This window comes from Tauraco erythrolophus, chromosome 2, assembly GCF_009769465.1.
Source record: "Tauraco erythrolophus isolate bTauEry1 chromosome 2, bTauEry1.pri, whole genome shotgun sequence".
In the NCBI taxonomy this organism is placed as follows: Eukaryota; Metazoa; Chordata; class Aves; order Musophagiformes; family Musophagidae; genus Tauraco; species Tauraco erythrolophus.
This window is the reverse complement of record NC_141466.1, coordinates 49,808,306-49,952,484: the sequence shown is the minus strand read 5'-3', so window position 1 is coordinate 49,952,484 and position 144,179 is coordinate 49,808,306. Positions and strand designations below refer to the sequence as shown.

The 144,179-nt window shown below is 41.5% G+C and overlaps 1 protein-coding gene across 2 annotated transcripts; it reads right to left on the bottom strand.

Annotated features, from left to right (window-relative positions):
• Window positions 1-58,613: 58,613 nt before the first annotated feature.
• Window positions 58,614-142,306, bottom strand: ERICH1 (glutamate rich 1). 2 transcript variants are annotated; one of them, XM_086608346.1, is made up of 6 exons: window positions 142,227-142,306; window positions 123,692-123,886; window positions 105,215-105,349; window positions 68,858-69,235; window positions 63,597-63,791; window positions 58,614-58,991 (listed from the first exon to the last, which is right to left on the bottom strand). In XM_086608346.1, exons 1-6 carry the CDS (start codon window positions 142,246-142,248, stop codon window positions 58,918-58,920), a joined length of 999 nt encoding a protein of 332 aa, XP_086464472.1. In that variant the 5' UTR covers window positions 142,249-142,306; the 3' UTR covers window positions 58,614-58,917. The 2 variants fall into 2 exon arrangements, with proteins under 2 accessions (XP_086464472.1, XP_086464471.1); XM_086608345.1 differs by having other exon boundaries at window positions 63,597-63,701; window positions 142,227-142,282.
• Between the last annotated feature and the right edge of the window lie 1,873 nt (window positions 142,307-144,179).

The following is a 144,179-nucleotide window of genomic DNA, read 5'->3' as shown; positions in this document are numbered from 1 at the left end:
GCTTAACTAAAGATGATTCATGGGCGATTAACGTCAAGGAAGAGAAATGCCATTTAGGATGCTGAAATAATACAACAGGTTGTTTCTTTGGTGTTGTTGTTCAGATTGGGTTTTACAGGTTTTGACAACAGGTGCTGGACTCTGGTACTCAGGGGGTAATCTCAAACTGTGTCCTTGGGTCTCAAGATCTCATTTAAACCAAAATTACTTGGTTATCCAAACACCCTGATGCAAGCCACACTTGCCATGTGGGAAAACTGCAGCTGCAGGTAGCATTGGCTCAAACCCAGGCTCACCAGCAAGGCAGGGTGGACACAACCAGTTCAAACCACACTGCACAGCTCTCGTGCCCATGCTCGGGCACGATTTGCTGAATATCTAATCTACAGCAGTCTCCAGGCAGTGCAAAGCGAATGGAGTCAGCTCTGTGCCCTTCTGCCTGAAGGAAACCACCCAGGGGTCCTTCGTAGCTTTTGTTTTTCCACATTTGCCCCCACAGCTCCACAGTGAGATGCCAACTGGAACAGAAACACCACTGGACCGGAGGAGTCAACCAGTTGTTTATTATATATGTTCCAGTAAGGACCACTATCAATTTAATACATTTTCTAGTCACAAATTGTTAAGATGGGTATCAGAAAGCATGAGAGGAAAGGCAGTGGTGCCGTGAGCTTAAGGTACTTGGGCAGCTCCCTTCCTCAGAGTCAGTAGTCCCTTGGAGGAAAAGCCACAGCAGCTGCCGAGCTGAGGTGCTCTGAAGTGCTCTCTAGAGGAGTCTTTGTCTCCATTGCCTGTAGAGGAAGGTTACCTGGCTCTCAAACAGGCCCTCTTGCAGCCTATGATGTTAACGGCTTCCAAATATTTAGGTCTGTAATAAAATTATAGAATACAGCAACAGCAGGAAGGCTGAACTTTTCTTAAATCTATGATCATAACCAAAAAGGTAAGATGCTACGCCTTATGATGTCAAACAGATGTCAGGCTGTTGGGACTCTCATAGTTACTGCTACAAGGCCAACGGGTAACAAATAACCATAAAGTCAGTCTATTAATTTCTTTACTAGCACTGGACAAAAATAGGCCACTGCTATTTGTAGCAGGGAGATAAATACTGGATGAGTACAGAGGAATAAATTGCTGTTGTGAATTATGAGTTAATGGGTGTTGAAAATGTATAAATTATAGATATGAAATAATTATGCAAATTATATTCCTTCATCCAATCATTTATTTAGTGGAAACACTTACAAAGTATCTTTACAGAGTGGCTGTGGTGGTGGAAATGGTCCTATTGATGTATAACCTGTAGGCGTTAGAAGTAAACAAACTTCCAAGTGACATCGTCTTCCTTTCAGGAACCTGGAAGCTTTTCCTGCTGTTAAATAATGTCTTAAGGTGGTTCACACAAATATAGGAATGAGCAATCTGAGGCACAGAACTAGGAAGGGAGGTAAGAACCAGAGTTTTTCTCCTCTTAAGTTTCCTGTACCAGTTTCACTGGTGGTGGCAATGCTTGGCTTGATGCATTCCCATGCTCATCACCCCAGCCTAAGCTATTCATTCCCCCCAGCCTTGCTGTGCTTCCCAGCTATGTCTGGACAACTGCTCATAGGGCCACTTCCACACAGGAGATAAATCCAATTTTTAAAAAGGTGTATTAAATAATGTTTTTTTAAAAAAATAGTTTCCTCTTGCAGAGGTTTTCCTTTTTTGTTTTTTAATGGCACAGCTACCTTGGTGGGACTGCGTGGTGGCAGGAGCAAGCAGCAGCAGCAGCAGTGGAGGGACTGGGAACAGCTTAATCCCCTCCAGCTGGTGTGGGCTGCAGAGGTGGGGCAGGGGATACATGCTTTCCACCGAAGAGACCCATTGAGTCTTCCCATTAGCACATAAAGATGTCGGCCCTTCTCTCAATGCGCTGCTGAAGCATTGTTTTGCAGGATGTTGGGTGAAATCCAGTAAATATATCTTTGCTTTTCAAGCTGGTCACATACAATTCTCACTGGATTTTATGGTTATGCTGGCTGCTCTCTCTTCAGACTAAATGAGCAAACAATTAAATATCCCACTGCTCAGTCAGACCTAAACCAATGGTAGTGGCTGCCAAGGACTACTAGACTGAACATAAACACTAACACTGGGAATTAATTAGTTCAGAGCTCGTCTGTGTGTGCGCCTTGTAGAACAGGCAGAACTTCAGCAGAAAGCCGTGCAGATAGGAGAACTCACATTTGTAAGTCAGAAAGAAAACCAGAAGATCACTTTTTGGACAGAAGGTTAGTCGAAGGGCAGGTTTGGAAATATGAAAAGGGAAATTGGCTCAGTAGGATCTTCGTGCTTATGAGAATGTTATTTGCCAATAAACACGACTGTATCCAATGAATAGCTGACTGTCATTGTTTTCTCCTATTGAAAAGGGTGCACAAGTCACTGCACACAAGACAAATGCTTGCGATGAAAAGAACGAAAGTCTGATATCGAATCTGTTGCATCTGAGGACTCTACTTGGGTATTTGAAAGTTTCCTATTAACTTGAAATTGGAAAACTTTGATATCCCGGCTGTGAGCTCTGCTGAAACCGTCTGTGGCCCTGCTGAAGCCCGGCAGTGCTGACACTGCCCTCGCTGCAGCCCAGGCCAAGGCACACATTTAGTAATCACTCAGCTGTGCCCCGCAGAAACTCCTAATCTCTTCTTTTGCTGGGAGCTGCAGCAGTGAAGAATCTTTTGCTGTTACACAGGATTTTTTTTGGTGTATTTCTTGCTTGTTGAAACGAAACCGTAGTTCATTCAAAAAGCTTTCATGCGAAACTGGGATGAGTTAACTTGAAAACAGGACAATTTCACTGTCTTGCCAGATATCCTGCCAACACATGTAAAGCATTAGCCATGTGCATATAGAAGCTGATGGGAATTAATGTGTAGGTAGCACAGGACTTTACTATTGGAGGCAGAAGCTCCGCCCCGCCCCCCAAAGGACAAGTGAAGAACCGTCCGTCAAGATCCCATCTCCTTGCCAAGAGGAATGACAACCAATTCGTGGCTTGTTTAATCCAGGAGTACACATGTTAATCACTGATACGAGGTACCAAACTGCTAACAGGTTACTATGTTTTGCTGTGCTTGTATGCAAAGGATGCTGGTTAGCAAAGATGAAGATGAGCCTGGAGAAGAGAAGGCTCCGGGGTGATCTTATAGCAGCCTTCCAGGACTTAAAGGGGGCCTACAGGAAAGCTGGAGAGGGACTTTTTACAAGGGTATGTGGTGATAGGACAAGGGTCAATGGCTTTAAACTGAAAGAGGGCAGATTTAGATTAGATATAAGGAAGAAATTTTTCACTCAGAGGGCGGTGAGGCACAGGAACAGGTTGCCCAGAGAAGTTGTGGATGTTCCATCCCTGGAAGTGTTCAAGGCCAGGCTGGATGAGGCTTTGAGCAACCTGATCTAGGGGAAGGTGTCCCTGCCATGGCAGGGGGGTTGGAACTAGTTGATGTTTAAGGTCCCTTCCAACACAAACCATTCTATGATTCTATGAGTTCAAGTGTCCTTGCCTCTATCTTCCACAGCCATCTTGATCTTTTAAAATGACAACTTTCCTTGCAATGATTTCTTTCCTGTGGGACCAGCCTGAGATCAATGACTAGTTTTAAGTGTATTCAGTAATAAACAGGTCTTAGTGGGTTAAACAGCTACCAGTAGCTACTGTTCCTCAGCTTCAGAAAGTGACAGGTGCCCGAGTGTCTTCTGGAGCAGGTGACCACTGATTATTATTAATGTATGACATTAACATTAAGTAGTAATGATGGATGAATTGTTTTTTGCTGAAATGCAATGAACACAGAGGATGCATTTTAACAAGGAATAAATGAGCAATAAATCCTAAAGTTATCATTGGAATGACTATTACCATGCGGAGGCTTTCCTTTTCTCTTTCATATTCACAATCTAATTATATTTTTTATCTTAAATTTTTCTAATTTTCCTCTCTTCTTTTTCCCAATTCCCACTCTGTTTCCTCTCTATCATTCTCATTCCTGCTCAAAACTTTCTGCTTCTTTGCACGTTTCTTTCCAACAAAGGGGAAAGAAGTCCTGTGGTCCTTCATTTCACTGCTGCTTTGTAGCGAAAGAGAAAATATAGCAGAGAAGGAAATGGAAGAACACTTAAATTTCTGCTAACTATTGTTGTCACTGACATTTATATCTGTTTGATTTACACACATTCTAATTAATACAAATAGTAAAGGGGAGAACTCAGCAGAGAAGCTACAAAAGTTTACAAGTTGTTGTCACATATTTATTGCTTTACTAAAACCCAGACCCCATAATTGGTTTCACAGATTATTCCTTGCATTCCAAATGTTCCACTGACAAGGAAATGTAAACGAAGTGCCACAATGGAAAAGGTAAAATCTACAGAGAAGATCCCAGTGTTAACATATGTCTGTGTTCCTGTTGTCGAAAAATAATTAAAAAAAAGGCAGTAATATAAGCCTCAAATGAGTAGTTTTTCTGTAAGTGAAAACAACCTTACTGATAAAAATTTGTATCGAGGAACGTGTCCTACAGTTACTAGTTGCTGAATACAGTATCCAGCAGTATCCAGCACTAAAGTGAATGGAAACAATTTCTCAAAAAAAAAAAAAAAAAAAAAAGCACTGTCATCTGAGGAAAAAAATATCAAAGCATCCAACAGTATAAAAAATATCAGCATATGAAGTAAGAGTCAAGAAGAGCTCTCCTACTGCCCCCAGTATGGTCTGGGAGCTGGAAGGGAGATACACCCATAACATAAGCAAGAAGAAACTTCACTACCTGACATTTCCCTTCAGTAATTAAAAATGGGGATTCTTCCTCCTTTTATTCCAAAAAAGGTGAGATTCGTAAAACCTAGGTATTTTTTTCATCTTTTAACCTAAGCGACTTTTTTTTTTCCCATCTGCTGCTCATGGCAAGCTTGCAGTGTTTTTGTATCTCTACACAGTGCACTGAATCTTCAGAGAGTGCTGAGCATCACAGGGAAGACAATCCTACTTTCACCTAGATAATTTGCAGGTTAAGGGTAGATCTTGCCCCAAACTATACCCTACACTCCTATGAGCTGGCCCCACAATGAGCTGGTTGTGGGTGGAATTCACCCACAGAAACTTGATTTTCTAGCCCAGAGGTGACCTGTCTTCAGTCAGCATGTGTAGGAATCAAACCAAACCTGTTGAATAAACTGCAGGGCTTCCAGACAAGCAAGCACACATGAGTTGGCCAGGCTGCACCCACACATGCTGTGCTGTGTTGTCAATTAAACACGCAAAAAGAACACGTGCATTTTATCAGTTGCATGCAAGTCATTAGACTTTTCTCTGCCCTTACCAGTTCATTTTGGAATTTTTGGAATAAGTAAACACTCCTCAATCGGTTCCAGCTGTAAGAAATGGGTCTCAGAAGCATACGATCATCTATTCCGAGTTCTTGAGCCCTGAGCAACAAGTTTAATTTGCCACACGTCACATCAGATTGCAAGGCAGCCCAGGCTGCTATATGGAATTCCACAATAGGATGAATTTATATGTATTCAAATAAAAACATCTTCAGTCTACCATGGAGTCAAGGAAGGCAATGCCTATTTATCATAGTCTCCTGATATTGGTTCAAAAGGCCATCGCATTATGGACAGAAATATAGATATAGTCTGCTTTCCCATCACCACAAGTCAGCAGTGGTGACAAGCCCACTGACAGACAATTCTAGTGTTCTCCTAAATCCTCCATCCTCGAAGCAGTATTTCACTGGTTCCCTGTACCTATTGCATTGATAGAAGGAAATATCCAGAGTTTATTCAAGGGCGTTTTACAATGTTGAGCCTTTTGTTCAAAAAGCGGTCCCAGCACAGGCTGTCTTAAAGCAGCTTTCCCATCATGTTGGACCACGTTGAAGCCCACATCTTTTCACAGACCTTCTTCCTCCTCAAGGCATATGTGCGATCAGGGGAATGTAGCCAATCTGGTCTTAATAGCTCCTTATCAGAGGAGGTGACACTGGTTAACACAGCTGTTCTAGGTGTCTAATCTAACCTGGGCATCACTCCTGCATTCTCAAGGAGCTGGTCTTCCAGTGGACAGCCCAGTGTTGGCTCAGGGGAGAGCACCTCCAGAAATTTTTCCCAGAAGACCTATTGCAAGGTGGGAACTATGACTTATTTCTCCGACTGGAAGAGAATTTCAGCCTTGGCCATTTGACATAAGTTTGACTAGAGGAGGTTTCCTGTGTCAAATATGTTAACAAATATGATAACAATATCTTATATGTTATGTTCTGATCTTAGAATTTTCTTGGGGTTCGTGCAGGTTTATAGTTGCAGGTATTTTAGTAATTACCTACCAGTGTGATACTTCTTCATGGAGTGCGACAACTGAAATAGCAGAGCACAGGCCAAAACACTGGGCTGACCAGAAGGCTTAAGCAGGAATTAATTTAGGTAGAATAGTATTTAAATCTAATCCCAAATGCAGGAGTCTGGGTATTTAATTGTAGCCTAGTTGTTCAGGTCAATGTGCCAGAATCAAAAAGCATCAAGGAAGCTGGGAGAGCACCGACAGCGTGGTCTTGGGGGAGGGTAGCACAAGGAAGAGAGGAGCTGTACTTAGAAATCATTTATTTAGTTCTACTGTAATAACAAAAATAAGAATTTGTAATGGTCACAGCACCTAACATAGCTACTGATTTACACTCCTGCACTAAGTCACTTTCTTCTTCTTGATCACAAAAGTCACGGAAGGGGATCTTTCATGTAGATAGCATCCATCCCTCCTCTCGTGTCTGCGCACTGGAAATGGAAAGGACAGCATCGAAGACATTCCCAATTCACATCACAGCAACAGCAAGGCATGGCTGAATGCTTCAGCCCAAGGCAATTGCAACAATATTCTTTAAGGCAGCGAGGTACAGGTGCTTCTCTTTGGATCAGACTATTCCACTGGCAGATTTCACCTGTCATCCTCAAGGAAACTGGTCCCGATTCACACCAATGTAACTGAGGATATTGCCACGCCAGGGATTAATGAGCTACTTTCATTCACTTGCTTAACAGTAATTGCCAAACACATTTCTCTTACCCAATGGGAAATACAGGGTAGCTCCAGGTAGGCTGCTTCCTTTCCACTAAGAGTTAGATCACCTCGTATTTGCTGTGGAGTGAAATTGTTCAGATCAGCAGCTGCTGTGCCGTAGCTAACACACAGTGAATTCACAGGATACCATGCCTACAGGTCCGTAATCCTGAGAGTGGCATCAACCTCAAAGGCCTGAGGATACAATAGGAATAGGTTATTCAGTAATTAAATCTAATTAGGATTCCAATCAGAGTGGAATAAAGAAAATAAACAACTAATAATCTTAATCCAAGTAATCAGGATAATTAGGTTTGCATTGGTTTAAGTAGTTAGAAAACCTCTGCAGCTGTGTCAGGTAAGGAAGCTGTGTTCTCTTCCCTGAACTAGTTGCCTTAAGAAAAGCTGTACCTTGAAACACTTTTTTTTGCTAGGAAGATAGAGAAATTGCTGATGGACCCAGGTGGCTCTTGGATGTGACTGTTGTACTGATGAGGGCAGGAATCACAGAGCAGACGACAAGGTCTGTGCTGGGAGTTCCCAGCTTCCTTCCCTGCCTGCCGTGCCTGAAAAGTTGCTTTTATTTCCTTGTCTCGGGTTGTACTCTAGTTCCTGTTTTGGCTTTGGTTTCTCTTGGCTCTGCATGCTGGTGGTTTTTCCTGTTTCCCTTCGGAAAGCAGCAGCTCACAGACTGCCTCCAGCTGCGCCCTCCCCGCCAATGCCTTGGTGTGGTGGGCTGGTGCCGAGGGTGCCCTGGTTTCTGCCACACCTGCCCCTGAAATGCCTTCGCTGTGTCTCACCACTACGCTAAATGCACAAGAGCTGCAGGTTTAGCACATCAGGAAGTTGGGAGGTTTTGCTCATTTTGGAGGGCTCTGGTTTTCTGTTTTTGTTTCAAAGCAACCTTTCTCCTTGGTAGCTCCAAATCCCTGTCACATGGAAGCTTGCTTACTTTTCTGATGACAGTGTTAGCAAGAAAACGGGCTTCTATTTTGAGTTTTTACATATATATATATATATACAAAAAACTTATATGTTCATATAGACATGTGTGTGCTTGTGTTTATGTCTTCCAGGAGCTATATATTGGAGCTGTTGTTGATGTCCTGAGGTTCTGTATGAACGCACTAAATTACAGTATGTGTCACTTCTGGCTTACTAACAGCAGAATCACCATCTTGGGGTAAAACACAGAGGGTGGAGGTGTGAACTCAGCGCTGCTTTTGTTACCTGCATCAGAGCCAGCTGGTGTGACAGCAGAGGCACGGATATTGCCTAGGAAGGGGATTCAGAAACCTGTGACCTTGGAGCGTTTGGGCTCCCTATCATTTAACCTTTCTGGCTCAGCTTGGTGGCTTCTTCTTCAGTGTGTCCTGAGAAAGGATGTAATACTCATAAAGCCCTGAGTAAACTTAAGTTGCAAGTTACTATCTGTTCTTTGGCTGCTTTTTACAGAATCATTCTCAGGTGAAGAAGCAGCTCTATAAGGTGAAGTAACTAGTGCTATAAGAAGCTCTAAGCTCTATAATTTTATATTATAAGAAGCTATACAGAAGTGCTATAAGGTGAAGTAACCCATGAGGAAGTTACACTTGGAAGGATTTTTATTTAATGTCAGTTGGAAGAAAAAATTGCTGACTGGTTTCATTACGAGTTACACCAACTGCATTGCTACTTTTTGTAGTAGGTATTAAACATCCCAAAGCAAAAGTTAACCTGAGGTGAATGGTGTGAAACAATGTGTATCACTAGTGAAAGACTATTTCCAAAGCTTTAAATGTAGGCAACCCTGATTCCTCCAGCATGACGGTGGGAGCTTGAAGACCATGACGTTAAAGCAGAACGCTTTGACAAAAATCTGTTAGAAATCATTGAAAGAGTATTCATTTATTATGCAATAATACAAAAAAAAAAAAAAGAAAAAGAAAGAGTGCTTTTTGCCTCAGTGTGGCTGGGGGAGCAAGGGGCCCCCAGAACCACGGCTGCTGCCACCGCCGTGGTGTTGTGGGAGCAGACAAGGCCATGGGGATCGGTGACAGGGAGCTGGTGTGAGCCTTCCTCTTGCCAACCCTGCGCCTGGGGCCTGCCTTAGCAGGAATCACAGAATTGCAGAATGTTAGGGATTGGATGGGACCTCAAAGGATCATCTAGTCCAATCCCCCTGCCTGACCAGGACCACCTAGATCAGATCACACAGAAACGTGTCCAGGCGGGTTTTGAACATCTCCAGAGAAGGAGACTCCACAACCTCTCTGGGCAGCCTGTTCCAGTGTTCTGGTACCCTTACTGGGAAGAAGTTCTTCCTCATGTTTAAGCATAACCTCCTATGTTCCAGCTTATATCCATTTCCCCTTGTCCTATCATTAGATGCCACTGAGAAGAGCCTGGCTCCATCCTCATGACAGTCACCCTTTCCATATTTATAAACATTAATGAGGTCCCCCCTCAGTCTCCTCTTCTCCAAGCTAAAGAGACCCAGCTCCCTCAACCTTTCCTCATAAGGGAGATGCTCCACACTCTTAATCATCTTTGTGGCCCTACGCTGGACTCTCTCCAGCAGTTCCTTGTCCTTCTTGAACTGAGGGGCCCAGAACTGGACACAATATTCCAAATGCGGCCTCACCAGGGCAGAGTAGAGAGGGAGGAGAACCTCTCTCGACCTACTAACCACACCCCTTCTAATACAGCCCAGGATGCCATTGGCCTTCTTGGCCACAAGGACACATTGCTGGCTCATAGTCATCCTGCTGTCCGCCAGGAACCCAGGTCCCTTTCCCCTGTGCTGCTCCCCAACAGTTCAGTCCCCAAGTTGTACTGGTATACGGGGTTGTTCTTACCCAAATGCAAGACTCTACACTTGCCCTTGTTGTATTTAATTAAATTTCTCCCCACCCAACTCTCCAGCCTGTCCAGGTCTCTCTGAATGGCAGCACAGCCTTCAGGTGTGTCAGCCACTCCTCCCAGTTTAGTGTCATCAGCAAACTTGCTGACCATGCACTCTATTCCCTCATCCAAATCATCGATGAATATGTTGAACAATACAGGTCCCAGTACCGACCCTTGAGGGACTCCACTGGATTCAGGCCTCCAACTGGACTCTGTCCCATTGACCACTACTCTTTGGCTTCTATCCTTCAGCCAGTTCACAATCCACCTCACTATCCGATCATCCAGACCACACTTCCTCAGTTTAGCTGTGAGGATGCTGTGGGAGACTGTGTCAAATGCTTTACTGAAGTCAAGATAGACCACATCCACTGCTCTACCATCATCCACCCACTGGGTGATGTCCTCATAAAAGGCTATCAGGTTTGTCAAGCACGACTTCCCCTTAGTGAAGCCACGTTGACTGCCCCTTATCCTTGATATGCCTAGAGACAACACCAAGGATAAGTTGTTCCATTATCTTTCCAGGGATGGAGGTGAGGCTGACTGGTCTATAGTTAGCTGGGTCTTCCTTCTTGCCCTTTTTGAAGACTGGAGTGACATTTGCTTTCCTCCAGTCCTCAGGCACCTCTCCTGTTCCCCACGATTTGGCAAAGATGATGGCGAGTGGCCTGGCAATGACATCCGCCAGCTCCCTCAGCACCTGCGGGTGCATCCCATCAGGACCCATGGACTTATGGATGGCCAGGTTACTTAACTGGTCCCTAACCAAGTCCTCATCAACCAGGGTAGACTCCTCCTCTATCCTGACTTCCTCAGGAGCCTCAGGGTTCCGGGGCTCATCAGGATAGCCTCTAGCAGTATAGACTGAGGCAAAGAAGGCATTCAGTAACTCTGCCTTCTTATTATCCTCTGTCACCAGGGCACCCTCGTCATTCACCAGTGGGCCTACATTGCTTCTAGTGTTAGTTTTATCTGCAATGTGTTTGAAGAAGCTCTTTCTGTTGTCCTTGACCTTTCTTGCAAGGTTTAATTCCAAGGAGGCCTTAGCTTTCCTAGTTGCCTCCCTGCATCCTCTGACAGCAGACATATTCCTCCCAAGTGGCCTTAATATTTATGAATACATAATTTATGAATACATAAATTCACAATGATGATGATAATAAAAATATCATTAAATAAGTGTATATTTATAAATTATATAAATACATTGATTAATAATATAAACCATATACAATTATATTTAATAAATCCACATATAGATTTTATATATCAATTCTATAAAGTATATAATAATAATTATGTTTTTTGTATTATGTAAATAATACATTCCTATAATAATAGATACACATAATATATACATATATACAGATATGCTATAGTGTATGATATGCACTATACATGTAATATATTTATGCAATATATGTAACGTGTATAATATATATGTACTACATTTATGTTACTATATTTTGTATTTATACATTATATTATACATAGTAACATACGCATATAATACACAGTATATGTATTGTATGCACTATATGTACATTTTGTTGTTGTTGTTGTTGTTGTTGTTGTTGTTATTATTATTATTATTATTATTATTATTATTATTTCTGTATACATAAGAATCTCAGCCGAAATACATGAGTGGATCTGTCAGATTTGGTTTGAGCCTTTGCAACGACAGGGATTTTTGTAACCAACTGGAAAGAATGCAGAGCGGCTCCTGAAGAGGAGCTGCAAGGGAAACAGAGGTGCCCTAATATGCCTTCTTACAAAATTCCTAAACGAGAAATAACACTGTGGCGTCCAGCTCTTGCTTCTCTTCATTTCAGTACTGTTTTTCCACTGATGGCATTTTCAAACTAAATATATTGGTGATGGTAAGAGGGCTGTGTAGCAGTTCTTTTAATATTACTCCACCGCTGCAGGACATCCCTGCCCTGACACATTTGCCCAGATGCTTACTATTTTCTTTTTATGGATTGTGTTTAATTCCCAGGAAATAGCTCAGACAAAAATCAGATATCGAGTAAAAATTTCTGAAGATGGCTCCTTCCCTGAGAGCAGTGGCTGCTAGGAGATTTTCCTGGGAGTGGTGAGATTTATGTCCTGGGACAAAGATGATGCGTGGCACTCTTCAGAGCCATGAAGCTGCCTAGGTACAAACATCTGAAGAGCTGGTTATCTGAAGCACTCAGAAAGTATTGCTTGGGCAGAATGTGCTCTTTCATGCTTTCAAGATAATGCCTACCATTGCATTTACTTCTTACAGGAACAAAATAATCAGAATTCGAGGAAAAAAAAAAAAGGATAAGAGAGTGATAGTTATTACGTGAAGGACCGTGTAGCGGTGGCAGAGACTTCAGACGGGAATTTTGAGAAATAGCTTTGGGCAACCGGGCACAGGAAGAAATGTGTAGAGACAGCCAAGACCAGTGATTGATTTCCCAGTCTCCAGTCACACTGACACTCATCTGATCACACCAGTCTTTTTTTAAAATTTATTTTTATTTTTGTGTTTTCCTCTGTGCTTTTCCACAGAACTGCTTTCAGCTGAATTTTATGATAGAGCTTCCAGTTTCTTCATTTAAATTGCCAGGAATATTTTTTTATTTTCGAGAAAATATTTTGAAAGTTCATACTCTTACAAGGCTAAGGCAATAATAGTGTGTAAAATACAGATTGCTAAATAACATCTCAAATTTTTTCTTTCTTGATATTCAGAAATGGCTCTACAACATAAGAAAAAATCAGTCTGGAGAGTTTGAGAGTTAAACACAAAATTATGGGGTTTGTGATGTTGATTCAATGGCAGATTTGTGTCAATTTAGATCCTAATCCAAACCCAATGAAGTCAACACCAGGACTATCACAGTCAGTAGACCTTCTCTGCTGTCTGTGGAGTGCTGTCATGGTGGGTCAATGTGTTATGACCAGTGAACACTTGCTCTCTCTCAGCACATTTAAGTACATCCACAGGACCTAGTAGTCAGAAGGCATCTTACCAATAAATGAAGTCAGAGAGCAACAGGAACTTGCAAAGTCAAGACTAAGCAGATAGTGTGGGCTATAAATAAGGTGCAAGTGAGGGGAAAAAATTGCATCAGTTTCGATGCTGAAGGAGTGCCTTGTCAAATCATTCTCTCTGGTAATACTGCAGGGTGCTACCAAATTCAGTGAAGTTGAATCGACGTGAGTAAAATTTGAATTTTTCCCAAGTGATAGAGCTGGATAAATGCTGGAGCTATTTAGGCCTGGGATGTTTTGAGATAGCTTGTAGTATTCATCCCACAAGCTGAACTGCCTCACGCTTTATATCCTGTGATGTCAGTCAGCTACTCCTTCAAGGGGATTTTATTTTTTTAACAGCCCCACAAAATTATGAGGTCTCATGGAGTCACATTTCGCTTCAGTGTTTCTCCCTGACAAACTGATTCTAAAGAGCAAGTTTGCATCTGCTCATAGATTAGTTGCAGAGTATTCCCCCACCCTGTCCCCCAGGGTATACCACTAAGTGTAAAAAAGCCGTTCCTAATGGGTTATATATATAGTTATATGCTTAGTATAGTATATAAAAAAACTTGTTAGTGGGTTTAAGTTTTGTTACCTTGAATCTTTCCTATAATCACCCATCTGTACTTTCCCAGTAGTCTTGACCCGGTGATGACATGTTTATTATATGTGGGGGGAACTTGGCCCACAGCGCTGCTTTGGGAATGTCTCGGTGAAGGGGTGTTGTCGTTACAGCTGTGCGGTGGTGGTGAGTGTGATGCTGGATCTCCTTCCTGAACATACACTGAAACCTCCCCATGGTTTTGTAGGCTGTTTATGAAATGAGAATGCTTTTCTGGTGTCAGGAGTGGCAGAGGTGGGTGTGCAGCCGACCTCGTGGCGAGGGTGCAGCACCCAGGGCACACCGGGAGGGCATGCGTGGCGTTTGCAGGCAGTTCCAGCCATAACATGGCAAATAACTTCTCTCACCTGGTGTTTTAATAGCATGAGTTTGGCACACAGAGGTGCCACTGAGTCTTACTGGGGACCATCATACCTATGGATGGTGCATGGCGTGTTTCTGACAAAAGGAGCAATTGTTTTTAATGCTTCCTCTTGGAGAAAACTTGAATGGAGAGATGGTGCTGCCCTGGATGACCTGAGATTTTTTACGTTATCCCAACTCATCTTTTCCTATTTGTGGGTCATTTCAACACAGAGGAGTTTCATGAGACTTGTGCTTCTATGGGGGATGTTACAGAGGGAGGTATTTGAACTGTTAGAAATATTTAAAGCAGTAAAAGAAACATACTGGTGGCATAGGCATATGCACTTAAGTCAGGACTGAGCTAGATATACTAAATCTAAATGTCCAAAACTGGAACGAGGGCCCAGAGTGAAGGAAAAAAACATTAGCCCACCCCTCTTTGTACACAGAAGCACTTTAAGTGCAAATCCACCCCAGAAATGCCCTCTCACGCCCATTGCATGAAGTAGGCTTTGCCCTATGGCACTTGCATATGGATGGGAGTTTCAAAGCTGCTCACCACACCTCTAACCCTGATGTAATTTCTGTTTCCACATATCACAAAAGGAGCAAACAGGACCACTACAAAAAGCCCGTCCCTCATGTTCGGTCCCCAGTATTCCCAACAGCAGTAATAACTCCACATATTTCCCCTCACGCTCATACGAGCAGGAAGAAGGATGTATTTATTACGTGTGAAATCACAGTGGGAGACCAGAAAAGTCTCCGGCACACCAGAAAGAGCCTTATCCAGGAGCTTATGCATCAAGTTCATAATCTCTGCCTTCTTTAAAGATATTTAGAGTTGTTTCAAAGTGACAGAGATTACCTTATTCTCCATAAGGTGTTCCATGGTGAGGCAGGGTTTTGGCAGGGATGAGGAAGATGATGCATTTGTCTAAACTGTTCAACCTCGTTATACACTCAGCTGGTAATGGCAGTTGCACCCAGGCAGACTCCCCAAGAAGAAAATACCTCGTTGCTCGTAGAAAGGAGGAAAAGTTAAATTTGTTAATATTACAGTTTTTGTGGCACTTAAAATAATAAACAACTGGGGCTAGGAGTTGATATATTCTCATTTTCAAGACTTGGTTCTCTTCCACTTTTTCCTTTAAGCATAGATGCAAGACATTGACCGAATCGTTGCTTGTTCCTACCTTATGAAAATTTCCTGATTTGGCAAAAAGAATTATGCAGTAGAAAAAAATAAATTTTTTTACCTGCAGCAATTTGCACAGGTGGATTTCTGTATATGTGCATGTTACAGGAATGGCTTAATGATCTTGTCTGGAAATCTGACCTCAAATACCTTGCAGTAATGGATATTCAGAGCCAGTTATTTGAAAGAGCAAATCTACAAGGCACCAGAGATTACTTAAAATGAAACATGTACATTATTTTTATAGAAAAGCCTCAGTAGGCAACGTGGAAAAATGATGTATGGTGAATCAAAACAGATCCTGAGGGTATGCTGAGCTCTGGACCCGCTTTCTTTCCCAGCGTGCTGCCAGCTGTGGGAGACAGCTCACTCAGAGGGCTCATTTAGACCGGCTTGACATTTTGGTGAGGGCTTGCACGGAGGTAATCACCTTCACCAGAGCAAGGGCATTGACTGGCTTTTGCAATTACTATAAAATGATGCCAATTTTGACAACAAATGTTTAAATTTAAACCCCTCTGCATGTCTGACTGCAAAAGGTAGCAAATATTTTCAGAACACTGTCAAAAACAGGTTTTGGTCTCCTGTTTGCCCAAGTCCTTTGAGTTGTCCTAGAGCTGGCCAGAAAAAGATCTAGATTTTGACAGAAGATTAACAGAGAGATGGAACTTTTCCCTAAATATTTTTATCCTTTTTTTTTTTTTTTTTTTAACCAGTTCTACTTCTGTCTAAATTTCTGAAAGAAATCTCATTTCTCTGCTCTTTTGATCTTCATACCCCACCCACACTGGTGCTACAGGAACAGTTCAGAGTTAAGACAGAAACCTGCGATAACATGTTGTCTCTCAATGATCAATAGCATATGAAATAAAAGCTCCATTCCTAAAAATAAACTAGGCATTTCTGCTATTGCATTGACTTGACTTTACCTTAGGCATATAAACTATTATTTGGCTTGCATGATATTGAGTAGTGGATTTGAAAGAAACCCAGCAGGATAGTGAATCGGACCACGTGCAATGAGGGTAACAAAAGAAATCACAAGTATTTAAAATCGAACACTGAAACTGGGTATAAGAGGGCTATGTGGAATGAGTGAACACTCCAGGATGGGAAGAAAAGCAGTACTGAAAAGAGCAGATACATGCATGAAATTATTATGCTGTTAGTTAAAGAAGGACATCTGGGTGCACAATTTCCGATGTCCCGTGACAAGTCACAGGTAGCTTTCCTGCTCCCAGTCAGTGCCGTAAGTATGTCAGAAGTGAGAATACTTTTGTCTGTGTCCTGTGTGTCTGAAATTGGGCTCCTGCACCAAAACTGGACAGCAACCTCACCTTCTGGTCAATGGGGCAAAGTGGGGGCTCGTGCAGAGGAGATCTGCCTGAAGTCCCTCGGGAGAGGGCTTGCCCTGTGGATGCGCAGCGATGACTGGTGAGGCCAGATGTCCAATGCTGGAAGCTTGCAGCGGGTCTGACGATCCCACATCATTAGAGAAGGGGGAGGCAAGTGTGGACATGAGTCGGTTGCCTCCACCCACCTGCGTGTGCGATGGCAGACCTGCCGAACTGAGCAGTGCTGCTGCGTGTGATTCGTTCGGGTATTCGGCTGGATATTGCACTGGAGATAATTACAGTTGTTTACCACTTGCAAGCAATCTTGTGCAGAGCGCGGCAAGATCATGGCTCTGTCTCAGAGTTTGTAATGGAAAAGAGAATTAATGAAATTTAATAGCTTACTTATGCTGAAGTTCAGTCAGTCTGTTCTCAGTATTTAATTACATTTGCTTGGGGAGCCATGGGAAGAGCAGGGAAGGCACTAGTGTCTGTGGTTTCAGGTTTTTGGCCTTGTTTCCCACTCTAAGTGTCTGTCTACAGCCATGCTCCTGCTCCTGCTCCCTTGGTGCCCCATGCTCAGATCTCCCGCAGTGGGACCTGCCTCCTCCCCAGGCTCGCTGCTGCGGGCACCTCGTGGGCTGGGCAGTGGCTGTGCCCAGAGCCCCAGTGCTCGGGCCCCAGTGCTCCTGGGGATGAGCCTGGTGCCACCTCCAGCCTTTGTCATGCTGAGATGGGTGCTTCAGGCACTGGACTCTGGGAGAAGAACGAGTAGAAGCTGCTGCTCCCCTCTAGCCATGTGTCCAGAGGCTGTCCATGGATACCTGTGGTGTGGAGAGGTTTCCACCAGCTGGTGGGTCCCAAGTGACCAGAAGTGCCCAAGAACTGATGGAAGCTCAGCTATTTTGTAGTAGCTACCCCAGCAGGGGCTAGTGTCCTGCAGACCCATTGGGCTGCTCTGCAGTCTCTCTCCTTTCCCTTGCTCTCATGGGGAGCCCTGGCACCCTCCTGGCATGGTATGGCTCACTTTGGTGAGGTCGAGCTTTGTAATACCTAAAGAAAGGCACCTGAAGCAGGAATTTCTGATTTTGGCTTCAGTGGCTTTAAAAATCTAAACAAGCTGATTATTTTTTTCCCTCCCAATATTATGGACCCTTTCCAAGGCAGAGTGGGCAGAACAGCAAGATATTGACTGTACTGGAGCTTCTTTTACTAAATAAAACTGAAAACAAAACTCCCATTTCCAGCACTGCCCTTGTACCGGGCAGCTCCTGGCAGCACTTGGCAATGCAGCCATGCGCATCGGAGTCCCTGGATGCCAGCCTGGGGGATGGAAAAGGTCTGGGATGGTTTGTCTCTGCTTGCCTATTAGATGGCATCTTTCCTTTGGTGATTCTGCAGTGTCAAGTGTCAGTAAGTGTATTGGCTGGTTCCAGTATAACCAACCGCTCCTCAGCCTCCTGTCCACACCAGCTTTATCCAGCATCGGCTTTGCAGGCACCGCAGCCTGTGTTGCGCATCTGCTAACGCATCGCTGAGCTGGGCAGCCTTAGCGTCGCAGGAGTGCCATGACACAGAGCATACGGTAGCTCAGTGAAAAAAAGATGCTTTTTGGGAGTAAGCAGAGGTATATGTTGCGGGCACAGTGTCCGCAGTCAGGGCTGGTGGGGACATGGATGGGTCTGTGGCATTTATCAGCCTCCCTTTCTCCAGGCTGCCACTTCGTTCAGTCTTTCTGTGCAGGTCACGTTTTCTGCACTTCTTTTTGTCGCTTTCCTCTGAGCTCTAACTGGTCCACTTCTTCCTCGAAGCAGGGTGCCCAAAACGAGGCACAGCAGTCAACAGCACTGGGCAAAGCAGGAGGACTCCTCCACACCCCTTCCAGCCTGTTCCCCCCACCCCGACATCTCCACAAGTTTGCTTCCCACCCCCGCAAGAACGTGCCGCTGCTGGACGCTGCTGTGATTCACTCCATCGATCTCATGCAGCTCCTTGCCCCACGTTAGCAAGGCTGATGCTTTTGCCAAAGCATCAAGCTTTTTGTGCTTGTCCTTCTTGAGTCCCACTGCCAATCTGAGAGTACTTTGCAGATTTTAGATCATTGTGAATTCTGCTCCTGTCTTTCAGTGCCTGCAGACCTTCCGTGGTTGATGTTTTATGCATACCCGCTCTCCTAACATGAGTCATTAGCAAAACCACCAGGCAGCCCCCGTTCACGGCAGCCCATTCTGTACTTTTTTTCCAGCTGCTCAAAGAATACTGTTCATTCTCTGCAGGTTTTCGGACAAGACCTGTAATCTCATTCCTGCAGTCTGTTTAAGAGCGCTTTCCTCTGGCTTGCGTACGAGAAAGTCATTTGCGACCGTCTCACTGCAGTTGCACGGTACGATGCTTGCTCACTTGACTGTTACGTTGCCTAAGGAGGAAACTGGGTTGGTTGCACATGACTTGTTCCTGGTAAACACGTTAGCTGCTTTTTATCCTCTTATTTTTCTCTAGGCTTGCAGATAGCTCTGATTATTTGTCGAGTCGTGTTGAGTGTTTATTGGGCGCCATTGAGTGGCAAGCTGATCCTAGGCTTTTCCATCTGAAAGATATTGACCCTTTTTGCAGTCTTCTAGGACCTCACTTGTCCTTCATGAACCTCGGCTATAACTGCTAACGGCGTCAAGACTCCTTCAGCCAGATCCCAAAGTACTCCAAAGTGAATTTCCTCAGGTTCACCTGATAATAGCACAGTTATTAGGTGAATGCTCGCTTTCTGCTGCAGCACCTCGCGGGGAATGGAAGCAAATGGATTCTGATACTAAAATATTACTTAAAATAACAGTATACTGATTACATTAATTAGATATGACAACTAAGAGCACTCTTTCAGATTTGGTACTTACAACGCATCTGAGGCACTGGCATAACTCCCTGTCGACATTATCTGATACAGCACAGACATTTTCAGTGAGGTTGATGGTCTGACTGACTCAGTTGTTGCCTATTCTCACCGTGCAAGCATATTGATATTTTTCCCGCTCCTTTTATGAAGAGCCACTGGCAAAAAAGGCAGGAAAAAATGTCTATTGCTTGCCTTTGACCTTTCAGAAACACTAACAGGCCACCAGAGCAACCTGTCAAACTTCACATCTCACTCATTTATACGGAAAGCAAATTGAGGCAGGAAGTTTTGTGTAGTGTTGGTATGAGCCTGGTGCAGCAGGGACATCCTAGGGGCCTCTCGGAGCGTCAGCACTAGGAGTAGTAGGTGTTTGTTCATCAAGGACTGATATCATCCCTGAGTTTAGGACAGTTAACACACTACTTATGCAGCTGGAGGAAGGGAAGACTGCTGAGTCAGTTGCAGACAGATATGGAGCCAGATGACTTAAGGTCTTGTTAGGTCTTGATTTTTTCTCAAAAGGAGAGGATGTTAAGCACTCAGGAGGCCATCATTTCTATTCAAGATGTATTTTTTTAAGCCACAGACAATTTTTTTTAATGTTATATCTTTACCTATGGCAGCAGCTCATATCACCCATGCAACCCATGCAAAGACCACAGTTCCTCAGCTCAAGTGCCCGATGATATGAGGAAACTGAGAGTCAACCACAGTAACCCATGTAGCACAAAGTGCTGCACAAGCACGGAGCAGGTCCCTGCCTGGGGGAACCCAGAGCACGTGCTGCCTGCACAGGAAGGGCAGCCACCAGCCACCCCCACTGCCATCGGTGGAGCAGAAATATGAGAAAAACAGGAATATCATTTCCCGCCTGTTGCAAGTGAGGAACTGAAACAACTACTGGAGTCCCTGATCAGATCGAAATGTAAAACTTGAGTTGTGTTCTCCACGGACCCTCTCTTTTTCTCACTCTCTCTCAGTAATGTGGGTGATTTCAGGTTCTTGGCAACACCTCAGCTCACACAGCACAAGGCACACACAGCACTTTATTTACAGTGCAGCACGGACCTGCAGATAATTCACCCTCAGCAATATTACACAATTACTTATAGTTGCCTGACGTTGAAAATAAATGAAAATTATTATTTATTGAGAACTTCTCAGCAGTCCCTGGGATTAAAGAACATAATAACCAGTAACATTTTATGCCAAACATTGTGTTAACAGAAAAAATACTATACTATAGGTATTGACAAAAGAATATTTCATTTAAAGGACTGTTAGACTACGAGGAGTACATGAAGTCCAGCTTTAAAGGAACAATTAAAATTGAGGTAGAGTACTACTCAATTTTTAATGAAATCTCAGGGATGACAGTGAAACTCATGAGCAACACAGGACAGCCCCAAGCTGGAGGGAGTTCGGCGCTGACATGTGTGCGATCACTGGCTGTGCTGCTTCACACCCCTTCCTCATGCATCACGTGGTGCTGGGGTGTGGGGTATCTGAGGAGAAATAGCATTATTGCTGGCTGAAAAGGGCTGTGGATGACACTGAGCTGAGTGGTGCAATTTATTTGCTAGAGAAAATGCGATGTCATCCAGAGGGACCTTGACAGGCTTGAGAAGTGGACCCATGTGGACCTCATGGAGTTCAACAGGGCCAAGGGCAAGGTCCTGCACACGGATCGGGGCAATCTCCAGTATCAATACAGGCTGGGAGATGGATGGGTTGAGAGCAGTCCTGAGGAGAAGGATTTGTGGGTATCAGTTGATGAAAAATTGAACGTGAGCCAGCAGTGTGCACTCACAGCCCAGAAAGCCAGTTATACCCTGGGCTGCATCAAACGAAGTGTGGCCAGCAGGTCCAGGGAGGTGATTCTGCCCCTTTACTCCACTCTGGTGAAACCGCACCTGCAGTACTGCGTTCAGCTCTGGAATCCTCAGCACAGAAAAGACATGGATCTGGAGGGGTGGGTCCAGAGGAGGGCCCCAAAAATGATCAGAGGGCTGGAACATGTTTCCTCTGACTAAAGGCTGAGAGAGTAGGAATTTTTCAGCCTGGAGAAGAGAAGGCTCCGGGGAGACCTTCTGGCAGCCTTCCAATACCTAAAGGGGGCCTACAAGAAAGCTGGAGAGGGGGTTTTACAAAGGCATGTAGTGATAGGACAAGGAGTAAAGGCTTTAAACTGAAAGAAGGTAGATTTAGATTGGATATAAGGAAAATATTGTTCACCCTGAGGATGGTGAAGCACTGGAACAGGTTGCCCAGAGAAGCTGTGGATGCCCCGTTCCTGGAAGTGTTCAAGGCCAGGCTGGATGGGGCTTTGAGCAATGTGATCTAGTGGAAGGGGTCCCTGCTCATGGCAGGGGTTTGGATGATATGGTCTTTGAATGTCCCTTCCCAAACAAACTACTGTGATGCCATTCCATGACTGTGGCTTTGTTGCTTGGGAAAACCAAGTGCCAAGAGCTGTGGGTTTAGTTTGGGCTTTTCATAGCAGCAAGTTCAGCTTGGCCTTTGATGGCGGGAGATTCGACACTTAAGCTAACTCTTTGGAGATCATCTTGCTTTATAGCATTTTGCTTTGGAGACCCTCAGTCAGTGGTCCCTGGTGCTGTGTGATTACTCACACAGTATGAGACATCTCTCATGCAGGCCTCTGCAGGGCTGCTGCTGGGCACGTCCTGCTTCAGCTGCACCTTGTGCTCTGGGGCCAGCAGAAGGCTCTGGTAGACACTGAGCTTCACCTTGGCCCTTAGTCCACCTCTGGCCTCCAGCCTGTGGGCAGCAGCGATACCTCTGCTTCAGGGGAGGCAGGAGGCGAGCCGGCTCTCATGACCTCATGGCTCACGAGGTCCATTTCCCTGGAAGGACCACCAAGAGAGGTGGTATTAGAAGGGATGAGAGTGACCAGACTCAGGGTTGGGAGATGGAGGGCAGCAGCTGGCAGGGTTGTGAACATGCTTTGCAGCAGATCCTTCAGGGCTGCTGTGGTTTTCTGAGCATCTGGAAGCCATTCCTTCTGCAGAGGGCATCCTGCCACTTTTGGTGAGGATTGTCAGTAGAGGCATGTCAACCACCCGTCTAGCAGCTCCCATCATAGCGCAATGACAGTGCACATATGGTGACAAAGGCTTCAGCTCCCAAGGAAACACCGAATGTTGTTTGTGAGCTTTTATTTCCCATGTGGATGCCTGGGACTGTGCATTTTCATTGCAGCCTTTCTGAACGCCAGTCCACCCTGCTACTGTGACCATGCACCGCTGTGTGCACCTCTCCGGTGCAAGCATGCTCTTAACTCAGTGCTGCTCCAGCTCCCCGAGGTTTCCAGGTGCCTTCATGCAGGAGGGGAGCTGCAGTGGGGCTGTCCATGCTGGTTGGTGCGCAGACTCCGCTTTCTTGTAGCTGGAGACAGCGTCCTGCAGCTCAGCGGCTCCCTTGGGAAGCTGCCCAGAGCCTGGCAATCGGGCCTCTGAGTCCACTAATTATCTCAGTGTCTGCCTTCAACGGGAAATTGCTATTATTGGAATGAGACACTTTTGTAGAGATAGGGATGATTTGTCTCCCCTACCATGGGCTTTCTAAAAGTGAGGTGTCCAGCCCGCAGTCAGTAAGGAGAGATGCACACGTCCAGAGGAGAGCTGGCTCACCTCTCCTGGACACTTGCTGAAGGGGTTGAATTGCTCTCTGGAGATGCTCCTTTTTTGTACTTACTATAGAGAAATAGCTCAGGCTAAATATGTAACATGCAGTGGCTAAGGTTTAGTGAGATAAAGGTGCAGCATCATACTCCAGTGTCAATATCCTTGAGCAAACTCTGGGCTTTTCAACACATTGCTCAGCGAGGACCTACTTATTCTTTAATGTAGGAGGGAAATTATGAAGTGGAAGTCAGACTGTAGGATTTAAAGAAAAAACCCTAAAAAATCATTAGTGACCTAGTATAAACTGGTTGCTTTACATTCATCCTCCTGTCGCTTTGGCACAAACTTGCATTGAGATGGTCGTACAGTTAAACCGATGCTAAAACTACACAGAACTTGAGTGAGTCCCCAGCTTTGCTAAAAAGTCGCAAGATCATCAGCTCCTGAAAGCCATCCCAGGCTCGGTGTGACCCCAGGCTCATGGTGTAGCCAGGAGTAGGGATTTACAGCTCCTCTCAGCCTGTGGGAGGGATGCCTGTGGGGATTCTCTTGTTCTTCACCAAACGATGCCTCTCCTCCCACTATCATTCTGCAAGATGGGGTCAGCCGAGGCCTCGGGGCTTTTCTGCTTGGCAAGGAAAAGGCAGGGAGATGCAGGGACACGCATACAGAGCAGAATCATTATTGGAAAACTGACAATAAGGAGGAAAATGGTAAAAAACCTTGCAGGTGTCTTTTCATGGCAAACACTCTCAGTGTTTCTTTGGTTTCTCTTCTTGATGCTATGCTATCAAATTAACAGTCAAATTGCAGCTAGGGATGAATTTTACAAATAATCCCTTAGGTGATCTCCGGGGCTCATGAACGAGATGTAACCAGCAAGTGAGGGAGAAGGGGACTCTGGACCTGATGAAAGGGTTCTTCTTGCCAGAGCTGTGCTGCAGATGAAAGCCAAGACCCAACGGGAGGTTGCACGTTATTCATGGAAGAGCTGGGGATCTGCACAAATTATGGATGCTGCGATGGCATCCCTCCTCATGCCTCTTTGGTATTCACCCCCTGCTGCAGCCGGAGGCTGCCCTCGCCCCACCTCCTTTACCAGTGCACACAGACATGCAGACAGGATTGGCCACAGCTCCCCATGCTTCAGAGGAGCTCTGGGAGCAGGAGACAGCAGATAGGGCAGAGATGTGGAGCGTCACCGAAGGCTCAGCGATACTCTGGTTGTATTGGCCCAAAGCAGCAGCCGAGGGGCTCTGGTGCCATCAGAGGGTCCTGGGAAAGCAATGGCTTCGGTGCCATCCTGCCACCCTCCTTCTCCTCACCTGCAGTGAGGATCTACCACTGTGCAGCTGAAGAGCACTTGGGGGAGCAGAGCAGTGCCGAGTGCTTTCTTTTCCCTTAGAGCAAAGCTTGTTTTTTAAGAAGAAATATGGCTCAGCTGTGCCGGGGAAGGCACACGGTGCTTGAGTTATTCCTGGGCAGTGACAATTCTGTTCAAGCCTTTTTGCATTTTGGCTTTATGTGCCACCATCCTCTTTTGGGCTGAGAGTCTGAAGTTCCTGTAATTGATTACTGAAGAACACAGTGGAGGACAAACCGATTTGTTATTCGCTTTTTTTTTTTAAAAAAAAGACTAAAAACCTTTATCAGCAGCAGGGTATTTCTTCCTTACTCTGGTTTAAATAACAGCAACAAGGCACAGCCCCTTCCCCCAGTCAGGAAAACTACAGAAAAATAAACAAAACTCCAGACACAAATTACTTTTCGAATATAGGGAAACCATCCACGTTCCTTCATCTCATCTCAAAGCACTTTTCAGGCAGCTGCCTGGTGTCAGGGTGGAGGTGGCCTCCCTGGCTCCCCTCTGTGCTGGCTGCAGGAGGAGCTAAGGGCACCGGCAGCCACGGCCAACCTTTCCATGGCTGGTATTGGCCAAGCTGAACCTCATCCGTCATTTCTGAATGGAAAGACATGGAAGCCCCTACTAAGAGCTCATTGATGCCCTCCCTGTGCTTGGCATCGGACACCTCCTTGGAGTACCCCACCTCCAATGGCTCCTTGCAGGATGGATTTTGTCAGTGGGATGCTGTGGAACACACGAGGTTCCTAAAGATTTTGAAAAGGTGTGTGTGGATTATTGGTTTTAAAGCACTTAGCGCTCTTAAAAAAGGTCACTTGCAAAAATGCTGCTCCGGAGGTGAAGAGGCACCTCTTCTGGGGCCCTTTTGGGCTGTTTTTGTGCTTACAAACACACTCGCTACAAAGACAGGGGGCCTCTGATTAAAAGTCAGTGACACACCGTAGCTCACGATTACACGCTTAGTTAAAACCTGAAGTGAACATCGCCGCAGGAACCGTATTAATCTACTGTTTGATTAAACTACCTTGCAGCTACCTTATTAAACTGCGATAGCTGTAGGAGAGTAACAAGAAAGTCATATGAAAGGCAAGACTGATTTAGGGGGTTATCTTGTGTTGTCATTGACTACCCATAACTCAGAGGGAAAAAACCATTTTATCCAAGGTAGGGAAAGACGTGACAAGCATTAATATCTATTTTTTTGTTTGTTTGTTTTATCACTGATATATTCATAGGGAAGTGCCATTGCACCGCACAGGTGAAACCATTCCTCAGTTAAATCCCTGTGGCCACATTCTACTGAAGCCGGGGCGGAGAATTACCACTAACGCACAGCTCTGCCACCGATAAACCCACGGCACGACTGGTGACTGAGAAGGCGATGCAGGCACGGAACATTTTAAGAAGGAAGCTCCCACGCAATGTCAGTGCCCCAGTTTTATTTGTGGCACTAATTACCATTACAGCAGCACTCGAAACCTCCGCTGAGGCCAGGCTTCCGTGCATCTAACACCAGTAAAAACACATGGTCTAAAACGAAGGGCTTCTCAGCAAGGCGCCGGTGCCAGGAGGGTTACGCTGCCCCAACACCCCCCGGCGGTGCGGTACTCCCACCGAGGGCCGTGGCGGACACGTTATGAACTAGACAGCAGCTCTGCACGACAAAAAATGTCAGGGGAGCTGAAGGGCAGAAGACAGCCCACTCAAGTGATCTGATTCTTCAGCCTGCATGCACATAATTTGGGGGCAGAAAAAATAATTTTCTTGTTTGTGTTCCGTTCTTAGTTTGATAGACAAATTAAAGGCGATGACATTAGCACTGCCTAGTAAGCGACGGAGCATCCACTGATTGGTAGCTACTCAAGTTCGCCTTCTTGGTCTATGGCGTATTTGGAGATGCATAATCTGCAACTCTGTAATCTCATTTTAGAGATAAATAATGCTGTAGAGTGGTAATTTTGATGCTGAAACGTAATTTCCAGAAGATGCATTAAAGATGACAGAGACTTTGCATTCATTTTATACTTCTCTTGTTAGGAAATGAATGTTATTTCGGGTAATTGTCCTAGACTGTCTGTCCTGATGGAAGAAGGCAGAAATTCTGCTTTAGACAACTAAGTAATTATATATATATGTGAAGAATTTTTTCATAAAACATTCAAGTGAATTTAATTTGCTTTATTTAGCACAAGATATCAAGCTTGAATGCTCTCTGATATTCACTAGCAATGCCATTTATCTCAAACAACCCTCCAGTCCACGCTACATCTATTTGAAGAGAATACCAATGATGTTTGATTTTCTGATTATTTAATACTTTCATTTCACTTGCCTTTAGGAGGTGGACTCAGGCATAGAAACCAAACAGCTATAAAATCTCTTGGGATTCCTTCTCAAAGAGTAAAATAATTAACTTGATGTATCAAGACATAATTCAAACTGTGAGAAGTTACTGCTGTTAGAAGTGGATTAGTTTAGTTGAAATTGTTTGGCATCAGGAGATATTAACCTTTATTTGCCTGATACTAGAGGTAAAACCAATCCGATACATTTTATGAAATGGCTTTTAAAGTGTATTTGTAAAGAAGGTCTAATATTTACTAGCTTAAACAGTACTTCTATTTAAATATTTTTACAAGCTAGGGAAGGTAAAAAGTAATTCCTGGAGCGTAATTCCTCAAACACAACAATTTACGTGCCAAATGAAATCCATTGCTGGTGTTTCTTAAAAGCTTTGCAAAGCTAAGTAAAGCAGCATTAACCTCCCCAAGCTCACCAGGCTCCTGACTTTCATCAGCATTCAATTGTTGATGAATTGCCAACATTTTTGAAGTAAAAGCCGTATAAACAAAAGTACAAATATGTTTAAAATGTAAATGCTTTTTGGGGGAGATGAAGGAAGAGATTAAATACCTCAGTCTGGCAAAGGATATAAGGATGTCCCTTAAACTCCCCCTTTGACTTCAATAGGACGTAAACATATGCTTGAAGTTTGGCATGCTCAGACCTTTGAAGATTAAATTCACAGGCAGGTTTGAGAATTGCAGCGTGGCGCGATATCCTGCCCAGATTTTGGGAGCTCAGCCACGTCCTGAGCCCGCAGGCTGGAGTTAGATGTCTATAAACATGGCAAACTTAGGTAGGGTCAAAGCACATGGCATGCTGACCGCGGTGAGGGGACAGGGTGAACTTAGCTAATAGGCAACTAGGAGGAAAAAGTCTTTAGCTTGTCTGAATTGTGAATTTGGGTGCCTTGTTGTCCAGGTGCAGAGCTGGGAGAGGTTCACATGGCCAACCTCCTTCAGGAGTCAGGACCCCACGGGACCATGTTGGTCCTTCAGCAGAGTGTGCAGAGGGAAGGTACACCACCACGGGCTCCTTTCTGAGAGCTGCTGGGCGGGCACCTTCCCTTCCTCTGCTGAACAGTATCTGCTCCAAGAAACAACAGGACAGAAGGGGTTAGGGCATGTTGACTTCCAGTCATATTTTGGACATCCCCCAGTCCACCTCTGTGCTTCCAGCCACAGGGAGGATGAGAAGATGGGCATGTTGTTGCACACCCCCACAAGGTTTCAACACCTTGGTGCTCAACGTGTCCCAGCATCATCCAGCTCTGGGGAAATGTGAAAGCAGATCTTCCAGGGAGCTGCAGCAGTGAAAGGGATGGGCATGTGGCTATCTGTTGTGCCTAGCATGAGGTGGCAGCTGTACTTCAGAAAATTTAAATTTTGGATTTAGATTTTTACAGGAGCAGATAGGTTAGCTACAGATGCCTACCTCTTCTGCTGGATACAGTCCTAGCTTTTCACCTAAAGGTGATTTTCAGCCCATGCCTACATCACCAGCGGCAAGTTTAAAAGTATTTGTTCTGTAATTAATTTCAGTTACACCTTTCTGCTGCTCCACTCTATGCTCCTGAGGCTGTTAAGGTCCATGCCTTTACTGAGACTCTCCATGCTCAGTTTCCCTATTGCCTGTGTTGTCCTCCTGTCATTTTCAGTGATACCAGGTAAAACTTTCAAAACTATTCAAAGCAATTTTCATGAAAAAAATACATACTCCTCATGAGCTTCATTTCCATGATACAGTAGAATGGGAACATCTCAGTGGTCAAGTTATCATTCATTTCATTCTAGTATATCTCCTGAAAATTATATTGTTATTATACTTTGCTTTCATCTAACAGAAGAGTTCATATTAGCATAGTAATGCCACCAAAACCAGCCAAAGATCTTACATCTTACATCTAATGATCTTTCTGCATGGGGGCAGGAAATCAGGTAACAAAAATATAGCTGCCCCAAATCATATGCATTGATTAAAAAGCCATAAATATGGCATATTTAGAGTGGTGGTGGAGGACACACTGTATATTTCCAATCAGTGTTATTTCTTTCCAGATATATCATTCTTACTTTTGTCAAAGGAATCAAGTATTTTGTTTCATTTCTTGTAGGTGAAGGTAAAGGATAGACTATTCTATTAAACAATTTTTTATTTTAAATATTAACAGAAGGCTATAGAAGATGGAAGTAATTAGTGACATGCTACGTTGCAAAAAATGACCTTGTAAACACTGATTTTCTAATCTTCTTTGATTTACCAACAGTTGTTGGGGGAGAAGAGACATTCCTTGGAGGGGGTGAGAAAGGGAAACAGGGGCAAGAACAATTCAAAAATAAAAAAAAAGGTAAAAATTTCAACCTGAATCAATTTGTGGTTTGTGATGTAGCAATGAGCAATCTGAAGACTTCAAAATATTCAGCTGTGGAGGATGCCCCTTAGTGGCTGAATGCAAATACTGTTGACAGAATAAATAATTTTAAACACAGAAAAAAAAGCCAAAATAATATTTGCATTTATTAGCTACGAACAAAGGATTTGAAACACTAACATATGTACAGAAGAGCCTACAAAGCCATGTTTACATAAAACATCAGAAACAGCTGGAAAAATGCAAACCGATAGTAAAAGAACATTCCTGAATAAACTAGTGCATTTAGTGCATTGAGTGAGAAGAACAAGAAAACAAGGGAAAAGGAAGGAAAAAAAGCTCAATCTCTATTTTTATTTTAACCAGATGTATATTATGGGATGAGTGGGCTCTGCAGAGGAATACAATCAGATATTGAACTCTGCAACGAAACCCAATATTTTTACCGATACTTTCTAGAGTAGAGAGCTTCTGCACAGAATTATGAAGTTATCTGGTCTGGTGCCATGGTTCCTTCCCAACACCATATGGATGGCACAGCCTCTGGCCATCTCTGCTGTTGCAGAAGGCTACCAGCCTGTGTACAATATACAAACCTTTCTACACAAAAGGCATCAAGAAGTGTTTAAGATTCACTAGTAAAGGTTAGAGTACACAAATTCTATAATACACACATACCTAGTACATACCTATTTAGATATAACAGTACAAAGGGTCTGTGAGAGATGATTTTTCTTTGATCTAACTCTTGTCATGAGGAATATATTGCTTCTAACTTTCATTTTCAAAAACTAGTCTTTGCATAGGACTCAATTTTCAAAAGCTGCAACAAGGCGGCACTAACGAAGCATGGCCCCCCATTGATCTGTTTACACCGACTCTGATTTTAATTGCATTTTATACCTTTAGGTCTCTCTCTATATATACACTGGATAACAAAAGAAGTCCATTGTATTTACAGACAGTTCACCTTATTTAGAAATCTCATGCCTCTGCTAGTCATTCTTCTTTTTGTCTTGCTTCAAGAAGTCTGTAATTCTTCCATCTTTTTAACTTTGCATGTAGGAATCACGGCTGCAAAGTGTCTCATTACCTCCACACCGGTAACTGAGGCAGAAAAGCCACTCATCAGCACTACTGACAAAAGCCTTTACTTTTTGGGTCACATCCCAGCGCACCTTAAAGGGTCAAGGGAAATCTCTTCGTTTGAGTTAGCCGGTGTGTGCTGTAGCTGGATATACTGATCCCAAACACTCCCAGCAGCACCGCCGCCCGTTGCAGCAGTGTGTCTGACGAGTTGATAACGATTTTTCCTGCAGCTTGAGTCTATGGGAGAAACAGGGCAAGTTACACGCCGATTCAGATGAGCGCGACACAAAAGCGGGTCCTTGGAACATAGAAAGCACTTTTTTTCTTCTCCAGGTCATTTAATACAGTATGACTCTGCTCTCTGCTGAAGAGCATTCAGCACAAAGTATTACACATTTTGGAAGGCCCCTCTTTTTATCACTTCGTACAAGAAAGGATACATTTCTGATATGATTTTCCTTTCGTTTGTAACTCATTGATTTCGGTTACTTTAATGGGGTTCCCTCTGGCTACGTGGCTGAGAGGGAGAGCTGAATCAAGCGCAGAGGCTTTGGCATAAAGCAGAAGGGACTTTCTTGTTCGGTGAGGTACAAAGATCTCTTCCTTCCCACAGATTAGCTACTAACACAGTGATGCTCCCTTGAACGTTAGTTATTAATTCAGGAAAGCAAGGCTAAAAGGGATGAGGAACATCTTTTATTAGCTCCACAGGTAGGACTAGACCACACGGATAAGTTTTAACACAGTCTCTTTGTCAAGTACAAGAAAGAAGCAGGAGATGTCGATCAAAGTAAAGATTAAAAAAAAAAAATTATTTACTGATTATCTGAATAAGAATCAGAAGATAAATTAAGTTACTGTTGCTTGCCTAGTATGTATGATGAACTGACCAAGAAGCAGAAACACAGTTGCATGGACTCCCTAGAGAGCGAAACACAAATTCCTATACATATTGCTGCTGTGAGTTAAAACATCCAAAGTGTCTTTCTACTTGCAGCATTTCTTATATGAAATGATGACTAGGCCTCAAAAATGATTTTTTTTATGCTTTCCCTTGCAGTCCATGGACGGAAAGCCCGGCACCACTAACAGGAGTAGCAGATTCCAAGAAGCCCGATTTTCACTTCCAGATTCTAGGGTTTTTATGTGAGCATAAATAATCACAGCTGAGTGCTCTGACCTTGAGAAATACGGCTGCCTGTGTGGCTACTTCAGCAGCAGAATAAAGACAAAAAAAACTCCAGATAAAATTACTATGTAATATGATATCAAAAGATATGCAGGAAGGTGTTAAATAAATTCACTGCAAGGATTGAAACACAGTATCCTTACCTCAGCCTCTCAACTACTCAACTATCACCTCTTAACTACCATAGTCTATGATTTTGGATGCAGATCATAACACTAAGAGCTGTGAGATTTTCCAACAAAAGGATATATACTCTGTAAATAAAACAAAAGGATATTTACTCTGTAAATATCAAAATATGGAGTACAACAAGGAAGATGCTCTACTTTGACACATATTTTTGGGCTGGTTTATTCTCAATTATTTAGCTGATGCAAAACCTTTTCTATGCACACTTATATTTTTTCCTTCATATAATGACCGATACTCTGATCCCCCAGTGTTCCAGAGACCAATACTGTTGGAGGTTTGTTTATCATAACCATTGAAGGTGGTTGAAGTGTTTCACTGACAGCATATTTGAGCTGCTTAGGAACCCAGCATCCTTCTTCCCATTAATGTTTTCCGACTGCCCCAAACACACAAAGCCATTGCCAAGAAAAAATGATGGTGAAGTAGTTTCTGTTTAAGCACTGCAGAAACATAAACTCCTTCCAAGTATTCTGCATTTGGTATTCCAGCATGATACCAATTACCAAGAATTATCATAATTCATTTACTTTTCAGCAGAGGCTTAATTAAGACTTCTTTGAGTTGTTACGCAAGTTAACCCACCAGAAGCCAGGGTTCCCTTGGGTTGGTCATGCAATAACTTGAAATAAAATCAGTGTGAGCAAGAGAAATACTGGCATTTCAAAGATCTAATTAAAAGCAGAAAAAAAGACAGAAATTTCATACCTGCAACAACCTTATATACCCAGGTGTCATTCTCCGTAGAGGGATAACCATGATTTCTGAGTCTTTGTAGAGTTTCAGCCCCTACAATTTTAGAACACACAAAACATTACTAAATCACAGGGATTTTTTACAAGTTGACCCCTTAATGAAACAGAAGATTAATTCTAATATGGTTTGCTACAACGCCAAAAGCACTCCAAGCAGCAACATATGCGAACATTTTTTCCTCACCTGATGCTCTTTTCCCTCAAGCCCTTCACATACCTAAGGTCCTAGGGGTATATAAAGCCCAGCTCAGTTGCATAACCTGTCACATGGGATCTGTCTGCACTGCTTAGGTGTCCCGCCTAGGGCCAGGTATGTCTTGCAATATTGGAAAACTCGCTGGGAATGCCCGAAGCTCATTAAGAGAGCAAGGCGACGGCTGACCTCCTTAAGAACAAAAGGTCCTGTTATAGATAGCACTGGACATAAAAAAAGGAGGTCATTATAGCATTTGGTATCGTAGAGTGACAATGCAAATAGGATTGGATGGCTTTTATGTAACTTAGAGCATATATTTATACCCGCAGGATGACCTGACTGAGTAGGAAGCTTAATGCAGCCATGACCCGAGTTGAAAGGATGTGCTAATATAACAGGGTTATTTGGAGGCACGTTTAAAAATAAGTTCTTTCTTTTCCGATAGCGTTCTCTTTTACTCAGCATTACGCGTGTTCTTGCCCCTTTTTCTACTGCTAAAGCTTTACCACTAAAAATACCTAATCTAATACTTATTGTTACTGTCATTACTACTTTCTGTTAACTGTGATTGCTTTTCACTGTAGTGAGCTTGGACTCAGTTCTGCTCCAGGGGTCAGACAGTACACCATGTGAGAAATATGTGTGAAATAGCCGACAAGGAGGGGTGCCATGCTCGACCTTGTGCTCACCAACAGGGAGGGACTGGTGGGCAATGTGAAACTTAAGGATAGCCTTGGCTGCAGTGACCACGACACGGTGGAGTTCAAGATCCACGGGGCAGCAAGGAAACTATACAGCAAGCTCTGTGCCCTAGACTTCAAGAAGGCAGACTTCGGCCTCTTCAAGGACCTGATGGGCAAAGTGCCGTGGGAGGCGGCCCTGGAGGGACGAGGGGCCCAGGAAAGTTGGTCCACATTCAAGGAGCACCTCCTCCAAGCTCAGCAGAGGTGCATCCTGATGAAGAACAAGTCGGGCAAAAAGACCAGGAAGCCCACGTGGATGAGCAAGGAACTCCTGGACCAACTGAAAATTAAGAGGTTAGCCTATAGAGGGTGGAAGCGGAGACAGATAGCCTGGGAGGAATACAGAGAAGCTGTACGAGTGACCAGGGATCAGGTGAGGAAGGCTAAAGCCCTGAAGGAATTAAATTGGGCAAGGGATATAAAAAGCAATAAGAAAAGCTTCTATAGGTATGTAGGGGACAAAAGGAAGTCCAAGGAGAACGTAGGCCCCCTCCGGAAGGATACTGGTGCTCTGGTTACCCGGGACATAGAGAAGGCTGAGGTACTCAATGACTTTTTTGCCTCAGTTTTCACTGATAAAGCCTCTTGTCTTACCACCCAAGCTGTGGAAAGAACTAGCAGGGACTGTGAGGATGAACCACCGCCCACTGTACTTGAAGAGCAGGTTCGAGAACATCTGAGGAACTTGAAGGTGCACAAGTCCATGGGACCTGATGAGATCCATCCGCGGGTCCTGAAGGAACTGGCAGATGAAGTTGCCAAGCCACTGGCCATTGTATTTGAGAAGTCGTGGCGGTCTGGCGAGGTCCCCGATGACTGGAAGAGAGGGAACATAACCCCCATTTTTAAAAAGGGGAACAAGGAGGACCCGGGCAATTACAGGCCGGTCAGCCTCACCTCTGTGCCTGGCAAGGTCATGGAGCAGATTCTCCTGGGAACCATGCTAAGGCACCTGGAGAGCAAGGAGGTGGTGGGTGACAGCCAACATGGCTTCACCAAAGGCAGATCGTGCCTGACCAACTTGGTGGCCTTTTATGATGGGGTGACAGCATCGGTGGACAAGGGTCGACCAATGGATATCATCTACCTGGACTTGTGCAAAGCTTTTGACACTGTCCCGCACGACATTCTTCTCTCTAAACTAGAGAGGCATGGGTTTGATGGATGGACCACTCGGTGGATAAGGAATTGGCTCAATGGCCGCACTCAGAGAGTAGTGGTCAACAGCTCGATGTCCAAGTGGAGACCGGTCACAAGTGGCGTCCCTCAGGGGTCCGTGTTGGGCCCGGCCCTCTTCAACATCTTTGTCGGTGACGTGGACAGTGGCATGGAGTGCACCCTCAGCAAGTTCGCTGATGACACCAAGCTGTGTGGTGCTGTCGACACGCTGGAAGGGAGGGATGCCATCCAGAGGGACCTCGACAGGCTGGAGAGGTGGGCCCGTACCAACCTCATGAAGTTTAACCAGGCCAAATGCAAGGTCCTACATCTGGGTCGTGGCAATCCCAGGCACAAATACAGACTGGGTGGTGAATGGATCGAGAGCAGCCCTGAGGAGAAGGACTTGGGAGTACTGGTGGACGAGAAGCTCAATATGAGCTGGCAATGTGCTCTTGCGGCCCAGAAGGCCAACCGCATCCTGGGCTGCATCAAGAGGAGCGTGGCCAGCAGGTCGAGAGAGGTGATTCTTCCCCTCTACTCTGCCCTCGTGAGACCTCACCTGGAGTACTGCGTCCAGTTCTGGAGCCCCCAACATAAGAAGGACATGGACCAGTTGGAGAGGGTCCAGAGGAGGGCCACGAAGATGATAAGAGGGCTGGAGCACCTTTCCTATGAGGACAGGCTGAAAGAGTTGGGGCTGTTCAGCCTGGAGAAGAGGAGGCTCCGGGGTGACCTTATAGCGGTCTTCCAGTACCTCAAGGGGGCCTACAGGAAAGATGGGGAGAGGCTGTTCAGGAGGGCCAGTTGTGATAGGACAAGGGGTAATGGTTTTAAAATAGAGGGAGGTAGATTCAGGTTGGATATTAGGAAAAAATTTTTTACCATGAGAGTTGTAGAACACTGGAACAGGTTGCCCAGAGAGGTTGTGGATGCTCCATCCCTGGAGACGTTCAAGGCCAGGTTGGATGAGGCCCTGAGCAACCTGATCTAGTTGGAGATATCCCTGTTCCTTGCAGGAGGGTTGGACTAGATGACCTTTGAAGGTCCCTTCCAGCCCTAACCATTCTATGATTCTATGATTCTATGAAATGGTGGTAAAATCTAATCTACAAAATTAATTTCTCCTTCTTTTAGGAGTGCCCATGGATAGACTGTGCTGAGAAAGTTCCTTTTTCTCCTTATCAATACATGCAACTTTGAATATGGCTAGCAAGGCAGAATTTGGCTCCAGTTGCAGTCATACTTCTAAAGATGGAGGGTAAAAATATTCAGGCAGTGTAAGCCAGTAGAGCCTCAGTGTGCACAGTGAGCCCACATCAGTTTTCATCACAAGTGCTCCACAGAACAATGCTGACCTACACCCCTTTAGTCTCTGTGACGGCAGCCCAAAGCTCTCTGAGAAATATTCCTGCCGTAAAAGAGAAGAAACATGAAATGCTTCTACTTGGAGAAGTACTCTACATTAGGCATTCCACAATGATACCACTTATCAAGAATTCTTATAACTCACTCCTTTTTCAGCAGATGCTTAATTAATGTTACATAAAGGAATGCTGCTGTTCTCTCCTGAGGTTCTGGTTTACATGGCATGCAGTGGGCAGATCTCCTTTTCCTCTCACTGAAGCACGTTTATACCTGTGAACCCCCCTGGCACCAGTGGAGTTATGTCTCATTCACAAAAAAGGAACTTGAGTTGAACTTGTCCTATAGCACCAATCTAAATACTAAAAACAAGAGACTGGGAACCTGCCAATATGTTTGGTATTTGCTATTTTTTTTAAATATGCAACTTGAACAGTGACCCCATGCTAAAGCTTAAGTGCTGTACACCTTAGCTATAGGAAATATTGTATTAATGGAAAACAATCAATATAAAATTGGGAGCTGACTGAAGTTAATGGAAAGCATATCAGTAAATACAAGTTACCATACCTCCCCAAATGCATTTGGAATGAAAATCTGTACAACAAAAAGGCAAAGGCTTTTTTCTTGTTCATGTTTCTCACCGTATGCCCCATGTTAACTTTCCTGCACAACCAGGAGAGCGCCTGGGCTTGCTGCCCAGAGCAGGACAAGGCTAACGCTGCAGAGCCCATGTTTTTCTGGAAATACACAGAACGCTGAGTTTTCCCTTTGAATTTCAAGCCTTCAAAGACAAACCTACTTAGCGCAGTATCAGAGTTTCAGGAGCTGCAAAAAATGCGTTACCAACAGTTTCTGTCATTTTGTGTGGAATTCTTTCCATTCAGAGGAGGGCAGTGAGATTCCTGTGGCACGGTATTCGGAAAGGGAGGGCTTTCCAACCAAGTTTATTTGTGTGGAAAACAAAAAAGAATGGAAAGAGTATGCCTTGAATGCTACAGCTATCTTTAAAAACAATTTCTTGGCCATGCTCAACACAGCTGAATTGTAGAACATTGAACATTTTCTGTAATTGCAGGTGTTACCAAAATCTGCATTACTTTACAGAGGACTCTGAAAGAATAACCCTCCAGGGTTATTTGAGGAGAATTTTGAACAAACACGGGGCTGCCTTCCTTCCTTTCAAAGTTCAAGCCTCTGAGAACTGAGTCCCAGCTGCCACGATGCAGAGATGAACGTCCCTCTCCTGGGCAGGGGACCGGCTAACGGAGGAGGAAAAGCACAAGCAGCAAAGGGCTCTCAGCAAATACACGGGGATCTCGCACGCAGCGCAGGCTACTCGCCTTGCTCCTCTGCTGATGCCTTCCTTGCTTGATGGAGATGCTGTTTTCTAACAGGCATCAAGCAGAAAAGAATGCAAATGATATGCATCCTCCCCATCCCAAAATTAAAGGTGAGGGACACTCTGAAACCAGCTGTCGATATTCACCACCTTGTGCGCTATTTCCATTAAGGGGAGGAATCAATAGTTCAATTAAATGTTCCTGTGCTGTAATCCTGTGCCTTTGGGACCAGCAAGGGCTGATTCCCCAAATGCAGCAGGAATCAGCCAACAGGAACAACTTATTTTCACAGTATTAGAAACTCCTCCTTGACTGGCACTACCCAAAAAGCAGTTTGTGCTGCCTATGTGCCCTCCAGAGCAGAGTGCAGGGACACTCATGTCACCACTGCCCACCACAGCTCGGTGGCAAGCAGCAGGGCAAACATGGCAGCATGGGGCTCAGGCTCCTGCCTTTCAGCAGGTTTCGTGACCCACACCAAGCTGTTGACCACTCCAACACAGATGCCTCGAATACTTAGGCTGAAACTACACTGTAACCATAGAGTCATTAAGGTTTGAAAAGACCCTTAAGAGTCCAACCATTAACCTCGCACTGCCAAGTCCATCACTAAACCATGTCCCTAAGCACCACATTTACACATCTTCTAAACAACTCCAGGGATGCTGACAAAACCACTTCCCTGGGCAGCCTGTTCCAGTGCTTGACAACCCTTTCATTGAAGAAATTTTTCCTAATCTCCAATCTAAACCTCCCCTGGTACAACTTGAGGCCATTCCTCTTGTCCTGTGGCTTGTTACCTGGGAGAAGAGACCAACATCCACCTTGCTACAACCTCCTTTCAGGTAGCTGTAGAGAACTATTCAGGTAGCTGTAGAGAACTATTAGGTCTCCTCTCAGCCTCCTTTTCTCCAGGCTAAACAACTTCAGTTCCCTCATCTGTTCCTCGTAAGACTTGTGCTGTAGACCCTTCACCAGCTTCATAGCCCTTCTTTGGACAAGCTCCAGCACCTCAGCGTCTTTCTTGTAGTGAGGGGCCCAAAACTGAACACAGTATTCGAGGTGTGGCCTCACCAGAGCGGAGTACACAGGGACGATCACTTCCCTAGTCCTGCTGGCCACGCTATTTCGGATACAATCCAGGATGCTATTGGGCTTCTTGGCCACCTGGGCACACTGCTGGCTCATATTCAGCCAGCTGCTGACCCACACCCCCAGGTCCTTTTCTGCCAGACAGCTTTCCAGACACTCTTCCGCAAGCCTGTAGCGTTGCATGGGCTTGTTGCGACCCAAGTGCAGGACTCAGCACTCAGCCTTGTTGAACCTCATACAGTCAGCCTTGGCCCATCACTCCAGCCTGTCCAGATCCCTCTGTAGAGCCTTCCTACCTTCAAGCAGATCAATCAACACTGCTGCCCAACTTGGTATTGTTTGCAAACTTACAAACTTAACCAGTCACGGACTTGTTGCTTTCTCCATGTGCCCCAGACTTCATTAGCTTCTCTTTCACAGACAGCTGCTTCTCCCATCATCCTGAATTCACTTTCAGATCCTTAAATATATTATCTCCTAAGATTAGGCTCAACTTTCCAGTTTTTCTTGCTACCTGTACTCCATACAGTGATTCGTATTTTTTCCAGCTCATTTTTCCAGCTAATTTCTAGTATATTTACTTTCATACTGATGAAAGGGCCGCTAAGTCAACATTTCTCTCTATACCAATGTATCAGTTTTAGCATCAGAAATGTCTCCTCGGAAAAGGGATCCGTACTTCTGCCAGTCAGTTCTTGCCATCACAGGCCCCTGCAGCTGCCAGAATAGCGATGGTCTGTGGCACTCGAGAGACTCTGGATGCTCTCGTGAGCCTCTGGACGCTCATGAGCCCTGACTCTCACTCCTACAGCAGCCCATTACATACATTTAGAAATGCTATTTTCCCTCTGCTTTCTTATTTCTCAAAGAACTCTACTTCTAAAAATTTTTGTAGCCATCCGGAAGCAGAGGGAGGGAGAAGTGAGGCAAGCTGGTAGGGTGAGTTAAACCACAGGCAACAGCAGCTGGGGAGAGCAGTTTCTCTTACACTTGCGTGGAAGCCCAGACTATGGAGTTGCAGCCAATACATGGCTGTTAGACAGGTTCACATGCACAAGGATCCATCAGCGGGGTCTGCAGCTGGCAGCATGCATGGAATCACTTTTGGTGAAAAATGGAAACAACAGAGGATGGGAGAGGTGAGAGGAGGTGAGAGAGACAAAATAGAACCATAGAATCATAAAATGGTTGGAAGGGATCTTGAAGATCATCTAGTTCCAAACACCCTGCCATGGACATGGACACCTTCCACTAGATCAGGTTGCTCAAAGTCTTACCCAACCTGTCCTTGAACACTTCCAGGGATGGGGCAGCCACAACTTCTCTGGGCAACCTGTTCCAGTGCCTCACCACCCTCAGAGTGAAAAATTTCTTCTTTACACCTAGTTGAAATCTACTCTCTTTCAATTTAAAGACATTATCCCTTGTCCTATTGCTACACACCCTTGCAAAAAGTCCCTCTCCAGCTTTCTTGTAGGCCCCCTTTAGCTACTGGAAGGCTGCTAGAAGGTCTCCCTGCAGCCTTCTCCAGGCTGAACTCAGCCTGTCTTCATAGGAGAGGTGCTCCAGCCCTCGGATCATCTTTGTAGCCCTCCTCTGGACCCACTCCAACAGCTCCATGTCCTTCTTGTTGGGGACTCCAGAGCTGAATGCAGTATTCCAGGTGGGTTCTCAAGAGAGCAGAGGGGCAGAATCCCCTCCCTCGACCTGTTGGCCACACTGCTTTGGATGCAGCCCAGGATACAGTTGGCTTTCTGGGCTGCCAGTGTACATTGCTGGGAAAAAAGGGAAACTTAGTGGCCAGCGAGAAGACAGGTGATGGGAGTGCCCAGGTGAGCAGCCTCCCCAGGGCTCCCTTCCAGCACAGCAAGGTCGCCCCAGAAAGTCCCTTGCAGAATGCGCCAAGCCTCATTGGGACCTGCCCAAACTGCTGTTCGTGGTTCCTGCTTGTGATGCTGTTACTGCTGACTGGTGCGTGCTGGCCAGGGCTGGTGTGTGCTGACTGACCGCTACTCTCCATGCTTGTGTGTTATTTGGGTGTCAAGCAATGGCAAGAGAAGCAGGGGAAAGGCAGGTGATTCTCCCGCTGCCACAGTTGCTTCCTATGAGAAGGCACTGCAGCCACATCACCAGCTTTGGACAGGAGGCTCTTGGCAGCACGAAGGCCACAGCACTTAAGGCACCGCGGTGGCAAGAGTGCATGCTGACCGCCACCAGGTACCTGTCACCCATTACATGCTGAAGTGGTTGGTGCTGATGTCTCCCAACCAGTTTGTTGTTCCTACCTGACAGGTAAAGATTGCAGGCACAACACTGCAGGGCACTGCCTACGTGCAGTTGCATTTTGGAATGACAAACTGGTATAAAGCAAGACTCTCCACTGGCTTCGAGAGTCATTAAGTTTGATTTACTCTAGGCCTTCCACACTGATACAGGTGTGGCATTTTAAAAGACGATTTCCTGTAGAGCATACACAGTTTTCATTCTACGCCTGGACAACAGAAGTCATAATTTTGAAAATAATTCTGATAATTAACTAAAGAAGTACTTTCCAAAATTCATCATCCTTACGGAGGCCAGAGTGGAGGAACACAGGCAGGATTCTGAACCTACCCACGGCTTCTACTGCAGCACTTTGTGCAGGATAGGAGTAAACACAAAGTACTGTCACTGTAGGCAAATAAATAAAACAAACCATATAAAGAAAACAAACCAGCAAATCTTCCTCTACACACAACCGTATGACTAATCCTGGGCTTTTTGACTTCAACAGTTATTAGATCTGAGAGTACGTCCTCGCAAATCATTCTGTGCATTGCTTAAAAATTAAAGCTAAGCTAACAGGAATTTTGCCTAAACCAAAGGTAACTAAAACACCAGCTCTGCAGGGGTAACAGGATCGGGCACTGTCAGCTGATAGAAGAAAGAGATGGTCCTGCCCCAAAGAGCCTACAGTCCGTGGGGAGGCAGATGAATGCCACCAGATGGAGGAGCCCAGGGAAACAAAGAGAATGTATCGTTTGGCATGCGAGGCAATGTTCTCAGCTCCCTCATAGTCAGATTGTTTCCAAATTTTTGTAGGCGTTGCAGCAAAGCAGAGTGTTAAGGAGGGATATGAAGGTGGTTAATGAATTTAAAGATGATACGTCAGGCAAGGAATGGGAACAATGTTAGTCATATTGTTGCATTACACAGTAATATCTTTGCAGAGCACAAAATCAGAGAGATGTATTGGAATATGTTGATGATAGAAGTAGGAAACATTGTCAATAAAAGAAGACTGGAATACTGTGTAGATGAGTTGAGACAAAGACAGACAATTGCAGATAGTTCAGTCCTCAAAGTCATCTAAGGTTACGGATAGAGAGCCCCAAGACATTGCGTTGCTGAGGCTTATGGAGTCACCACTGAAGTCGCTTAAACTACTCATTTATTTCCTGTCGAGAATTAACTTGTTCGCTTCCCACAGCTCCACTGCCAAGCGGTTACTCCTGTGTTTGCAGCCTGCCTACCCATAGTGCTTTGATGCCATTGAGGAACGAAACAATGGCAACAGACAAAAATTGAACAGCAAAAGACTTAATAGCAGAAAATCAAGATAATTTCTGATACAGAGAAAGAAGAACTTCTGCCATGAAAGAAAATCCTATGTTAGAAATGGCTGCAGTTTCTATCTGTTAGAAGCTACACAGAAAAATACAATCCTGGACTGTTTTTTTTTAAGTATTTCCAAAGCAAAAGCAGGTAAGCGCTACGGTCACTGGCAGCAGCATAGGCATTGTGCAAAAGCACTAGCACAGCTCATCTGGAACCCCGCTCCGGTCAAGCAGGGCTGGACCCCTCTCTTCTAACTCCAGATGTAGCTGGTGCAGATGCCTGTCCCAGAATCTGTTGTTCTAAACTCCCATTGGAATTTACTCATTTTAGATGTTTATCTAAACAGATCAGGGAAAGAAGCGATGCATGATGAAGCAGTGAGTTGATAAAGCTAGCGCAGACACAGACGTCAACAGAGTAAATACAGCCAGTCACGTGAACTGCACCCCACTGATGGAACGCTCATTTTTGTCCCACTCCCCACTTACTGGATGCGGTCAATAGCCTACCTAGCTTCATCTCCCCTCACTCGGGGGAGGTCTGCACAGACACAAAGCAACACTGGCAAAACTGAGTGGCCAACTACACATGGAAAAGCCAACATATGAGAAGGACTGCTTTTAAAGCTCTGCATGAACAGGTACTATCCAACCTGATGTGCAAGTACAGCATCTTTGGGGGGATGATCTCCAATGTCCCAGTAGACTGGCATTGGCCTACAGAACATTGCCAGTCCTGATTGCTACTGATCTGTAAGTGATCAGTTGGGTGAAAAACTGTCAATTCTTCTGTAGCTACAGTGTGTACCAGTACAGATGTATTTATTCATTTTACAACCGAAAATCAAAAAGACCCCACAAAAATGAAAAAAAAAACCACAACCTTAAACCAAGAATATAAACAATAAGCATTAACAGACAGGCTTGGAGTCTTGCAGATCTGAATACCTTAACGGAAGCTAGCACCTTTCAAAAAAGTACTGCTACACTTACGTTGACCGTTGGCAACTTTGATATTTGGGTCCACCTTAATGATTTGTACAGCTTTGCAGAATCTGTAGGTTGGACTGCAACAGAAATCTGATCTAGCAGATATGGGCAGGGAGAAGCTTGTCCACCTCTGCTGTGCAAGTGACATCCCATCACAAGGACTTCCCTGCTGTGTCTTCTGCTTAATACCCACTCCTGGAAAGTGGGCTGAGTGTTTCAAACGTGTAGCAGAAAAATAGCTGTCTTTTTTGAGCAACAGTTTATGTCGTGCTGCTTCTGAAGTGGGTTCAGAAATCAACCAGCAGTACAACACACTATCAGGGAAGCTGGAACACTATGGACCATCCTCATTGGCCTGAGAATTATTTGGGTGCATATTGGTGGAAAGATTTCTCTATAGCCATTATTTTGTGAAGGTTCACATTTGCCAGGCAGTGGACACACTTCCAGTAGAGGTCCAGGGTCCCAGTTAACCCTGGAAACAGCTCGTAATAGAGCTCCCTTTTCCTCAGAAGTGTCATGCACTCTCTTGCAGGGATCCCAGTATTCAGAGCCACTTCAGCAAGGCAGCGCATGGGAAGGACACGCCACGAGATCCTGACAGTTTGTGAAGATGGTGGGTATCATCATGTAACATAATGTCAGTTTTCAGCTACCAAGGCACTGCTGATCCGACTAGGGAAGCCTATGGCATACCTATGGATATATCTGGACACATAAGACTCACAAGACACATCATGACTCAAGAGCACATTCACTCCTGTGATTGTGTGTGCCAATTAGCTGCTGTTAATCCAAGACAGTATATTATTTGTTGCTGTAAAGGAGTGACATTCAAGGACTGCTGTTTTGCAAAGAATCAAGGCATTAGGCTTTTTCCTGTGAACAACCTGCAATTTCCTTTCCATTTAGAAGAGATGGAGCAAAGAGGGAGTGAGCTTGCTAAGACGCATGGCATGTCCTCTCACTCTGCTCTGATCCTCAAAGTCCACTGAAGCGGGTATCTACATCAAGACACCCACCAGATATTGTCTCCTGTGCCAGGGTGAACATGTGTTCCTGGCTAGCCAGTCCTCAGTGGGTGTTTTTCACTGTGAGAGTCAGTATGAGAAATTATATTACAATCTGTGATGAGAACTCTTCACGTTGTGTCCTTCGCTGTTTCTTAGACTGATGAGACAAAAAGCTGGACTGTCAGACTCCATGTCCTCATGGGCACCCCTCCCTCCATCTGCAGAGGGCCCCAGATCATGAGAGGCTCCATCACAGCATCCAGATATCTTTTGCAGCTTGATATACAGTGTATGGCTATACTGACCTGCGTAGGGTTGTAACCTGTCCAATGCATGTGTACACACAGCCCAGAGCCTTTTGAATTTGAACCACTTGTTTGTAAAAAGCTGGATGGATCATTCCCAGTAGTTTTGTATTGCTGCTGGGAAATTTTCTCATCAGTAAAACTGTGCACATGAGCAGATGCATATGCAACTATGGAGCAGGGTTCTTCCTCCTCCTCCTCCTCTACATCCCACACTGCAATCTTGTTACACACATGCCAAATCTTCAACGTGAATCACACAAATGAGAGACCTTAAGAAGCAGCCTTCTGACTTTTAATTCCAGAAGTGCAGGTATTTGGGTATGGAAGCTGAGGATAGAATGCCATGAGATCTCCTGCAACGTCTGTGAATGACTGGGACACTTGCAAAGAACTGCTGTATTTTATATACGAGAAAGACTCTAACATAGAGTATCCTGTGCTTTTTTTGTAGCTAGGAACATTTTAAATTTGTTTCAAAACATAGGCACAGTGTGAAAAAATAGCCACAGTACGGATGTTTGGAGTACCAGGACTCTGGAATGGAAAAGGATTTATTCAAAGAAGATAATACAGATAGACTCAAAGCATGACCACAATTTTGTTCTAATTTTAAAGCACTGATTTACAACAGAAATACACAACTTCAGTCAGCCATTTCACTGGTACCTCTCTGTTCTTTTCAAACAAAATTTTCAGACAGTCAAAATGTGTGGGTTACTGTATTCCATATGGCTTCATAAATTGTGAGTCATGAATCCTACAAAGGCAGTTGGTGTGGTTTTTTCCATTTTTTTAAACCCAAACTTTAAGGTCTATACTTCAAAGCACCTGATCCGCCTTCTAAACAAACCTGTAGAATCTTCTTTTTGGAAGAGCTGGAACTTGTGATCACAGTTAAAATGAACCTTGAGCTATTATCAAAATGTAGAATATGATCACAGTTAAACTGAACCTGGAGTCATTATCAAAATGTAGAATTTTATTGACATTTACCATTCCTGCATAAACAAATGTGTCTGAACATCAAGAGCTCCTGAATTCTTCCTTAGCCGTCTGCGAGGAAAGTTACTTCCATTTAGCTGTAATGGATATCTAGATCTATAACATCTGAAAATGTTTTCTAATTTAGAAACTGTAAATGTTTGATCCATCCTGGCAGATATAAAGGCTTGAATATATATTGCTGTATGTTGTATGTTTCCAATGCTATAGGCTAATGAATTAGTCCAACCAAAACACAAGAGGTCTGTAAATACTCTTGTAAGACTTTAAACTGCAATGTAAGAAGATATAAATTATTGGAGCCTTCCAAGTATGGCATACAATGATTCAAAGCTTTAAATTGTTACATAGTCTTAGTGGGAACTTTGCTAGATGAATTTGTGATACTTCCTGACATGTCCCCTTGTTTTGTTTCCTTGTAATTGCCTTCACTACACATGGTTCCCATCCCTTATTATCCGTATTCCTATTTAAATGCTTTAATCCCTCAAAAAGACATCTATTAGTTCTGGCATGGCATTGTGCCAGCACAATTGTGGCTATTTAACACTATTATGTGGCTATTTTTAGGCATAATCCTGTGTAAAGATACAGGTCTTATGTTGTGAACTCTGCAGCTGAACACCGGAAGATTCTTTCATCAACTTAAAAAGAGGGTAAAACAATCTATGCAGGAAATAAAGCATGAAAAATACATTAATCAAAAGAGCAGCATTTCTATAATGTTTATTTTTTCATTCAGTAGTCTTGATTCTGACTAAGTGTTGTGGCTGTCTGACTGTGAGGCCAAGCAGAAATTATTAAAACAGAATTCAAATTACCTAGGAGTGGGAAACAAAACAAGAGGGGAATAGTAGTGAGCATTAGCACTTAACCATGATGCACTGGACTTAGCATGGAGTTCTCTCTTCAGAGATTGTATTCCCCATGGCACAACACTAACAGCTCACTAGGACCAGATGGTATTCGCCCGAGAGCTCTAAACCAACTGAAGGATGAAATAAGACAACTGCGAGCCATGGTGTGTAACCTCTCTCTGGGAATTGTCTCAGTGTCAGGGGCCAGGAAGGTGGTGAAATGGCTAATTTTTACATAGGATTCCAGGGGTGATCCAAGGAACTACAGACCAGTGAACATGATGTCCTCATTCAGCAAATCAGTAGGAATCATTGCAAGGAATAGAACGAACAGACACATGGAAAAATATATTGGGAAGCACTCCGTTAAGCTTCTGTAAAGGGAAGACATATTTCACAAGCCTACCGGCATTTTTTTTTCAGGAATTGACAAATAAGTGGACAAGGTGTTCTAAGCCGCATTTTTAAAATTCATTGAGAAAAAACAAGCTCCTAAAAAGGAAGTCTCATGGGCTAAGAAGATCCTCATTTGAATGAATAAGCAATTAAAAGATATGAAAGAAAAAGCTGGAATGCAGAGTTTTCCCACTGGATGGAAATCGCCAATGCAATCCTATGGGACTTTGTGCCAGAATCTGTGCTGCTCAGCAAAGTCCTAAATGACCTGGAAAAGGTGATGAATAATGGGGGAAGAGAGACTGCTGATTCCACTACGTTTATCACAGGGACTAAAATTGAAGGCTGACTGTGCAGAGCTGCAGATGAGCACTACGATCATGAACAACTTGTGATAAAATGGCAGATGAAATTCCGTGCAGGGTATTGCAAAGTGGTGCACGTAATTACTTAAACTGATAAGGACCGTTCAGGAATGAAATAACAGTTCTATAAAGATGTCAGCTCAGTACCCAGTAAGGGGGTCAAAAAAGCAACCGAATTATTTGGAAAGGACTAGAGAACAAATCAAAGCACACTTCAAAAAACACATGGTGAACCTGTATTTTTAATAACATGGGCAGTTTTGGTCCTCCCATCTCCAAAAGGATGAAGCAGACTCGAAAAAGATACTGGAAAGGGCAAAAAGGGTGTAAAGAAAAGTAGGAAATGTTTCTTTATGAAGAATGAGCAAACAGGACTTGTCATGTTGCATGTGTCCTTTTACGCTTCTTCCCTGCTTCCTTACCTCCTATGTACGTCTTCCTCTCCCCTTCATGTTACTGTGTTCTTACCAACACTTCCAGAGTCTTCACAGACCTGCAGAGAAATGGAGGTTTTGCAATACAAGCTGTTGGGATGTTCTTTCCTCACTCAGAGCTAGAGGGAGGGCTTCCTCCCATCTTCCTATACTCCTTCTCCAAGGCAGGAAATGCATAAGGATTCACTGCCCTGTCCCAGAATACAAAGGAAAAAAAATACTCCTTTGAGTTTTTCACCTCCTTCCTGCATCATAGCTGTGTTAACAAGATTTTTACTGATTATCAGATGTTGACCTCTCCAGTTTGAAGGCAGAGAGATTGCTTTCAGTCTACAGCTTCTCTGTGAATTAGCAGCTGCTGTGACAGATTGTCCCACCTTCAAGTTACTTTCAGAGCTGATTGTGAACTCCTCTTATTTCACAGCTTATAGAAATCTCAGCCAACTGCTTTCCCCTGATAGTGAGATGTTACTACTAGTTAAGCATGGCTCAGTCTTGCCTCTCACTTATGGGAAGTTTGTGTCAATTTTATGGAAACTGGAGCACAGGTACTACAATAGCCAGAAGGTGCAAACGCCCTGGGTGCTTCATTGTAAAATTCAGCTCTGACCAGCTTTTGACTCTGATGAAAAACTGACTCCATCTTCAGAGACATGTTCACGGATTCCCACTCACTGGAGCCGGACAGGTATTCAGTTACTGAGAAACGCACTGCTTCAATCCTTGGCTCATACCACTTCAAAGCCCGGTGCACAGTTCAGCTCATGGAGGAAGAGGACTGACTGGCTGCGGGCTGGAAGCTGCCCTTCGTACAGGCTCTACAAAGATTTTCCATGAGGTGCATATCAATTCATTTTTATGAACTTCCATACAAAAGCCTCTCCCTGTCAGAGACAATTTGGTTTTACACTGGTCTATAGCAAGTGTCCAATTATGCAGATTATGCAGAATCCTCCTCCCTCCTTCCCTACAGTCTGAAGCACCGATCTTTGTTAACTTAGCGTATTTTTGTGAGCATTAAAAACTCTGCAGAAGGCTGAGTGTAGCATCGTGGAAAAAAGATTGCCAGTCACCATAAAAATGCAAAGCACAACCAAGGGAGGGTGCTTTAATTTCAGATAGACAGCTGCAAAATTGCTTAGCAAAGATAGTCGGAAATTTGTTTGTATTTCTTCCCAATTGCGATGCAGAGGTGAATGGCTGTGTACTGATAAAGCCATCTGTCTTGTGAGTGCCTGTAGGAAGCCTCTGCACCAAAGCAATATTGCCAATTTTACAGTTAATATCCTGGTGCACAATAGTCTTGAGCTGAGAGTTGGACCGCAGTCATTTCCGCCGCCTTAGGGCATACCAGAGAACAGCATGCTCAGTTGTAATGACTCCTGCTCACAAGCACAGGCTGCCAGACTGGGAAAGGGAATGAATATCCCTGCAGGGCATAACAGCAACGGGAGCACACCATTCCATGCACTGAGATAATATTCAGGTCCATGGACTCAGGTTTGAACCCAGAGAAGAGAAGGAACAGAAACTGTGGTTAGAATGCTTTTATTGGGTAGGTTTTTCAGATGACTTGGTTATCCTGGATATTCACGAAGAATAGCAACAACAATTTAGGGGCTCAGGAAAAAGAAAAGGTGGCAAAGACAGACCTAGTTTGGATTTCTAACAGATAGATTTACAGTTTTTGTAGAATTATAGGGATCTTTTCAGACTTCTTTGGTTGGCTTCAAACAAAATGCCATGCGAGAGACTGCTGTACAAAGCATATATGATTTCTGGATACCAGTAATTCCTATGATTTAGAACAGCCTTGGACAAGTGGAGCTGCATCAAGGTTGATAGAAAGGACCCTTAGTTATTATTCAAAAGACTAATTATTCTCTTAGAGATGCTTGTTCAATGCCATCTCATCTTTGTGACTTCTACCTCCCAGGTTTTCCACCACTCTCATTTGAAAGCGCAAGACTTGGGTTACCCACAAGAATGTTGTCGAGCACAGAGCACCACAGGTCTGCGAATTACCATCACGACCTACAATGGAAAAGCTACACTTGTGTAGCCCCATCTCTCCTTTCCTCCTGTTCACATTACCTTGGTGAGTCACTGTCGCCAGGTGTTGCCCAGAATCTGCCCATGTTGAGATTCTCATCCTATGGTCCCTGCAAGCTAGTTTGAGACTGCTTTTCACTCTGCAAAACAGGGCAAAGCCTTGCAAATTATGGAGAAAGTGGATGGGCATGGGACTTCTAGAAACACAACAGTCAGCTAAGTCTTTGTCTCTCAGGTATCCTGACAAGGACACCCGAAATGTTTTTGGCTTGATATTGAATTTTGATGGTTTTTTTTGCTTATGCATAAGGGAATCAGACAGAAAGAAAGGATGCTGCCAGGGCATTTTGACAGAAAAACTTTTTTTTTCCCTACAGCTTCCAGTGTAGAGGAGACTTAATGAACCTTTTGGAATCCTGCAAGGCACGTTTTGCGTTAGCACAGAGCCAGAACCTGGGAGTCAGAGGCTCTACACTGTTTGTATGCAAGGCGTTCATACAGCCAGAGGTCGGATTCTGGCTAGGGCAACTGGACTTTCCTCAAATAAAGCAGCAGAACTACATTCATCAGCTTTATTCTCATTGAGAAAACAAATCAATATATTGCTCTGAATATCTCTTATCTTTGGCTCTTTTTCTTTTGCAATTTCTGGTACAAAACATTTCAGTTTTCTTTCCCACCTTTGAACTGTGGGCTCCTGCAGCTGGTGGCAGGAGTGCTACATCCAGTTGCAAGTTGTTTTAAAGCAATTTTCCTTTCATGTGTACTCTAGTACCTCTAGTACTAACTGGCCTTGCTGTGACTTTGCTGGTTGCTGTGTTGCTATGCTGTTATTACTCTTTTGTTCTTCCATTGTGTAGTTTTGAGGCCAGTCTGTGACACAGACTCGACTAAAGGGAACCACGAGAGTGATGAACCACTGCAATGAAGTGGGAATCCCACCAGTGGTTCTGTCTCATACAAGGATCCTTCTGAGAAGCTGCTCCTGCTTCTCTCTGGACTGTGACAGCTCTGGGCAGAGAGTAACTGGGACTTCTCTCTGCCATTTCGAGTTCCAACATAAAACGTTAACGTTGCCTGCATTTTGATTCATGATATCAACTGCATCTTGGCATTCCATAAGCAGCAGAATTTGGGAGAGTGAGCTGAAGTTTGATGAATATCTCTGATGAATCCTTACGCTCGTCTCCAACAGTAGCTTAGGGTTTAGATAGTTAAAGCTGATACTGACAGTTAACACACCTGTGCTGTGGCCTGGAAATCTGTTCAGAGAAATGCTTCTGTAAAAAATTGAAAATCTGCATATCCCACTACAAAACTGTGAATGCAACCTCCTAAGCAAAATTTTGAGTCTCAAACCTGCCTTTCACATCCACAGTTAATGAACTTATTGCAAGGATCTTTCTTCAATTACCAGCTGGAAGAAATGCAACACAACTGATAATGCACACACTAGACATCTTCATAACTAAAGTTATGGATCAAATCTCGCAGGAAAAGAAATATGAATTTTTCTTTGATGTTTAAGGAATATTTCGCAACAATCATTCTTAACTAATGCAAATCATTCCCTCCAGAGCAACAAATTGAAAACACATAAGACAAATTTGAGAGGCTATTTACTCTGAATAATTTTTAATTATTCTGCTTCCCCTTAAACACAATTCTATAGTTTTTTTTTTGTACAGTGTCTTTAGTTTGGACTCTTATCCTTACCTAAAAATTTAAAGCTTGTTCTTGTAGAAAACTGAAGAAATACTTGTTGACAGCAGAAGACAACCATTACACCTTGTGCTACTTAGACTCCTGTAGAGTTACCTAGTGCCACACGACCTTCTGATCAAAACAAAAAGGCATATAAGGCGATAAATAAAGTACATGTTAAATGTATTAGAAATCCACTAGATGATCTCAGTTTTCTGTTTTCAAAAAGAAGGCATAAATGGGGAATAACAACTGAATGATGTTATTTCTCTTTGGATCCCATAAAGATTAGTGCTAGTACTTGACACTATTCAGCATTTTTATTAATGATCCGTAAGTAAACATATAATCATTTCTGGTAAAATTTGCAGATGACACCAAGATTAGCAGATAGTCGATCCCAATGAAGGCAGTACAGGCACACAAAACAATCCATCATTTACAAATCTAGACATAGTCAAAGAAAATTAACGTTACTATGGCCAAACATCAGATATTTAAGAACAAGAAGTATGGAACCAGGTACTAAATCCTGGAAAGCAATAAATTTCCAGAGAACTTGTCTACTATGACAACTAACTCAACATGGACTCCCTATACAATCCTATGACAAAAAATGGACCCACAAACAATGGATTAGTGAGTATGAAAGTTGGTATTGCTGAGATTTTAAATGAAGTTCTTCTATGTGCAGTTTCAGAACACTTGTTCTCTAAATGGTGGGAAAAAGATTGTGGAGAATGTACAAGAGAGCTACAAAAACAATTTGAAGGCTGTAGAAAATGCTTTAAAGTAAATCATTTAAACAGATAATGTTTAGGGTGGTAAAAAGGAGGTTGCATTGTAGTTTGGTTACGGTGTTCAAAAACTTTCAGACAGAAAATAGTTGCTAGCGAGGGACTACTTAATCTGGTGAAGGAAAGCATACCAAAAACTAATGGCTGAAAGTTAAATCTAGACAGATTCAAATTTAAAATAAGGCATGTGTTTCTAACTGTAAAAGTGACTGAGTACTGGAATAAAAGACCAGAGAAGGGGCTAAGACTTAATTTCTTGATGTCTTTAAACCAAGCTTGTCTGTCTCTGTGGAAGACTTGCTTTAGCTTTAGCAAAACCCACAAATTTTGTGGGTTAAAATTGTCTGCTTTTGTCACACTTAAGTTACTGGTCTTCACTCTGAAGTAAAAGGAAAATTTATGACCATGGATCTAGATGGGGTCAGAGAAGATAATTTCATGTCCTTTTTAGTCTTATCCTCCATGAATCTATCAGTTTACTGAGTGAGTACAGAGAAAAAACTTTGTGACTGACTTTTACCATCTGTATAACAATGTGATCTGTGGCAGACTGTAAATCATCCAGTAATAAATATATGCCAGAAACTATCAAGATGAATCTATTCTTGCAACGCCTTCTAATTTAGAAATTTAGAGTTATTTAATATTTTACACATTAATTTATCCTGGGTAATTGAATTAATGTGAAAGGGTTAAGCAGACAGGCTAATGAAACACCGAGCCATGTACTTAGCTTAATGTGGTTGGAAAAATCAATGCACTTTGGTCTGTCAGTTAGCAATCACGGATTTAATTGAATAACATGTCAAGTATTTTAAACTGTTTACCAATGTAAGTAGAATCCAGCACTACAGTAATGGTAATAAGCTAAGATGCCTTCCCTGAATTCCAATCAGATTTGAACATGACCTTCATTTTAAGCTCCATATGCCAAACATTGTTCAAACAGCTATCATTATGTCTATAGACTTTGGTGATCACTCCTGTGATTCTGAAAAAAATACATTTGCTATTGATTCACTCTCTAGAACACAGGTAATGGTAGTCAGTTTGATATTTCTAGCAATGGTTACTTCTCTGTGCATTTATATTCACTTCCACTTCATTATTGTTACTGGGACAAGGACTAAATCACACAGCAATCTTTTACTGAGCCTATCTGAGAAGTGGTGGAAGACTCTTTGTGCATGATGGCATGAAGAAAACAAGAGGAAGAGCAGGAGAAGCACCTCCTCCGCTCACATTGGGTGAGTTCCAAGCACAGTTGTACAACAGCTCCTTACTCCTCTTCTTCTCCCTTCCAATGGATTCCCAACAGAAGATATGAAAGCACTAAGGAGGGGAGGTCACAGTCCTGTCCAAGTTGAAGGACCTTGCCACTGCCAGACCCGCACCAGGCATAGGTGATGTTTTGGTCATGCAACATGCACATTCCTGTCCCTTTCTCAGACGCAGTAAATGATTTTTTTTACAAGATCCAGATGCCTGCAATTCAGATGTTTCCATGTGACCTACCTGTTTACGCTCCCGTAACAGTCAACATAAAGACACAAGTTCTCCTATTTGTACCACTGCTCTTATCCTAAAATAGATGTCTAGAAGCAATCAATCATGTTGGGCTGTACAAGTATCTATCTGATCCCAGTGATTACAAAGATCTTTAGGATAGGCAGCTCACATGGAAACATCTACACTGTAGACATCTAAAGTTAGGAGAAACAAACCCCACCCCGCGTGCATCCAAGCTCTCCTTAGCAAGCTACAGATGAACGCTGCCTCCAAAGCGTCTACTAGGGAGAACCAGGTCCCTGGTTGATCATCTGTGCAATGCAAAATTACTATGTCATTTTTAACTACCTGCAGCTGTGCTTACATGTTCTAGCATAGTCTTGATCGTAGTTAAGTCTGCTACATTCCTTTAGCACATTGGCTCCTCAGATGTAATAGAAATTCACTGTGCTGGGTGCTGTGGAGCACGCCAATCCCTACATCGAATTCCTACTAGTTTAAGACAGGAAAAAACAGATGAGAAAACAGGCAGATTGATGTGGGAGTACACAGATACAATAAGGCAACATTAGTCAGCACAGTAGGCAGTTGTCTTAGCACACTACTGACCTAGCTGTTGCCAAGCTTTTGGGCAGCATCATGGCAAAGAAGAGTTTTAAGGAAGGGGAGGAAAACGATAGAAAGACTGCTCTGTAGAGAGTTGTAGAAGGCATTGTGGGAAAAAGCACAAATGTGTCAATCTGAAAATGTAGTAAGTGGGTGATGGAAGCTGAGAGGATGGAGGAATCATCTGTGCACTGACTGAGGGACTGAGAAGACTGGAAAAGATCTTGGAAGTGGAAAAAACAGCCTCTAGTTGATGCAACAGAAAAGAAAGTATTGAACCACAGATTCATTCCTTCTCTATTTTTGTGTAGCCCTCTTCAATCTTAGGTAACACTTTTTCTTTGCATTATGTATCCTAAAACACGATGTAGCATTGCAGTAATAATATAAAGGAGAAATACGGCTTGCTTATACATTTTAAAAATGTATATATTTCATTAAAATGACTACTATTAATTCTACAAAGTTAAGCACTCAGCTTGGAGAACGTCCTTATTAAAGCTATATATTTGACCTTGACGGACTGTGGTGCGTATATACTGTTTTCGAATTATCAGAGAATATACATTTTTTTCCTAGATCGTTAGAGATAGGAAACATACAAAGCATCTGTAAATTTCTGCTTTTTCTTTATACTTATGTAGTGGTTTTACCCCATGGCTGCATTCAGCATATAACTAGCAGTTTAAAAATACACATTTTTTTTCATCTAAGGAAAACATATATTAAAAATTGTGAAATACACAGATGTTATTATTAGCCTATTGAACAAAATTTACTTAGATGCAATGCAGAGGATAAAGTAGCTAACAGTGAATCTAAATTAGCTGCATAAACATGTGCAATGCAGCCCTCCTTAGGTGCAATCTAGGGCTGAAGCAATTAATCACAAAATCTACATAGCTATAACCTGAGGTTGGCTTAAATATTAAATATAACACATTTTTCCAATCTTAGTTTGCTGGTTTTTCACTACTACTCTTTGTTATTATACTTAATGTGTAGCATACTGTACAAGCACAACACAGACCGCTTTCCACTCTGTCTGTGGACGGTTTTTATGATATACCAGATATTACTGGGTGAAATATGTTTTCTTCTCTCAAAGACAGCTTAACAATTTTCTGCCTTCATGCTGCCACTCAGCACCTTTTTCCTTCCTTGTCTTCTTTTTTAGAAGTCTTTTTTTTTCCCAGATGTCATTTCAGAGATTCAGACTACTGAGTAGTACCCCCCTGCACTGGGGCAGCAGAGAAAAGCCAGCTGTCATAGAAAACACATTAAGGAATTTATAACTCTACATGATTGTAAAGTACTAAATAAAATATTGCACCACTTACGAAGCAGTAAAAATCTGTAACACTAGAGACTGATTCCCACATTATGTGTCCACAAAAGAGAAGAATTAAGGTCTCACAGGTAATTTTGAGAATAAAACATGTACCTATATATAGAAGTAATGGCTTTGAACTCATACCCTTGCATACAAGCCTAGTGACCATCTATTCACTACCGCAGATGCCCAAAACTGCTTCGGCCTCTGTGGTCTTCCTTATACACAGAGGCTAGAGAAGGGATCACCACCTACTCAGAGCCCAATTTCTCTCCCACTGTGCTGCTGTTCCTTCCTTACTGTGTAATGTTTAATTATGCAAACTAGAAAGTTAACTCTTCAAGCCACATGCAGGCTACTTTCTAGTTGATCCTTAAATTCTTCCTACTGTTGGAATCTGTGTAGGTTTTAAAGACAAAATTTTAAAGTTCTGTCTTCCCAGAAGTTTGAAATGTGCTGATGATAATGTGTGTACAGTTCAGTCTGAAGTTCTCTGATGCAAAGTCTGCTAAAAAACTCATCCATGCCTCAGAAATTCCACGATACTGCATATTCATTAGACTGAATGAGTGGAAGAAGCAAAAATTCAAGGCCATCTCCTTCGTCATTTATGAGTTCAGGATGAAAATCCAAAGCGATAAATGTTCCATTGCTATGTTGAAGGAGCCATGTATAGTGAAATGTAAACCACGGTGTGTTCACTGATGGATATCAACTTAAATTTTTCAGTTTTCGTATCTCAGTCGTGTTGGTTATACCACTGCTCAAATAAACCATAAAAGGTATAGGGAGATTCAGCATCACTTGTTTTAGAGAAGAAACACAGAAAAGTGACCAAGTATTAAAATTCTGGTGTATGAAGTCTTTTCGACTACAAATACGACATTAAACATGGAACCAAATGATCCTTCCCCCCTGGAATTTTTAGTACCCGACTGATATTATTACAAGTAACATCAATTTCTTCTGCTTTTAAACTACATCTTTCTGCTTATGCTTAAGCATCCTTATGCACGGTGTGGTTCAGCACACCGCTGACTGGCACATTTGTTTCAGGAACAAACACACTCTTATGCGAATGCATTTATTTACAATGACTGTTTGCCTGAATTTGGTCCAATTTTCTAAACTCTCCAACATCTCAGATTTTACTTTATCCTCTACTCTGTATAGTCCCTGTTAGCATAATAGTGGCAGGTTTGTAAGATTCAGCTCCTATCACAGGTCATTTACAAAGACATCAGATATCACTGACTCTAGCTAGCTACGTTCCGAAACTGTTCCCAGGCTTGCTTTGTTAGGATCTGCTGATTTCTGCACAGAACAGAAGGCTCTTACAGGGGTTAAAGTGAAAGGAAAAAGAGAGATTGAAAGAAATCTTTTCCCCATTATTACTCAATTCCAGTAAAGCAGATTTTTGACCTGAGAAATTTTACTCACGTTCTGAGATTAGACTACTGATAGTACAAAATATTTCTGTCTGGCAAAGATAGTCAAATCTGCTCCTCTGTAAGCAGTTATTTAAAATTCAGCATAATTAAAAAAACCACTTTAATATTATGAGAAATGGCCAAGCACTGAAACAGAAATAATAAAGAAGAGAAATTCAAGCAACAAACAAAGCTGTGAGACGAGTGCATGAGTGCTTGTGAGACGAGTGTGTGAACGTGTGATCGCATGTGTCAGGCTGGACTAGCTGGTGAGTAGGAGACCTGCAGAGCAGGTGAGAGGGTTCAGGACCCAGGCAGGGATATGAGAGAGGCTGGGGGCCTGTGCTGGGATTTGAGAGATCTGCAAATGGGGGTATGCTTGTGAATCGAGAAAGTGAAGGGCATGTGTGTTTTCACTCATGAACTTCAATTTCAATCAGCGAGAGAAGATGATGGTACTTGTACTTCACGTGCATCCTGGCAGAACCTAGAAACATGAAAGCTGCAGTTGCCTCCACCAGCGTGGGATGGAGAGATATCGAGGTCTCCAGGTGCGATATCGAGGTCTCCAGGTGCACCAGCCTTGGATTCAGAGGACAAGGCGGAGGAATCACCAGGTCCTGGGATCCACCCAAGGCAGCAGTCTGATAACATTCCTCAGCACAGTCACTTGAGTATCAGGAAATGCAGGCACTACACTTGTTTGTACACTCCTAACTTGACCTGGTTGGTACTTGTGTTTCAAAATTGCCTTTAACTACATGATCTCATTTATTTTTTCGTATTCAGTGTATAGGACAGATGATGTTTACCTAATGAGTTACTGCATATTCTTTCTGTGCAGTTCCTTGGCCTCATTTACTGCATGACGTTCAAACCTTAACCTGAGGACAACGTGATAAATTTCCTGTGAGGTCTGTCAATAAAGTATCTAGGTGCTTCCCATTCAAGTGATATTTTCTTCCTTCTCCAGATGTGGGACTGAGACATACAGCATCTCAGTGAAAAGTCACAGTTTCTGTTCAGTACCTATGTGTTAGCAAGCCAGAAGCATTACAACAGGGAATGAAGTATTAGTCTCCCCTCTGCAAAGTCTGTTTTAAATATCTTTCCTAGCAGATACAGACCTAACTCAAGTTCTCCAGAGCTGCACATGGCTGCCTTAGCCATAAGACCATTTTTTCTGCACCTGCAATCCTTTGGCATGTTACTGAACGCCACTGAACTTTTTCAATTAATGAGAAAGAGGTATGATTGTATTTTTAATATGTAGTTTTGAGCACCACTAAAAACAATGCCTTGCAATAGGATATATCAGGCAATGTAGCAACAAAAATAAGCAAAAAACCCATGCAATGTTTATATAATCTCATCAACAATATATTTCCAAGTATATGTTGGAAGGGATAAATATGTTGCTCCTACCCTGCTGATGAGGTAGCTAACACACTAAGATATGAGAAACTGTTTGCTCTGTATCACCTATCAGACGAATGACTCAGCTGAGAGAAGAGCCTCTCACTTATGAAGCATTTTTTTCTTCAGGATTCTAAAACATTTTACAACCATAGATATTATTTACATGGATATTATTTATCATCTACAGATGGATAAATTCAGTTGCAGAACGACTACAGAGTAACCAGTGAGAGAACCCAGCCCCATAATTCTGCAGTTGGCGAAGACCATTGGACTGTAACAGGCTGGGCCGTGGAACAGTTCTGAAAACGCCATACGAGTTCCTGAATAACTCCAAACAGTACCTACATGACTCACATGTAGAAATTTATCTATTTCCATAATTTAGCAGTTTATTCAGCAAAAATACATTCCTCAAACGTATTGTTGCTTAGATTTAAATATAAAAATATATTTGTTTTTCAGGTAAACAGATATATCAGATAAACAAGAAAAGTCAAGAAATAAAACTTCCAGAAAGGAAAGATCAATTTATAAACAAATAAAAATACTACACTTCTTAAACAAAACACTTGACACAGACTTCATCATTCCAGAAAAGTCCCTTATACTAAAGTGAAATGTACATACTAATCCAGCTGAAGACTCAAGCCATACAGCACATGCATATTCTTGACCAACCTAACACAAAAACCACATAAAGTTATACCCTGTTTATTGTCTTCTGGAGTTTGTAACATAGAAAAATAATTAATTTACCTGAAAGTGTAGAATGTGTATTGACACTGCCTCTTCCTGAACAATTGCTACTTGGTTAAGAGTTTGCATACCAAATTTTAACCCTATGCATATGGACACAGGCAAGGCTTTATTTTCTGTTCTTCACAGGAAGGATATCTGTAATCCAGTAGTGAAACAGAGACGTGACTACCTTGGTATGATCTGAAACAAAGAAAACACATTCCTCCTGAAATACCTCTATGACATTTCTGAACATTGAAGGAAAAGACTTGTGTGAACATCTGTTTCCATTCAATATTAGCATTTCAGTAAAATCAATGCAGCTTTTGGAGCTTCCAGGCTAATACATATGAATTTCTAGACAAGCAGGTGCATTTTCTTTTAGGATGTCAGTTATTTGTATGAGAAACAATTTTGGTTCAATATTTTGAAATGTCCTATTTATTATGACTCAATAATTCAGAAAAAAGGGAGATCGAAATGACACGATCATACAGGTAAGGCTAAAAGAGTGTAATCTTCTCCCCTTCTTTCTGTGGGGAGAGTGATTTCACACACTATTATTTAACTTACAGTAGCACCTAGAAGCCTCAGTTGAGAATGAGTTGTCTTGTATAGACAGCTGCATTAAGGCTTCAAAATGCCACGGCTTCTGTCTTAATTTAGAGATTATCTCTGTGACTTTTTAACGATAGGACTTTCTACAGTACTTATCACATAATATCACATTTAAGATCATTCTGTAACGTCACATTACTATAGCTTTCACATTCCATTTCCTTTTTTTTGAATGTTCATACAAAAAAAAAAAGTTAAATCTATTCATTTTAGGGCCTCTGTGTATTTCGCCTCTGCATTGTTGGCACACAGTAACCGTATTATTTCTAGTCTGCAAAATGTACCCCCTCACCCCCCGCAACGGAGACATATAGAAAGGACAACTCTCCAAAAAAAAAGGCAGTTAAAAGAAGGATCTAGCTCTTCTGTGAGTGATAATTTCTTAGGCAACATGGGAAGAGTACGTTTGAGACATGATACTAACCAACAAAGGGAAAATGATCACAGATAATGGAATGAATTTGATGAGTAGAAGCTGAATGAGTTCATAAATTAGGAGACAAAGACTTTTTTTTAATTAGGCCATCACCTATGCTTTAATAATTGACTTGAGAATTAAGTAGCCCTCATTTCAAAATTTACAGTTTCCAACCAGCAAATGGAGCGTTACTTCCATTCACAGCTCTTCTCCTTTGCCCACTGCACTGTGCAGCATGATGAAGGTGTCTCGCTTCCTCTTGCAAACAGCTGCTGACTTTCTGACAGAGATCAGCCAAGCCCCCATCATGAGAAATGCGTGTCTATTTGACTTCTAAACATTCTCCTCCCTGCATTTATAGAAGATTTTAGGTAGAGGTAAGTGCTTTTTGCTAAAGACTACCAAATACAGGGAAATAGTAATAGGACATTTTGTCATTTTTCACAATCTGAGAACAATGACACTTTAAATAGCCATGTTCAAACAAAAACTTTTGATCAACCTCCACTTTGTATGATTGCTGAAGGACAAAGTCAGAAGTAACTTGATCAAGTAACTTGAAGCACAAAGTACAAGGTCACTTGACGGAGGATGACAATGATACAGAACAACCAGTATCTCTTAACCATACAGATATTCAAGTATGTTTTCCCATTTAAATAAGGAGTTAAAGGTAATATCTTAATGTTGATAATTTATCTGTTTCAATCTCTTTAGCAATTTCTCTTCCTGCAAAATTTTTCAGACCCCACCACCAACCCTGTTAGACCTTTCTTTGATATGACTGCAAATATTGGAATCTAAGAGTTTAACATAAAACCCAAACTTTTTTCTTCATTGCTTCTTTTTTCTTTAGGTTAAGCCATGATTCCCAATCTGAATGACCTGCTAAAAGGTGTGAAGGAAATACCAAAATATGGACTTGAACCAGTGGTTATCAATTTGTGGTCTGTAGACCTTGGGCAGTCTATAGATTTACTCTAAAGGATTTTAAAAAGTTACTAAGAAAAGCAAATTTATCATTCATAGGCATAAGCTTGCCAAGTAGAAGTTGAAAATTAGATTAAATCATAGCATATATATACGAGGAAATAAAAGATATGTAATGGTATGTTTACTTTGCAAAGTTTGCTAACGGAGAATGTGCACTCATATGAAAGAGATGGATCACTCGTCATTTTTTTCCTACTCTTTTCTTCCTTGAATTAAAGACAAAACTGAACAAAACACAGCACCCATTATTATTCCTTTGATGTTGGCATGTTAAGTAGAATCATAACCACGGGAAAAAGGGTTAACGTACTGCGTCTTCAACAAAAAATAGGTTTATTTTGTAAAAATAACACACCTTGCTAAAATTAAGAAAAACTGTTTTTTTTCATGATATTCATAAGGAATGACCTTTTCTTCTAGGACATCACGCCTCAGTAAAAACAAACAAACCAGAAAAAAGTCAAGATAATCAGATAAACTTATAAAAAAATTGAGATTACTGTGATGCGCTGTACATTTTTATCTTCATAAACAGCCCTAACCTGTATTTCTATACAAGAACTTGAATTTGCCAAGACAACAAGTTTTTGCAATAACTTTTATCACCTGTTCATTTGGAATGAAATCTAAAATTTAAAAAAAATGGGCAAGATGATCTGTTTGTGAACCAAAAGTAGGGAAAAAAGTATAATTAAAAGCCTAATTCAAGGTAAAATTTCAGAGTGCTGTAATCTCATTCACTGAAATTGCTGAATTAGAAATAGAATGCATTGTTAAACTCTGCCGAGTCAAATTAATATATAGCAGGTGTTTAATTATTCTTTAATAATTTATAACAACGTTTTTTCCTCTTTCTTATTTTGTTGTACCTCATGAATACCAAATCAACTACTACAGTTACACCACTGTGAACTTTGAATGAAATTAGCATTGAGCCCAGAGTGACAACAGTTACTAGGAAAAAAGATCAACTGGAAGAGTAAAAAATTTCAGGTTGTATCAGCAGAAACATAAATGAATTTTAAAAATCACTCAGAAAATTGTTGTCTGCTTTTTCAAGTGACAAATACATACATCAGAAAACTAGGGTAGTTGCATGGATTTGTTTCTGATTGCTTCTGTTTTCTCTCTTCAGTTTTGACATTTCTGCTATATAAAATAAACAGAGCGGTTTGCCTCAAGGCTGCAAAACTCAACAGAATTCCTACTGTATTGAGTTGGATAAGGTCTGTAAGGAATATCCTGAATGTGGTCACTTCAACAGTTTCACTTTGATTTAATCAAGAGAAGCCGAATTAGGTCATTTAATAAAGGGCCAATACCATTACCACTATTCCTGCTGAGTCCTACTTAGTTTGCAAATGTGTATTACGTCCAATGAGACTATCTGATTATAATTAAGATCATAGAATCTAGGCTTGAAATTAATTATTGAATGCACAGAAGGATTTTGTTCCATGTATATGTGGATACTTCAGATCTATCAGAACCTTAAGGGCTGTCATGCTCCATATGTACACTTCAAAGAATATATATGTACTTCTGTAAGAGTGCCCTTTTCAAAACGTATCAGGTAGGAACTCTACAGGCAGGAATTCTCTCTTTTCTGTGTTTTTACAATGCACAGCACGCAGTAGGCTTCAGTCTTGACTGGGATCTTTAGACACTATCATGCTGTACATTATTTAATGATGTTACAAGCAGTAGTGTCTGCTTTGAATGTTATTGCTAAGTCTCTGATGACCATGACCTTATTTACTCTGTTACCACACTACTACTAGCTCAGTCATTACTCTTCAAAAGACTCAGAGCACTATCCAAAATGGTTGAGATTCTCTCGTGCCATTGCAAGTGCTCTCAACTCTGATTAAATTCTTTGGGAGGCAAGAAAATCAGCACATCTTGTAGATTTGGCTGATGCTGCAAGAAACGTACTAATGACGAGTAACAATGTTTAAATGAAGACTTCTGGGAAAATTAATTATCATACTTTCTATGGACTACATGCTGATCCCACACTTACTTGAGGAACTATTAACTGTCCAAGAAAAAACTCTACTAAAATTATAGGGGTTATAATAGAGAACAAAAAGAGTATGAACGAAATCAGACTTGTGCCTCAGGGATGAAAAGATTTAGTAACAGAATAATTTTTCTTTTTATGAATAACTTTATAATATCGTTTATTACCAAGAGTGACTTCATGATTTTACACAATCAACAGTATTTTTCAGAAACTTAAATCAGACGTTTATATTTAAACAAAAACAAAGCTGTAAATCAAACTTTGGCATGCAAAATCTATGTATTAAAGAAGTCACATAGGTGACCAAGAAGAAATAAAATAATGGGCTTTATTGATTCTTATGCATGTAAAATTAATCCTTAATTCGATGACTAAAATCTCCAAGATACACAAGTTAATTCCTGTGATTTAAAAAGTCTACGAAGAGAATGTATTAAAAATATGCTTTAAATATGATTGAATCTTAAATCAGTTAAGATTTAAAAAATATTGTTTAAAGAACCTGAATCATCTTGTACTCTACAGTTGCTGAAAAGCATGAAAAGTATCTTTATTAATGGTAACCACATAAGAAACAGGGAAAATCATTGTATTTTCAGTGGGAATTATGCTTTCAAATCTTGTATAAGCATATATTTACCACTATATAACTATTTACAGCTTCCTAATAAAAAACCTGTGACAAATATGAAATTTTAATCCACACAAAAAAGAACAGCAGTGAATGAGTATATGAGTGTATGGTACCTACCAGGAGGCATCGTGGATTGTTCTTGGAACTGATTCAAAGCATCCTTCAATCTCTCAATATCCTGTAGCAATACAAGGGATTTCAGCTGATGCAGAAGAGTCACGTCTGAGGAAGAGATGGTACGAGACTCAAGATATTGTAAAAGCTCTTGGGCAGTTGCTGAATTTACAGCAGAATCTGTGCCTGCTGATTTATCTGGAAAAACAATTGGAAAACCACATTAAAAATACCCAGTGAGCACAGAGAATTTTCCTAATTATACTTCCTTTTCAAAGACAGCATCTTCCACTCTAGTACATCTTCCAACCAAATATCAAGTACTAAAGAGCAGCTTGGTCCTCTCATTTTTCATTACATATTTAAACCATGATAAGAGGGGAAAGTATCAAATTCTAAAAGTAAAGACAATAGGATTCATAGTGACAGGAATGCAAGAGGAATCTAAATTTTCAAGATTAGCACAGGAAGAACGTGCGATGAAGAAACTGTACTGTGGCCAAAGCACTGTGGTTTTGCCTCCTACACACTACGTATTATAAAAATGCACACACATGCAGCAACAGGGAAGAGCTCTGTGGAACTACTGCAAAGCACTTCTAGAGGCATCCAATGTACTTTTACGTTTTTATTTAAAAAGTGGATATTACAGCTTGCAAGACAGCAGAGAAGGACATACATTGTTTCTACAGTACTAAAGCATTAATTCATTCTTCCATTCCAGTAACAATGTATAGTCTGTCCCTTTAACCAAACTCCCTTTAATTCTGTTTTCACCAGCAAGCCAACTGAGAAGAACAGATTTTTTCCAATTCAGCTTTCTGACATTAAGTACAAGAAGTATAATGCAATGTGACCATTTGAAAATGCTGCTAAAAGCAAAGGCTTCCAATTTTATCTAAAAAAAACCTGGGAGTGTTAAAGTCACTCAAGTATAAAAGGCAAACAGCATAATGTCAGACCTATATATAAACTGGGATTTGCCTAAGAAGAAACCTAGTCACACTCTGATTTACGGATGTGGTATCTTATCTGCAGATGAACTTCCTTCTACCTGAGAATTTCTCTCTGTGGATTCCAAGGTCCTCACTGGCTCAACGCTCTGATCTGCAGGTCTGACAGCAGGGCCAGTCACTCTGTCAATCACTGCTGAAACCTGAACTTGACTTCCACGAAAGCCGGAAGCTCAACACTTTTTCTTAAAATTCAACATGCAACACAGCTGTGGATAGTTGACCAGGTTTCTGTTCTTGGTAAAGTGTTAATAGCAGAACTGTTAACTGAGTTAACAATCTTGCTTAATTACTCTGGACTTACACTACAGCAAATGCACATAGTTTAGCTTACTTAGCCACACACTGAAGTAGTAAAATTCTTATTTTTGGTAATGAAAATACATAAGTCAGAAAGTAGGATGGATTTCCAATGCTAGGCTTAGTATGAATACCTGACACAGCAGAAATATTTTAACAGTACACAAAGAAAATGTATCAATCTTGAGAAAAAAATTAACATGAAATCCCTGATGTCATCTTAACAGGGTTTTTAAAGTAATTCTGTAGTCAAAGATGAATTTTATGACAGTAGGAGCTGACAGGTCTGACTTAAGATGGACTCATATGGTATGTAAGCTGTTTAATAGTCTTCATTCAGCTCCACAAAGAAAGTCAAGGCCATGCACTTTGAAAAAAAATTCACTGCTTTTTTCCAGTTTTACAAGACAGTTATCGTTTTAAAGTTATGTTCTGAGCTGAGCAACTACAGAACACACCAGCTTGTCTTTAAGAAAACATATTTAATTCTAGATGATACCAACATAATCTGGTGTATGTACACATAATTACTATACTTACCATTAAAACTTCATTATCTCTGAAACGCATTTATGACATAAGCACCATACAAGCAACTTTTTAGGAAGGCAACTGAAGAAACATACAGTAGGAATTTTTCTGATTTTAGTGGCCAGATGAACATTCAATAGGCCATAGGGATAACATCCATGCAATCCTTTTTAAAGTGCTATGGAATGTGCATTGAGCATCAGTTCACATTCATCCATCAGCGCTTATGGGCAAGAATCAAGTGGAAGGCCAACAAGGCAGATACCATGGTGGGAATCTTACAGACTGCCCAACCAGGATGAAATAAGCAGCTGGAAGAAGTCTCACAATCGCTAGCCCTTGTTGTCATGGAGAACTTCAACTTGCCATATGTCTGCTGAAAATATAATACAGCAGAGAGGAAACAGTCTAGGAGGTTCCTAGAGCGTGTGGAAGATAACTTCCTGAAACAGCTGTTGAAGGAGTCAGCTAGGGAATGTACCCTGCTGGACCTGTTGTTTGCAGACAGAAAAGGACTTGCGGGTGATGTGATGGTTGGAGGCCATCTTGGGCATAGCGATGACGAAATGACAGAGTTTTGATTCTCAGAGAAATAAGAAGGAGATTTAGCAGAACTGCTAGCTTGGACTTCCAGAAGGCAGACTTTGGTCTGTTTAAGAGCCTGGTTGACAGAGTCCCTTAGGAGGCAGTCCTGAAGGGCAAAGAAGTCCAGGAAGGCTGAACATTCTTCAAGAAGGATGTCCTGAAGTCATAGATTCATAGAATCATAGAATGGTTAGGGTTGGAAGGGACCTCAAAGATCATCTAGTTCCAAACCTCCTGCCATGGGCAGGGAAACCCTCCACTACACCACGTTGCCCAAAGCCTCATCCAACCTGGCCTTCAACACTTCCAGGGATGGGGCATCTACAACTTGTCTGGGCAACCTGTTCCACTGCCTCACCACCCTCTAAGTGAAAAATTTCTTCCTTATATCCAATCTAAATCTGCCCTCTTTCAGTTTAAAGCCATTGCCCCTTGTTCTATCACTACACGCCCTTGTAAAAAGTCCCTCTTCAGCTTTCCTGTAGGCCCCCTTTAAGTACTGGAAGGCTGCTATAAGATCACCCCGGAGCCTTCTCTTCTCTAGGCTGAACAGCCCCAACTCTCTCAACCTGTCTTCATAGCAGAGGTGTTCCAGCCCCCGGATCATCTTTGTGACCCTCCTCTGGACCCTCTCCAGCAGCTCCATGTCCTTCTTGTGCTGGGGACTCCAGAGCTGAATACAGTATTCCAGGTGGGGTCTCACAAGAGCAGAGTAGAGGGGCAGAATCACCTCCCTCGACCTGCTGGCCACACTCCTTTTGATGCAGCCCACAGGAGCAGGCACGCTCATATGCCAAAAGATGAGCCGGCAGGGAAGCAGACCGGCCTGGCTGAACAGAGAGCTTTGGCTGGAACTCAGGAAAAAAAGGAGAGTTTACGACCTGTGGAAGAAGGGTCAGGCCACTCAGAGGACTACAAGGATGTGGTGAGGTTATTCAGGGACAAAATTCAGAAGGGCCAAAGCCCAACTAGAACTTAATCTGGCTACTGCCATAAAAGACAATAAAATGTGTTTCTCTAAATACATTAGCAACAAAAGGAGGGCTAAGGAGAATCTCCATCCTTTATTGGATGTAGGGGGAAACATAATGACAAAGCCTGAGGAAAAGGCTGAGGTATTTAATGCCTTCTTTGCTTCAGCCTTTAATAGTAAGAACAGTTCTCGAGGTATCCAGCTCCCTGAGCTGGAAGACAGGGATAGGGAGCAGAATGAAGCCCCCATAATCCAAAGGAAAATGGTCAGGTACCTGCTACACCACTTAGACACACACAGTCTATGGGGCCGGATGAGATCCACCCAAGGGTACTGAGGGAGCTGGTGGAAGTGCTCACCAAGCCACTTTCCATCATTTATCAGCTGTTCTGGCTAAGCTGGGAGGTCCCAGTTGACTGGAAGTTAGCAAATATGACACCTATTTACAAGAAGGCCCAGAATGGGGATCAGGGGAACTACAGGCCTGTCAGTCTGACCTCGGTGCTGAGGAATGTTATGAAGCAGAACACCTTGAGTGCCATCACATGGCACATATAGGACAACCACGTGACCAGTCACAGTCAGCACGCGTTTGTGAAAGGCAGGTCCTGCTTGACTGACTTGGTGTCCTTCTGTGACAAGGTGACTTGCTTAGTGGATGAGGGAAAGGCTGTGAATGTTGCATACCTAGTAGTAAAGTCTTTGACACCGTTCTCCACAGCATTCTCCTAGAGAAACTGGCTGCAAATGGCTTGGATGGGTGTACTCTTCACTGGGTAAAAAACTGGCTGGATGGCCAGGTCCAAAGAGTTGTGATGAACAGTGTTAAATCCAGTTGGCAGCTGGTCACAGGTGGTGTTCCCCAGGGCTCAGCAGTGGGATCAGTTCTATTTAGTATCTTTATCAATGATCTGGATGAGGAGATCGAGTGCATCCTCAGTAAGTTTGCAGATGACATCAAGTTGGGCAGCAGTGTTGATCTGCTTGAGGGTAGGAAGGCTCTACAGAGGGATCTGGACAGGCTGAATTGATGGGCCAAGGCCAACTGCATGAGGTTCAACAAGGCTGAGTGCTGAGTCCTCCACTTGGGTCGCAACAAGCCCATGCAACGATACAGGCTTGGGGAAGAGTGGCTGGAAGGCTGCCTGGCGGAAAAGGACCTGGGAGTGTTGGTCAACAGCCAGCTGAATATGAGTTTAGGGACATGGTTTAGTGGTGGATTTGGCAGTGTTAGGTTAATGGTTGGACTTGATGATCTTCAAGGTCTCTTCCAACCTAGATGATTCCATGATTCTATGATCTTGTTCATAAGTGCTTTATGCCAATACACTTTCCCTGTGTCAACGGTATCTTCCCCTTTCCTCTTGAATGCTTTCTGTCTAGATTTCCTTACATATTAGAAATAAATGTGCTCCTGCGAAGGAGAATTTTCTGAAAAGTAGGTTGGTTCAGAGCTGGAAAGCATGAAAGTAGTTTAGGATAGTGATTATTGCCCTCATTTAAAGCTCTCTGAAAGCAAGTCATCCTTCTGGATGTTTGCTTGCAGAAGAAAGAAGAATTCGGTCTATTTTAACCACTACATTTACCCCAAGTGCATTGGAATGTTTTAAAAAAGAGCAAGGAATATTATGTATATTTTCGAAGACAAAGAGATTAGGACTGCAGTTTTTTATATTGCTGTGGATTCTTACATAGTCATGTACATACCAGAAAATGGGACAAATACTAAGTACTTGCGTGTCTTACTGAGTTCAAGAGACGCTTCTCTAGTAGATTTGGCCCATTCTACAGCAGTAAGTGCACGTCTATTTTCCCCTACGTGGTAATACTCATGAAAAGAAAGGAGAAAGAGTGGTACATACTGTCAGCAAAATAAATTTGTTGTGTTGCCTGCAGGAAGTCCAGAATGCTATCTGCCTTTTCATCTATATCTTTTAAGCCTGCTGCTTCTTCTCTGTTGTTTTTGTCAGGCTGATACGTAAAATGCACACCAGTAGTTTTTGTTACCAAGCCAGCTGCTCTCATTTTTTCTTTCTGTCGCTTCTTTTTCATTTTCCTCTTTTTGTTTTTGCTTATTTTGGGACTGTCTATCTGCTGCAGCTGTAAATTATCTTGAACAAGAGTCTCTTGCATTCCAGATTCTGTTTGTTCTCCATGTAAATTATTAGAGTTTTGCAAACTGTTCTTTCGTTTCTTCCTCCGAATGCGCTTTCTTTTCTTTTGTCCTTGATATTCTTCCTCTGCAGATTCAAAAGAGACATGATAATTGTAAATAAGAAGATCTGTAATAAGCATTTTGGAACTGCATACAATGAAGTATTAATCCCTTCAAATTCTGGGATGTCTGAGTGGCTCTAACCTTACTTTTATGCTTAGAATGCCTTTTAGTACTACAATGTCAAAGCCAACTTCTGAGTGCACTGACTAAGAAGGCAAGTTCTTTTGCCTTCTGGTTTCAATAAAGACTGTACTCTCCTTTGCACTACATACTTTACATCACATTTACTTTCTTAAGGCAGATAATACGGTTCTACAATATACAGAGTGAGGTCAAAAGAATCACCAGGGAACATGGGATAAGACAGCTCCTTCAAGAGCTCCACACCACCAGCTGGTAGACTTGACCAAGAACACAAGAAGAATGCACGTAATTAACAATAAGCAATGATTGTGCTTATATTGACAATATCCCTCCATGACAGGGCTATGCCTTAAAACCACCAGGCATCTGTTTCTGATTCCTCTACTTTCCCCTCCTTAGACGTCCTCCTCCTTTGGGATATCTTACTGCTAGCTCAGCTTTGGACATCAACTTTATAGGGAAAGCATGCAAGGCATCAGTGTCCTTGGTAAGTAATCTCGGATCTCTTTAACAGCCTGCCTTGGTTCTGTCATTTCCTTGCTGTGTTATAATTTCCTTACTAGTCAATTCTTCAAAGGCTCAAAGGTGAAGAGGAAGAAGTCCTTTTTGCTCCCCAAGACAGCTTTCATACTTCTTTACTCAGATCTTATCCCTGTACACAAATCCAGAGCTCTGAAGTCATCTCTGATCCTGAACTGACTGCCTCTCCCACACACTCACTTCTGAGTGTAAGTCCTCCTGGCACTAGCAAGGAAAGACTGCCAGAATCCATCTTCCCTTTGACTGCACTGATGCTCAAGTCCATATTAATGCCTGTAACAATTCCTGTCTAACTAACTGAAATTCCCTCTTTCATGGTCTAACAAAATCCTCAGATGTTTAAACACCAAGGAGTGCAGAATGCCGGTGTTCTTCCAATGTCTTGCTCTAGACAGTTAAGCCCCTTATCCTTCCCCTAACCTCTACCTGTATGTTTTTAAGTTCCTCACAATGCTCTTAGTTACCTGGTTTTACACCATTCTCTTATTTACTTGGTTTTGCACCATTCTCTTGGGGTCAAAGAATCTTTGCTTGCCTAACACTGGTGTAATGCAGGAGAGACACTCGAAGCCCCATGTTTGTTTCCGAATTATCTGCATAGTCTCCTGAACAGCATCTGACATTCTCAGCTTGTTTGGCTTTCTCATCACTCCTCCCCCTACCAGTCTTTGCCTCTATTTTCTCCATGGTTGGAGGCCCTCTCTTTCATTTCTGTTTCTTTTTCTGTTTTGAACTCTGTCAGCTCTGAGCCACGTTCTCTCTTTAAATATCACTACAAGACTTTTAGCTCTTTAGCTGACAGATGACTCACTGCAAAGCAATTTTCCATATTTTCTATGAAGAAGGCTGCATAAAAATAAATTTGCTGTATTGTAATTGAACACTGCAGCATGTTAAAGACACACCAAACGTCAGCTTGTATCCACAGTGTGGAATGCTTTGCACGCATGGTATTTGAGCTAAGTATCTTTATGCATGATTTGGACATATGGGATGTGGGAAAAATAACATCTGTGTTGTCCTGTAGGAAAAAAAAAATCAGAATTAAAGGCAGATATGAATGGTGAAAGATGCTATAAACAAAACATCAAAGTTTCATCTTAAGATCTAATTTGGATTTTCATGGGAGTATTTGTGTTATAACGTGAATTTCACTGTAAACATAGATACATTGTTCCCTAAAATTTCTCAGCCCTCTGTTAACCTGAACCACGCTGTTTGCTAATAAAGCTACTCTAATCTGTGCTCTCAGCAAAGCGGCCCAACGTGTTCTTTATGCATCCAAGAATCAGTAAATCTCAGCAAAATTACAACATATAGTGCAGCCAAGCACCCACAGTTGGTTTGAAGCCACTTAAAAAAAAAAAAAAAAAAAGGTGCAGAAGGCAGAACAGGGCTTAAGATAATTGATGTTTTGAGTCAAATCCAAAAGCTTCCTTATCCTTAATAGCTCAGGACAGCAGAAGGTCTGGAGAGACCAGGGTGAAGCTGTCAAAAGTCAGAATGAATGTAGTCTTCCCAGGTGTATGTTATTAAGATAAATACTCGATTGGAAGGAAATCAGAACTGTGCTGTGCTTCCTTGAACACAAAGAACCAATCAAAACCAAAAAATTCCCTAGTTCTCTTCAGAGTTAAACTGGTAGTCTGCCAGCAGTTTTGGTCATTCTTTGCCCTGTATTTTAATATCTCTTTGGTATCTACTGCTCCATGTGTGGGAGCTACTAATGATTCAACGTCAGGAACAGACAAAATTAGATGTTGACAAATGCAAAGCAATGCACACAAAAGGGATTAATCTGATGAACTGTTATCAATTCAGGAAAAGCAAAACAAAAGCCAGACCTGTGCATCACTATGGAAAGCTCAATAAAAACATTTGCTCAGTGGGTATCAGTGATCAAAACAGCAAACACCTTGTTTGCATACATAGAAAGAGGATGGAAAATAACAGGAAAAATATTCCACAGCTATTATACAAATCTGTTGTACTCCTCAAGCTTGTAATGCTCTGTTTGTTAGCATATTCCCAGCACAATATGACTTTGGCAGACAAGAGGAGAATTCTCACAGAAGTTATCAGAGAAAGAAACTCCAGAAAGACTTGTATTATATGACTTGAAAGAAAGAGTAATAAAATGGGCTCTTTCTGCCTCCTCATGCAAGAACAAGATGACATTTAATTAATCTGAGCAATTTCACAAGCTAATAGAAGAAAGTAAATACTTGTTTTACAAATGGTACAGTGAGCTTATTGAATTCACACACATGTGGTATGCACAGAAGCCAAGAGCTTAATGGGATTCAAGAACTGGTTGTTTATATAGCCAGCAAGGCTACCTGATTATAACAGCTACACTAAAATATAAGAGTTCTAGAAGAAACATAAACCATAATGTTTAGGTGTCAGCCCACACAATGATCTTAACAAATAAAATGTTCAGTGGGTTTCACCTCCCACAACTTCAGCTGTCTTAAAGAGAATACTCGGTGCATGCTTAGACCTATGCTCTCTCTGATAAACCAAGAGAGCCTAGCATCTTCAGAAAGTAATTTGCCTCATCCTAAACCAGCTGGAATGGAAACACACCCTGAAGGTCTTCATCTCTTTCTCTCCTCCTCCATTAACTACAAAGGAAACATAGGCAATGAATTTGGACTCGATACTTCCAACAACTGAAAAGAATTAGTCTTCTACAAAAATTAACAGTATGGAGGAAAGTGGTTCTTAACATGAGTCTGCTCATCAGACTGATTTTTACTAATTAACAAAATCTACTGTTTTACGCAAAAACAACCTTTTGACTGACTCTATCTCAAACCAGTAGAGAGGCCTGACAAAATTTCAATAGATACGAATTTTGGTCCAATAATTTTTCCCACTGACTGAAGAGATTGGTTATGTCAAAGCAGCATAATTATAAGAAATGCAAGAAATATATACTACACAAGCAATCTTAATAACATGTCCAATACATACTTAAGTAACGATGAAAGGAACATCAGCCTTTGGACCACACTAACTACAGTCAACGACGGAAGATACAGCTTGTCCTACCACAAGAGCTGATGATTCTTCTCCTCCCACTGTTCCATAATGGCCTGTCACCTCTCTCCCTTCTAAGACTTATCTCTGCCCCATAAGTGGCTTAATTTATCACATAATCAAATTATTCTGAAGCAATTGTCTTTAACCTGTTTAGTCTGGACTCGGTGCCCTCTCTCAGACTGAGCGAAGCGGCTTCCAGACAGAATACCTATGTACATTTTCCAGCCACTGTCATAATTTCATGAGTGTTTATTTCAATCTCAATAAGAACATCCTCTTCAGGAACTATTCAGAATTAAAAATAGGTTCTTTTGTTTGTTGGTTTGGTTTTTTTCTGAATTATTTTTAGCCCAGGTTACTTCCTTGATGCAGTTTACTACGCAGCTGTACAGTCACACTAGCCTAACTGACAGAATGATGTGAAAGTGGGAATGAATAGCCTGAAAAGGAGACAGCAGCAAAAGAAAAAGGCCATCTTCTAACAGCCTACTTAATCTGGCTTGAAACATTAAAAAGTTTTCTCCACACGAACTGCATGTCTCCTTAACAGAACAGAGGCAGAAATATGTCAAAACCAGACTTAAAATGAATTAGAGGACTCCGTTTATAGATACCGCTCATTAAATTTTGATAATGAAAAGTCAGCACATCCAGTTTATATCTTCAAGGAAAAAACAGAAAATAATAAAAATAATGATTTACATCAAGACTCCAAATAAGCTGATTTTTATTTATTAACCTCTACTATATTAGCAAGTTATTTTGTATTCATCATCGGGGCAGCTGGAGACACAAAGAGATTAAATGCAAAGCTTAACATAGGCTCACAGCAACAGCTGACCGTTCCTCCCATCTGGACTAACCATCAGCACGAACACATTGCTGGCAACTCCATGACTGAAAAGATGAGCTTCCTCAAGTTTATCTGTATTTTTTCAGTTCATTCAGACAATAGCAGACGGAAACATTCACGAAAGCATCATCTAAGACAAGGAAAACTGAGAGGCTATTTATTTAGGTGTCTGCAAGTCTAAGGTACACAAAGTGCTAGAGCAAGCCAAATTGAAGTTTGGCTTTCAGTATCTGAGAATAAGCTGATGATGCTAGAGATTTTTAAAAATCATGTCCCTAAATATTATTAGAAAAAAACTTCCAGAACAGCACATAAAAAAGAAAAAAGGGGAAAAAAAAGAGATAAAGCAGACTAAGGAAAAGATAGTTAAAGAATACCCTCTATAGTCAAAGAATACCCTCTGAGCTTTAGAAATCTCCTCTATAATGTGCTCATCACAGAATCATAGAATGGTTTGGGTTGGAAGGGACCTTAAAGATCATCTAGTTCCAACTCCCCTATCATGACTCGAGTACGGTGGCTGGCTCTCCTGCTCAAGGACCAAGTCCCACAGTGGGCTTTCCAGATGTTGTTCATGGTAATTTTGTTCTTTTGCTCAGATGAAACAGGACATGTGCCTTTCTTTTCATCCAGCTTAAACTTCTTCTCCCTGATACACTGGACAGATTTTCCATGGTGTACAGAGCAGCCAATACAGAGGAAATCAATTTTGGTTTAGGATCTTGCAAGAGAAAAAATGTTATTTTTAGTGCCGATTAAGATACCAGCAGCTACAATTTGGCCAAGAGAGAAAAGCTGGGCTAACAAATACAATAAAATGTAACGGTTCATTAGAATAAAAGCAATACTGAAAAGACCTCAGGAGCACAAGATGACGTTAATATTTTACATTCTTTTTTTTTTTTAAATTGTTTCAAATCATCATTTGAAATCAGAAGAAAACTCACTTCAAAGGTTTTAGCAATCTAAAACATTTTCGATGTTGGAGAAAATTGCAAAACACTGGAAGCTACTTAGGACAGGGACTGTCTTTTGTTTGTTCATTCACACCATTTTATGTTTGTATACTCAGAAATTAAGAATTCATGTAAAAAACCTGGCAAATGTTACATACACATTGCCTGCCGTAACAGAGTACTACCCTTGGATTTAAAGAAGATCCAATTAACAGTAATGACAATAAGTAAAGGCAGATATCAGAGTCTGCAACAGTCTTAAATCCTAAATGTTTACCTGACTGTATATACAGGTGAGTTTCTCTTACTCACAAGCTATGTCAAACTCCTGCCATAAGAGGAACCATCCTTAGTCACAACAAACCCCTACCTAGTACTGTAACAGGTATCAAACAGTAGCCATACATTATATTTCAGATAAGGTGAACTCTGGATTTATACAGTGGCATAATGATGTTCCTTCTTTTGTACTTTTCACCCTAATCATTCCCATCATTTTGTTTGCTTTTTAACTGCTGCTGAGTGTTGAAAAGTTGTTTTCACCGAGTTATTTATCATACTGTAAAATCTTACTCCTGCTTGATAACAGCCAGCTCTGAGCTCACCATTTTTACAGGTGAATTCTGGCTGTTTTTTTTTTAAAGCGCATTACTAGACAACTACCTAAACTGTGTTTCATCTGCCATTTTTGACAAATCACTCAATCTGAGATCATGTTGCACCCAGTTCTTGTCTTTAGTGCAGTCAGTACCTGTGTAGCCATCAGGAAGCCTTCTGACTTCAAAGCTCACTCTTTTTACTTGGCCATTTATCGAATTCAAGCCTCCAGCTGTGACCTCCCTCTGTTTTGAGAACTGCTGCATTCTCTTCGTCTGCTTCCCTATTCTGGGACTTTCCCCTTCACGCTATGTCTTTGAACCTCCTTTAGTGAAGTGCTTTATAAAAAACTTTGTGGAAACTCAAGGAAACCACATCAGCTGTAGCATCCTTATCCATATATTTCCTGGCTCTTCAAAGAATTCCAAGACGTGTGTATTTCCTCTTTGCAAAACTCATGTTGATCTTTCCCATGCAGATCACAGGCTTTTGGGCATCCACAAATCTTATTTTGCATTATGATCTGTGCTGAACTGCCTAAGGTAAACACCAGGATTACAGACTTGAAGTTGCCTGGACGATTTAAGAACTGTTTTATAAAACTGGCATCACACTATCCCACCACAAAGTCTCTGATAACAAGGCAATTTAAAAAGCAAGTGGTTACACATCACTGTCAGTAACGTGGGCAATTCTCTTCCTTGAATTCTTTTAGAAATTTTAGGTGAACAAAGTCTGGTCCCAGTGATTTTGTTTCATCATTTATTTTGCTGCATGACCACTAAATCACTTCGATTTGGCATATCCTTTGAGAAAGCCCAAGGAGGAGTGTTCCAGCATGGGATTCTCCATAGTTTTTTCCACAGATAACATCAACACAAAGAATTTATTTAACTTCTCTGAAACAAGCCTCTCCATTCCTTCTGCACCATGATTGTTGGCTCAAAAGACTCTGGCAGGCGCATTGCTCCTGATGTATCAGAAGTAAGATCTACTACTACTTTTAACTCTTGGTACATTTGCTCAAATATTCCTTAGCCTATTTTACCAAGTTTTTACATTTAAATCTGTTTAAAAACGTCATTTAGGTGTGAATTCAGCTTTTTAAAGGACACCTACTTCTTTCTAACAACTTCTTTTACTCTGTTGTCTAGCTATGCTGTCTTCGTTTTGCTTTTTCTCAAGCCTTTCATGACAGCTGGTGGGCGCTGGCCTTGAATATCACATACGGTGTCCTTAAGTAGCTTCCACACCACCTGGTACAACTTCCTTCTCTTAGCTGACCTTTTTTAGGTTCTTTTTAGAAAGCATCTTAATTTTCATGTAGTGTCCATTCTTGCACTGGATCACAAACTGTCGTGGATTTTTTTTTGTTTATTTTTGTTGTTCTTGCTTAAGTAGGAAGTAACCTAATGGCTGCTGCTGCGATATGTCTCTTCTGAACCAAGCTCCACTCAGGACAACGTCAAGAATCACATTTCCTCTCACAGTCCCACCAACCAATGCCTTAGTTATCAACTGTGTCTAAAAACTGAGACTTTGCACAGCATCCTGACGCGACAGTCACGTCCTCTACACAGGGACGAACTGAAGATCCCATCACTACTCTTCTCTGATCTTTCAGCGCACAGCAATGAGCATTCACAGGCCCAGCTGGATACATGATGAAACAGACTCTAAGCTTGCTCTGATTTTTGATATGTACACTCAGTACACACACACATTAATCTAAGGCATCCAGGCAATATCTGAAACTATTCCAATGAATAAATTAATTTGATAATAACGTCTGGGCCTCCTGTCACTTTATGCAAAAAGCCATGCTTGATGAAGCCCTCAAGTTTTCTTAAATAACAACTTTTCTGATACAAATTCTGTACCATTCAATGACTTAGTTTTTAAACGAGAGCTAATATTTTGACCTTTTATCGATCTTTCTCATTATTATTTTTTAAATTTCAAGTTCATTGTCTTAATTCATTTTGGCTTTTTGGGGTGATGTGCAAACAATCTGAGTCAGTCACCATTGTATAGAGACATCACGTCCATTCTGAAATGGGCTCAGTAGTGCTTCCCAAAACCACTGAGAATTATTATGTTGACTCAGTGAGGAAAACAAAAATAAAATCATGGAGCTGAGCACATTCAGACATGAAAGAAGAACAGAGATTCAATGACAATCGGCAACTATTCTGAAGGCTACTAAATCAGATATGCTCCACGATCCTAAAGCTGTCTATGGAGTTTCTACAGTTCAGCAGTTGCAAAGACTAATAGCTACTAAATACAGAAACCTTCTCAGTCTTTGGCTAATAAGATTATGTCTTTGTATTTGAACAGAAGCATCACCATGAACTGAAGAGGGAGATCTGTAACATTTCTATCAAAAAATAGAGACATTTAAAACATTTTATGCCATGATTACACTTAAACCTTTTGTTCTTTCTTTTAACTTTGCAGGACACAAATATACATTCAGACTCTTTTAAAAGTCTCTTTTATCCTAAAGCTGGTTTTCAACAAATGCTTAGTTTAAAGAATCCAAAGCTCTCCCTTTGCTCCAAATAACAACACAAATGACAAGAAAAGCTGCAATTTTAAAATCCTGTTCAGCATTTAAAATGCTCTTTCCAAATATACCAGCTAAAATAGTGTAAGTGTAAGAAGCTATTTAGACTACAGGACCACAGACTATTAAATGATAAGAAACCTAATGGAAAACTGATATCTTGTTTCTCTCCGTGATAAAACAGTATCAAAGAGCAGATCTAAACTAAAAGTACAATCTCTAGTACAAAAGAGCTATCTAAAAGTACACAGACACTGACACAGCAAAATGAAGATACTCAGCAACAAATCCAGCCCCAACGTATCAATTTCAATTAAGTAATCAAATACTTAAATATGATACCTCCATTCCATTTCTGCAATATTTTACAACATTTCTTAACTTTTTACACAGCATACAATAACCAACCACATTTACCTCACATATGAAAGAGCTGCCACAACTACAATTTATTACATGGTTCTTCCAGTAAATCATATTTCAAAATATTTTGCAAAGGAAAGTCTGAAAGAATGCAAACCTTCTAAGTGTTTTATTTTAAACTGTTTCCTTTATCCATTGATCTTTGGATCTCAACTCTAATTTGAATTAGATTTAATTACATAGTGTCTAAGGAGTTTTGGAAAATCAAGGATATTTCAGGATCTGGGTTCAGCTTATTTTTATTAATCACATTGTAAATTAATTACCTTTTCAAGAATAGTTAAAAATATTCATGTAAGCAATTTCTTAATGACCAAGTACTCTAGGTTAAGCTGATCACACAAACATGCAAACAGGTATGCTGTAAAAATGAGGAACGTTATAGGAAAGATCTTGAAAAGCTGTGTAAGCTGGTAATCTACCAATCTGTAATAGATAGGAATCTGGTGCCAGAGTCTCGCCAGTGACGTAGGTTTGTACTCAACTGCGTGCTGCACTGCAGTGGGGTCTGCCCTGGTCAGAACTGTGAGTCAGACTGCTCAGACCTTTCTTCCCCACGCTGAGCACTCCAAAACACTGAAATGGTTTATTAAATAGGAAAGCTAGGTTTTATTAAAACAGACACTAGGACAGTGATTTTTTTTTGAGAGAGAAAACTCAAAATGAGGGGAAAACCAAAAAAATTCATAATCATAGCTCCACTTTGCCTACCGCATCCTTGCAAATCAGTCCTCTATGCTTAGGCTTCTCTCAGTCCAGCACATCGGTGACCTCCAGAGTTGCAGAGAAGTCTGCACAGTGCCCTTTGGGTCTCTAGGGAAAGTCCCTCTGAAGCCTGGGTTCCCACTGTTCTCAGCAGACATCTGGTCTCTGCTGTGCATAGGCTTATGCCTTAGCCACAATCATTTCTCCACGACCTGTTTGTCCTTCATTTTCTAGAAAGTTATTCCCTCTCAGCAAATTGCCTCTTCATCAGGGCTCCATCCTGGCTCCTCTACTGGACCAGCTATGATTTTTCAAAGAATGAAACATCACATGTGATATAAATATGTGGTTATTCATATAAATTGCGAATAACAAATGATACAATCTGCTACACAAATAAATGTTTTGGAAGTGACTGAAATAATTGTCATGTGTTCTCAATAAGAGATCACATACTACGCATTCTCTGTTTTCCTAGGGAATGATCCTACTGTACATCACCTACTTTATACTATTAGATCATCTAGTTCTAGGCACAGCAAAACATTACTGGGATAACATGAATCAATCTTTATAATTTCCAGGATTTCTTGTGCTGCTTCCCAAACGCAAAGCACCTAAAATGGCAATGCAAGTACAATGACTTGACTGTACAGCATCAAGTCCTTTTTAGTTCCCATTTAATTTGTTGAAAATAGGAAGTGCTGTGTATCTTAGCAAAGCATAGTATCTTTGCTTGAAAATGAGAGACTTTCTTACTGTTCTTCAGCTATATGACATGATCTGTGAAATAACCCTGCTATGATATAGGGAAATGTGTTCATCTGTCTATATTGACATTATATTTCATACAAATTTAAAACCCTGTCAGATGCTTGTAGAACACAAGTTTCTTCCAATCAGCCACTACACCCTCAATACAGATTAGTGGTGATGCTATTGCTTTTTTCTTTACTTGGTGCACTGCCTGACATCTCTACAAACTGAAAGTTTAATTTTTCTTTTCCACTTCACAGAGCTTTAAGTATCAACAGCTGTAAGTCATAGACTAACATAATACGCTATAGATACGCGTAATTTTTCTTTCCCTCTGATATATCTATATATGTTCTTAGATGTTCATTACTAACTGAATCTCTCACAGGCTTTGTGAACTGGCTGATGTATATTACTATTAATCTTATTAGGAGGAAGGCAAATCCCCTCGTTGGCACAGAATGTCATTGCTTCAGGGAAGGAATAAAGCGGTTCTCCCAAAGACAAGTTATTAACCAAAAGCATCTAACTTTAACCTATATGCTGACTTTTAGGCAGGATGTTTTCCCTAAATGAAACACCCTGAGGCAGGTAAGAGCTCTGCGAGACAAGGAAAGGAGGAATAAATCCAGGTCTAATAAGTACCGGTCTATGGCTTTAATAATGTTTCCTTTCTACATCTTCCACAATCTAGACAGCAGATTTGGGCAAAAAAATTCTGACATGGGATGTTTGGCAGCTCTGATATATAAGGCTATTGTACTACTGTGACACTGAATATAGGCTGGGACACAGACTACGATTTGTCATAAGCATCTCAAGTTGGACTGGACACTGTCAGTACACATGCCATTGACTACACAGTTGGTTTTGAAGATGTCCTGGTTTTAGCTGGGACAGTGTTAGCTCTTCTTTTTAGCAGTCAAAAGAGCTCCGTGTTTTGGTTTTACTCAGAGTCTCGCTCTGAGAAGAATGTTTTTGGACTTAGGGAGGACAAAGCCTCAAAGGAAAACACCTTTCCTCTGGCTTAATTTTAAGCTGACCACTTCCAACCTCAAAACAGGAAACAGAGGCGTAACTAAGTGACAGTTTAACCCTGATGGAACTGGACAGCACAGCACAGTGTGTTTCATCTTTCCTTCAATCCTTTCAGATTGTGGTGGATTAGCAGGCAGGTTTGGTCTGGTTTACAATTGCCAAAATCTATTATTTTGAAAAAATTAAAGCATTTACCTTATATATTTCATTATATAAAGGTCAGGTTTTAAGAACAAAAAGGGGTACTGTGGAAAACTATGTTTATTTTATTCAGTGGTTTCTTACTATTTCAAGTGTGAAGAGCTCACAACAGTTATTTGAAAATCTTAATTAAGTTTTTTGTCTGTACTGCAATAAATTCTTAGATTACTTCCAGGGATACAGTGAAAACCAGTATGCTGAGCCATTTTCAGCTTATGACAGCTTATCGGAGAGTTACTTCAAGAGAGAAAAGAACTCCTTGTTTTGTTCTTCCTGACCTTTTAGCAGCAATTAATAACGTGTATCACAAAGGCTTACAAAGTGATTGGGACAGCAAAAAAATTGAGCAGAACTGTTCTGGTCATCTTCTCATCCTCCTGTCATTACAGTTCCGAGTGCTTTCTCAGCTAGTCAACAGAAGTCCCTTTATTATGCCACCAATACTTATGCAACGTCTCTAACATTGCTACAGTTCATCACTAAAATCTACTTGATATTTTTTTCCTGACGAGATGCAATTACATCATCAGATTGTAGATGAGAAGCTTAAACGTTGACAAGCGCACACAAACAAAAACTCCCTCAAAACTCCCCCTTCCATCCTCCTAGTCTGGTTATACCCACAAGTAATTTGACGTGAGATGCAAAACTGTTGCTCCCCTTTATGTTCGTGATTTGACATTGTTCTTTCCACTTTAGAGGGAAAAACATACTGCTTCCCATTTTTGGAATTGGATCTCAGCACCATTCCAATAGTAAGATACACAGAAATTTGTCAAAGCTTTAGCACAACTTAAGAAAGATACTCAGCTTGAAGTTAATCACACTGCTCTTTCGGAGCAGTGACAAGGTTACAAATCACATTGCTTGATACGGTATATCCTCCGCATTGGATTTCTGCTGTGCTTTAATCTGAACCGTTTCAAAAGCTGGAAACTAATTAACTGATACAGCTTTTTTTCCCCTCACAAAGACTTTGCTTCTGGTCTCTCTCATCTGACTTATGCTCGTTGTCAAAGGGTATTCAGGCTTCCTATGCTAAAGCTGAAGAAATTGCTTCCATCATACCTAGGGCAGACAAGTTCTATCAGTTTTTCCCAAGATAGCTACTATGTCATATAAAGTTTTCTGACTCTAAAGAAATATTCTATTTTACATTCAGAGTCAAATGGCATGTTCCATGCAGAATTTTGTTTAAACAAGAAAATGTAAGAACTGTTTCTTAATTTTAATTGTATAGAACAACAGGGAGTATGCTTGTAGGCTCATTTACAAGACTGTCCCCTACATTACAGGAGACTGGCAGATGAAGTTGCTAAGCCGCTATCTATCATATGCGAGAAGTCATGGCAGTCTGGTGAAGTTCCCACTGACTGGAAAAAGGGAAACATAGCTCCCTTTTTTAAAAAGGGAAAAAAGGAAGACTCAGGGAACTACAGGCCAGTAACTCACCTCTGTGCCCAGCAAGATCACGGAGCAGATCCTCCTAGCAACTATGCTAAGGCGTATGGGAAAAAAGGAGGTGATTGGTAACAGCCAATATGGCTTCACTACGGGAAAACTGTGCCTAAAAAATTCGATGGCTTCTATGATGGGGTTACAGCATTGATGGATAGGGGAAGAGCAACTGACATCGTCTACCTGGACTTGTCCAAAGCATTTGACACTGTACTGCAAGACATCCTTGTCTCTAAACTGGAGAGATATTGATTTGATGGATAGACCACTCCATGGATAAGGAATTGGCTGGATGGTCGCACTCAAGAATTGTGGTCAATGGCTTGACGTGCAAGTGGAGACAAGTGGTGTTCCTCAGGGGTCAGTATTGCAGCTGGTGCTGTTTAACATCTTTGTCGGTGACATGGACAGTGGGATCGAGTGCACCCTCAGCAAGTTTGCTGATGACACCAAGTTGTGTGGTGTTGTGGACACGCTGGAGGGAAGGGATGCCATCCAGAGGTACCATGACAAGCTTGAGGTGGGCCTGTGCAAACCTCATAAAGTTCAACAAGGCCAAGTGCAAGGTCCTGCATGTGGGTTGGGGCAATCTCCAGCACTAGTACAGGCTGGGTGGAGAAATGGATTGAGAGCAGCCCGGAGGAAAAGAACTTGCTTGATGAGAAGCTCAACATGAGCCGGCAATGTGCACTTGCAGCCCAGAAAGACAACTGTATCCTGGGCTGCATCAAAAGCAGCGTGCCAGCAGGTCAAGGGAGGTGATTCTGCCTCTCTACTCCGCTCTCATGAGACCCCACCTGGAGTACTGCGTTCAGCTCTGGAGTCCTCAACACAAGAAGGACATAGAACTGTTGGAGAGGGTCCAGAGGAGGGCCATGAAGATGATCCAACGGCTGGAGCACCTCTGCTATGAAGACAGGCTGAGAGAGTTGGAGTCATTGAGCCTGAAGAAGAGAAGGCTCCAGGGAGACTTCCTAGCAGCCTTCTAGTACCTAAAGGGGGCCTACAGGAAAGCTGGAGAGGGGCTTTTTACAAGGGTGTGTAGTGATAGGACAAGGGGTAATGGATTTAAACTGAAAGAGGGTAGATTTAGATTAGATAGAAGAAGGAAATTGTTCACTGAGAGTGGTGAGGCACTGGAACAGCAGTGGCTTTAGGTTCTCTAGAGATAAGGGTCAGAGCACTAATCTCTGTGAAAGCAGGACTAGGAATGGCTGCCATCGAGATGCGCATAGCAGGTAGTGGTGGTGGTGGCTACTCCTCTGGCTGAGCAATACCAAGGGAGATTGCAACCTAAATTTCACTGCTCACTCAGCCTCTGAAAGAGATACACGTTAACCAGGACTTCACATAAGATTCGCTTCTGCCATTACCTTATACTGTAAGAGGTAGAGAGAACTTCCACTGTACTAACAAGTACAGTCATACAAAAAGCTGGCAGAAGTTCGCCAGAAAATAGACTGCAAATAGCTCAAAATAATTCAAGGCTTTCTATTTACTTGGCTTTTAAAGTAAGTGTTTCACTGCAAGCAAGTTAAAGCATACAGAATTACTGCCATTAAAAGAGAACGTATAAAAAAGAGAGATAAAAACCTTGTAAATACATTTGAACTAACGGATATCTAATACACAATGAAAGTTTATGCAGCTTGCAATAAACTTCTAGACGCATTTCACTTTAATACACATATTTAATCAAGAATGTATTTAATAAAACAAAAATACCAGAGTTACACAGTAAAAAGGAAAAGCATTGTAGGTGATCACTGCACAATACATTCAAGTAATTTAACCATTGCATTTTTACTTAGATTTTTTTTGCATATGTGCAAAAGTTATAGCACCATCTCTAAAGCTTTTGCCCAAGTTCTCCATGCATATACATATGGTTTTGCACTAAACAAAGTATGACATTTATTTTAAAATGCAAACATTTCTGATTATTAGTGGATGTTGTATACCACTATGATCTCTACATATATGTCAAAATGCAAGGTCCTTCACCTGGGTCGGGCCAATCCTAGGCACAAATACAAATTGGGCACAGAGTGGGTTGAGAGTAGCCCTGAAGAGAAGGATTTGGGGGTGTTTACAGATGAGAAGCTCAACATGAGCTGGCAGTGCGCTCATGCAGCCCAGAAGGCCAACCGCATCCTGGGATGTATCAAGAGAAGCGTGGTCAGCAGGTCAAGAAAGGTGATCCTCCCCCTTTACTCTGCTCTTGTGAGACCCCACCTCAAATACTGTGTCCAGTTCTGGTGTCCCCACCGTAAGAGAGACATAGATTTGTTGAAGCGTGTTCAGAGGAGGGCCACGAAGATGATCCAGGGGCTGGAGCACCTCTGCTACAAGGACATGTTGCGGGAGCTGGGATTGTTCAGCCTTGAAAAGAGAAGACTTCGGGGGGACCTAATAGGTGCCTTCCAATACCTGAAGGGAACCTACAGGAAGGCTGGGGAGGGACTTTTTACAAGAGTGTCCACTGATAGGACAAGGGAAATGGGTTTAAGTTGAAGGAGAACAGATTTAGATTAGATCTTAGGAAGAAATTCTTCAGTACGAGAGTGGTAGTAGACTTTGGAATAAATTGACCAGAGAGGTTGTGAATGCCGCCTCCCTGGAGGTGTTCAAGGCCAGGTTGGACGGAGCCTTGAGTAGCCTGATCTAGTTGAGAGGCGTCCCTGCCCATGACAGGGAGGTTGGATTAGATGATCTCTAAGGTCCCTTCCAGCCTATGCCATTCTATGATTCTATGTCAAAGAAAATACTGTAACAGAATTTTTTTCCTTGCGAAAAGTAATAACTGAGATTACTTAAACATATATCTAAATTCCATGCAATCACTAAGATATCTTACAATCTGCTTGAAATTAGAAACATAAACATATATGTAATACATACGAAATAAGGAAACACTGCATATTGTATTTGATAATATTTCATTCTTCCTTGATATATTCTTCGTCTCTGTCAGAGAAAATAAAAAAAACAAAGATCCCTGTCATGGTTTGATGTGGAGGGGGGGGTGGTTCTGGTGGCAGGAGAGGGGTTTTGCTCCCTGCGACCTCCCCGGTTTTGGAACCGGGTTAGGTTTGGTTCCGGCCACCAGATCAGACTGCCATCCCCCTCGGGGCTGAGCCAATAGGGCGCCTCTGCGAATTGCCCTATTTAAGTCGGGACAAAGGGACTGGAAAAGGTGCTTCGCCCAGGATCGAGCAGAGAAGGGAGGAGGGCACTGCCCCCGCTTCCTGGCTCCCGGCCGGGCAGCTGCCTGCGTCGGGCCGGCGCTGCCCACGGAGAATGGCGGCGGCGGAGCCAGCTGGGGAACTCGGGGGCACCCCACTCCCGGGGTGCCCACTGGGCTGAGTTCACCTGGAGAGGACTGAGATCTGAGAGAAACAGCTGCATCGACAGCAGGTCAGTGAGGATGGAGTGGGAGGAGGTGTGCCGGAGCCGAGTTTCCCCTGCGGCTGATGGTGAGATAGCAGGCGGCCCCCCTGCAACCAGGACGGCCTCGGTGGAGCAGAGACCCACTCGCAGCCTGTGGGGAGAAGATGCCTGAGCCTGAGGGGAGAAGATGCCTGAGCCTGAGGATGGTCGTGTTGGGGTGCACGACAAGGCAGAGAGGCATCTGGAGTCTGCGTGACGACCCACGAGGAGCGAGTGGCTACAGCTCCCTAAGTATCCGAGACTGTGGTAAAGCCCACACCGGAGCAATCTGTGGGGAAGGATTGTTTCCAGTGGGCTGGACTCACGTTGGAGAAGTCTGTGGATATTTCCTTGTGGGTAGGGGATCCATTGGAGAAGGGGAAAAGGGTGTAAGGACTCCTCCTCCTTTAAGAAAGAAGCAGCAGTAACAGCACGGAATGAACTGACCTGCACTCCCCCAGTCCCTGCCCCCTGTGCTGCTGGGGGGAGGAGGCAGAGCCGGGAGGAAAACGAAGGGGGAGGGGGAAGGTGTCGGTTTTAAGATCTGGTTTTGTTTCTTTCTGTCCTCTCAAGTAATCGGTTTTTGTTTCCCTTTGTCCTTCTAAGTAATCATTAATAAACTGTTTTGCTTTGAGAAAAGCTCTGCCTGTTTTGCCCAGGACCATGGTTGGTGAGTGCTCCCTCTGTTCTTGTCTCAACCCTCAGTCCCTTTGTTTTTTTTTTTCTCTCCTCTCTACTTTACTGGAGAAGGAGAGACTGTGTGAGTTTTAGTTGCTGGATCAGCCTAAAACCACTACAATCCCCATCCAAAGCTGAATAATATTTATCATTAAAGGGTCCACCCATCAATATTATATTCTAGATTATGGTACCAAAGTTCAGCTAAGCAGCATTTCAGAACTGACTATGAGTACTCACTTCACCAGGCACTTGTATGCCTTAAAACATAGGCAAACATAGTTAAAGAATCACTGAAGAGGAGAAAACCAAAAGGGGCATCAGAAAATGCGAAGGGCGAAAGCCCAAAATAAATACAAAAAGCTCAACAGACAGTGAGTTAGTAATGGAGGCAAACGTGAGATTTTCATTTGCAAGTGCTACAAAGGAGATGCCCAGAAAATCTAGCATTTTTTCAGAAGGAGAAAAGCTGGCAAAAAAGGACAAGACTAAAACTGGATCCTGAGATGAAAGCAGAAGAGCTGTATCACTGTTTTATTACTTTAAGTCTTCCTGTTTATCCTAAAGCTATGGATTTCCGTTTCTTAAGGAGCTGTAACAAGCACAAATTAACATTTCTCTCCTCTACAGTGTTCACCTATATACTAAATAAAGTAGTACTGAACAAAGAATCAATCTTTGGCAGAAGAATGAGAAGGATGGACACTATGTTCCTTTCAGTAAAAATGCTACAGTTCAGCTAAGGTATTTGACTGAGATGTATAAGCTACCATAATATTCACTCCCCTTTCTGCGGTTGCATAAAAGACACAGGGTCCTCCAAAGGCTAAGTGTGATCCTAACTAAACTTTATTATCATCACTTGTTATAATATCACTAGATGCCTCACTCTTCTAATTATATGAGCAGTTTAGTAGGGTATTCTCACATGCTTCAGTGAAGAGATGGAATAAAATCGAGTCCTTGCACAAATCTCTTCTATTGCAGCAGTTCAGGGCATGAAGTGCTATAGACCTGCAGAGCAGCCCTGGAGCCTGCAGCAGTTGCTGCCTTTGTGCTGATCTATCAACTCTGTCTCAATTTCAACCACGTTCCTGTGTGCATATTTTGCTCATGTCTTCATATGTTTTGAGCTTCCACAGCAGAATCTTCTCTTTTTACACAGATTGTGATATGAAAAGTGCATTGATCTGAGCATTCAGTAAAGTCAAGTTCTCTGGGGACTGACTCCTAATAAAGGTGCATACTTAATTCAGCTATCTTGTCTTTAAACCTAATACAATTGTTTATTAAAATAGCACCCAAAGATGTTTGAGCTCACTGTGTCAGCATCAGTATAGATGATGGACACGGATGCAAAGACACAAGGGAATAGCTAAGATTGAAAACAGATAAATAACAGACTTGAAAGTGAATGGAAAACTAACCTAAATTTGTTAGTTCAGTATAAAAAAAAACTAAGGCTTTTTAGTATATTTAATGAAGGCTGGAAAAGAACAGTGCTATACTTGAGCACTAAGAACTACCTGAGGCATTTTCACTGTGTTTGCTGCTTCCTCTAGCTGAGTGACTACAGATATAACTCCTGTATTTAATGATAGTCACTTTCCATAAAGTTTCACAGCAAATCATTTCCTATCAACTGAACAGCTGCATGCCTTCGTCATTTTTGGAAATCATATCTAACACTTCGTTTATAAGCAGGATAACAAAGCATTCTATTAAAAAAAAGACACATGTAATAAAGTGTATCAGCTCCTAGCTCCTCATATTTAGAGAGACAATGACCAAAAAATTAGATATAACTATTTATTTGTCAGACTGAGAAGAGATGTCTCCAATTGTAAATACTCAAGAAACGCTGATACGCTAACGGAGTTGAGTGCAGACTAAAACCAAACAAAATGGAATGGTCTGTGAACACACTGCAAACCAAAGCCATCCAAATGAGAAAGTACTGAAGTTGGATTTAAGACAGAAGCATGAAAGGAATTAAGCTAGTCATGTGTTAAGGATGTGTCTTTTTCATTAAATATTTGTTAGGTTCTCTTTAAGGTGTTCCAACCTTTACAGTTTCATTATACTTAAGATTTTTGCATCTAGCTAGTCTATTATTCAAGCTACCAAAACAAAGTTTTTATCTAATATTCTATCTGGCATTCTGACAGCGTAATTTCTATTTGCCAGTGAAAAGCAAAGCAACACAGTAAATTTATTTTGCAGCTATCCTGTGCAAGGATACTGACACCCAGTTCAGTGTTACACTCACACCTCGGTCCTGGTTGCAAACATCCCCCCACCACATGACTCACTGAGACTAATGTACCAAACACATTTGACCTGGCACAGTCTGCTTCTATCCGTCAGGACTTTAGGTCACGTGGCATTTTTCATCCTGCCCTACACACCTTAAAGGTGGATTTATCAGTAAATTAGGATTACATTGCATTCTCTCAATGCTCCTAACATCCATGAATTCTGCTTTTAAGTAAACCGTCGTGAAAAAGCAACTTAAGAAACCTTTCATTCATGCTAATTAAATCTGTGAAAAATTGGTACATCACCCTAATAAAGCAAAATAAAACTGTAAAACTGGTTCTGAGTTCTGTCCTACTCGATGCTGAGAGATGGTAGGGTGAGATATATGGAAGTCATAGAATCATAGATCATAGAATGGTTAGGGCTGGAAGGGACCTTCAAAGGTCATCTAGTCCAACCCCCTGCAAGGAACAGGGATATCTCCAACTAGATCAGGTTGCTCAGGGCCTCGTCCAACCTGGCCTTGAACGTCTCCAGGGATGGAGCATCCACCACCTCTCTGGGCAACCTGTTCCAGTGTTCTACCACTCTCATGGTAAAAAATTTTTTCCTAATATCCAACCTGAACCTACCTCCCTCTATTTTAAAACCATTACCCCTTGTCCTATCACAACTGGCCCTCCTGAACAGCCTCTCCCCATCTTTCTTGTAGGCCCCCTTGAGGTACTGGAAGACCGCTATAAGGTCACCCGGAGCCTCCTCTTCTCCAGGCTGAACAGCCCCAACTCTTTCAGCCTGTCCTCATAGGAAAGGTGCTCCAGCCCTCTTATCATCTTCGTGGCCCTCCTCTGGACCCTCTCCAATTGGTCCATGTCCTTCTTATGTTGGGGACTCCAGAACTGGACGCAGTACTCCAAGTGAGGTCTCACGAGGGAAGAGTAGGGGTGGAGAGGAGGGGGAAGGAGAGAAGAAGAGAGAGCGAAAGAGAGAGAGAGAAGAGAGTGGAGAGAGAGAGGAGAATCACCTCCCTCGACCTGCTGGCCACGCTCCTCTTGATGCAGCCAGGACGCGGTTGGCCTTCTGGGCCGCAAGAGCACATTGCCGGCTCATATTGAGCTTCTCGTCCACCAGTATCCCAAGTCCTTCTCCTCAGGGCTGCTCACGATCCATTCCCCAGTCTGTATTTGTGCCTGGGATTGCCACGACCCAGATGTAGGACCTTGCATTTGGCCTGGTTAAACTTCATGAGGTTGGTACGGGCCCACCTCTCCAGCCTGTCGAGGTCCCTCTGGATGGCATCCCTCCCTTCCAGCGTGTCGACGGCACCACACAGCTTGGTGTCGTCGGCGAACTTGCTGAGGGTGCACTCCATGCCACTGTCCACGTCACCGACAAAGATGTTGAAGAGGGCCGGGCCCAACACGGACCCCTGAGGGACGCCACTCGTGACCGGTCTCCACTTGGACATCGAGCCGTTGACCACTACTCTCTGAGTGCGGCCATTGAGCCAATTCCTTATCCACCGAGTGGTCCATCCATCAAACCCATGCCTCTCTAGTTTAGAGAGAAGAATGTCGTGCGGGACAGTGTCAAAAGCTTTGCCCAAGTCCAGGTAGATGACATCCGTTGGTTGACCTTGTCCACCGATGCTGTCACCCCATCGAAAAGGCCACCAAGTTGGTCAGGCACGATCTGCCTTTGGTGAAGCCATGTTGGCTGTCACCAACCACCTCCTTGCTCTCCATGTGCCTTAGCATGGTTCCCAGGAGAATCTGCTCCTTGCCAAATATCATCAACTCACCCAGAAATAAATAGCTCAGAAAGTAAGGTAATTCAATTCTTATGGAAAAGTACAGAAGCAGGCAGAAGGGGTAAGAATTCACACAAAACTTCACCTGTCATTACACCAGCTAGGCCATGATGGAGGCTCAAGACTATTGTTGAAAATACCTGCATCAAGAAAAGAAGGAAGTGTCAGATGTTGGCAGCAGTCACAGGTCAGTGAAGGTCATGCTCCCCACTACAACCATAAAGAGCTAGGTGCTCAGCTCCTGTAAACTAGCAGATTCATCCATGTCAGCACAGCTGTGCTGGTTATACCAGATGAGAGTCTGAGAACACTCAGATTTCATGCAGAGGAGTTTGTGAGTTGAAGCATATCAGCTGGGTACAAACCATCTAGTGCTGTGGACTGGAGAAACAGCTGTTGAAGTGATTTGCTCCGTATCAGAAAAGACTGCGTATTTGCCCTAATGACTACTCGTGGAGTTGCACACTGCCAAAGTAGCCTGGAAACGAAATTAAAGGCACCTAGATACAGCAAAGGAATACAAAACTTTGGGAGCAATAGAAAAACTGCAGTAGCTTTGGTCAGATAGAACATGCTGTTCAAAGCAACTGAGGATCCTTGGAATGCACTGAGATTGCCTGTAATGCTTTTGGCTAGATTACAGCAATAAATTTGTGTGCACTGGTATTTCTCTTTTGCTGTATCAACATCTATTTTTTTAAGCCTTCCACAGACACTGGGAAGAGAGAAGTTGAGTGAGGCTGATGCATGGCACATGCAATGCAGATACTGTAATAATGACCAATCATGATTCTACAATGAAGTAAGGCACTTCCTTTCTCTCTATTAGCCTACTATACAGAAGGCTCTGATAGTAATTTGAACTCTAACAGGGCATACTCCAATTATGAACCAATTTCCACTTACAGGGATAAAATGGAAGGAAGATAACATGAAACTAGCAAACAAAATAATTTAACCAAAGTATGGGAAAAAGGAGATGGATGAAGGAAAATTTTCAAAGCTTCCTTGTACAGGTTACAGTTGTACAGAGGGTTGTTCAGTGCTTTAAAAGACTGCTACCTGTAAATTTTGCAGAGGGCAGTAACTCAAGGCAAAAGAAATGAGATCAAGAAATTTCCCAAGTGGAGACTGAATGGAGATTGGAAGTCTACTGGAAGCTATACCAATGTGAGGCTGTAAGCCTACAAACTGCCATAAATTACAATAGCTGCTATAACAGAGTAACAATAAAAGAAATCATTGGGTAGGCTTGATTCTGACTTCCAACATGAGACAGCAGCATTTCCACAAGAACTCCATCAGCAGCGTTTTCCGTATGTTATACAAAACACTTACATAAAACTGTTTAAAAAAAAAAAGCACAACAACATAGTTACTACTACTCACATATTCTTTTACCTGCTGTCTTCATTTTCCTTATCCACTCAGCCATACTGATCGTAAGCTGACTCAACTCAGAAATAAGCTTTCTACTTGGTTTTTACAGTGTCTGGGGTACTTAAACAGCAAGGCAATATACAATAACAGAAATTCTGCAATCAAATTACTTTCCTCTTCCCCTGCCCTCTATTTTTTTTTTTTTCCCATATGAGAATTGAAAACACTGCACTAACACAAGTCTTTTAAGAGAAAGAGCAACATGAGTTTTAAGCGACAAGACGAGCCAGGGTCACATCTCATGTTTAGATTCACAAGTGTTGTCTGTCAGTGGATATTTGGGTCTTGAAAGACAGCAACATGTTGCTTTTGTTCAATACTAACAGGTTCATAGGCAACAGAAGAGTAGTGGAAGTTAAAATTTTACATGCAACCAACTATACAACTGACAGACAAAACGAAAATATCATGTACACTAAGAGTGATCAGAAACCCCTCCAAGATTTACAAAACAATCAAATCTCCTGCTTTTGTAAGTGATGAACTGAGATACAGAACCATGAAGCACTTCAGCAGCCAGAGATCAAGTTGTAAGTTTACTGACATGCCTTTCCCCTTAATCCAGCACCCTGTTGACTTCACCCTGTTCCTCCACGACGATTTAAGTACAAAAGCTCAGGTCTTCATTACATTTTCATTACAAAATAAGGAGGTGAAAGTAGTGAAGCAGCATCAGATTTCCAAAGTATTGGGTGTCAACACTGCTCAAGTGAGGCAGCAATTATAACAGTGCTGGTGTTTTGCTGGGATCTAAGGTGGTTGTTGATGCTAGCTGCCTGTTCTCTATTTCTTTTCCTTTCTGATCAGTTGCTTACTGTCACCATGACGACGGGAAGCCTGCAACACAGCTGCAGAGGGAGAAAGGGGGAGCAGCTCCAGCTGAGAGGGGAGAAGTGGCTCAGTGGGTGGGGGGCAAGAATAGAAAAATGATACAGGAAGCTAAAGGGATGCAGTCAGGAAAGAAGAGAAAATAGAAGGCCACAGTGCCTCTTGTTCAGTGAGGCTCAGCTATTACAGGAGGGGATGCTCAACCAGGAGTGTTTGTCATAACTGGAATTTAGAATAAAAGAAAAAAAAAAGCCGCAACAGCCCTAACTCACTCTCCTCCTGCTTCACATACTGCCACCTGATGAGATGAACCTACTTTAGTTGAATTATTTTCAGACTTAGGGACATGTAAATGAGATGAGATCCAGTTTTTAGACACTGATTCTATCACAGAGGAATAAGAAACAAAGAAAAGACGTAGGGCAAGAACCACCACAGAAAGCAAAGGTAACGGCCAGAGTAAATATGCCTCTTTAAAAACACACTTGCTGGTGAGCTCTTATTCTGCTAAAGCACCCATTTACCCTCTGGGTTCCAACCCAGCGTTCTCTTTATTAAAATGTAAAGGCATAAACCAAGGCTAGGAGTACATTGTTTTCTGCACTGCAAAAATACATAGGAATGAGATCTCTCTTCAGAGGTACATTTTTGTTATTCAAGTATTCACAGCTTTCACTTATAGCATCTGTAAGTGTACTTATTTACAGTTACAGAAATACAAAACAAAGATCTTCAGTAAACCATTAACATGCAACCATGGCTAAAGTAAACCATTACCAGTGTACCACATTACCATAATCTTTATTTTTTTCCTCAATACATGTTCAGCATTTACAGCCTTTTCTAACATCACACAAATTTGGACTAAAAATCTGCGGCAGAAGTCTTTGCCATTCTACTTCCAAAGACGTTTTCCAGAGTTTTGAGGTGTGGGTTTTTTTTTGTGTTGTTTGTTTGTTTAAATGGGGTGTATACCAATGTCTTAATGTTAGAAACTATCACACAAGAACGAACTACTGAAGACTTCAGTGACATTAAACAACTCCTAATCTGTACCATGGTGCATGAGTTCTGTAACAGTCCCATATGCTTGTGGATATATTGGCATTTAGAAGATGTAAATAGTTACAGACAGCAGCAGTTAGAAATTACTGCTTTCTACATTGTATATAAACCTAAGCTAGTGATTCATACTTACAGTTTAAACTGATAGCCCAGTCCTGTGTTTAAAAACCCTCAGTGGGAAGCAATGAATTTCTTGGTGAATTTACACTCACCTTCAGGAGGTTCAGACTTGTTTGTTGTGAAATGAAAGGAGGTGATCGCTCGACTCTAGCTGGCTGCTTGGCAGATCACTGAAATTGCTTATAATACTCCTACAGGATACCAGTAGTTTAGAGATGTTTTCTGAAAGTGACTGATCAAGCTACACCTACCTCAATGTAATCTGTATCATACATCATGGAGTACTGGTGGATGAGAAGCTCAATATGAGCCGGCAATGTGCTCTTGAGGCCCAGAAGGCCAACCGCATCCTGGGCTGCATCAAGAGGAGCGTGGCCAGCAGGTAGAGAGGTGATTCTCCCCTCTACTCTGCCCTTGTGAGACCTCACCTGGAGTATTGTGTCCAGTTCTGAGCCCCCAACATAAGAAGGACATGGACCATTGGAGAGGGTCCAGAGGAGGGCCACGAAGATGATAAGAGGGCTGGAGCACCTTTCCTATGAGGACAGGCTGAAAGAGTTGGGGCTGTTCAGCCTGGAGAAGAGGAGGCTCCGGGGTGACCTTATAGCGGTCTTCCAGTACCTCAAGGGGGCCTACAAGAAAGATGGGGAGAGGCTGTTCAGGAGGGCCAGTTGTGATAGGACAAGGGGTAATGGTTTTAAAATAGAGGGAGGTAGTTCAGGTTGGATATTAGGAAAAATTTTTTACCATGAGAGTGGTAGAACACTGGAACAGGTTGCCCAGAGAGGTGGTGGATGCTTCATCCCTGGAGACATTCAAGGCCAGGTTGGACGAGGCCCTGAGCAACCTGATCTAGTTGGAGATATCCCTGTTCCTTGCAGGGGGGTTGGACTAGATGACCTTTGAAGGTCCCTCCAGCCCTAACCATTCTATGATTCTATGATCATACACCAAAGAAAGACTTCCAAAAAGAAGCAATCACACTAGTCAGCTAGGTTTTACAGCACGGTATATCAGCAAGCATGTCCTTTTAAGCATACAGTTAATTCCTGGAAGTCAATATGACAAAAGTTACACTGACTAGAATTCTGGACGACTCTTAAATCAGGTGTCACTTTAAAAATGAAATCTTCTCCTGCTCAGATAGAACAGGATTTAAAGATTTTCCAAAACAATAGGAAATCAGAGCAGTTGCGTTAGTTCTCTCTTAACCTCTAAGTTTAATTCCAGTGATGCAAGTCAACCGATAACAGTGTCAACGTAAATATAAGCACTACTGGATCTGTTTGTTTGGTTTTTATTTTTTAAAAAATAAGCCTGAGATAACAAATTATTAAATACTTCATCTGAACTCTGAAAATAAAAATGCTTATTTAATCTCATTCAATTTCAGAAAGAAACCTATGGTGATTTTATCTATTTGGGATCCCATTGCATCTATCAACAAATACAAGGTCAGCAGAAAGAATATTCAAGAAGACTGGAAGTATGGAATTCTTCAGCTATAGCTGTCCAACGCCTCTACCTGCTTGTGGCACACTTTGCTGTAACTGGTTCCAAAATGTCAAGTACACTTAAGCTGAAGAAGAAACTGCCTGTAGAGGAGAAAGTTGCTTAACCTCCCAGACATTTCCCCTTCCAAGTTATTGCTTAATCTATAAACACCAGCAACATTATGGAAAGGCTTATATTAACAGCCTTAACAGAGGTGTCATTGTTGCTACAACTTGCTTTCCCAGGATGACATACACATGAGAATGCCTGAAGCTGTTGGGAGCTCAGGAAAATCTACCACTCGCAAACTGAGAGTCATACAATAATTTCTGCTAGGACGAAGCTAAATTACAGAATGCGATCACCTGCAATTTTATCATGCACAAAGGTATTGTTTTAATAATAAACCATGACATCCAAACTGGCAGAGAATTATAACCAGAACACTCAAAATTAACTAGGGAAATTCATTAACAGAAATTAAAAAAGATATAGCCTAACCATTAGAAACACAAAAGAGCCAGAACCACCATATAATCACTGCTCCTTCCTTGCTGAATTATTGAAAACCACTTTTTAAAGTAATAACTCTTTTATAAATCAGCTTTCAACCTGCAAGTCCATAATATCATTACTAGAAGAGGAAAGATCCATGCTAACAAGACTGAGAAAAGGAGGAGAGAGAAACAAACTTTACAGCAGTAGTTATAGAAACAGCTGAATGTGGGACAGGAAATCTCTCTTTTTTCCCAGCAATCTGAACATCTGCGTACCAATCACATTCACTTAATGTTATAATTTGAATATTATTTGGTGCATCTGTGTTACAAAACACTGACTATTATACTAAGTTAAGAGTTGTATTTTAGCATCTCGTTATTAGGAGATGATCATTTAGCATCTTTCATTATTCAGGCATACTTAATTAAGTCCTAAATTAGATATTTTTATCTGTAAGCATCCTTTAATACATTTCTGTTTGTTTTTTTTTTTTTTAATGGAATAAAACTGGAAAGAATTTTATTACTTTTTGTTTGCAAATGCAGAATCTTCATCCCTAAATCACCCAGTTCCCTCAACTTGTCTTGTTAAAAGCTTGAAATATACAGAACACAAGACTTAGCCACAAGACTCAGGACAGTCAATCTAGGAGCAGCTGATAGAACATACTACAAGATAAAAAAACCCCAATTGTCAATCAGGTTAACTTAGCTCTTTCTCTCAGACACCAGATTCAGAAAGGCAATGGTACGTGTGCTTAAATTCCTTAGTCTTCAGGATAAGTTGACTTCATTTCATGTTGAGTACTTTCCTGAATTGAAATCTCTTTTACTTAAAATAGGTAGTAGTAGTCACTGAGTACTGTTAAACATTTGATTTATAGTTAGTAAGTACTACACAGACAATATATTGCAACATCACTGAGAGCTGTATGCATGAATGAACTGATGCAGAGTTAAAAGCAGAAGAATTTTTTAATGCAGTATTTCTTTTAACTTTCTTCTATTGATACTCCCTCTTATTAATTTGAAAATATACTTAAAACTTTGATTTAGGGTTAGTTTCTTCAACGGTAAGGAGTTCTGGGAAATCTGTTGTAATCAGGTGCTGAAATTGCACGGTACAACTCCTAGAATGGTGAATGTAAGATATGAGTTATTAATATATAGTGAAAACAAAAATACTTACAGCTTTGGATACCCTTTTCTTGCAATACATACAGCCTATGAACTCACAGCACTGAGATTTTGAGATATGATTTGAGACAACGTAAAACCAAAACACCATCAATTTGAAAAAAGTCCAGTTCTGCAGGGACTGGCAACTAATTGACTTCTGCATCAATGATTAACATTAAAATTACTGTTGGTATAAAAAAAGCAATGAGAACAGGAAAGTTATGTTTAAGTAGTACTTGGTAACCTGGTTCTAAAAAAACCATCACAAACAAAAAACAACAAACAAAACAAAACCAACCCTAAACCACAAATTTTAAACATGGTCAGACACAGCTGCTTATCAGAAAACATTTGACAAGAGACTGACTTTTAGCAATGGCCAAAGTATCAATGTATCAACAGGAGTTCTTGTTGGAATGCTGTGGCAGAAAAAAAGTTGATGTAATTTTTTAACACACACAAAAAACAAGTAGTGAGTAGAAACACAGACATTATTTTATTTCAACGCATGGCCTTGTTGGAGCCACAAATACTACATGCAGTACTGGAATTTATATTTTTAAAAGGATGCTGTGAAAAAGAGAGATACATAAAAGAGCTACAAAAGTGACTCGAAGACTGAAGTGAATATCTTAGAGCAATAACAAGGTAATTCGTTTATCAAATCAAAAGATTGATGGTGACTTGATTACTGTGCTGCTTTGTGGAAGAAAATACTGTTTAATAAATGGCTCTTTACTCAAATGGAGGAAGGCAGAAAAAAGCAATTTTCAAATTGCCTTTTTTTTAAAAAAAAAAAAATACTGAGGCCAGTTAACCATTATAACAAATTACCAGAAAGTAAGGAGCCTCTGTGACATCTTTGAAATGTGCACGGTATTTTTTTTTTTGCAAACACAAACTGCTGAGCTCAATATGGGATAAGACCTCTCTAACAGGTACAGAAAATTGAATTACATGGTCTAATGATCTCTCTGGTCTGAGGACTCCATAATGTTCGAGTTTCTGCTGGTGCTACCTACTAGTAAAAAAAGTTTGCTATTGGCCTTAGGTGCTTAAAACATATTATTCCCTTGGTGTGCTATCAGTTCTGTAATGTATCACATTCCCAATCACCTGCCAAGAATGTAAGTAGTCAACACATGATTCATACTAGCGTCTCCTTAACATAGGCTTTTGCATTATTAAGTCGTCCTAAAATGGCTTCCTTAAACTTTAAGTGAATCAAAAGACACTACGGGCAGGTCTAAGACTACCTGATTATACCTTTACCAAATTATCTTTTGCTGATCAGTAGGCCCAAACATTTTTGCCAGCAGAACCAAACTCCAGAAATACAGTAGTGTTTTAGGTCTGCTAAGGACCCCTCCTCAATGTCACTATCCTTCACTGACATAACTAATAATTTCCTGGGATTTCATCTGAGTAACTTGATTTACTCGTATGTAAGTGAAAGAGATCTCTAAATTCATTCCCTCCTCTTGAACCTCTTGCTGCGGCAGTAGCGATTCTTTCCAGTCCTGCCCTTTCTGACAAAAACAAATAAAAAACGCAAAAGTCCAAAGGCAGCTGCGTTAACAACCGGCTTGTACACATGCCATGTATGACTGCACTGCCTCAGGCCAACACACAGATTTCATGAGGCGAGGAAGTGCCCCACAGAAGTGCCACCTTCCGCGTTATTTCAGACTTGACAGCTGCCAAAAGGTGGAAAAAAAATGGGTTGCTTCCTTCTATTTCTCTAACTTGACGACTTCCCAGCATGAGAACGGAGCATGTAAACTGGAGACTCTTCCTCCTAGCTAACACTCCACCTTATAATGTTCCCATTAGGAGGCAGGACAAAGCACAGTCAGGTCTTGCTCCTTTTGTCTATATAAAGGGTTTCGGCAAAACCAGGTAGGTTTTTATCAAGATAGTAACAGCAGGATATCATCAGATGAATACCGCATTGCTGTTCAAAAAATAGGAGGGAAAAAATGAGTGAGACTTGTCAAAAAAAACCCCAAAAACCAACAAAAGAAGGGCTTATGAAATTAAAAGTAAGAAGTTACCCTAGAACACTTCTTTTTGGATTCTCTTTATCTATTGTTCCAGGTGCCCTCAACTACTACATACTCCTCAACTCCCACATGCACAGTCTTATTTTCCAGTCTCGGGTCAGGAATTCACTCCACCATGAGTCTAAGAAACACCAAATACCACTTCGGGACGCTACATAAAAATATGGATTTAATATTAAAGCACTTCAGAGAGAAATTATAATCCAACACACTGTTTTGTGCACAAAAAAATAATGTGTCATATTCTATTATCATAGCATATTGGAGTATTCTTAGAAGAAACATTGCTGGACAAATAAAATAAAACTTTATCTTTTAGAAGGAATAAGGTTACATTTTTAGCATTAATATTTTAATGCATGAGATAGTATTTCCTATTGTTTCACTCATCTTAAAGAAGCAAGAACTCCACAATTTGACTGAAATTAAAACCCCAGAAAAATCAAAACTAAGCTACTGCTTCCTAGTAAGTTAACGAACACACAATTAATACAAGTTTCATGGATTGTCCTTTCATATAAGACACCTTTTTAAACATGGTCTATCTCACAAGTGACTACTCTTGAAGAATATTTCTCAATAAATAGATAATAAAAATAAATTAATTTTCATCTCAGACTTAAGAGCTTTAAGCTATGAAGATAATGAGTTTATGATGAGAATTTGATGGATGAATTATCTGTAGGTTGAACATTACACATTTTTAATGTACTTGTCAAAAGTATAAATTCTATTGCTAAAATAGGGTTAACAGTGCATTAACATGCACCAAGTCAATACAAAAATCACGTGAAAAAGAAAAGAAATTTTCTGCATTATTTCTTCCCTTGAATGTCTAATTCCTGTTACTCAATTCAGCCGACAGAAAGCTGACCTGATGTCCTGGTTTCAGTTGAAATAAAGTTAATTTTCTTCCTAGTAGCTGGTATAGTCCGTATTTTGGATTTAGTAGGAGAATAATCTTGTTAACGCACTGGTGTTTTGTTGCTAAGTAGTGCTTATACTAAATCAAGGACTTCTCGGTTTCACATGCTCTTCCACTGAGGAGATGCTCAAGAAAGAGGAGGGAGCACAGGCAGGACAGCTGACCCAGACTGCCCTAAGGGATATTCCACACCGTATGACATCATGCTCAGTATATAATAGAGGGAAAGTTAGCCAAGGGCTGCTGCTTGGGAACTAGCTGGGCATCAGTCAGTGGGTGGCGAGCAATTGCATTGTGCATCACTTCTTTGGTATATTATCATAGAATCATAGAATGGTTAGGGCTGGAAGGGACCTTCAAAGGTCATCTAGTCCAACCGCCCTGCAAGGAACAGGGATATCCCAACTAGATCAGGTTGCTCAGGGCCTCGTCCAACCTGGCGTTGAAAAATTATTATTTCTTTTATTATTATAATAATTATAATAATTCTTTTATTATTATTTTCTCTTCCTTTTCAGTCCTATCAAGTGCCTTTATCAAATTTTACTTCCCCCCCCAATTTTCTCCCCTATCCCACTGCAGGAAGAGTGAGTGAATGGCTGTGTGGTGTTTAGCTGTTGTGTTAAACCACAACACCTAACCACACCATCAGAGTAACTCAATTCCTCCAAAACAGACAAGGGAATTTTTAAAAATTAGACATCTAAGTCTAACCTATTATTCTTAGAATGTTGGATAAATTTAATTTTCCTTATTTTCTTGAAAGACAAGACAGTCTTAGGATTTTTTTTTCTTCTCATTACTACATGTTCATCAATCACCTGCTTACATGAAAAACAAACCAAAAAAACCAAACCTGAAAGAGCAGCTTTATTCCACGTACATCTGGGAAACATATAAGAGGAAGGAAGCCAAGCCCACAAAACTTTAAATCCCAATTAAAACTTTAAATCCCAATTTACTAGCAGCCTTCCAGTACTTAAAGGGGGCCTACAGGAAAGCTGGAGAGGGATTTTTTACAAGGGCATGTAGTGATAGGACAAGGGCAATGGATTTAAACTGAAAGAGGGAGATTTAGATTAGATATAAGGAAGAAGTTTTCCACTCAGAGGGTGGTGAGGCACTGGAACAGGTTGCCCAAAGAAGTTGTGGATGCCTCATCCCTGGAAGTGTTCAAGGCCAGGTTGGATGAGGCTTTGGGCAACCTGGTGTAGTTGAGGGCTTCCCTGCCCATGGCAGAGGGGTCGGAACTAGATGATCTTTGAGGTCCCTTCCAACTCTAACCATTCTATGATTCAATGCCATTAGTCATTTATGCATGCATCACAAGGTGACTGTGTATTGTTAAGAGCATAACTGGTCACAATGTATTTGACACAACAGAGAAAGTATTTAAAAGTATTTGAAAACTTATTTGAAGTGCTAAAAGCAACATGCAGAGACAGATGGAGAAAGACATATTGAAATATTCATCTCTGTTTGGTGGTTTGTTCCCTCCCTCTCATAAGGGAGGGAACAAAGATTCATTTCATTCTGACAATATCAACCATAATGTAACTACTAGTTTAAAGAAGAATAATAATGGACAAACCTAGACATATTTTAGAGCTGACAAGAAATTATTTTAGTTTATAATTGTAATTAACTTTAACTTTTAAATAACTTCTTAAACATAGCTCATGTCTAAATTCACATTCTAGCAACTGAATATTCATTCTTCCACAGATGAATTTAGCGCAATGAAATATCAGTCACAGCATCTCTACTCCTCGTGACAATCTTTTATATTAATTAAAATATGGATTTTGTTTTCTTAATTTATTGAAAAGGCCTAATAAACCACACTGATATGTAATTAAATTACAACTGAAAAATTTTAATCCCCAAATATGGTCAGATTATTTTCATGACAGACATGAAAAACAATGAAATTATTTTCTGAGTCAGGTTTCTGTTTGTTTGAATTTCCACAGAATTTATTTCCCTTACTTCTAGTACCAAAGACTAGAAAAGGCTAGTAAAGCAGCCTTTTGTTACCATCATATATAAATGCTCCATTTTTGAGGAAACACAGGAGAAGATGGTCTGTTACCCTTCAAAATATATCATATAGACAGCATTATGAGGAAAACTATGCAAACACTTCATCTGCAATTCCGCCTTATGGAGCTAGTTCTTTGGGAATACCTAAGGCACTTCTAAACAAGTTTATTTTACATATATAGAACAAATTTATTTTATGTATATATGTCATGTTCATATATACAAACAGGCTTCCTCTTTTCTTTCCCAGTGTCCAAGGGTCTCATTGGAGCTTTCCTTTTACTTTCAAAAAAACATCTAAACAAAGGATATACAACTAAATCTAGGTGAGCAAACTAAGAGATACATGGTGTGATTGTCTAAACTGTTTTTGTATTTTATGAGCGCTGTCTGAAATCACAGCCTTCATCATGCAATAGGTTTTATGTATATGCTTAAATTAATATTATTAAAGACACACACGAGTAAAGTTAACCAAGTCCCTCGGCCTTGCAGGACAAGCACAGATCTCTAATTCTGCAATCCATATTTAGACAGAACAAATAATATGAGCCTTAAACAGCAGTAAGAAAGATCTAGCATTAAAGGGTAGTGAAACACCAGAGCAAATAGAAAAGGGCATGTAAGAAAAATCTCCCTATGGGGAGGTTTTTAAGAACAAATTAGGCAGATACGGAGCAAGAATGATATTTATAGTCAAGTCTACCTTGCAAAGAGAACATAGATTAAAAAACTCCAAAGATCACTTCAAATTTAATTTTTCTTGGTTTCATGATAAACTGTAAAGCCAAATAACAAACTAATTGAAAAATAAGTCTTCCAAAATTCCAGATGCATTTGTTACCTGTTGAAAAAGGGGCCGAAGTCTAAAACTTACTCTTCCTGAACACTGAGACTGGGATCAGCTACAAGAGATCACCATCCAACAGTCAATACTGTCACTAAGCAACACCAGACACTGCTTATCGCTACTGTGGTTGAGTATGTTTGTTTTGAAATAATAGTGGAAAAGATTAAATCTGAAAAATGAGCAAGTAAAGTCACTGCTCAATAATCTGTCCCTTGTAAAATTAGACAAATATTTACATGACTCTGAAAAGAGACAATGTAACACAGTCCTAAGTTCTATTCTACTTTACTGCTATGAAATACATCAACCTCTAATATGCACCACATACTGATTTATTCATAGATTTTAAACAGAAGCCGAGAAAATTTGTCACAAAAGTTCGGCGCTGATACCTTAACAAGGATATATCTCAGCTGCAGCAGTGTTCAGAGGCCTGCATTCTAATGTGTTATTTACAAGTCACTTAAGACCTGTATAAAAGTGAACGTTATAATACTTGGTATGTCGAGACCTATAAGACTTCATTTAGTCTTATTAGGAAACCATTATTAGCAAAATACAGAAAGGGAGGGTCCTCTAATATCTGAAAGGAGATCACATCAAAGGATAAACAGAGATTATATGGCATGGAGGGAGAGAAAAGGTGCTTCAATATTAGAATAGTAGCTTGAATCTGACATGCTAGGAAATAGAAATCCAATGAATTGTCCAAAGCAACTGTATAACTAAACAAATCAAAGGATAGTCTAGACATAGATTCTGGATTCTGAACATGAATCCTATCTAACAAAGGGAAAAGCACAACCTGGAAGCTGTGCATTAGAACACCTTCCTATGCATACTCCCAACAGTATCCAAGATCTACTGTTATGTTACTTTGATAAAGTTGCTTCTTCCCCAAACCAAAAAGGTCTTTAAACCACTTCACATCAAGAAAAAACATTCTTGATGTACCGCTGGTCATGCTTTACTTCGCTGTAGCCTCTTGGACTACTTTGATGGTTTTACTTGTATTCATATTCTGAACGGAGCTCAGAATAGAGTGCAGACGGAACTTTCAAGCCAAAAGTTCACCCCTGTGGGTACTGTTTTCAAAGACAAGGAGCATTTGCCTTTCTTTATCTGCAGGTTGTATCTCAGGTTTTCCTTGAATTTAGGCAGTCTCTAGGCTAAAAGAGATAAAGTAGTTTAATAAACACTGCTTGTCAAATTTTACTTCAGCAGGCTCATCTGGCTATTTTCTTTGCTGTAGACTGCCCCTAGCAGCAAATGACAGTGATACACAATTTTGGACAAACATACATCCACAGGAACACAGCAATTGAAAAAACTAAAAGCATTTGTCTCATCTAAGCTTAGGACTTCTTTCTAAGACCGAATCAATTTAATTCTGACAATATCATTCAGAAAACCATGTTTTTAAATGAGGTCAACTGAGAGTCCTCTTCTTTACAGATTCTGTGCTGCTTCTATTGTATCCTTTGACAACACTAAATATTGGTTCTGAAGCTACCTGGTTACAGTTTCTCATCAGAAAGCCTCTCAACACTCAAGGATTGGTATCTCACCCAACTCCAATCAGGTGAATGCCTGCTCTAATTGGGAGAGCTATATTTGAAAGGCCATTAAGTCTTTGTCCGTTTCCTCAGAACATCAGGAGTAAGCCTTATTAAAAGTTTTATCTAACATTTACTCCTAAAAGTAATATGACTGTAAGCAGACATAACATGAATGTACATGTGGCATTTGAGTGGGAGGAGCTGAAGACTTTATCTTTAGTTACACTTTATGTAACTTCAGTGGCACTGCACGGCTACACCCAAATGTTGAATCTGGTCTTCAACCTCTTAACAATGGAAACGAACCCATAAGGATGTACATCCTCATTTTGCTTATGTTGCAAAACAGTGACACCCACTGGCAGCAACAGTTTAAATACTTAATTGTTCCACTTTGGATCTACTTGGTAAGATTGCTAAGAAGTTTCTCTTGAGAAAAAATTCATCATAGTAATAATCATACAAACTTACCTGTTGAGTCAGCACTACTGTCAGAGTTTTCAGAAACTGAAATACTAACAGTGTCTGGAGTAGCTGCAACATAACCCTCTGGAGGAAGACTCACTGTGTACATTCTCCTTGGAGACAAAATTGTGTTGTCACTACCTACAAAACAGAAAAAAACAAAGTGTCTGACTATTGATCTCAGCATAGATTTTCTGAAGCGTTTTCCCAATTACAGCAATGATAGCAAGTGGTCTCAAAAATCCTTACAGAGGAAAAAGAAGTGAAAGAATGTGTGAAACACTGAAATTACCCTATGATCAACAAAATTGCACTGAATTTCATAGCAGCTACAAAAAAAATACTCCACCAGTTAGTTCTTTCCACCAGAAACACTTCCCATGCACCCCACCCCGTGTCAAACAACTCATCTGCCCTAACTTCAGAAGAAGCTTCCACTTACAGTGATATTTGAAGAGACACTCCACACATTTTTCCCCATTTGGAATGAGCAGATGCTATTTCTTTAAGAACTGTTTCATAGAAGACGGATGGAGAGAGACAAGCTGACAGAAGCAATAGAAAAAGAATCACAGAACTGTGGTTTGTCCATTTGCAGACCTTCTAAACATAGCTTATGCTGTTCTGAAAAGTGGAAAGATAAAGGGAGTTTGAAAGTCACACTTGACTAAGCCTCAGCAGTGCCTGCCCAAGAGGGCTCATCTCCTCATCTTTTCTCTGCTTCTTTCTAAGGGCAGGAAGAGTGCCACGGGTCAGCTTTCCAACTATTTCATTGTTTAGGAAACTATTTGTGATGACGACAGGAGACTGGTTTTGTAGAATTACTTTCCCCTTTAAAAAGTTTTTACTATTTTTGCTAGAAGACCCCAGACGATTTGCTACCAAGTTGCAGCTACAGTTGGATTAATACCTAAACATTTAAAATGCAGTTGTGTCTGACAGAAATAATTCTTCTTGGGGATCTGTGTTTCTAATATGTAATTTAACTATACACATTGTATGTAAATATGTAATTTAAGTATACACTGACATTTCTCAGATACCACACTTCAAAGAGTTCAGCATGACTGCTTGTCTTAGATATCTACGATAAAGTACATTTCAGAACATTCAAGGTACTTCTGAAAAGCTACATCACAGTTTTCATCATCAGGATGTAAAAATTTTGTTTCGAGAACATGTTAGAAAGCTATTGTTTTTTCTTGAACAAGCCAGAAAATTTCAAATTGATATCGATGATGCTTACTTCAAAGGATAATAAAGAAAAGGAATAAATAACACAGAAAGATGAAGAGAAATTATGTGATTTGGAAAAAGATCCACTAAAAATTAATTTGGAATAATTCTTCAACAGATCCTTTCTATGAAGATGATGCCAAATGACTGAACTGGCAGTACTTGCATTGATTTTTTTTCTTCCCTATCCAAGTTGATAAATGATGAAGTGCTAATTGGTGATAGCTTTAAATTACAAGGATGTAGAAATGTTTCTTGAGTTACTCCCTTCTGAACAACTTCAAGTTTCCCCTTTTTTCCCTTTGTATTTAGGTTTTTGTAAAACAAAGATGAACACAAAAACATTAAACTCAATTTGCAGCAGTTCTGACTAACTCACACCCTTTAATCATAAAAGGAATACATACTGGGATATTAACTTCCTGGGATGAAACAGTTAGTCCCTCAAATTTTTTATGTGTATCTGTAACATCTAATCTTAAAAAGAACAGTAACAACTTTTACTATGTAAATAAGTGACGACTCAATTTTTTAAGTTGACTTGTTTAAATGAGTCTCCAAATTACATATTTGTTCACCCTATACATCTTCAAATAGTTCACAAGCCATAAGCCAAGCATCAGTCTTCGTTAATCCTGTGCAAGCATGTCAAACCAAACTGCTACCATACCACACACAAAAAAAAGCATACACAGAGCTGTGTATCTCAGTGAATCAACAAATCAAGCCATTAAGTCTGGATTTTTCCACCCTACGGCCATAGTCTCCTTAGGCTAAGAGATGGGTTGGTTATAAAGTCATAAACTTTGCTGCCAAGCAAATGGCTAAGCTTACAAAAACGTGACATAAAAAGGGTTTTTTGACTAACAAAAGTAATTGGATACTGGAGATGTTCAAGAACGCTCTTCTTTCTACTAGATAGAGCTCATGAATCCTATTTCTGAAGTTTTATTTTATCAAAAAAACCCACCCAAAACATCTAAAGGATGTTTACAAAACTGCAAAAACCCAAGTATTACTCTTAAAGGCAAACTAAGAATACAGAATAAATATTTGAATCAAGTTGTCTCCTGTTCACATTCTTCTCCACAACATTCCCCACACAAAGAGCTCCTTTACATGTAAATCAACCTTGTGCTCGGAGTAGGGAAGTGCATCTAAACTACACAGTTACCAAGGTTACACCGGCAAGTACGTCAGTAGCTCGGCTAGCTATGTTCTCTCTTGCTATCCTACTACAAACAAGCATCGGACATTTTAAGAAGGAGCTGAAGGTAAAGCTTCCAGCCATGTAAAATTGCTAACTGCCCGGTCTGCCATCATCTCAGGTAGACACAGTATTTTATTTTAAGGCTATTTTTCCATATCCTTAAACTTTCCCTGCCTGCAGCTCAGAATGGTGGTACATAACACTAGCATGGCTTCCAGATCACCTGAACACAAAGCACGCTTGGGCACATCTCAAACATAGACATGGCCAGAACACATGTTCATGTAATCTTGGTCCTTTGCTTGCTGGTAAGACTGATTAAGCCCTGGGCACAGGCTGAACCACTTCTAGTTTCTGGGGTGGGTTGACCCTGGCTAGCAGCCAAACTCCCCACCAGATGCTCGCTCACTCCTCCCTCAGCAGGACAAGGATAGGTGGGGGAAAAAAACAGGAAGAACTGTAATGAGAAAGCTCATGGGTCAAAGACAGGGAAGATCACCTACCAACTACTGCTGCAGGCAAAAGAGACTCAACTTGGGAAAATTAACTTAATTTACTGCTAATTACTTCTAACATATATATATATATATCATATATATATATTCCCAATACTCAGGTACTGGGAAACAGAAACAAAATAAAAAGAAGCAAAGATTAAAACACTTAGGAAAATCACCTTTCCTCCTCAGCTCATATTCACTCCAAGCTTCTCTCCTCCTCACTTACTATTGCTGCAGGTTACTCAGTCCCTTCAGCGAGGCAACAAGCAGTGTGTGGTGGTGGTGGGCGTTTACAGTCAGTATATAAAGATTTCTCTCTGCTGCTCCTTCATTCTCCATTTTCCCCTATGTCAGTGGGGGTTCTCTGTGGGCTGCAGTCCTTCAGGAACATTTGCGCAACCACAGAGCACCTCCTCCTCCGACCCTGGTGTTCCCACTGTTGTTTGTCACTCCTATCTTGGGAGTGTTCTCTCCTTTTTACAACGTCTTATCACAGAGGTGCCACCATCTTGGCTGTTGGGCTCCGCTGTGCCCTGCGGTGGGTCGGATGGAGCCCGCTGAGTCCAGCACAGGGCAGCCCCAGCTTCTCCTCACAAAGGCCACCCCTGCAGCCCCCGCTCGCCCACACCTGGGCACCTGCACCCAGTATAGTCTTGATCTTAGAGGAAAAATTTTCTTTCCTATGAAGCGCATCCCTGTACCTTGGAAAGCTTTAGTAACCTACTGCTGTGTTCCCACAGGACAAGACTTTTGGAGCAAATAGAGGACCCAAGTCCAGAGGTCAGCTAGAACCTCTCGTAGCCTCCCCCAACAACCATCAAGTTAGCCCAGTCTGACCAAGACTGATCTTTTCCACAAAATTAGCCCTTGGAAACACCAGTCTATCAATTCTCCAGATGGAAGAAAAGTGTTAATCCCCAAAACCAGGTCTTTACAGAAAAGCACAGGAGAGAAGGATTGATGTTGGATCAAATCCAAGGTCTGATGAGTTCAGTGTCACACCTTCTACAAAAGTCAATATTCTTAGTAAGCACTTACTGTGTCGTGTTACAACAGACAGGATCTGGACAAAAATAAGGCTTGAAGAAGGTCTGTTACCTTCTTTAAAAAGTTTGTAATACAGTATGTTTTACTTATTATGTAAGCTAGAATAAATACGACCATGTTCTAGCTATTTCTCATTTTTATCACATATAACTCAGATTAAGACTACAACCTGAAAACTATGACAATTCTCAACACATATATACAACTCCTATTTATCTCTACACAATACAGAAGCACTTGCGCTGACTAGCAAGCCAAGCGCCTTTAAAGACAGTGCACGTGCAAATCCTGGGCAAGAGAGTTCTGGCCCCTCCAAAAAATCTTCATAAATTGAAGTGTAGCAAAGGTGATGTCAGTGACTAACTGTAGAACGTACACACCTTCAGGGTCCTGCTGAGCTGTTGTGCTGAAAAACAGGTACTTTTCCAGTTGATCAATGTGAAGACATCGAATTGTCCTTCATCAGCATGAACATTGTAAAACAAGTCTGATGATCCTAAATACCCCCTTGTCCCCCAGCGTATACACATTTTTGTTCAGATGATACTCGAGCTCCTGAACATCAAGCTATATTTACTTTAGTCTGTCACAGTAAGATATGTGAGAGTAACTTCAGGGACGTGAGGTGTTATATTGTGTACAATCCCCTGTTCACAGGTTCACTTTGACAGGATTGTTTTCCAGTCTCAAGTCGAAACACACACTACAGCACTTTCTGCAAAGGCAGAACCTTTTAGCTCAAGTAATCTTCTGTGCAATCGAAAAGTACCATCGTTTTTCTTGGAGCGCTGCATAATTCCTGCTGCTTGATCTCAGTCTTCAGCAGGATTCTCCCTCAATACTAGAGAGGTCATACTGGGTAGAGAGAAAAACCATGATGATGATAAGCAACTGAGCAAAGAACGGGCAGTCACTTGTTTTGTTTTACTCAAATGATAACCATCAACAATAATGGACATGCTGTTCTACTTTGCTGGGTGATTCGAGTAGTTGATGAATTATTTCTATACAAATTCACTACTGCGGGTAGGAACTCGCATTCCAAAATTACGGAACTCCCTTATGGAGAACTAATAAAAATTCGTTATAGTTTGTTTTAACATCTCTAGTGTCAAAAATCTTACTAATTTAACTAATAGAAAAATTTCTCTCATCTGCAAATATTAGTGCCCAATCCATCCCCCTTATTATCTGTACTTTTAGTGTCCAATTCATCCTCCTTATTATCTGTACTTTATTGGAATAATCAAGGAGAGACACTCAATTCAGTTTTTGGCTGAAGAAGATACACTCCTCCCAAAGATTATTAATTTCTTTCTAAATAAAAAAAGTTTAAAGAATTTTTTAACATCTAATTATCTCATGTTACATTACTTGCTAGTCACATATTGGCACCAATACTTGTAACAGAACACTGAAAAAGTATTTTCTTCTGCAATTCACTTCAGCTTTAAAATTTTGAAGTTGTCTGTTTTGAATGACAAATTTCCCTGCTCATCAGGTAAAACTTCAAAGAGTATAGTTCTATTTCAAATTGCACAAACACATAGATTCAAACAATGACTTAACGAAAGAAAAACAATAATTAGATAATTAAACAGATCCATGTTGTCTTCTGGCTCAGAAAATTCTCAAGTAGCAAACTGTTGGAGAACACCATGGGGAAGTACTACAATATAGCCATTTTATTCCACTACTCTGTTTGACAATACTACTGGTCACTAGATACTACTGTAGAGAGTAGTACTGAGATTTTTGGCTTGACCTTAATGTCTTACTTTATTTGGTTATCTTTAAACAGAAAAAAATCCACTATGCTTTGATGTTCAAGAAATGGCATGTTTTCACTGCATTCATAGACTTTTTTTTTTTGTAGAAGCCTAGCCATATTTCAGAAGGCTGCTCCCAGTTCTTAAGGCGCACACCATTTGTGTCTGGTAGTATGTTGTCATTGAAGTCAGTTCATTCCAACCTCCCTCCTGACACTTCACATCACCAGAAGTGGTTCACTTAATTAAAAAGGGAAAGTGTTCATTACAGACATTGTTCTTTCTTCTTAAATAATGGAAATGACTATAAAGTACATGAAGTCAGTAGTTATGGGAGTCCTTCCTAAGTGTTCCTTTTTATGACTTGGTGGTTCAGTACACTTGATTAGATAAATAAAATTAGGTCTTCAACACATATTTTTGAAGGAAAATTCCTTTTTCTACCCATAGCTCATGGCTCCTTAGTCTGTAATGACTAGTGCCAGTTATCATGCTGATGGAAAGCCAACAAGATGGATGAGTACACGTAGTTTCTTTTTCATCCCACCTTTTCCGCATGTGAGGAAATAAGACTACTGTATGACAATCTGCACGTGGTCCTCGTGACCACCAGGCTTCTTCAGAGCTCAGACAAGTACAAGGTTTCACTAGGTAGAGCCCTAGGAAGCTAACGCCTGCCTATGGCTTAGCACAGACGAAAGGTTTGGAACCAACTCCTACAGCAGCTCCCCTCCCGGCAGAGAACATGCAAATTAAACCGAACAGAAAAGGAAAAGGTTGGCTGCTGGCTGGCCTTAACAGTTTGTCCCTTCCAACGTACTAAGTTATCTTAATAACTAGATTTTCAGTGAAATCAGATACAACCATTCAGTGGTACCCATGAGTTTGGTGGGATAGATTCCCAACCCTTTTTAGCTAAGCCCACTATAGTATTTTTTGAAAGAAGGGTCTACTTAATATTTGACAAGCTACATTTCAGCCTTCCTGTTCAAGTATGACTAGAAGGGAGGGTGAACAGAAAGAGGAACAATGACAGCATCCAAATGAATGATGATCCATGCACTCACCTTGTACTAAATGTCTCAAATACTTGTACAAATATTGCCAACTCAGTTACCTTTTTAAGTCCTCTGCACTTTGGAAAAGCCATCTACTTTGGATTTGATTTATTGTTTTCAAATTCGGTTTTATGCTTTAATTTTTATTAAAATCTACCGTACTGGTTCAAAACCTGTTACAGGTTATCTTAACATTTCCTTCTCAGAGTCATCATCCAACTGAGAAGCATGTAACTAGTGTTACCCAGCAGTGCTGAGATCTTCAACTCCTAGAACTGCTGTTAGGGTTTATTTGCAATTAAAGGTAATCAAAACCCCTTCTTGAGGGCTATAGAATAGCGGTTGGGCTTTTTTGTGGCAATTATTTGCCCAGAAGTATGTCTCAAAGCTGTCTCATTACCTACTCTGCAGGCTTAGTGAAGTCTTTACATTACAACAGCATTTTGTCGCACTGTCTTACTATTTCTCTCATTCTAAAGGCTGGTAGTTTAGTTTGACAAACACATTTGCATTTCTTATGCTTTTTATGCCTATGTATTTATTTCAATGAAGACTGCAGCTTCTTCAGTATAAAATTCACATTCTTTTCCACTCAACACTAGGCCTTATCATATTCCTATTTGTATTAACAGCAGAAATTCAATTTATTTCTTATGGACTGAAATAGGTGTAAGATTACCTAAAAACTAATACAAAGTCATTTTTTTAAAAAAAAACTATGCCATATATCATTACTATCTATATAAAGAAAAAAAAGCACTTTTTGGTTGAAACAGTAACACTGTTTTCTCTTGCTTTTCACTCCTCATAAGCTTTTTTTTTGCAGCCAGTAAAAACAACACCACCATCTAAGCTTGGTTTAAAACACATTTTTAAACCATTCTGTTTCTGTTCATAACTTCCAGTGAAATAATTGCAAAAGTTATCAATGAAAGTAACATGGTCAAACTTCGAATTTACAGACCTCCTTACATCAGTAAAGTATTCAGAGAAGAGAGAGGAGGTTTCGATGCTCAGAGGACTAGAGCATTAAAAGAAGAAAACAACTTGAGAAAATCCTCAGAAGTACTTCATCATTGTCTTTTCCTTTAGCGTAATGGAAACCAAAAACTTTAGAAAGAAATTGAGGTCAATAAAGATATACTCTTTTTACAAGGCCAAAGTTGGGACGGAAAATTCATAAAAAAAACAAGGAACTCAAATTTATTTCCCTCACCAACTCCCACATGTACACTAACTTTTAGATTTTATTTTTTTTAGACATCTAGAAAGGCTGTATTATAGCCCATTTTATTGGAGGCAGGACTTACCATTATAACTCGGCCTCAGTTTCATTACATAAGAAGGGGCAGACGTTCTTTGCCGCAGAGAAAAAATAGACTAAAAAAAGTAAAAATCTTTCTTCCTCTTGTTCTCACTCATTGTCTGAGGAAGAACTTTTACCTATGCACTGTTAAAACATCTACATTCCCTTGGAAAAAGTAATGAAAACAAAGCACAATACAAAGTGAGAGTGAAGTAGGGAAAACACCTTGATCAAGGAAACCAAGAAACAGAACACTTTCCAGAGCAGAATCTGACAATAGGCAGATGGCAGATTTAAAATTGCAGATGGCTAATATAAAAAGTGATATGATTTTTTTGTTTGTTTTCTGAAAGTTGAATATATGAGGTAATGATGAAACAGATCATACAGCTAAGTGTTATTTAACTTAAAAGCTTCGGTGTCTTATGTGTCCTGGTATATGATTATAGCCAATATTTTGATTAGACGTCTAAGAATTCTAGCTGTATATACAGGAGATAAAGCTATTAATGTGAAATGAAAGTAGTATCACTTAGATGCTACTTAGATATTAGTAATGAATACTAATTCAGCTCAATTATTTCTTCTAGTGGTGCAGATCTTACTTGCCTAACACACTTTTTAAAAGCCAAATACATCCCTCTCTATTTTTTGAAAAATAAATTCAACAACACTGAATCTAAAGGCTGTGTTTAAGTTGCAATTAGTTAATTACCCTCACTGATTAAGTGATTATGTCATTCCTGGGACTTACCTGAAACTACCAGGAAATAAACAGATGTGCTCATCAGAATAAAAGAAACAAAGTTAAAGGCTTTAAATGCTTCCCCCACACACACACTTTTTATTCCATAATTGGAAGTCATCAGCAAGAGTCCATTCCCATTGTGTACAAAAATAATGCAAGCCATAGAAGCATAAAAAATCATGGAAAATCATTTGCCCTGAACTTAGTTGAGTACCAAACTCATATTATAAGCATTTCCTCTTTTCAAATAATGGTTAGAGGGTACGGTTGGTAGGAAAGACAAGTAGGAAGTAAGCATGTGTAACAAAAGAAAACATGGAATGTGACTGAATAACCACCATTTTGGCAATGGTGGCTTAGAGTCACTCTAAACTCTCCGGTGTACATGGGAGCAGGAGAGGCATCTCACACAACCTGTTCTGTCAGCATTATATGATAAGTAACTTCAAACAGGGAGACCACATGGACAGCGAGAACACCATCACACACAATTACTATGCTACAGTTAGATTCACCTCAGGACTGTCTCTCAATCCCTGCTCTATCTGATACAAGTCCATTTTATCAGGTTCTCACACAAGCCATTTTTCTGTTTCTTTTCCCAAGATAATTAGTTTTTCTGCAGCTGGCAACATTTAGGTTTAAAGTTGTTTACACTTACAGCTAAAGCTGGCATTTTCCACTCCAATTAGACAACCACTACATACTATTAGATGAGCTACTTGTTAAATTGCTTTCAGTTGTCACAGAAGCCAGCAGATTTCTCTATGACAGCTAAGCTGTTTCAAATAAAGATGTAGCAGAGAAGAGTGGAATGAGTGAATGTATATACATAAGAACACTGGAAAAGGAAGGAATCTGACAACCAGCAGCAAAAAAAAAAAATTAAATAAGTGCATTGCTAGGGGAACTGGATACTGAACTACAAGGCTGTTTCTGTCACAACAGAAGTTACAGATATTATACATGCAGCCCACTCACTCTGAACAGAGACAGGTTTTGTGTTTGTTTGTTTTCGGTTTGGTTGGTTTTTTTTTGTTTTCTTCCTCCTCCTCCCGAACCCCAGATCTCTACATTCCCCCTCACCATATAGCTACCAGCCTGTAAATCTGGTTGGGCACCATTTCCACCATAGGCATCAGAAGCTGGCATCTTCAGTCAAATATACTCTACTCACTTCTGGATATATCCATCCCATTTTCACAGTATAATATCACTGTAATATAGCATGTAATGAGAGAATTTTTAAACCCTTGAGAGAAGAACATAAGAGCATGTGACAACACTTTGTATAATAATTATAATCTCCATTGCTCTTTAGCTTATCCACAATAGACAGCTTTTCAGAGTAATTAACTAAAACGAAGCTGAATTGTTTAACAAGTCTCTAAAGCTGCTTACTGCATTGAGTACTGCTAGAGTTTAATTTCTCAAGCATATGCACTTCATCAATTCAATCAAGTAAAAGTCAGGGCTGTCCATGCATATTTTTTAGACAAGTTTTGTTCTCTAGGCACTTCTGTCACACATGTAATTTTTCTGTATAGAATGGCTGCAGGAAGACAGGATTGGGATGAGCAAGGACACAGTCTATGTGTCCCAGTGACGATTTCTTAAAGGTAGTATACTGTCAGCATTAATAACTTCAATGGAAAAAGTAAGAAGGAAAACACACAAAAAAAGAATAAATCACATAGTCATACTGAGTTTTGACAGGAATTCCTTATATAGGGCAACACTTGGATATTTCACAGTTGATAGTCACTTTTTATTCAGTGAATATGGAGTAAACTGCATTTTGTCTATTTATATAGCATAATATGCATTCTCTTTTAAAAAAAACACACAACTAAAACCTGGGAGTAATAATAGCTTAACGTTTTTCGTCATTACCTCTTACTTAAATAAAAGGAGACAAAAAAGATCAAATAGGTTGTCTCTACAAGATCTGAGACTCTGCCTAGGCTCTCTGCATTTCAATTTCCTTTTTCAGAATTAAGGAAAACACAAAACCCAGAAGTGGAACAGCCCACTTTATACAGAAAAACTGAATACCATGAATTTCACTTGTATACAGTTACCCTTCTTCAGTAACATTTAAATTTTAATTTTATAAGGAAGATGCTACACATCGATCAGTAAATCCCAAGTCCTTTAAAGCAGTTACAATTCTAAGCAAGAAAAAGGCCTGAGACTAAGGAGGCCATTAAAAATGTCAATTCTACAGTTAGCGAGTCTCTAGTCAGAAGCATGCACGTCTACTATGAATATATACTATAAAAGGTATTAAAAATAATTAGTGAGGTTTTAAAGCATCAGCAAAAGTAAAGAAATCACAGAACTGCCGATCTCAAGAGAAACATTCTCCATGAAATTAACGCTTGTTACAAGTAGGTCCTGCCCTAACAAGGGTCAGAAACAAACAAAAATCAATCCTCAGGACACAATTCAGTCAAAGGCCACATCCAAGCGAGTAATTCACACTTAAAAACGCTTTCTCAGTCTTTTGACAACACTTTTTTTTTTTTGTGGTACAGCAAGTTTTTAAACAACTACAACACTGCACTTGGAAGCATATTCGCAAGCTTCTGGAAAGAGAAATTAAGTCCTCTTATTTGTAGGGGCTTTCAGTTTTCCATTTGCTGTCTTTAATACTCTGCCTGCCAAGAAGGCTCAGGTTTATTACATGTACGCATAACTTTTAAAAGGTTTAAAGTAATAAAGCTGGTTATCTAGACCTTCTAATTTTATGTTGAAGCAAGAAAAAACTCTTTTCTTACATCCTTTGAAATTAAGAGCTATAGCTCTTTCAACAGAAGAATTAGGTTACTATAGGGGAGAAATGTTTAGAAAGACTTATCTAACTGTCCTGGGGAGGGAGGAACTCCTATTTTGGTTACATTCATTTTCTCACTGAGTATCTTCATAGAATATGGGGAAAAAAAATTGATTTAGGACAACTAGAATCCAAAAGGAAAGTACATCTTAGTATGCCCTTGAATGGAATTTTTGGCCACAGGCAGGTGGTTTGGTTTGTTGTGTTTTTTTTTTTTTTAAGTCACTTAAAAAAAATTTCTCTTTTCGAGAGAGAAGTTATAAGCAACTATCCTCCTTCTTTTCGAATTCAGAAGATGCACGGCACCCTCATGTTTTCTCCATCCCTAAGAGAACTACCACCCTCCCAAAGAAAATGCAAATACCATTTAGAAGATCACTCTGTAGTCAAAGGTCAACATTCCTCAATTTTCCTTCAATCCCCAGTTATTCTGGGTCTTACTGTAAGCTTTAGTTCCAGAACTAAGTGTGGGCAATTTTATGGGACAACCCTTTCTTATACGAAATTATTCATCTTCCAAAATTAAATGAGAACTAGTCATTAACATGGGTTTTGATCTCCTATATACTTAGGCATCTCAACTTCAACTTGATCTCAAGAGCATATAATGCAAATATCTACAGGATAGAAAAGTAGAATCCTTAAGTTTTATGGCATAAGTCCTTATTATGCTTCAAGACGCAAACATTTAAGGCAATGCTGCAAACTGCATTCCAATAAAAATAAAGAATCTAGGAGGGGTTATCTTGTGCATATCAGTAATAGTATATTCACAATATAAAAATAACTGTGAAAGGCAAGTAGAACATTCTGATGAGTTTTTAGTAAAAGCTGTTATTTAATGCTAGAAGATACTTAGACTTTAAGTCAGCTTCTTTTAAAGAAATCCTCAATTTCTTATCGACATTAAATTAATTTTTTCAGTATATTTGGTAGGACTGAAATAGTCTCTTCAAACTAGGAAGGGGTTTGTATCTGAAAAAAAAAATTATCCCTCTTATTTTCCATTGTCCATCTTAGACTACTGCTACTTAAATGATCAGCTGTTTTATATGCCCAAAATCTTTGGTCTACAAGAAGTTACTTAAAATAGTATATGATCAAAAAATGCAATCAATGCCTTATGTCTTTCTGTTTCCAAGGTCACACAGTTTATAGCTCCAAATCTTATAGCCTGTCACTAACCATGTACTTTCAGTGCCCAACGCCATAAAATCACAACATGTAAATGATTATTGATGCAAGAGCTCCTTAAATTTAAATGAAATCAAAACCAGAGATGAATGGTTAAGTTATCTGTTGGTTTCACAGACAGGGTAACTGATTTCTTTTCCTATGAGCTTATCACTTCAAGGCTTTTTTTTTTGCACACATTTGTAGAATGTCAACCAATACCAACCAGTTCTGCGCTACCAGAAGGCATTGCTTGCCTCCAACAGAAAACAAGCTCAGTTAGTTTCTTGTAGATTTCAAGAACAGCCTTGTTGCTGTACTGTGAAAATCCTAAATACAGAACTGTTCTTTTCCCTCCATGTTCCCTTTCCCATGAGCTGTATTTTTACCTGTATTAGGATTCTGGATCAAAAGCTTTGTTTCATTAACTTGAAGAAGACTGTATTAGAAACCATTATAAACAATCAGAGGAATTACATATCACAAGGTCAACTAAATTCCCCCCCTCACTTCCCACTTCAGTGGGAGTTTGAGCAGGCCCTAGTTTATAAACAATGGTATAGATTCACTACAAACAAGGCATTTTTAGCTTAAGAAATTACCCCATACCAATGCTTATTTAGCACGTCTTCATCATAGGCAATAAACAGCCTGTTACCTAGTTCAAAAGGACAATTAGTTCTGAATGCTATCAAATATCATTTTATAGAATAAGTTTAATGCTTATCAGCCTTTTGAAAAATGTGCCTCCCATTATTGACTAGAAGTACTGATCTAGAAAAACAAATCATAGAATCACAGAATGGTTAGAGTTGGAAGGGACCTCAAAGATCTAGTTCCAATCCCCCTGCCATGGGCAGGGAAACCCTCCACTACACCAGTTGCCCAAAGCCTCATCCAACCTGGCCTTGAACACTTCAGGGATGGGGCCATCTATAACTTCTCTGGGCAACCTGTTCCAGTGCCTCACCACCCTCTGAGTGAAAAATTTTTCCTTATATCTAATCTAAATCTCCCCTCTTTCAGTTTAAAGCATTGCCCCTTGTCCTAATCACTACAACGCCCTTGTAAACAGAACTGCAACAAGTGTAGATTTCCAGGCAATCTTCTATCACAGGAACAGGATGCAATACAGGATAACAGCCACATAATCCTTCAAGAGCAAGTTTTAACCACAGACTTGTAGGAAAACCTGTAGCCAACCTGTACTAGCCATCCTTGTTACAGATTGGTGGGGGGCTTTTTTAAATTAAAAAGAAAACAAACAACACCCCCCTCATCCCCCTCTCCCTCCCCACAACACAGATTTTCTTGAGTAATGTAAGTTGAAAAGGACATTTGGAGGGTCATTAGCCCAATCCTACTAAAAATTGATCCAATTGGATCAATTTTCTAGTACACTGTTCAGTTTTCAGCTCCTCCAAGATGGAGATACTAACCTCTCTCTGGCAGCCCTTCCCAATGTCTGACCATCTCCAGGTGGAGACTCCCTTCCCCATCCAGCTGGAATAACTCTTGCCACAGCTTGTTTGTTGCTCCTTCTCCTGTTGCTGAGCACTTCCAAAAAGCACAGGGCGCAGTCTTCTCTATATTCCTCCTCCCATTTGGTAGTTGAAGCAATGAGATCTCCTCTTAACCTTCTTTTCTTATGACTGAACAAACTCAGTTCTCTCAGTCTCTCCTCATAAATAACATCATCTGGCTCTTGGGCCATAAAGGTGCCTTCCATTGGACTCACTCTACTTTGCTGACATCTTTCTTTTACTAAGGAGCCCACTGGTCACAGCACTTCCAGTATGGACTCACAAATGCTGCTCCAGTGTGGTCTCACAAAAGAACAATCGCTTCCTTCAAACTGCTGGATACATTGCTAGTACAGCACAGCATGTCATCAGCCACCTTTGTGGCAAGGATGTCGACTCATGTTCAACTGGGCAACCACCAGAACCCCTGATACCTGAAAAGGAAACTGAACTTTGAAAGACTTGTTTTAAAGTTTTAGAAAGCAGGTATTCTTTATTGCAGCGCTGGGTGCATGGGGGATTTCTCCTCCTAGCGTGCACACTGGCTTCTGGACAGAAAATTAGTTATACACTACAATCATGCGTAATTCATAACATATTTACATATTCTTAAACAATTGGTTAATTTTCTCTTGCTTCTCATGTAAATTACTTCGCATGCTCAGTTTTTCTCCTCCGCCCCTTTCTTTTGGGTCTGGGGTGTATTCAGGGTAGGTGGTCTGTGAGTCGGTGGTCGTGATCTCCCCCTGCCAGAATTACCTTTTCCCCCAAGTCACTGCATGTTCACAGTTTAGAAAAACATGATAACAAAGTTTATGCAGTTTCTGGGATGTTCCCTCCAAGGGCAGACAGTTCTTGATAAAGAGTCTCTGTTTTAATCACTCCTGGCAGCTTCAAGGATGGACTTCTTGTTAGTTTCTTTAGGTATGTGTAAATCACCTACTGCCACTGAACCTTTCATGAAACTGTTACACAAAACTTTAACCCCTTTATTGTTGGGTAACACCCCTAGGTCCTTTTCTGTGGAGCTGCTTCCAGTCATCTATTGAACTTCATACTACGGGAGACTATGTTGAAGGCCCTGCTAAAAAAAATTAAAGAACATGCACTATGCCCTCCCTATCTACAACTCATTCATGTCATCATAGAATGCAACTGAGCTGTAAAACCCACTTTTGGTAAATCAAGACTTACTGCTCCCAATTCCCTTTTTGTCCTTCACGTACTTAGAAACAGCTTCCAGAAAGATTTACATGGTAATACGCTCAGTTTTCCAGACCTTCCTTGAAAATGGGTACGAAGTTTGCCTTTTCCAGTCAATTGTGATGACTTCTCAAAGAGGACAGAAACCAGCCTTGCAGTGACATCAGCCAGCATCCCTGGATGCATACCACCTTGCCCCACTGACACGCAATTGCACAACTGACCCAACTATCATCATCTACTGTAGGTAATGCTTTATTCTCATTGACTTTTTCATTTGGCTCAGCAGCCTGGGAGGCCTGAGGACAAATCTTACCAGTAAAAATAGGAAAAAAAGTCACCAAGTACCTCAGCCTCTCCTTGTCTTCTATCACTGGTCCCTTGCCCATTGAGCAGTAGGCTCACTTTTTTTTTAGCCTTCCAGTTGTTGTGTCCATCCTTCTTGTTTCTCCCCACATCCCTTGTGAGTTTCAATTCCAGCTGAATTTTGTTTTGGCCTTCCTAACTCCATCCCAGCATACTCAGGTAACATCTCTATATTTCTCTTGGGCAGCTAACACCTGCTTTCATCTTCTCTCTACTTTCTTTTGTGTTGTAAGGGCCCAGAGCTCGATCCAGATTGTTGTGAAGAAAGAGCTGCTTATGAAAGACCTGTAAGAAGTCACCTCAGCAGGGGCTTCCCTCACATCACTCAGGAGCTGCTTTTAAGCTGACACTTTCAGGCAGCTCTCAGCTTGTGCCAGACCGCAGCCATGCCAGTACTTGCACACATACCCCAAATGATGCACACCCTGACTCACAGACTTTACATACTGGCTTGACCTCAGACCTGCCTTGTCAGTACTGACTTGCTTGGTGTCACTGGACTGTTAGCTGAACCTGGTTACTGTTACCAGACGTGGTTTGCTCTCCTTTTTCAGGTACTGTGAGACTGCCTCCACAGCAACAACACTGCTCCTGTGCCTCCCTTGTCCCAGCTAGCCTCCCCTCACCTTCCCCTTGCTGCTCTGACACATCAGAGATCAGTCAAGCATCCTGTCACACTTGCTCAGTTTTCTGCATGTCAAAATGAGACATTCCTGTGCTTTGAGAAGGTTATTCTTGAAGATCAACCAGCTCTCCAGAGCTCCTTTGCAATTCAGGCCAGTCTTCCATTTGATTTGTTTTTCTGTAGTACAGGTTTCTAAATCTACTACTCATTTTCCTCACTACTTTAGTCTCTGTCCCCAGATGACATCCATGATCAGTTCCTCCTGGGGAGAAGGCAGAGCCTGCAAGAAGGGAAGGGTGAGGAGAAGGTGTTTATAAGATCTGGCTTTGTTTCTTGTTATCCTCTCTCAATGAGCTGTTAACGAATTAAACTGATTTGCCTTCAAACTGAGTATGTTTTGCCCAGGGCCATGGTTGGTAGTTGATCCCTCTCTGTTCTTGTCTGGACCCTCAAATCTTTTGTTATATTTTTCTCTTCCCCACCTCACTGAGGCGAAGGAGAGGCCATGTGGTAGCTTAGTTACCGGCTGGGCTAAACCAAGACACAGGTCGAGCCGAGCATCTCCCCTGGAGAAAGCTTATTACACTCTCAGGAAACATGTCTTTTTATTTCAGGTCAGTTTAACAACCTCTTTCAGTTATGGCAAAATTTGGGTTTAGATGAGTTACAACACAAAGCAATTCACGTTTCTTCTATATTTATACACAGAGCCTTTCACTCACAAGTAATACCACAGCTACCTCATTTTGCAACTCCTTCATCTTTTGCCATATCATCCATGTTTTACAACTTGTTTGAAAAGGACTTTTACTTACCCGTCAAAATATTCATGTGCCACTTTAACTGCATAAACACACACAAAATAATGCCCTTTAGCAAGGTACTAACACAGTGCCTTCATTGATATCTGCCTTCTGCTGAGTTTACATTTCCCATGGGGTTTCTATTGCAACCGGAGGGCAGGAGGAAGTGTTGGGTCTGCTACAAATCTTAGGGTGTATCTCTAATAGCTGAGCAGAGATACCAGTTCTATCAGCTCTGGGGCCCCCAACATAAGAATGACATGGACCTGTTCGAGTGAGTCCAGAGAAGGGCCACAAAAATGATCCGAGGGCTGGAGCATCTCTCCTATGGAGATAGACTGAGAGAGTTGGGGTTGTTCAGCCTGGAGAAGAGAAGGCTCTGAGGACACCTTCTAGCAGCCCTCCAGTACCTAAAGGGGGCCTACAAGAAAGCTGGAGAGGGACTTTTTACAAGGGCATGTAGTGATAGGACAAGGGGAAATGGCTTTAAACTCAAAGAGGGGAGATTCAGATTAGATATAAGGAAGAAATTCTTCACTCTGGGGGTGGAGAGGCACTGGAACAGGTTGCCCAGAGACATCCCCTGGGCAACTTATCCATGTCTAGCAGTGTTCAAGTCCACTGGGCAACTTATCCATGCCTAGCAGTGTTCAAGCCCACAGTGGATGAGGCTTTGAGCAACCTGATCTAGGGGAAGGTGTCCTTTCTCGTGGCCAGGGGGTTGGAACTAGATGATCTTTAAGGTCCCTTCCAACCCAAACCATCCTATGATTCTAAGAGTATAAATCATTTTCTCACTATTCAACAGATGTTACCCCAAAGATATTTATAGCTTATACTGAAGTCTCACATTAGCTACTGTTAATGACACATTCATACATATATGTCAAGACTATTTCTTGGCTTTCACAGGACTTAGGCACTTAGCAAGTGTTCTAGGTATTGAATACCACTAGCGCTTGTATTCAATTTTTTCTGCTGGTTTCAATAGATGAAAAAAGTACATACTATACTGTTCTCAAGTAAATTAACTACATTTAAAAGCTATCTATATCAGAAAAAAGGACCACGCAGTCTCACCTTGAAATGATTCGCAGGGCATATCAGTTGATGTTCTAGCATCTGCTGATGAAGTCTGAATATTATCCAAATTCTTTTCTTTGGATTTTGGGCCCAGATTTCTGAGAACTGTCTCCTCTTCTCTACTCGAAGTATGTGCAAGAGACGATGATGAAGTTTCAGCATAGAGTCGTTTCAGTACTTTCCCTATGAACACTGCAGGGTAAGAAAACTTTTTTAAAACAGAAGGAAATGTAGTATTTTAAAGGCATTTTAAGACTTTGAAAAAATCAGCTAATTTGTTTTATTTACAAGATAGTGTCCCTCATATTCCATGCAAGTCTGTGAGAGGTAGGGAGGGTAAAGCTGAAAATAGTCCTAAACTTGAGTCAGAAAAACAGCTTTAAAATCCCAGAGTTCACTAGCAAAGTTACATACGAAGTCCTCTATTTGACTACATTCTCACAATAAATTAATACAGTACATTTACAGACTAAACATACATTAATTTTTTAAATTTCTTAAAACAAGTATCTTCCTACACAAGTGGTACAAGGCTGCTCAAAATGCAAGTCTCTCTTCTGGCACAGAGGCATTGCACTTGAATCACTCATTAAAATCAGTAAGCCACAACTATTTAATCACATAGAAAAACTAAAAGTAGACAGCAGCAGAAACACATGGTAACCCAATTATTTCTACAGAATTAGCAGTATTCTTATACGCCTCTTCCTCTTATGGGCCTCTTTCTCATGACACCGGCAATCTGCTACTAGTTACTGAAACGCAAGCATCGTTTGATTAAAGAAAAGAAATAAATGCAAATAATCTACTCATCAACAAAACTATCATCTTTATGCATGCATATTTCAATCACTTTATATTTTTTCATAACGTGTAACTTCAAGTAATACTAAGAAATTTTTATCTATTGCAAAACATCCCCAGCATGGTCAAGCAGATATTGTGGGATGGGGGAGAAGGGAAAAAGAGAGATTTGGAGAAAAAGATGTCATCTAAATTCCAACTTTAAATTTAACATACAGTGTATGGAAACTATACAAGCAACTTGGTGCAGATTCCTAACAAAAGAATTCTAACCAAGAGGAAGGGACTTATGTTATAAGAACAACGGCTCCTATTGCAACTTAACAGAACATACTATCATCACATAATTCTCTTCAATAAATTACTTTCCTTCAAAACTGAAAAAAAAATATCAGTCCTTGATAGCCAAACTTTATCTTACTGCCAACTCTACACACACCTTGGTGGTATGTTTTCATAGTCATGTAAATGACTAACTACAGTGGAGAATGTGTCTTGTTAAACTGTTTTTTGAGCTCTTACTAGTTTATACATGACCACTTATCTCTGCCTGTGCCCAATCTCTTGAATAATCATTGACCTTATGAAAAGACCTGTGACAAGACATAAGCCTGAAGAGATATTTGTGCAGAAAGCTGTACTTATGAAGCCTATTTTTTTTATGCTTGTCCATCATTCATTGCCATGAAAAAAAACACCCGTGACCAGCTGCCAGACCTGTCCCTGACAATAAGCACAATCCTTTGTGCAAGTTATGGGTTAGAACTACTGTTGCCAGAAAGACAGACATCAACAAGTGACTGTGTATCAAATGTGTATTTTCTTTTCATAAGGTTCTCTTGCCAGGATATTCTACAGCTAGAAAGACAAAATCCACAATTACTCTCCTCAGAGGACTATAGAAAGTAGATAGAAATAAGCAGCGTAATAAGACAAAGTTAACTGCCCTTTGCAGATCTCCAAAAGGTTTATTCTGGATCCTTTCCCTGAGTACTGCTACTCACACAGCAGCATTTTAATGAAGTCCAGTAGTGCCATTACTAAATGTCATGGTTTAACCTCAGTAGGCAGCTAGACCCAAAACAGCTGCTTGCTCACTCCTCCTACAGTGGGATGGGGGAAAGAATAGGAAGGTAGAACTGAGAAAACTCGTGGGTTGAGATAAAGACAGTTTAACAGGTAAAGCAAAAGCCGCGCACGCAAGCAAAGCAAAACAAGGAATTCATTCACTGCTTCCAATCGGCAGGCAGGTGTTCAGCCATCTCCAGGGAAGCAGGGCTCCATCACACACAATGGTTATTTGGGAAGATAAACGCCATCACTCTGAATGTCCCCCTCCTCCTCCTCCTTCTTCCCCTAGTTTTATATGCTGAGCATGATGCCACATATGGTGTGCGATATCCCTTTGGTCAGTTGGAGTCAGCTGTCCCACCTGTGTTCCCTCCCAACTCATTGTGCCCCCCCAGCCTACTCGCTGGTGGGTTGGGGTGCGAAGCAGAAAACGCCTTGGCTCTGTAAGCACGGCTCAGCAATAACTAAGACATTAGTCTGTTATCAACACTTTTTTCACTATAAATCCAAAACATAGCATCATAGGAGCTGTTAAGAAAAAAATTAACTCTAGCATAGCCAAAACCAGCACACAAAATTAACATTCAAGCACTTGTATTGAGGTAGTTATCCTCCCAAAGCAAATGATCATTGAGATACTGATGAATCTACATATGGAAATACATTTTCTCCAAATCTGCTGAGGAGAGCCAGCCTCCTCATAGCTACAGTGAAATTTATGCTTGAAATCTGATTTTTCTAGTCAGTTTTTTCTGTTCAGTTACCCCCACAAAGAAGAATTAATTCACTTTTTTCTTTCCTTTTCAAAATATAGAGACTATATTCATAGGCACATAAGCATTACTTCAGAAAGCAATATGAGACCAGTTTTGATACATTTCATTCCTTCTCATTCGCATGGGTTCTCCCCGTCTCTAGTATCTATGGTTGAGAAAGCAAGCTGAAACAGCACTTGCCTTTGGAGGGTGTGAATACCAAGGAAAGTATCCTTCCACAAAAATCTCTCTTGCTTAGAAAGCAACATCTAGATCAGTAGCAGCAATAGATTGCTTCAGCAAAGATGCGGTTTAGCTGCCAACACCAAAGCAGCATGCGATCCTACAGGCTGGAGTTTTCAGCAGACACAGGAAGAAGCAGCTGGGTGCAGAGTCAGGGAGTTCTTTATTGCCTGCAAAGCCTTCACACCTGTGTCAGCGCATCTCAGCACTGCAAAGTCGTCTCTTAAGAGGACTAGTCAAGTCTCAACAACCACAACAGAATGGAAACAAGCACCATGACACCCAGGCATAACAAGGTCCCTGGGTGGAACCACATGTATTTCAAGCCTTCTGAAAACAGCAGGAAGCAATGTTTCCAGCAGTACACCTTCCCCTGGAGAATGAAGAAGGTGAGATCAATAGAGAGCAGCTGAAAAAATGGACTGATTTAGTCTGAACTATTTGGAATCCTAAGTATATTCTAGCCTGCAAAAAAAAAAAAAAAAAAAAAAAAGGATCTGCCTGCTTTTTGAACAAGTTTGTCCTGTGTATCAATGAACAAGGAAATTAGGCTCTCAGGAATATCTATTCTGCCATACTCAGCAGCTTTACATGCTCCAAAGCAGCACTACACTTTGCAGTTAAGAGTCTCAGAGCTGAGCTACCAAAACATTTTTCAGATGACAGAGGATGCTCTTTGCTCAGGGTTTTATTGCTGCAATTACTTAAAAAAAGATATCCTGTGATATCCATGAGCATTGGCTTAACCACAGGAGGCTGGTCTTGCCTGATGGTACAGAGCAGCTTTTCTCCCCTATTCAAAACTCTCCTTGATGTCTTTGGCACTATGCAGCACCAGAGATGAGTCCATCTGGCAAGAACTGCTCAAACCCTTAAAAATAACTAGCTCTTAACAGGAGATTAGCAATAAAGAACATTCAAGGAAAAATATCTACTACCAGAGACATATCTAACCTATCAGAGTTCCAAAATGGACTAAGACTTGCTCTCACTATACCCGCAGCATAGCCAAATACAGGGTTACTTGTTGCTGTTGTTTTCCAGTCAATATAACTAATGGAGGATCTGTACAGATTCCTGCGGTCTTTCAAGAGACTAATCTGGGAACACTTTTCAAATTTTCATAGCAGACTGATGTCTCTAAACAAGCATACACAATTTTGAGACGCGTTTTTAATAAAAAGACCTCAAGAAAAGACAAAGACCACCACAGAAAGATGAAAGATACACTATTTGGAGTCAGAACCAATGAAAAACACATTTACACACAGCATTAATGCACAAGGTACAAGGTAGTGCATTTAATATATTCTACTTGGTTATTTTTGAGGACATTCTTGAAAATTGTATTCACATATTACAAAACCTGGTGTTCCAGTCTGGAAGAGAAAGAATAGTTTGAGGGGAATTATCTCTGGAACTGAGCCTGTAATCAAACAGTAAAGAAATGTGAACAGCAAGAAGAAGCCAATTACAGGGAAAAGAAAAGAGAAGCCTTGTTGCACAGACTACTGCAAATACATCTCTCCTCTTAGTACAAAGCATTTGCTCGAACTAACAGATGAGAAACTGGAAGTGAGAGGGGAAAGCAGATAAGCTAAGAGGTTTAGGGGCCAGGAATGGCAGTAACGTGGATGCAGTTGAAAGCAACACGGAATGTTTATTAGCATTAGCTCTGCGTTGCTGTCAACCCTCCTTACTTCCCTACAAAATTGGGGACAGCAGATAGTAGTCCAAGAAGTTTTATAGGGCATAGACCAGGCAAGAATCAATGAAAGGAAGACTTCAATTCACTCAATCCATGGTAAGCCTAAAAACTACCACAGTAGCTTATCGTGGCTCTATTTCTCTGTGGTATAATTAATAGCTCATTACCCCCAACCCAACGAAGACTAAAGATGCTTTCCGAGTTCTACAGTGAATATATTCTGCAACATGAAGAAAAATTTCCCCATTGCTATACATTACTGAAGGAAGATACAGCTCTGAACACCTGGTCACACAGTGACAACTGAAGGAAGCACTAAGCCTCTAGGTTAGATGAACACAGCCCAGAGACCATCATATTTTGGAATTCTGTGATATCACAGCAGACTTAGTTGACATTTTAGTTCCTAAATGAAAAAAAAAAAAAAAGGTTTTTCCATTGCTGATGTCTCCAAAGTACAAACAGAAATGCATATAAAAAAACTGTGAAGAAGTGCTTCCCACGTTTTGCACACTCTTTCACCTCCAGTAATCTGACAGGGCTTCAACACTACAATGGATAGATTCTTTATGCTGTGAGATGTATAGTTTCAAAAAACAGACACTGAAGGTAAATAAAGGTGAGAGAAGCATTAGACTTCTTATAATCATCAACTAAAGATAACTGTATTCTGAATGGACCTGGATTTGCCAGACATCAGACTCTACGTGCACACACGTGGTGGCAGGGGCAAGAATCATGCATGCCACAACAGTTTTGTGGAATAGACTGAATGCAGGTCAAGACTATAGAAAGGAAACTTCACAATGTTAGAGACAGGTATATGGCCAAAAGGAGATACTGCACAGTAATAATATTAACAGAAATACTTGGCCCAAATACTAGAGGTTTGAAGAGAGTCTTTGCTCTTTTGCTGTAGGGGAAGATCAGGTTACACTGACACTACCTGTGTTAACAAAGTTATAAAGATTAAAGAGTGAAATGAAACCTTACAGACTTTTTTCCCCCCAGAGTGATGGGGCAGCTCCACACTTAGGGAGACAAACAAACATTCCTAAATGGAAATTACTAAGCTGGAGGTGATGAAAATCTGTGTGTTTAATCAATCATGAAAGAGACTGAGCCACTACTGTGATGGAGGTCATGTAGAATGACAATGTGATCCAAGACCCTACTGGGACAAGCATTTTTCAATTTGAGACAGGAAAATGTACTACATTAATATATGATTAATATATGAATCTAGAGAGATCTCACCGAAAACCTCATACAGTCTTAAGTCTGCTGTGTACAAACCAGCTGAAGTCAAACCTGAGCAGACACAGAGAAGAATTTTTCAAGGACCAGCAAGACACAGAAGAACAAGGAGAGCTTGGGCTGTTTAGTATAAGCAAACAAATGCCAAAAGAATTTTAAGCCAGTAGTGAGAAGTGTTATGTAGCCCAAGGATTATTAGACCATGCCACAAAAATATTAGAGACTAATGATGAACAAGAATTGCCAATCCTCATGAGCATCTAGAAGTATTGCAACATTCTTCTAATAAACTAACAGGAAAAAATAAACCAATCTAGTTAGAGAAGTCTCTTACATTGAGCTCTAATTCCTGTAAACACTACAGGGCTGACCACAAACAGAAAGCACTAAAACCACCTACACTTACATTTGGTAAGACACGTACACAAGCTAAGCCAGATATCAGATGTACATGATCACACTGGATCCTTTTATTTGTTAACAAGAAGCAGACAAAATTTATCTTAGTTATTACGAAGGTTACCAGGCAAAGAAAAGCCTTCCCCAACGCAACGGTGGAAAAGCCTTCCCCAATGCAACGGTGGCCCTATTACACAAAACAGGTTTTGGATTCATTATATATATGACAGATTTAGACCACGGTATGATAAATTTAGACCAATAAGAGATTTAAAACAGGTCTCTGAAATGAAAGGTAGCAAAAAGGAGTCATCACATGTCAAACAATACCAGATAAATTGACTTTCATTAGGTACATTAATGGTGTACGAGACAGACATCAAAGAAAGATTAAGTTACTACTAACACCCATTGCATGGCTGTTGTTTTTCTTAAAGAAATAAAAACCACATAACATCTTAATGCAGTAACCAAGACCTTGAACTTTGCTTACTACTTCAGCAGTACCTAAGGCACAGTCACATTTAAGGGCAGTACACAAAAAAGCATACATACAGCTCGTATGGAGCAACAGGATGAGATGTTGCTCAGCTTCCTCACAGAAATCTCACTGACCAAGTCTTCCACTTAAAATAAAAGGAAGTGTAATTTGGCTTATAGTAGTGGCAAATAACAGTTTAAAAAGCCAACAGTGGAAGATTTTAATCTGTAGAGCCACTGTACTTTCACTAGAAATGATATTTAAACGCAAACTTTCCTCACAGCGTTGTTAAGAGCCTATGCCATTTCACAGTCAAGTATGTAGCTTCCGTGTACTTCTATAGCTTCAAAAAAGCACTGTGGTCTTGTGTCTGAGAAAGAGAGAGCTGTAAACACAAGATTAAGAGAATAGTGAGTACATTTCTGCAGTTAGAATATAATATTCCAGTTTGAAGGGACCTACAACAATCATCTCATTCAACTGCCTGGAAGTTTTCAGTAGGAAACTTCAATACTAATAGACCTACAACGTGAAAAGCTTACATACTCTAGCTTTGTCTTCTAAGAAAGTTTTTTATTTAGATTTCAAAAGTGAAACAAATCCATTTTCCAGATGAAAACACGCAACACTATCAAAATACCCAGCCTGTAATTGAAAGCACTGAACATTCCTACTGTGCAATGAGCTGATGGCAACACCAGAAGATACATCTTTCCAGGAAATCCTCAGTGACAAAAGGGGTCAGTATTTTCCAAAATGAGATGAGGTTGTAATAGCTATCAAACTAGTTCCATGGCTAATTCTTGACAACTTGTGTGGCAATAGTGAAGTACAAATATATCAGAAAACTGAAAGAGCAACAGGTCTCTACAGTTTGACATAACATAAACAAAGGAAAATATAACCTCAAAAAATAAGAGTGCAGAACACATGCTGGCTAGTGATGCAAATTGTGAACATCCAGGATCTTTCTACAACAATTCTGTGATAAGAGTAAAAAGCCTCCTTCAAATAAATGCATTGTTTGGCATCTAAGTATTAAAATGACACCACTTTAAGTTTCTTATGCACATAAGCAGACTACCCACAAACACACACATGCCAATACTGGAACAGCAATGCGGATTTATAAAGGTTCTCCTGGCGTTAACAGCATGACTTAAAACTCAGTTAAGACTACAGACTGCAATAAAAGCATGCTGAATAACTAAACAAATAAAGTTCTGAACAACATCAGAAGCGTTGCTGTCCAGCTGAGTTTAGGAGGCAACAGTTTCCTCAAAAACATTTCTGTGGACAATGTCTGCTACATACTTTTGGCTACTTACCACACATACTGTAAGCATCCCCACCATGTTTCTCAATTGGTTGCCTTCTGCCTACTCAAATGCAACTTGGGCAGCAAGAATAAAATAAGTGGTATCAAGAGCAGTGAACACATCAGAGCTCTGCGAAGCTTGCAAGTTGCTCTACTTGGTCTCTCTCTCTCTCTCCTACAAACAGTAGAGTTTTCCAAAAACAGAAAAGTCAGGAATTTCTTCTGAGATCATCCCATGCGTAAGATGTGTTAACCTGCTATTTCTGCTCAAGTAGAAGAAAAGATAGTACAGCAGAATAGAAGAGGATGGAAAGAGCAGACGGAATGATTATCCACATGCAGAACATATGGACAAGGCCTCATTAAAATGTTCAGTTCATCTCTGTCAGTGCAGAATTACTCTCTGATATTCAAAAGAATCTAAATCCTTGAAGTCTCTTTTATTATGTAAGTATCACATCTCCTATGAAGGCTGTTACTTTACAGAACGGTCACAAAAATCACAGAACCATTAAGGTTGGAAGGGACCTCCAGACATCATCTCATCTAATCCTAATGCTCAGAGTAGGACCAACTTCAGCAGATTGCTTAGGGCCTCATCTAGTTGAGTATAACAGCCTCATTGCCCGGATAATCTCTTCTTCCCTAATCATGCTGAACAGTCAACTCTTGACAGAGATGCTCAAGGGGACCTTGAAAAAGAGACACCTGGATTTCATTAGGACCCAAAGCAACAGCACACAAAAGCGTTTTAATTTTAAGAGACTGTTACCTACAGAAAATGTTAGTCAGCCTGCCATTCTTATCAGCTAGCAGATGGAAGACTGATGATAACTTCTGGTTAGAAGCTACTAGCCATTCCCTGTTACTATTCCCAACAAAGCTTACTTGCCCTTTAACCATACAGGATGGAGTTTCATGTTTTAGGTGATCTGGATTCTTTCTGAAGGAGCTGCTCAACTGGCCAAACTGATGAACAAAGGTCTTCAATCTATATTTGTTTGGCCTAACACACAGTGATTAGGTCATGGCTCCGTAAGTCACAAAAACACAAAGGCAACTAGTCTATTTTCAGACACTAGGGGTAAAATTCAGTTTGCAGTTACAGTGCCTAATGGTAGAGACATGCAAGGTGTCATACTTTGTTTACACATTAGACAGCCCTCCAGAGACCCAGTGTGTACAAGACACCAATTCTGCTGATCAGCTGTTGGGCGTCCAAGATGTACTCAGTATGAGCACTGAGTATGAGCCTCCATTACAGTCAATGGAAATCAACACACAGGACCTCTGAGGATAATTAAATTTATTAATCTTGACTTGAATTTCACCATACAAGAAAAGCCACACAGCATTGTTCCCAGACAAAAATCAAAACCTCCAATCATCAACCCCCACAGTCAAAATGCCACAAGCCAAACAAAAAGGACACAGTTGAAAACTCAAAGACTCCAGAACCATTGCTAGAAATGGCAGAGACCAGAGGCTTGGATTAAGTCAAGACAGTGTGCACATGCACACACACGTTCTAGCCCTGAGGGCAATAACTAGCTATTTAAACATTAATGTTGAAAATCTTTGAGTAGCGATCACTTAGCTGTAGAGAAGATTCCCAGACTTGGGATACCAGGTCAGCAACTACCAACAGATTAAAACCAAAGAGGAAGAGGAGGAATTAACTAGAACAAAACATTCCATGGAAGCTGAACAAGATATAATTTTCCCACTCCCCCTCATTTTTATGACTTTCCTATTTCAAAAAATTTTTAAACTGCACAAGAGAGATGAAGAAAAGAAAAAAAATGCAGTCACATCCAATTACATATTGTATAGCCTGATGGTTCAGATCATCATAAGGCTGTATGTTATATTTAAGAAGGGATGCTCTTATTGAAGTCAGAAGGAAGAAAAGGAAAATGTAATTTTACTGCTACCAGCGAGGTCAACTTTGCCAAGAGCGACATATTTCCATTCCACCATACACAGAGTGTGTACAAACCAAAGCAAAGCACTGTCATGGGAATAACAAAATCAATCCTTCCAAAAGGGGAAAAATGTGTGAAATCTGCAGAACTCTAGCTGTGGTCAAAGTACAGTTTTATATACATAGGAATAGGAAGCCTCCAATTTTACAGTACTTCGCTTTGCGTTCACAGTGTGCAAGCAGTCCTCATCCTGCAGCTGAAGCTATGGTAACAGGCTCTTACGAGGGTAGCTAAAGGACAAAACAGGATAAAAGTATGTACTGAAAGATCTGCTGCAGTAAATTCTGGCTGAAGCTGACTATCTCGCAGACAAACATAGAAGCCAACATATTACGAGATCTTGTGTTTGGTCAAAGAGGATGCCATTCTCCAGATCATCTGCAACATCTTCAGTTTTCATACTTCAGACTTAACTGCATCTATCTATAAATTTGTATAGTCCTTGTTTCTGAACAACACTGTTATTCTCTGAAATTCTTTTTTGAGGAAGATAGTAATTTTTCACCTTCAAATTTCAGTGTGGAATTCACTTGCACCTTAAGGCCAGAAAAAGCACTAGGCTATCTTGTCTCAATGACTGGAAGAAGTCATTTTACACACCTACCCACACTGAGACCAACAACGCATGTCTGATTACTTTCAATACATTTCAAACGACTCTGGAGACCCTTCACGAAGCAGAGGAACTAAATAGTTCACATTAGTTTCATTTCCAGTGCTTAATCACCTTTGGCATAAAACACACACATCATGCTTGCTATTCACATTTGAGAAGCTCAAGTTTTTTGGCCTTGGTACTTTTTCTGCCTCTCCTTACTATATTACGGAATCCCATATTACATAGTAATCTGTTTCCTCTGAAGATTTCCCTACAGGTTAGTAACCTTGATTCTGAAGAAGAGTCTTCTGATCTGGAAGGCACAGTCTCTCAGTCTCATACATCTTACTCTTAAAAAATCTGCCTTTGCAAAGAAAGCACTTTTTTGAACAAAGGCTGTCCACCCCATTTCCCCCCCAAGCTATTATCATCTGGGTCAGCAGCTGTTAAGCAAGGTGCATTGCTTGGTCTTGGTTTTTTTTGCAACTACAAAACTCTGGAATTACGACTGAGCAGGAACACCATGGTGAAATGCTGATATCACAAACTGACTATTTTTAACTTGACTAGCTCCTTACACCACCTTTTAGTTCTACTAACCTCATAAAACTTGAATGACAGCTTAAAGGGAAAAAATTGTACAGTTTTTGACAGAACATCTACATGTAAGGTGGGAATGGTCCTATTCCCCAGTTCTGCAATTGATCTCACTGACATTCCACGTAACATAGATTGTTCTACTCTTAACTGCTAAAGCTATTATTACGTATTCAGTGAGAAAAAGGAGAACTCACACGTACTGTTTGGGAATCAAATAACAGAAGTATTTATTTGTATTCAAGGTCTCACGAATTCTGTGCTTGAACTACTAGGTATCAGCTGTATGAATCTCAGTACGGTTGTTAACCAAAATGTCACAGGGAGCTGCACAAGAAGCTCAGATGCTGCTGTTTTAAGTCTAGTGTGTAGCACTAACTTCATGGTATCGAAGTTCATCTCAAGACCTCTGACATTATTCTCAATGAAACAGCATTTATTAGTGTTCTACATCCCATTAGACATTAAAATCAGATGTTAATTTCCTAGTTTTTAATCCTGTCTTATTATTACAGTTCAAGAACCACATAGCATAAAAAAGCTTCAGTCTTGTGTTCTAATATAGTAGTCCATAAAACATGGCTCCATTTATCCTTTCACCTAGCACCAATTTTTATAATACATGGAAAACCACTTTGTTGTCCAAAACTCAGTAATACACCATTCTATCTTTGAGGCAACTTTTGAACAAAAGCAACTTATTTAAGTGTACAACACATGTCAATAGGGTAGAAAGGAAAGAAAGAAAAAGAATATAGTGATTACATACCTAACATTTATGTATTCACCTAAATTAAGGAGCGAGTCACAATGGGAGAGTGATTTACCACTCAGAGATTGACTTGTGTGCATCCAGGTCAACACAGTCTATAGTAATTGCAGAGACAAAAAAATTATTCACTACAAAAGCGGACATTTGTTTTCTCTTCTTAGCTTAGACAAAACTGATTCGGCTTCACCAAGCACAACCTTGGTGTCACACTGCAGTTTCAAATCACTAACAACGGTGTTATATCTGTCAGTAAATTCTGCATGACTAATTCAGTAAGAATCTGACTGATTGTGCCATCCTGTCTCAACAAAGGCCACAAGCTCCTAGACATTTAATAAACCTGACATGACACATATAGTAAGAAGTGACATAACCACCACAATGAGAACATCAGGATTTTGTTCCAGCTGTTTTTAAGAACTGCCTGCCTCATAATGAAACCTTGCAAGATGTGTGCTCCTACTATAGCCCTGGGAAAACAGAGCACCTTCACCATTATTTCAATTTGTCCACGCTATTCATTTTTCTAAGCATCTTTCACAAATACTTAACAAAACATTTCTCATACTGCATCATTATCTTGATCTTACCTGGCAAAATCAAACAGACACACAAAATGTCTAAAGACATCTCACCCACCCTTACTAAAGAACCTCAGCTTTGCTGAATATTCTTATTATTAATAATAATTCTCGTTGCTCATAGTTGGGCCAACTGTAAACCATAGCTGAAAGACTCTTCCTTCCCCCTCCTCCGCTTGTAAGGCAGATTTTGGAGGGAAGGGGGGAAGAAAAAAAAAAAAAAAAAAGGCTATGTACTTATAACATCACTGGTCAGCAAGACCAGTTCCCTGCCAGCACAGGTGTAAACTTTCTAAATTTCAGAAAGTTTAAACCTTACATCAACCTAAAGAACTCTTACCCAGAAGCAAACAGCATATGGCTTGAAGTGAGCATCAAGCTATACAACACATGTGGGCTAAAGCTGAATGTTACGGAAGATGCTATGGGTGACATGGAAAACAGACAAATAGTTCTACAACTGCCTAAAGTACTGCTATAAGAGTAGCTGAAAACAGTAGGAAAAAGTCATTCAGAGTTCAGATTACTGAAAATAAATTTAAAAATCTGGACATTTTAAAGAGATAGGTTGCTACCTCTGCTCATATGAAAATAAAATGAAGCTCAATGTACTCACTTTTACACAATAAACCATGAAACTGGCAGGGCTAATATCACTGATATTAGTTCAACAAGACTGTGCATCTTTTAAGTTATATTTAAAAGGAATCTTCATAAGTTCACATTATATAAAATAGAAATACAATTGAATGTCTACATAGCCTTCTTCAGAGAGGAAATATATCACACTTTGCTATGACTTGAGTATTTGATTGTAACATAATATCCAGCAATTTCTGCAAGTGTCCCCACATACACACATAACATCAATCAATATTATACCAAATGTCCCATCATTACAAAGTACTGGAAGTTTTAATGAGAGAGAATATTTCTTTTCTTTCTAGTCATAAAGGGAGTTTTAATGTAAGCCATTAGGCAACCCTCAATATAAACACAAACTTCTAGAGAATTTTCAGCCTTCGGAATTAAAGAGAACTGAAATTAAAGAAAACTGAAAACATAAGAAACCACATGTTGCCTACTGGAAATAGCAATCTGTTCTGGTTTTGGCTAGGACAGAGTTAATTTTCTTCATAGTAGCTAGCAAAGGGCTATGTTTTGGATTTTTGACTAAAAAGGTACTGATTAATAGAGAAATGTTTTAGCTGAGCAGTGCTTATGCAGACTCAAGGCCTTTTCTGTTTCTCTCACCACCCCACCAGCAGGCAGGCTGGGGGTGCACAAGCAGTTGGGAGGGGACACAGCTGAGACAGCTGACCCCAACTGACCAAAGGGATATCCCACACCATATGACATCATGCTCAGCATATAAAAGTGAAGGAAGAAGAAGGATGGGGGGGGACATTCAGGGTGATTGCATTTGTCTTCCCAAGTCACTGTTATGTGTGATGGAGCCCTGCTTCCTTAGAGATGGCTACACACCTGCCTGCAATGGGAAGCAGTGAACGAAATCTTTGTTTTGCTTTGCTTGTGTGCAGCTTTTGCTTAACCTGTTAAACTGTCTTTATCTCAATCCAAAAGTGTTCTCACTTTTATCCTTCTGATTCTCTCCCCCATCCCACCTTGGGGAGAGTGAGCGAGCAGCTGCATGGGGCTTAGTTGCTGGCTGGGGTTAAATCACAACACAATCTTAACTTTTTACAGATTGCTCCAAGATAGCCCATAGATTCCAGATATCTACTGATAACAAGCTCAAAACTAGTGTTGAGTGAAAGGCATCACACATTGATTGTTTTAAAAGGTAAAATAACCCCAAATCAATACACCAAAACGGCACACATCACCTCCTCCCCACTCACTGCATCTACTAAATAACAAAAGTACATACACCCATTTCTAAAAACATCCTAGTATGTTTAAACAGAGTCGTGTTTATTTCTTGTGGACCATCCTATCTCACTGCAGAGTAGAAAAGAATTGCTTCAAAGTATGATTTCTAAAAAGAAATAATCCCCCCAAAAAACCCACAACAAAACTCCCAGACAAAACACACAACCCTGAAGACCACATTATGTCAGGTTCTACATATTCAGATATCTGTGAGCCCAAATTACCCTCACACTTTCTAAATACAAAGCCAGTGAATCTATCATTTCTGTCTCTTCTTTCATCACTACGTTATCCTTTCTCCTTGGCTAGATTTCTCATCCAGGCACAAGGCTGAAGTCAGCAACAAAAAAAGGCGTTAAAAGTCTCTCCCCTCAACACCTCACCCCCAAAAGTTTTAATGGCAAAGTCAATTCCACTTGCTCTAGTGCAACTTCTATATTTAACCACAAAACCCAGATATTTGTGATTTATTCAACTGCAATCCAAATAAAATTTAGATCTTGGTGTGCTGTAATAAATCTTTGGTCACTGAAAGCAACATGCATTGTTAATTGCTTGAGGGGTGGGGGGAAGAGTGGCAAGATACCTCTCCTAGAGCAAAAGAATCATAGAATGGTTTGGGTTGGAAGGGACCTCAAAGATCATCTAGTTCCAACCTCCATGCCATGGGCAGGGAAACCCTCCACTACACCAGGTTGCTCAAAGCCTCATCCAACCCGGCCTTGAACACTTCCAGGGATGGGGCATCTACAACTTCTCTGGGCAACCTGTTCCACTGCCTTACCACCCTCTGAGTGAAAAGTTTCTTATGTCCAATCTGAAGGCCCCCTTTAAGTACTGGAAGGCTGCAATAAGATCACCCCGGAGCCTTCTCTTCTCCAGGCTGAACAGCCCCAACTCTCTCAGCCTGTCTTCATAGCAGAGGTGCTCCAGTCCTCAGATCATCTTTGTGACCCTCCTCTGGACCCGCTCCAGCAGCTCCATGTCCTTCTTGTGTTGGGGACTCCAGAGCTGAATGCAGTATTCCAGGTGGGGTCTCACGAGAGCTGAGTAGAGGGGCAGAATCACTTCCCTCGACCTGCTGGCCACGCTTCTTTTGATACAGCCCAGGTTACGATTTGCTTTCTGGGCTGCCAGCGCACATTGCCGGCTCATGTTGAGCTTCTCATCCACCAGCACTCCCAAGCCCTTTTTCTCTGTGCTGCTCTCAATCCATTCTCCACCCAGCCTGTACTTGTGCTTGGGATTGCCCCAAAAAGAAACCCGTGTCAGGCATCAAACTCCACTTCTAATAAATATTTCCCTTACTAGACAAACATATATTGATACATGAAAAGACACCCACCCTAAAAAACGGGTTCTACCCTTTCTTTTTCCAGAAAAACCTTGTGCTTTCCAAAAATTATGTTGAGTTTAAAAAACAAAAATAACTTAAAAAATAAATCAAGATCTGTAAGAAGCAAGGTTGTTCTTAAACATTTAGAGAAAAAAAAAAAAGTATGATTTTCTGTAAGAATCAAGCTGTTTAATTCCCAATACAGTCATTTAAAAAACAAACAAACCCCCCCAACAACAAAAACAACCAACCAAAACCAACAAAACCCTAAAACTAAGGAACTGCAATCTCATTTCAATCCCTATTACGAGATTCCTGCCTCAAGTCCAAGCCATTTGACTCATTACAGAGAGATGAAAACAGCACTTCTCAAGGCAGTACTGTCACAGTTTAAAACCTTTTCTTACTGTTGTTACTATGACGAGCAATCAGCCGCATTTGATTTTCAGTTTAATCTCTCAAATAGGAAGCCTCCTGTAGTACCACTAGATCGTCCTTCGTACAGCATACTAACTTTTGTATTACTTCATATGAGCAGTTAATGTCAATAACGTATATGACACCTACACCAATATCTTAACTCTACCCTTTAGCAGATGGAACACCACTCTATAACCCTTCATGATAGCGTTACCTTGAGGCTGCACAAGCTTTCAAGAATGATGACTACAGCTTTAAAGATGCAATTAATGATGTTTAGCAGCTATGAATTATGAACCAGCTGTCCCAGGGAGGATAGTCATCCTGTCAGTAACACATACAATGACAATTGCTAGTACCTCTAGCCCTGTTAGGAATCATTGGTACATGAGCAACTGAAAAACAAAAAGCCCCGTGAAACTCAAAAAACTTTGCCCTTTCTCGGTAACACCTACCCAACCCTTTCCTGGCAAAGTGAAGCGCATTTCACTTACCTGCACTGCTGGCTTACTGTCTTTCAGCTATTTAGATTCTCTTCATTGACAATTAGACCTATGACCTACAAGCTCTTGACCATCCCATGTATTCTGTATTATGGCCCAGTTCAATACAAAATTAGTGCTCGCTTGTAATGCAGACAAAAGTCTATCTTCAGCATCTTCAACCTACTCCTATATACGGGAGCAAAAACAATTTTAAAGAGAAACACCTAAATCATCATCTTCTGCTGTTTTCTGAGACACTTGTCTTTTAAAATATGTATATAGCTTTACACAACAGAAAGTCAACAGTTTCCATATATGCTATTGGCTGCAGAGGCTGATCAGATGAGGCTGCAAACTCTTCCAATTTTGTTATTTCATCCCGGGTGACTACATGGCATTCCATCGTCCTTTTATTCCTTGTTGTATTTCTTCCCAATCTTAAGTCATCACTCCTTAGAGTGGCTGAAGAAAACTTAAAAGTGATTTCTAACTTTACACAGTAAAGACAGTCACTCAGCACGATTTTAGCTTTCTCTTCCACCCTACAGAAACAAATGGTTCTTTATATGACCTTTGTTTTTAAACAATTTGAGCACTTTGGAATTTGTTTCCCCCACTCTCAGCTCTAGAGTCACACATTTATTTACTGGTGAATCAATTCACTCTTCCCAACTCTATAACTTTCTCCCAGAGGACATCAATCTGTAATACTCTGCCTTTCCTCAAAGTCACACTGGATGCAAAACAGTTATTCCATCAGCCTTCTTCATTTCTTGCAATGAAGCTGCATCTAAAACACAGAGACTACTACTCTGTTTTTACATTTCCTTCAAAGCTATCACTAGTTGCAGTCAGCCAGCAAACAGCTTAAACACTAACCCTTGCTGTTCAGTTCCACTCTCAAGTTGTTATCCTCACAGGAAGGATTCCAGTTTCAGGAACCGTTTGAAAACTCAAGAGCCAGCCACAAAGTCACTGCAGTAGGCAAGCGTTCAGCTCTCTTACAGCTCAGCCCTACTCAACCTCCCTTTAAGAACAAGATCTCACTTAAAGAACATCTGTATTTTTATTATTGCATTCTTCCTGCACAAAGCCATGTCTTATAAACTATAAAGGCAAACTAAATGGACTGAAGTTATGCTTGGATAGGGGAATGCTTTTTTTTTTTTTTTTTTTATTTTCAAGCACAGTACTATGATTATTTCAGAACTGCGTTAACTCGCTTTAAATAAGCCAAGCTGCGTGGTCACTAACAACGAGCACACATGCAAACGCACACTGAGAAAAAAAAGCTGTTCATGTTAAAATACTTTGTGCTTAAAGAAGCAGTTTTATTTACTCCCCGCTCCCAGTCGGGAATACACAGCAGAAACTCTCCCCGGCGCCTCCGAGTCAGAGGGGCACCTCACAGGTGCTCCGAGAAGCGCTCAGCCCCGAGGCCGCGCCGCCGCCGCCCGCGGAGCCGCGCCCCAGCGCGCCCGCCACCCGCCCTTCTCCGGCTTCACCTCAGCGTCCCTCCCCGGGCAGGCAGTCCCCGGGGCGGCCGCAGGCCGCCCGCCTCCCACGCTGCCGGCTCCCCGCCCACTCCCGGCTTCCCACCGCCCTCACCCGCGGGGAAGGGCGCCGAGAAGAGGGACACGCGAGTCCGGTGGTGCGGCCGTGAGGAACCACGGCAGCGCGGTACGCCCGGACGGAACCGCGCCTCGGCGGAGGGCGGCCGCGCCGGGGGCCGTTAACGGCCGCCTCCCGGGGCCCCAAAGAGCGCGCGCGGCAGCAGAGACGCCTCGGCTCGATGCCCCCTCCCCCGGCGCGGCTTGACCCGGCCTTACCTTCCCTCCTGCTCAGGGCCATGGCGCCGGGCGCACGGACTGCCCCCTCCGAGGAGCCCGACCTGCCCCGCACAACCAGCAGCAACGCGCTCGCCCTCCTTCCTGCTCGCCGCCGCGCCTGTCCGTCACGGGCCTGCAGGCGCGCCATTGGCGGAGGCCGTGGCGGGGGGCGTGCCGCGCCGGCCGCGGGGGGTCGCGTGGCCCCGCCCTGCTCACCCGCCCGCCCCGCCGCGGCCGGCGCGCGGTGCCCGCGGGCTCCGGCAGGGGGAGCGCGGCTGCGCAGAGCGCGCGGGAGCGAGGGCGGGGGTGCGCGCGGGGCGGCGCGCGGCGGGCGGCCCCGGCGGCGCGCGGGCGGCGGCGGCGCCCCGGCGGGGTGAGTCGCGCCGGGGTGATGCTGGGCGCACGCCGCTGCTCCCGCTCCCGCTCCCGGCCGGGCGTCTCCTTCACCTGACCCGGCAGCCCCGCGCGCAGCCCGCACCCGCCGCGTTAATAATGCACTAGAATGTCAGCGCTGAAAAAGGTAGGGAGGGAGGGGAGAGGAGGGGAGGGGAAGGGGCCGCCGTCGGGGCGGCGGGCGCGCCGCTCGCGGGATGCCTCTGCCCCGGCAGCGGAGGGAACGGGGGTGCCGGTGCCGCGGCTCCGGCCGCTGTGTGCGGGAACCGGCGCCGTCGGGGACAGGTGCCCGGGCAGCGGGGCGAGGGCGCGCCAGCCGCGCCGTCGGTTGTGGTGTCCTCCTCCGCCATCCGCGCGTCCCGGCGCCGCGCTGGCCGTGGAAGGGTCTCGCCGTGGCGGGGGTCTCGCCTCGGCACAGCCCGGACAGGACGGTTGCGCGGCGGGGTGCCTGCCCTGTGCCGGCGCGGAGCGGCTGCGGGCTGGCACCGGCAGCATAGCGCGGGGAGAGGCGGCGGCGGGGAGGCACGGACGGACCCTCCGTGCGGCCGGTTTGGCCGGAGGGAGCGGCGAAGCGGGGGATGCTGCGCGCGGAGCCGCAGTACCGGCGGCGATTTAAATTTTGGGAACGCGTGATTCTCGGGGCTGCCCGGCGAGGAGCGGCGAGGAGCGGCGGGGAGAGCCGGGGCTGCGGCCGCGCTGCCGGCTGCACTGCTTCCCCCCTTTTCCTTCCCGGCCGCCGTGCTGTGCCGTGCTATGCCGCGGAGGGCGCGGGTCCGTCTGAGGGGCCGCGCTGCTCCCCTCGGCCTCTCACGGCCCCCCGGAGGGGCGGCCCGGCCCTGAGGAGGGGCGGGCGGCGGCTGCGCCCTCGTGTTACCCGCGCCGGCTCCGCGCATCTGCCCCGCCGCAGACGCGCAGGGCTCGGCGCAGTCGGAAAAGTCCGCGGGCGCGCAGCCGGAGCGCGGAGGCGGGCGCCGCGCTGCCGGGGGTCGCCAGTGCGATCACGGGCGGCCCTCCCCGCAGGGAGGGTGCTGTTTGCAGCCGGCTTGGCCGAGCGCCTCCGCGGTCCCTTGAAACACCGTCTGCCGGAGAAGTGAAATAATTAACCAGCATCCCGCTAAAACCGCAGCGCGCTCCGGCCCGTCTCGCATCCCGGAGCGGAGCCGGCCGACCGCCCGGCGGCCGCCACCTCGGGGCGGGTGCGAGGCGGGGCGGTCCCGGCCCGGCCCGATGCGGTGGGACCGGTGCGGGGAAGGGGAGAGGGGGGAGCCCTCCAGCCGGCGGGAAGTGCCGAAGGGGCTTTCTCCTACGGCCCCGCTTTCTGTCGCCTCCGTAACCTAATTCTTCCGCTGCCGGTGCCCCAGTTTAACCGCGGTGCCGCACAGTTTGGCATTCAGCGATAAATCCATGTGTAAGTGCTTCGGCCTCAACTTCCCTGAAACTTCGCAGGGTTTCTCATCTGCAGCGACAAACCTTTTGTTTGTTTCGGATCGTGCTTTGGTACGGCACAGGCTTACACCGCTTAACGTGCCGTGGGAGCAGGTGATATTTGAATCTCCTCCA

Bases quoted from the DNA above. Each gene is read 5' to 3' on its own strand.
- ERICH1 (XM_086608346.1), bottom strand. From the start codon at position 142,248: ATGGCCCTGAGCAGGAGGGAAG. The intron at 123,887-142,226 runs GTAAGGCCGGGT...CTTACCCTGCAG, and splicing joins GGCCCTGAGCAGGAGGGAAG to TGTTCATAGGGAAAGTACTG. The intron at 63,792-68,857 runs GTATGTACCACT...TTGTTTTTCCAG, and splicing joins ACAAATTTATTTTGCTGACA to ATAAATCAGCAGGCACAGAT.